This window comes from Coptis chinensis, chromosome 5 (genome assembly GCF_015680905.1).
Source record: "Coptis chinensis isolate HL-2020 chromosome 5, ASM1568090v1, whole genome shotgun sequence".
Lineage (NCBI taxonomy): Eukaryota > Viridiplantae > Streptophyta > Magnoliopsida > Ranunculales > Ranunculaceae > Coptis > Coptis chinensis.
Genome location: NC_141460.1, coordinates 3,881,141 through 4,025,319, shown reverse-complemented (window position 1 = coordinate 4,025,319; position 144,179 = coordinate 3,881,141). Strand labels below are relative to the sequence as shown.

Here is a 144,179-nt window from a genome sequence, read left to right as displayed (position 1 = left end):
GGATGTCAACTACAGGAATGGTGTACTCATAGGATTGTGTGCTAGGCAAACACTCTTCACTGTGAGGGTTGAAAATTTTATAGAGGGTCTCTGAGGCAATAGGCTCAAGTGCAAATTCAAGGTTCCTCTGAAATGGTAGGTGAATGGATGGCTTAGTTGTGGTAGATGGTTGGATTTTAGGAGGTGGTAACTCAGGTGGTTGGTGTTTGGTTGGTGGTTCATCAGTTAGTGGATCCTCACACGCTCTTAAGAACTCTTCATCTGTCTTGGCTGAATCCATAAGGTTGTGGTTCGTGGCTTTATCTTTAAGAAAGTCACCTATTCCTTCCATTGTTATTTCCCCAGCTGCCAAACTAAATTGAGATTCACATTGCTCTAAAGATGTAACTTCCTCTTTTTCTTGCACATTAACTTGTTCATGCCTTAGATTAGAATTGTTAATCCTTATTTTCTCACCCTCTTCCTCTAAAACATTATAAGTATCCTCAATGGCATCATTCGAATATGTCGAGGAATCATCCAGCCGAGTGCGGTTAGCAAACTGAAAGGCCTGGACATGCTCAACAAGAGGGTCCATATTAAGAGAATGCCAATAGTTATCAAATTCTTCCTCCGTCACATCTTTATAAATATTTTCTAATGTGTCATCCTTATATTCATCTTTAGATGGATCGATGGGAGGTTCCTCGGTGGCATCTCTCAATTTGGAGTGGTCATCCAACACATGTCCTAAAGAGTTGTCTTCAAGAATTTCCTCATCCAGGTGGGGTGTGGAGTCAACATAATGGTTAATGGGAGGGTCATGGGAAGGTAATGATTCATGAAATTCAGGATAGGTCTTAACTAGGTCGAATGGTGTGGTTATGGGAATAGGTTGTTCTAGTTGTGTGTCGATCTCTGGCAAGGTTGAAAGTTCTTTGTTAGGTGAGGAGATCATGGAAATTATCTGGGCTATGTTCTGAAGCATAGTTAGGTTCTAAAGCATAGTTTGAGAAATTTGGTCTGGGAAGGGTGGCGAACTAGATGGGTGGGTGATTTCTGGCATGGTGGAAGGGTCTGACTGGTATGGTGTGTGATAGTCATAGTTATTGGTGTTGGAGTGACTCTGGTTGATCTCGTACTGTGATGGGTTAGGTTGAGGCTGAATAAATATGAGACATGAATGGGCGGTGTGGTCTGGATCTGAACAAATTGTACTGTGCATGGAAAAGTGTTTGGTTCCTTGTACACACTCATCACGGAACTAGAAGTAGACGACACTGGTTGACTCCCTGTATGGTTTAGATGACTAGAAAACTCTTGATTGTATGGGTCACTATAAAATTTTAAAAATTGAGGTTCATAATTATTATTATATCCTATAGTAGGCTCAAACTCTTGATATGATGGGCAATGAGAAGCCCAATGGTCAGGACTACCACAACATGAACATGGTGAAGGGTTTTCATAATAATTACATGATTTCTCTTGATATGATGGGCAATGAGAAGCCCGATGGTAAGGACTACCACAGCATGAACATGGTGAAGGGTTTGCATAAGAATCACATGATTGTTCGTCTACATATTGATATGCCATATTAGTTTTACAAATATATTATAGGACAATTAACATGCAAACAAAACTCTAACTATAAATTTCTAGATAGGCATATACGTTGGCGTTTACGATAAACAAGCCTGATTATACTAGAATTGAAACTCCTCTGACAGAAGAGACGAGGCGTCGAAGAAGAAGTACCTGAATGCCTCCTTGCTATGCGTATGAATAGCGTCTTGTATACGCAATCTCAGTGTATTGAAGAAGTTAGAAACACTAAAAACTTGAAGAAATGGAAGTTTGGACTGACCTGTGAAAATCGGGCTGCTCCAGAAGAGGGCGTGGAGTGCGCTTAGAATTTTCCTGTGAAGGGGGCAGGTCGCGCTCATGCCTGAGGCAATTTTCAGTGAGTTGAGCGCGGGGGGCGCTCAAAATTTGCCTGTGAAGGGAGTGGGTCGCGCTCAGGTGGAACTCGAGTTTACAGTATTTTGAGCGCAGGTCGCGCTCAACCTTTGCCTTGTATGGGCGCGAGTCACACTCTCCAAAATATTTGAAATTTTTACAGTAGTTTGCTAAGACGTCTATCAAGTAGTTTGTAAAATATCAGATCAATCGGAGCTATGAAAGTCCTTCTACTACCCTTCAAAGTTTGTGAAACAATTTTCGGACACAATACAAACAACTGAATGGTTAACCAATCAAAACAGAGACAAAAATCGCCAAAATTGTACTGGAGACTCTTGACAGATTATGGGTATTCCTGTAAAAAATTTAGAGAAATTGGAGTTCTACAAACCCTCCTTATCGGCTGTTGTTCCAGAAATTAAATGTTTGCAAAACTGCAGAAATACACTGGAAACACTCCACTAGTTAGGAGGTCAAAACAAATCAAAAACTCGTCAAATTTTTACTAAAAACTCCTGACTTACGGTAGATACTCCTGTAAAAAATTTAAAATTTTTGGAACTGCCTAAGTAACCTTACTCATCTGTTTTTCAAGAACTTACAATTTGAAAACTGAAATGCAATACTGTAAAGATTGTATTTGTTCACAAGGTAAAACGATTAGGAAAATTCTGAAAATATTCCAATAAATCAATAACACCTTAAATATTATACTTGAAAAGTTTTAGAATTTTCGTAAATTTAAAAGTACCTTTACCACAGTATTCTTTGCTGTGATTCCGTAGACACAAGGGAGGGTGGGCGCGCTCTGTGCTTAAAACAGTGAACAATAACGAAAATATGAGAAAAAAGAAAGAAAAATGAAAAGGGTGGGTGGGTAGAGAATGGGGGATTGCCCCTTTGAATTCAAGCAATTGAATTCTTGTCATGAACGAGACTAAAACGGCAGCGGCGTCATTTGATAATAGTAAAATTGCTAGTTTTACTAATGAATAAAGCGATGAAACTCTAAACGAAAGTTAAACTACAAACTGAACTTATACTAGACTTATCAAAGATTTTTACTCTCGATACTATTGAAGTAGAGTTGGAATAGAAGATTCATTCCACTCCTAGTTCTTTAGCAGTCAAGTTTCCTACGACTATTAATCCTACCAAAGTCAATGAGAGAATTACGAATTATACTACGAAATGCTACGGAATACTAAAGTTTGAATCTAGAATAATAATTAGGGGGGGAATTGAATCCACCTTGAATCCAACTTAAGAACTAGCATAGATTGTTGTAATCCAATTCTTACATTCTTACGGTAAGAATTGGTCGTTCTAATCCCTAATTATACATGGCATCTCTACCAATTCATAACTAGCATGTGAGGAAGTCCACCTATTCTCATGGCGAATCAACTCCCTTCTAGAGTGGAATAGACTCTTACAACGATTCTACACTACACAATCAAGTTTTCATCAAGGCTTCATCAAACCCCTCTAATTGAGGTTTAGCCTCGATTCATCAAACTATCATTTCCAATTGAAATTGAATAAGACATAATATAAAAATTCTACCTTTATTGAATTTAACTAAACAATAATTGAAATCTAAATTAACAACTAAAAATTGAATAACAACTAATAACTGAATTTAGATATAAGTAATTTAATAAATAACAAAATCAAATTTAACAAGAATTAACTATTTTATTTATCTAATGAATGATATTCAATGATTCAAATACTTAATCTAAAACAAAGAATGAAACTAATTAATGGAATTGAAACTAATTAATTAACTAATTCAAAACTCAAAAACTAGATCTAGAACTAAGATTTAATGGCTACTCTAATGGCTACCTTCTAACTTAAGCTAATTGATACTTAAGAGCTAAGTCTTATGTGTGGAAATGGAGGAGACCAAATCCACATTTTCGTGCATGGGCTGAGGGTCTATGTTTTGGGCCGAAAAATCGAGCCCAAAGCCCAATTTCTTCAGTCCACAGGGCCTTTTTCAGCTGACTTTAACTTCAACAGGCTTTTCGTCCACTTCTGCTTCTCTGATTAGGTCATGGTTTAGACCATTGGAAAACTCTTTTCGAGCCAGTCGTTTTGACATAAGGTACGCTCAATTCCAAGGCCTGAGTCCAAAGATACGATCTTCAGAAGTTCTGCTGACTTTTGTGTTCTATTTCTGCCCGCGTTGACTCTGACTTTTCAGCTTCTGACTGGGCTTTACAAAGGCTTTTTCTCCTTGAATCTTGGCCTTTAATCATAGAACTTCTTAGCAACCAACCCTTGCTCCTTTATATCGCCAAAGTGGCACATTTCTGTACATAATTGACTTCAATGTCTGAAATACATAAAAGCATGTAATTAGCATTAACTCTTATTTATTACTCGCATAATTGGTCTAAACGTATTATTGTTAAGGGGTTAAAACTACAGTTTTGGGCTCTTATCAGTTTCTACTTCTTCGACCCACTGACAGACTAACTCTCGGCCGAAATGACCGGTCCGAATGTGGCCTAAAGACTGTAGCAGTTGATCTTGGAATTGTCGTTGATTTTCCATCATCATTCTCTAGAAACGGCTTTGGCGATTACGCATTTCTTGCTGGAAGTCATTTTGGGAAGTAAGCATCTCTTCCTGACGAAGAAACATCTTGCGCATGCTAATGTTCATGTGTCTCAAAGCTTCCATGGAAGTGCTGATTCAGCGCATAGTATCCTCATTAAAACAGTTAGGTGGTGAAGGAGGAGGGGGAGGTACGTTATCACACTCAATATCATCTCTCGCTATGAGGTCCCAGTTGGGTTTCTCATTTTTTTTTTATTTTTTTTTTTGAAGTTTTTATTTATTTACAAATTTTATATACAAATGTACAAGGGGAGATGAACGTGTCAACAACACCGGACTTCAAGAATAAAATCATTACTGTAAAATTAGGCAACTGTCATGTCGGCTCTGGAGCGAACCCAATCCAGCCAGACTGTGGCTTAACCTTTATGTTTTGGGGGCCTAGTATAACAACCCTATTTTTCATTCCCATTTTTATTAAATATATATAAAATTAAATAATAATAAAAAGAAAAGATAAAGATAGAGATAAAGATAGAATAATAAAAACGTGGGAAGTGGGATTAGTAGTTGCTGGAAATAAGGGATGGGGGTTTCGGGTGTTTTGGTTTTACCAAACACTCGTTCTTGTTTTTTGGGGAGAGTTTTTTTAAAAGAAAAAGACAAAAATAAAAAAAGAGAAGGGACGTGCTCTAAAAAAGAGAGAGAGAGTTCTAGGTTTAAAACAAAGAGAAAAGAAAATGGAAGAAGAAGAAGTATTCAAGGCCGATTAAAAGATCATCACTTTCCGATTTTCTTTACCAAACTCTAACTAATGTTTTTGCAATCTCGGGTGAGTAGTCTAAACATGTTCTTTAAAAATTTATTTGATTGATAATCATATGATTCTATTAATTATTTACTTATTTTATATATTGGAACCTTGTAATGAAAATATTGATGTGGTCAAAAAGATTTAATTGGCATTCTTGCGAACTCAAGCCTTACTTTGGTTATGCATAAATAGTCATGGGTATATTCTCTATAGTCAATGGTGGCTGGCATATATATAAATATTTGAAAATAGGTTTGTGTGGTGCTTTCCTTTTTGTTTTTGAGTGTCACAGCCACCGTATTAAAATTGAACCATCATATTGTATAGAATGGAAACTTTGGAGAGAGCAGAAATTAAGCTATGGGATGCACATATTTTTTTTTATATGAATACAACCCACCGTCTGGGAATTACCATGTTTGATTTCTACACACAGCTACAGAGTGAAGTAAATTCATATACAATTGAATGATATGTGGTCAAAATTAGAAATGTTTGACTGAGATACATGAATATATCTTTGTCTGTTCCATGATTGAATACCGAGTGTTGTCGCTGGTCTGATTTCGAACTAAATTTTGATTTAGATATAGTTTGAACTAGAATTTTAGAAAAAAATAAAGATATAAGGTCTGGAAGTCTGCTTTCCAACCCAATCGACCTCGTTGCATTCCGAGATTTGTGGATATGGTTACGGTGTTCGAAAGTTAGCACGTCAGAATTTTCTGACTGCAGAAATCCGGATCTGTGCCTGTTTTTGAACCACGTTTTCACATAGTTAGGTTCAGATTCAAACTCTCGCCAAAACATAAAAAAATAAGTTTTATGTGTCTGCTTTCCAACCCAATTGGCCTCGTCACATTCTGAGGTCTGTGGTGATAAATATAACGTCTGGAAGTTTGGTTGACAGAAAACAGTGCGTCAGAAATTAGTTTCTGCGCACTGTGTTCAAGTCCAGTTTTAAAATAGTTAAGGTGAGAGTTAGAATTTTTATAAAACATAAAAAAGTAATATTTGGAAGTCTGTTTTCTATTACAATTGGCCTCATCGCATTCCGAGACCCGTGGAATTAATTATGGTGTTTGGAAGTTTGACTGGCAGAAAACAGTGCGTCAGAAATCAGTTTCTGCGCACTGTGTTCGAGCTTAGTTATCGAATATTTAGAATGAGATTGAGTGTTTTCGTAAAACATGAGAAAGTAAGTTCTGTGTGTCAGCTTTTCAACACAAAAAGCCTTGTCTCGTTTGGACACCTGTGGAAAGAGTTGAGCCATTCGGAAGATAGTCCGTCAGAAATCTAATTTGCTGAAGATTAGGATTTTTACCGTTTTTGACCCAAGTTTTCTTCTAGATGGGCTGAGGTTGGGACTTCGGGTTCTACATGAAAAAGTATACCTACATACCTTAGTTTCTAAATAATTAAGTTACATGTCATTTGGATGAATGTAGGAAAAACTATAGCATTGACTATGTGGCTGATAAGAACTACGAAGGCTTGATTCCAATCCAGAAAGATTTGGATACGTAGATAGCTTTGAACAAAAGTGCAGCCACTATATCTATAATATATATATATATTAGTTTTGTGTGGTAATTATGTGATTGTGTTAGAAATTGCTGTTGTTTTGAGACTACATAAATATATATATGTGAGATAGAAGTTGTATATGAATATAGACTTTAGTATATGTGGATCTGTTTTGGACATTAGTGTGTGTGGACTTGAATTTGGGCTAATGAATTATTTGTTTACGATATTGTGTATATGAGTGTGGTTATGTAAATTGTATTTGCTTGATTATAAGTCTGTTTACATTCAAGGATATTTAAGGACGCGCAAAAATGACTCTCTGCATGTGTGGTCTGTTTTGACATGAGTAATGCTAGTATAATTATAAGTGATAATAATATTTTAATGTGTCGCCCACATCTTTAGAACTCTCCACACCTCAGGATTTGGTAATGAGATATTATGACTTGTGATATCATGTGATAGATGGGTATTCATTGAATGTGCCATGAATGACCCGGGTATTCATTGAATGTGCCATGAATGACCCAATAGTTTGGACTGCCCTAGAGAGGAACTAAGGTATTCGCCTTGCGGGTTGGTCGTATTCCTTGAATGTACGGGAATGTAGGTTTGGGTATTCCTTGAATGTGGCGGGAATGACTCAGGGCATTTATTAAATGTGCCATGAATGGCCCGTTAGTGTTATGATGGGTATTCCTTGAATATGGCGGGAATGACCCAAGGTATTCATTGAATGTGCCATGAATGACCTGATATTTTGTTATGCCCAAAAGAGGCTTTGTGATTATGTGTATGGAAAGCCCAGAGATGGTTGTGACTCACAAGTTACGAGTTTACAAGATGAAAGTATGTTTCCTGGAGGCGATATCCCGCTTGGGACATATGTCTTGTAGTGGTACTCGGTGTGAGTGAGGCGCACGGATATGTGTGATTTGGCAAATGTGTGTAGTGCAAATCGTGGAGTAGGAACTAAAGGTTGGGCTGTGTCTTTGAATAAAGGAGTCAACAAGATAATTAATAAGCAAAGTAAAAATATTGATTTTACGTGTGATGGAGTTATTGCGATATGATGTCTATGATTTCTTATGAGAAATGTTTACGTGGTTTGTATGAGTTGATACTCACAAGGGATGAATGTACTCCTTGGTTGTGACTTTTTCTCGTTCTCATAAGTAGACGAGTGATACTAAAGTAAAAATATATGAATTGTGTGATGCTATGGATATGAAGTGTGACGGTGAATAATACTAACAAATGATTGTGAGTTCTATGTGATTTGTGAATTGACTATAACTTGATATGTTATTACTTAAACTATTAATGACTTGTGATAGTCCGAGATCTATGATTATGCACGCAGAAACTTTATGACGTAATGATGTCATATGAATGACTACCCTTGATATAGGTATTATGATAAGTGGTATTCCCGAATATCTTGAGACTAACCAGTGTCATATCAATTAGACTTAAATGTCTTAAATGAGGTTTGGTTATGAATGAAATTTTTCTTGGTTGAGATAAATCATTTTATTGTGATGTCTAACTCGCTTTTGCGGGAGGGTAGGATCTATTAATCTTTTTCTGCAGGGACGTAAATATCCTACCCTAAGACGGCGTGTCGGCTTAAAGGTAAGGTATACCAAACTCATTTTAATTAGGTTATCATATGTGCAGTTAATAAATGGAATCTAAGTGGTATTGTATTGTGAGTTATTTTGGAAAGTGGAAATGGCGAATCTTGTTATATGAGATTCTTGGAATTTGTATGTTGGGGTGAAATCTTACTTGGGAAAAACTACACCGTTTTTGGAAAAACGGAACTATATTGTCTTCCAAGTTGAAATTGTTTGTAATGTTATATTTATTCATTTGAAAGATTATTATATATATTTTGTTGTTAGTCTACTCATACCAAAGCAAATTCAATTTGTTGACCCATGTTTGCTTTGTTTTTGCAACGTAGGTGTGTTCTTGGGAACATAGATGGTGGTGGAGTCTGTGGATAAGGAGACGTGATTTGGAGTTGCTCTTGGAGTCTTCTGGTTTAAGATTTTCTGAAGAGTTGGTTAGTTTCTTTATAGTTTAATAATGTGATTTAAGGATTTTTCCTTTTCGTTTCTTTTGATTTCAGTTTTTGTATATATCGTGTTTGATAACAGGGTTTTGGGTTTTGTTTCACCCTGGGTTTCCAGATAATTAAATATAATTGTTTTAAATATTGTCTGGAAATTTGGGGTGTGACACCTAGGGTTCAGGACGGTATCATCATTGACCAATGTGCAATGGTCTAATAATAATATTACCCTTAGTACATATGGTATAGCCTCAAACCGCCCCGAATTGTCATCAAATAGAAAACTATTCGGGGTTGGCCTGGTGAAATCCATTGCCCGTGCGAATGAGGGACCATCCGATGTTGCATATCACGACTCTCTTTGTGCACAACACTTAGTGCAAAGGTGAAAATAAAAGACACGAGTATATACATGTTGAGTCTTTTAACGTCGGATCCTCAAGACGAATGTGAGTCTTTTAACGTCAGATCCTCAAGACAAATGTGAGTCGTTTAACGTCAGATCCTCAAGACGAATGTGAGTCTTTTAACGTCAGATCCTCAAGACGAATCCCAACCTGTGGGAACAACGGGACGACGACGAAGTTTATCCTGCTAAGCTGGTGTCAGACAATAATATACCTTATACCGGCTCATCTCGGATAGCAGATCAAGACCTGGACAGAAAGGTGTTTGACAATTCATACACCACCCCATCCTTTTCGCACGTCGCTTTCAAGCAAAAGTACTATGACCATTACCTATTCGAGATGGGTGAGATTTACACCAAATGATTCGCTGAAGTTCGCGAGGAAGAGAATAGAAAAGGGAAGAGAAGGAAGGAGTTGAAATTTTTGGTACCCATTGTTTACCAGAAGGCACGTGTGCTCAATTAACAGAAGACATTTATACTCAGTTCTGAAGTAGAGTTTTTGTGGACTAAGGTTCTGACGCTTGCAACCACACACTCTAGGGATATTTAGAAAAGAAAATAGAAGAGGGCCCGACTACCCTAATGGCGAACTTTCCCTGTTTATATCACATGGAAAGAAGTACACCAGTGAATCTATTAGTCTGTGTAGACTGGATATTTGAGAAGAGTCTCTTCGATGTCTAGAGAGCGCAACTCATGATAATGTTTAACGCGTTGGCCATTTACTTGAAATTCGCTATCATCATTTAAGTTTTTCAAAGATATAGCCTCATAAGGGGTGACAGCATAGACAATGAAAGGACCAGACCATCAAGTTTTTAATTTTCCTGGAAAAATGTGTAATCTTGAGTTGTACAACAAAACTTTTTGACCAACTTTGAAATCTTTTCTCAATATGTGCTTGTCATGCACTCTTTTCATGTTGGCTTTATAGGATTTCAAGAGATCATAGGCATCACTCCGAATTTCCTCAAGCTCATTTAACTGCAATTTTCTCTTTGCGCCTGCTGCATTAGTATTATAATTTAGGCTTTTGATGGCCCATAGAGCACGATGCTCAAGTTCAATCGGCAGATGACAAGATTTTCCAAAAACGAGGCGATAAGGAGACATCCCTATAGGTGTCTTAAAAGTTGTTCTGTATGCCCACAAGGCATCAGATAATCGTAGAGACCAGTCTTTTCTAGATGGATTAACAGTTTTTTCCAAAATGGATTTGATCTCTCTATTAGAGACTTCTACTTGGCCACTGGTTTGAGGATAATATGGAGTTGCCACTTTGTGCGTGACTCCATATTTCTTTACTAATGATTCAAAAAATTTATTACATAAATGTTTTCCCCCATCACTAATTATAGTTTTTGGAACGCCAAATCGAGAGAAAATATTTTCCTTTACAAACAAAACGACCGTTTTGTGATCATTAGCACGACATGCCAATGCCTCAATCCATTTTGACACGTAGTCAACTGCTACCAGTATGTATAAGAAACCATGAGAATTTGGAAAGGGACCCATGAAGTCGATGCCCATACATCAAAGATTTCCACAATTAAAATGGGATTTAAGGGCATCATATTGTGTTGAGTAATGCGTCCTAGCTGCTGGCAGCAGTTGCATGCTTTGCAATGCTTATGTGCATCTCTAAACAGTGTTGGCCAATAAAATCCACATTGTAGAACCTTGGCCGCTATTTTCTTACCACTAAAATGACCACCACAAGATTGTTCATGGCAAAAGGATAACACGTCATTGTGTTCCCAGTCAGGAATGCAACGACAGATTAGTTGGTCGGAACAATACTTGAAGAGGTAGGGATCATCCCAGAAATAAAATTTCACAGTGGATAAGAACTTTTTTCGGTCATTACAAGACCAAGATGAAGGGACTTCCTCGGTAACTAAGTAATTTACTATGTCAGCGTACCAAGGGGATGAAAAAACAGAATACAAGTGTTCATCCGGAAAGGAATCACAGATAGGTTCGGTATCAATATCAACATCACTGACAAGTCTTGATAAATGGTCTGCAACCACATTTTCGCAACCTTTTTTATCTCTAATTTCTAGAGTAAATTCTTGCATAAGGAGAATCCATCGGATCAACCTCTATTTTGCATCTTTTTTCGCTAATAGGTAACGAAACGCCGCATGGTCAGTGTATACAATTGTGGAAGAACCCACTAGGTAACGACAAAACTTATCAAAGGCATATACAATGGCGAGAAATTCTTTTTCAGTGGTGGTATAGTTACGTTGAGCTTTATTAAGGGTTTTACTCGCGTAGTAAATGACAATTGACTTATCTTCTCGGTGTTGCCCTAGTACAGCTCCAATAGCATAGTCGCTCGCGTCACACATTAGTTCAAAAGGTTTAGACCAATCAGGTGGTTGAATTATGAGAGCGGTAGTTAAGGCGGATTTTAAAGTCTCAAAAGCTTGTTTGCAATTGAAACTGAAGTCAAAAGTGGCATCTTTAAGCAAGAGATTGGTTAAAGGTCGAGCAACCTTTGAGAAATCTTGAATAAATCTCCTATAGAAATCTGCATGTCCTAAAAATGCGCGAATATCGCGAACTGTTTTTGGTATAGGAAGTGAAGCAATTTTTTCTATCTTAGCTTTGTCGACTTCGATTCCATCCTTTGAAACGATATGTCCTAAAACTATTCCTTTTGTAACCATGAAATGGCATTTTTCCCAATTAAGAACAAGGTTTTTCTCTTCACAACGTGTAAAGACCTTTTCAAGATTTGATAGACAGCTATCGAAAGAATCTCCATATATTGAGAAGTCGTCCATAAATACTTCCATAAAATGTTCAACCATATCACTGAAAATATGAAGCATACAACGTTAGAATGTACCAGGTGTATTGCAAAGGCCAAAAGGCATTCATTTATATGCAAATTTACCAAAAGGACAGGTGAACGTGGTCTTTTCTTGATCAGCAGGGTCTATGACTATCTGAAAATAACCTGAATAACCTTCAAGAAAATAGTAATATGCATGACCGGCTAAGCGTTCGAGTATCTGATCGATGAAGGGAAGTGGGAAATGATCTTTACGAGTGACTGCATTAAGTTTGCGATAGTCAATGCATATTCGCCATTTCACTGGAATACGAACGGAAATGCATTCATCTTTATCATTTCGCACAACTGTAATGCCAGATTTCTTTGGAACCACGTGTACAGGACTAACCTAAACACTATCAGAGATAGGGTAAATAATACCCGCATCGAGTAATCTTAAAACTTCCTCGCGTACCATCTGATAGGGTAAATAATACACTATCAGATTTCTTTCATGGTTGGGTTTAGACGACGCTGCGGTTCGCGCGACGTCTTAGCATTTTCTTCAAGGTGTATATGATGGGTGCACACAGTAGGGTCAATGCCTCTAATATCATCGAGGGACCATCCAATAGCAGAACGATGTTGTTGAATGACATTAATTAAACGAGAATCCTGATCGTTAGTCAATTGAGAAGAAATGATAACTGGGTGACGACCATCTGGATCAAGCTGTACATATTTTAATTCCGAAGAAAAAGGTTTTAAGTCAGGGTTGGGTGGAGTGGGTATTAAAGATCCTTGAGAAAAGTCGTCTTCCATAGAGTAAACAGATTGATGTTCATCCAAGTCACTGGACATCACAGTCGTAGGGTCAAATAATGGTATTGACTCTAATAACTCGTTTACTTCTTGTGTATAATCATCGTCCTCAAATTCAGATTCGCTAAAGATAAGAAATTGGTATACTTCATCTTCAGGAAAAGAGTTTGTTAAATACTCTTGCGCAATGCTGTCAACCCATTTCACCTCACCATCAATGTCAGGCTCTGGAATTTGTTTCATCAACTTGAACACATTCACCTCGACTGAAAGATTCCCGAAGGACATGGTCATGGAACCATCCCTACAGTTAATAAGAGCATTAGCAGTTGCTAGGAACGGACGTCCTAAGATGATAGGAATGGAATCACATGCAACTTCTGTATCCAAAATAACAAAGTCTACAGGATAGTAAAAGTTTTGGACTTTTACAAGGACGTTTTCCACAATTCCTTTTGGATACTTAATGGAATAATCGGCTAACTGTAGAGTCATGGTGGTAGGTTTAAGCTCATGAAGACCTAGTTGTTTAAATAAGTAATATGGAAGTAAGTTCACACTAGCTCCTAGGTCTAGTAAGCTTGAAGAGTCGTATATTTGTCACCTAAGGTGCATGGAACCGTTGGTCTACCAAGGTCCTTGTATTTGACTATACCATTGTGTTCGATGATGGATGGAAACTGTTCGGTGAGGAACGCTTGTTGAGGAACATTAGTTCTCCTTTTTGTGGTGCACATATCTTTCAGAAATTTTGCATGTTTTGGCAATAACTTTAAGGCATCGAGAAAAGGTAAGTTGATTGTCAAATTCTGAAAAGTTTCTCGAATTTCATCAAAATTCTCATCAGGTTTATTCTTTGCCAAGCGTGCAGGAAACGGTGTCTTAGGGCGGAATTTGGCAAAGGGGTCCACTGGCTTGTTTCCTAAATTCTGAGATGTTAACTTTGTTGGATTTGGTGAATCCTCCGTAGGTTCATTATTGGAAACAGATTCCTTGGAACCGTAGGATTTCTTTGGTTGATCATTTGGCATACGTATTTGATTGTCTACAGTTTTTCCAGATCGAAGAGTAGTGATTGCGTGCACCTCACCTTGGCTGGGAGTACTTGTACCAGGTGCATTGGTGAGTTCAAAGGCAATGTTTGCTGGCTTAGGGTTTTGAACTGCTTGTCCAGGAAACACGCCTTTCAGACTCTTTTCTTGCGCCAATTGTTGAAGTGATTGTTGGATAGACGTTAAAATTTGAGATTTTTGGTTCATGTAAGCTAAAAAAGTCTCGATTGTCCTATCTGTAACTAGTGGCGCAGGTTGTGCAACAGGTACTAGTTCACGATTATTGCTGAGAAGTTGTTGATTATAGTTGGGATTTGGATTGGCTGGAACAAAGCTGCGGTTGGTTTGATAGTTAGCATCGGAATTATTTTGAAATTGATTTTGACTTTGTTGGTATTGCTGATTATTTCCTTGGCGGTATGGAATAAAGTTGTTGGGTGGTCGAACAGGTGGATTTGCGAAACCTGGAGGAGCCCCCATCTGTTGGTTATTTTGGCCAAGTTTAAATTCCGGATCTTCGTCTCCAAGGTGCATTAGGAATGTTGAATGCACATGCCTCCTCCGATGGTTGGGTAGGGGAAGCATATAACAAGGGACAATACGTATCAGGATGGTCAGGACAAAGACAAAGAACACATGGGGAGGTGTCAACGTTCATGACCTGTTTTGGTAGTTGATCGTTTACTTGAACTGCAAGGGCATCTACTTTTTTAGTTAAGGATTCTATCAAATTTTTTAATTCGGGATCGGGTTTTACCTTAAAAATAGATGTAGCTTTTGTAACAGTATCCTTTGATGACCTAGACGACTCAGTGTTACCCCAGTGTGTACCTTTTTTCGCCTGTTTTTCAAGAAAAGTATATGTTTCAGTAGCTCCTTTGTCCATAAAGCAACCGCCATTCATTATATAAAGAGTTTCGTTTTGATGATCAGAAAGTCCATTAAAGAATGAACGAACAAGGACAGATTTGTCTAGTTGGTAATAAGGACATTCTAAAAGAAGATCAGTAAAGTGACTCCATGTTTCCGTAAAGGATTCATGAGGATTTTGACGAAAGAATTGAATTTTCTGAAGCATTTTAGTTGTTTTCTTCTGAGTGTAAAATTAAAGCATGAAAGCTTGAACAAGTTTATTCCATGTGCCTATGGATTGTGTCTGTTGTCCTGCTAGCCAAATTGAAGCTTTCTCTGCTAAAGTGAATGGAAACAGCCGAAGCAAGAGTTGTTCCTTAGATATGGCTGGATGGTGAAATGTTGTGGCCACTAGTTGAAGCCTACGAAGATGATTGTATGGTTTTTCGTGATCCAAACCATGATACACAGGTAACAAACTAAAAAACGTTTGGCGGAAATCGAAAATCACCGATAATGTCCTCAAGTTTGATGCAGGAAGAAGGTCCTTCCTGTAATGCAAGATAGAAGTCCCATTGGGGGGCTTCTCACCGACAGTTAGTTAATGGCTTAACGAAGGATCTTGATGAAGGTAATTAACAGAAAAAGAACAATTTTTGGGTGAGAACTTACGCAATTGCTTATCGTATTTTTTTCAACGATAGGTATGTTCAAATTCTTTAGTGGAACCAGACCTTAATCTCATGTAAGCATAAAATTAGATCTAATTGACAGAATGAACTTATTATTACTTGAATTTTATGAATCTCTTGAGGTATTAGAGTTGAACAACGTAGGCCTAAGTTGCTGCTAATGTAACAGTGAAGCGAGAAATACGTGTGCATAAACCAACGGCCAGGTTACAAGAGAGATATGAGGGAGGCTTTCCGTGTAAGCACGGTTCTAATTAAGTAACTTCAATCTTTCAAGTTTCCTAGACACCATTGGAATATGATTAAGATTTATGAAATTAAAATTTATGCAAGGTCTTTCTTAATTTTTTATTTTTTTATTTTTTTTTAAGATTTATGCAAGGGTGAAAGTACAAGCAAGCAAATACGACCTACTCATACAATACTAGATGCAGTAGCATGTGAAGATACTCTACTCATACGTATAGCAATACGAATAGGCAATGATGTATCATCGATAAATACTTCGATACGTACAGGCAAATATACATCAGTAATACGTATATGTTCGCTAATTTGTAAATATATATTACGTAGATGGATATCTATAGTTACTGGCAAATTTGAATCACTCATATGTATCTAGATACATTAGCATGCGAAGAAGTATATGTACGCGGATAGATATGACAATGCGAAAACTAAACATGCCGTATTATACATAAACTAAAATACGACTCTTGTATTGCATAATAATTCAATTTCGGCAATACTCATTGAGATTGCGAGTGTCATATAGAGAGCAGGTTCATCCCGTATGGTTTAGAAACAACTTACCCAACTCAGATTTTAACCCTCGTTGGAATGTCTCCTCTTTCTTGACAAAATCGACTTATTAAACAAGACCGTGTACTTATACGTAGAGAAATACTAAATATGCAACAATAGACACTTATACGTATAAATAAAGATAACTGATAAACGCTAAAATTGAATAGTTTACCTACGAAATGAACGATGAAACTCAAAACGTAAGTAAACTAAAACTTTCCTTATGATCCTTATCAAAGATTTCTCTACTCTCAATCTTATGAGATATAGTGGAGTAGGAAGTTCGTTCCACTCCTAGTTCTCTAGCATGTGATGTTTTCTAATCTAATTAGTCGGTCTTAAGTCTAATGAGAGCTTTACGAAGGGGGAATTATACTACGATGCAATATGAAAAGCAATATGTTGAATGTCACTACGAAATATATGGAAATACTAATGTTCTTGAATCTAGATAAAGGATTAGAGGGGAATTGAATCCACCTCGAATCCAACTTGATAACCTAGCATAGATTCTTGTATCTCGATTCTTACGTTCTTACGGCAAGAATTTCGAGTTCTAATCCCTAGTGTTCATGGCATTTCTACCAAATACTAACTAGCATGTGAGGTCGCCCACCCATTCTCATGGCGAATCACGACCTTCTAGAGTGGAATAGATTCTACAACGCGCTTCTACACTAAACCACTAAGTTTTCATCAAAGCTTCATCAACCCCTCTAATGGAGGTTTTAGCCTTGAGTCATCAACCCATCATTTCCCATTGAAATTGAATACAACATATTACAAAGATTCTAACTTTATGAAATTTAACTAAACAATAATCGAAATCTAATTAATTAACTAAGAATGAAATAAGAACAAGAATTTAAACTATATCTATAAATGCAAATGACAAAAATCGAAATTGAATAATAATAACTATTTTATTTATCTAATTAAATGATGAACAATCATTCAAGGAATTAAATAAAACAAGATATGAAACTAATTAAATTAAACTAATTAAATCTAAGGAAAACTAGATCTATAATTAATTAATGGAGGCTACTAATCTAATTTCTAATCTAGGTCTAATTATCTACCATTAACAAAGAGTGAAGCTTTGGTTTTTATACATTCAAATCCAAAAATCGTGCATGGGCTTGGAGCCATATTTTGGGCCTGATTCTCAGGCCCAAAACCCAATTCTTTCAGTCCAAAAAGGCCTCTTCAGCTGCAGTTGGCTTCAACAGACTTTTCGTCCACTTCTACTCCTCTAATTGGATCAAGGTTTGGACCATTGGAAAGCTCTTTCCGAGCCGGTCGTTTTGACATAAGGTAGGCCCCATTCCGATGTCTGAGTCCAAAGATACGGCCTTTGGAAGTTCTGCTGACTTGTGTGCTGTTTCTGCCCGCGTGGACTTTAACTTTTCATCTTTTGACCGGGCTTTACAGAGGCTTTGTCTTCTTGAAAATTGGCCTTTAATCACAGAACTCCTTAGCAACCGACCTTTGCTCCTTTATCTCGCTAAAGTGGTACATTTCTGCACATAATGGACTTTGAAGCCTGAAATGCATAAAAACACGTAATCAGTATTAACTCTTACTTATTATTCACATAATTGGTCTAAAAGTATGATTGTTAAGGGATTAAAACTACAGTTTTGGGCTCTTATCAATAACCATGCAAAACAATACCATTTGTATGTATATATATATTAATATGCAATTCATACCCCCTTAATCGTATATATATATTTACAGGCGTATTAACATGATTCATACATATTTCTAGCCTAATACGTAAATAATAAGTCATAAACTAATACATAATAACTACATACATGGCATTCATGCAAAAATAGTCACTAGTAGGGAAAAAAAAGGGGGGGGGGGGCTTTTGTGACTGTTTTAAAATGTTATTTATGATTGTTCTGATCGAAACGGTCACAAATGGCAGAAAAGGGCTTTTGTGACTGTTTTGAATTGCTTTTTGTGACTGTCAGATCTAGAACCGTCACAAATCCTTTTTTCTTGGAAAAAATTTGTGTATTGAAGATTATTTGTGACTATTCTCCCAAAATTGTTACATACTCCCGCACTTTATGTCACCATCTTAAATGACCTCATTTAGTTTTCAGTCCATGCCACAACTCCACTAAAAAGTAACTACTTAGATACACAAACACAACCCAGTGAGCCCACTCCCGCTTCCTACAAACACTTCCAACCCATACGTGGCTATGTGCCACCAGAAGAAAAAAAAAATCCCGTCTAAAATAATCCCAACACTAAACACACTTAGAAAAAAAAAATATTAGACAGTTCCAAATGAGCGAGCCAACTTTCTCCTTCACCCACTTAGCTTCGTCCGCCAACGCCTCCGCCTCTGGCTCCGCCAATTAACCATTTTTTTTCCTTTTTCTTTTTACTCTTTCTCCTTCTCTCATCTTAACAAGGTAAGTAAAGGAAAGTTTTCATTTAAAGCACTGAATTTTTTTAGGGTTTTATTTTTCAATTTGGACTGGGAAAGGGATTACAAGATTTGTTTCACTTCTCCAAACTCGATTCTGCCATTACAAGTATGTTTTCTTGCTCCGTTTTTTCTTCTCATCACTGCTTTCATAATCATTATATATTATTTATTACTAGTGAATGCCCGTACCAGTCGGCACTCTAGACATATTGCTTTTGAATAACACCCCAAGAGACCATCTCTATAGTAGCATTGGATCAATGATATAACCATTTCCAACAGTTTTATACTTCATAATCATTTCATGCGCATACTCAAGTGAGCTTATGCAATTCTATACATTTCATTTCTCACCAACTCATTACACATACCCCTTACACATTTATTAATTCAACACATCAGAATGAGAATGAGGAAAATAAGGGAAGAATGTCTTCAAAAAAAAATAATAAATAAAAAAATCTAGCAGTCTCTGTATTTTCAACATTTCAAAAACCTAAATTCTATCATAACCTGAAAATCAAAACAATATAATCCTCATAGATCGATCAACCATACCAAGATATATAACTTCATATTTATATATAACACAAATTACTTCTAAAACTATAAGACAACTCATTAAACATTAAAGAAAACTCCGCATAATTTTTCACCTGGGACTAATTCTACTAATTCCATTGCACTCAGATGAAACCTGACAACAAAAGCCAGAGGTCAGAGGGTGGTCTTCATGTTGCACAAACTCCATCTTCATTTCATGTTCCGGCATACTCAATGCATTCATGCCATACCCAAATTTGGGGAGCATATAGGGAATGACTTTGTTGGACTGCTGAATAGATCTGCAGAGGATGACCAGAGTTCTACATCACCAAGACTTTCACGTGCAAATATAGGTTCATCATTTCTGCAGAATCATCACTTAAAAATGATATAACAAACGATTTGCATGATAAGCCCAGAAGATCCAATCCAATGTTAATAGGTCTTGAGAAGTAGTAATTAAATTACACATCAAGAAACCAAGATATATGTTGTATTACCTAAACATGTTGTCAAGATCATCAAAGACTCCAATGTTTTCCCAACTATATTCAAGAAATCCACCATTCTCTTTCTCGTCACACTCATCTCCAAACGACCCAAGCCTGTTATCTAATTGAGCACATTCTCTGTCGATAAAAAATAGATATTTGAAGATGAAGTAATCTTAAGGAGCGAGTAGTAGGGGTGGGCAATGGGCCGGGTCGGGCTAGCCCGGCCCTAAACATTTAAAAGCCCTTTAGATATTAAGGTCGGGTCGGCCCGGCCCTAAAGTCAACATAGGGTCAGGTCAGGCAGGGTCACAAGTCTAAATCTCAAGCCCTGACCCTACCCTAAGCCCTCTTTAAAGGCTTTAAGGTCGGGTTTTAGGGCCGAGCCTATATATTTTCTTCGTTTTACAAATGTCATTTTTCAGACAAAGGTTGTTTTTTTGGTTTCTGTGTTACAAATTGCTATGTATTTCGCTTTAATGGTGTAGATGGAAGCCTTTAGTTCTAGACTTGGCTTAGATGTGAATAAAAATATAATTTATAAGAAGTAAGTGGGAAAATAAATTGAGAATAATAAGTTCTAGACTTTGATTTGATGATCAAAGGAATAAAGTCTTATTTTTTTATTAGGCTAGTACTGATTGTTCTTCATGGCTACTAGATAGGTTAACAAGTTTTTGTTATATAAGACAAGTTATTGAAAGTACCCTTGGGTGTAAGTGATAAATTACAAAGGACAATGTTATTTTAATTTAAAATATTTAACAAAGAGTTGGACAATTATGGTACGTGTATTTATAGTGAAAATGTGAAATTATAACTAGGGCTTGGTTAGGGCTGAATTAGGGTCGGGCCTATGTTTCAGAACCTTAGCCCTAGCCCTGCCCTAGAAGGCCTTAGGGCCGGGTCGGCCCTGCCCTAAACTCTGTGAGGGCTTTAGTTGTGAGGGCTTTATAGGGCTTAGGGTCGGGTCGGTCAGGGCCGAGTTAGGGTCGTTAGGGCCAAATTCCCACCCCTAGCGAGTAGTATCAACACATCAATAAGGTATAAACAAACTATTACCTCTTCCCGAATCAAATTAGGGCATTTTAGTTCCAATAACTTGCATATTGGTATAATTTTTGGAATTTCTTCCATACTCCCCCATCACATTAACCTGGCCAGGAGTAAATTTCCAATCCTGGAGCTGGAAGTGCTTCATTTGTATCGCATTAAATGCTGCTTTCCACTTTAAGTTCAGAGATGTAACTTTTAGGTCATTTTCGGTCTGCAAGCTTAACAGAGATGTAGCCCATGGTTTCCCTTCATTTCCCTTCATTTATGTGTAACTTCACTGGCCTCACGCCCTCACCCCATGATGTCTCCAAGCTAAAATCAAGAAAAAAAAACACGTAACAGAAAACAAAGGTAACTTATATTTTACACAATATAATATGTTAAAAATCATAACGTACATCTTGCAAATAAAACATGAGAACTAAAGAATCGTATATGTTGTCTATGATTATTTGCTTGTGTTTACTCAATTTATAATGTGCCCTTCCACATAAATGTTTGAATACGAAGTGTTGGATAGTTCACTATATTCTCCACCAATTTTTTTTCTACTTAATTTAGTTTTCAATATGAAATCGGTAGACTGGTTTCCAACCTCATCAATCCAAGAGCATTCTTGCGAACAATTGATTGGCAATTTCAGTAATTATTTATAACTTATTTATACAATAACACATTTCTCTACACTCCCATTAAGTAGGCAACTGATTCTCACAGTTTACTAATCACTGATCACTACCAATCTCACTCTAACTCGGAAGATGAACCAGCTGATTTAATACTATGTTTAATGATTCTGCACACACCCTCTAAAAAAAGGCCACAACATACAACAGTAATAATAATCAAATACATAAGAAAAAAATCCCACATAACAAATAAAGGCAACAAAGCAGTCAGTATATACGTTCAATAAAGTGATTCATTTTCAACGACCAACCAAGCCAGTATATACCATTGCTAGCGAAACAAACACGCTCAAGAGAATCGGTGGTTTCTAGTCTGAAGTAAATAATTTTGTTACCAAGTTTCATCAAAAACTTGCTAATGGCATTAATAACAGGAAGTGGATTATCCAGATGAACACTTCGATGTAAGTAGAATGAAAAAAGATTAAAAAAAAAAAGGTAACCAACCAGTAACCAACCGGCAATGCCCGTAGACTTTAGCAACAAAAGTAAGACCACCAGTGGAACGAAGTAAGAAATTGTCTTCACCTGCTTCTGAACGGTCGATTTAAATTAATCACTTCCTCTTAAATAAAATATATGCACACACATAATAAATTCATATTAGAAATTTAAAGCTAGTTTTTTTTTTTTTTTTTTTTTTTGCTTACTACTCTGGTTTAGTAGATGTTGAATTTGTCGAGAGATGATGAGATTTCGGAAGCACACAATCGAATTTAGATCTCTCGCAAGTTTTAATAATGAGCGATCTTTAATAAGATTTAACCTAAAAAAAATCGAAATTAATAATGGGCTCTGACTCGAACTCGCGACTGGGCGCGTTTCAAAAAGTAAATTAGAACTCTTATCTCGAGGTTGATGAGGTACACAGCATTGGTTGGATGGTGATAGAAATTATCTGGACCGTCCGTCCTTTATTATAATTTTGTCCTGTAGTGGGAAAAAAAAAAAAAAAAACCCTATCTTATTAGATAGATATTATATATGTTTGGTTTTCATTAGTTCATTGTTGAGATGTAGCGATGTTATAACTTGAATAGTTGACAGTGATGTATGTTGACTTCTCATATGCAAGGCTAAGATTATCGAGTACAAGTATTAACTCAAAAGTAAACATTCGACTAATATTCTACAGTATCAGTATCTTAATTATGTACTCAAAAATCAGTATCTATTTTGATTACCAATGGCATTTTTAATATTCTGAACCATGATTAGAAGGCCTTCTGCCCTTCAGTATACACTCCTGAGATGATTGCCGAACAAAATTGTTGTTGTGTGTGCTTTTTTGGCAAGTAGGTGCAATATAATGTTTGGTAGTTAAGCTTTATGTTATAATTTATATGAATGTGAATCCCTCTTCTTGTTTTAGAGAGCATATTTTGTTAAAACTCTGAATGCTTGTTACGATTATGCTGTTTTTGTCTATTTGAAGGCCATAACTGTAGGAACTAAAAAGTGTAGGGTGGAAGAGGGGGTAAGCTGGTTTTATTTTATTTTATTTTGTTTTTCATGAAGACATGGTAAAAACAACATTTCGGACAACAAGTGGAGTGTACGAAGCTTCCTGGTCCCAAGAAGAACTTGGGTAAGTTTTTCTAGTTCTTTTTTAATGTAAATAACTTTAGGAAATTGGAACATCTAGATGTAGCCACATTAGTTAAAGAGGTCCTTGACACTGCCGAATGCTTTCATTTGCTACTTAATGCCGCATTACATAGCATCATCTTCAGATCCTATCTCATGTGTGTAGAGTCAAAAGTGTAATACCCACACTGTTGTTTTAAAATTTTCTGCTACCACATCTATTCAAAGAAACACATTTTGTTAAAATATGTGGGATAAATATTGAATTCATGAAGTAAAACTTGCTTCTTAAATCCTTAATGTTTAGAAGTCTTTATCCATTTATTCCTTTTTGTTCCTTGCACACTTGATTTCTTCTATTACTATGACCTTCTACAACCCCAACCCCCCCCCCCCCCCCAACACACACACAGACAAAACTTTTCCAAAAATAAATAAATGGTAGCAGTAATAGTTAGTGGTAGCAGCCCCTGGTGGTGGTTGGTGCATCTGGAGGTATAAAGTGTGTAATGTATAAGAATTTAGTCATGCATTGGACATTCTATATCCTTATAGAGTTATTTTTAATTTGTATCACTCGTTTCTTATTTCAGGGGAACACCATCCGGTTGTTCGACAAATCCAACTCCTATTCGATTCTCTTCATTTTTCATACGGCAAGGTGTTGAACTCTTGTTTGATGTCTCTAGATTGGTTTTACTATCTCTTCAAGAGCTTATGATTGCTTTGGGCTCTTATACAATTGTTCAAGGTACTTACTTATGGCTTTTGATTTTGCAAAAGACATCTTGTTAGTTGCTCCATTTCATTAGTATAGTGTCAGGCCACTATATATAAACCTAAACTTGGAATTGGGATCAAGTGTTTTCCATATTTTAGTGTTATGTTTACTTGTTATACATTGGATACTTAGAGATTCTATTATGTCAATATATCTTTTGTAAGGAAGCACCATGTAACTTTTCCAATTATTTTATACGATTAGTTTATTATATTTCAGATAAAGAATCTTGGCCGTAAAACGGCTTACACCTACAAGGAGATATTGGAGTGACGTTCGAATAGACTTTATTCAGTTCATCCAAGAATGTATTATGAACTATTCTCAAGATAAAAACTAGATGCAGAACAACCACAAGGCTTAAGACATACACGTGGGTGATCGACTTGGGCGAGATTAGGTTTTTTTTTTCAATTGGATTTGGCTGATTTAATTTATATGTATTACATCGGGAATGTGTTATTTACTTCAATTGTTTTTGAATATATAAATATATATTGGTTATCCAAGGGAATTGGCCGATAATTCAATGGAATTAGCACTTTATGAATGCTACTTGAAATTTAATGGATAATATTCAGAGTGTGGTTTATTACAGGTCCAATTCCATGTGAGGTCTGTTTTCACGTGTATTCGATATTTTTTTTTGAAACAAAATATATATTTATCACGGTTTTAACCAAACCGTCATGAATAGTTGTCCTTTTTGTGACGGTTACAACCTGATTACATTACTGTTTTGTTAGAACTGTCACAAAAGATATGTTTTTTTGTGACTGTTTTTTAGTATTTGTTACTGTTTTATTTGGTGGATACAGGCTAGTCTGGAACAAATATTTGTCACGGTTTTGGGGAAAAAAAATGACTCCCACTCCGTCACGGTTTTGGAAGAAAAAAAAACAGTGACGTCTTTTGTCACTGTTTTTAACAGTGATATAAAGCCTTTTTTGTTGTAGTGAGTATAAAATTTGGAGCCTGTAGCGTCCCGCAAGTCCGCCAAAGAATTAAAACAGACGTTTCAACCCGTCGACGTCGTTAATCCCAAAAGATATTTGAAGTATCTGTTACAATTCCAGAGAGTTAGGCCTGGAAATGGAACTAGATTTATCAGTGAATGCTGGAGATGGAACAGGAGCACCAACAGAGAATAGACACCTGCGGACGCTGAAGTTCCACCGCCGACGCTGAAGTTCCACCGGCCGGACCTTGAGTCCAAAGATCAGCGACGCACAAGATTCTTCCACAGAGAGCTCAAATTTGCACAACAACCTTATATTATGGTGTAGTTTACTTTCCCTGTCCTAACTTTTTGTTCTTGGAAGTACAACAAAAAATCCGATAGTGGTCAGGTCTTTTGCACGGCAAAAATTTTTGAAACAAAACAAAAAAAACGTAGAAAACAGAAAAATGAAGGAAGGATGAGAGTGGGGAGTTCCCCTTGGAGCAATTTCCAGTTTGTAGAACAAGTCCTTGGTGTAACGCCCGTATTTTTAAATACGTATTTTATCATTTATTAATTAATTTAATTATTTATTTTCAAAATTCGTCGAATTGGACTCGGGATACGTGGGCCTGGTTTTGGGCCCGAGTCTGCGTTGGGCTTGGGTTTCGGACCCAAGTATATAAACACATTTTTCTAAAAAAATAGGGTTCAGAGAATAATAAAATAATGAAAAATGGAGGCAGAGATGAAAGCTGGATTTCTGGAGGGTGGAGCGCGACGGTTCGGACGACGAGGGATTCGTCGAGCTGTTTCGTCAGGTGAGTAGCTATTTTGCTATTTCACCGAAAGTTATAGTTTTCGTATATCGATGTATAGGTTTCTGTTTTATATTTTGGTTAAACTGTTAAACTGTTGAACTGTTGATTAAAACTGTTGGAACGGTTCAAGCTTCGGAGCTCTGTTCATGGAGGCGCCAGCCCATGAATCTTACTGCGTTTATCTTATGTTGCTTTGTTTTGGTGGGGATATCGATTTAAGCTTGTGTTGTCGGGGCTGTTGAGGCTGGAATTCGGCATCAATGGCGTCGCATGTGCTGTTTTTTATTGAACTCGTTTTACTGTTGAAGCTTGGGCGTTCATCCATGGCGGCGACCAGAAATCGCCCAATGTTTAAATAAATTTTTGTTGTTTGGGTTGTGGTATGTGATTGGTTGATAGGGGATTGGTGGGGGCTGTTGAAAGCGTTGTTTTTCTGTTAATGGCGGCTCAAATAAAATCGCCAGTCTATGATTTTGGATCTAGATGTTGTATGTTGGGTTTTTGTTTTTGACTGGGTGATTGAGGGTTTCGATGGGTGTTATGGGGTGCTGTTAAAGCTTGGGAAAAGCTTGTAACAAGCAGTAATGGCGGTCACGATTTTGGGTTAGATCTAGATTGATGAAGAGTTGGATTTAAATGATTTTAGGATTTTGGCTTTTGTAAAAGTGGTTTGGGTTGTTATGGGAGTCGAGCGAGAGCTTGAGGAAGAAGATGAAGGGGCGAATTTGTAGCGGTGGTGTTGGTGGTGGATTTCTTTGGAGGAAGAAGATGCATGCAGAAGATCAGTGGTTGGGCCTTGGGCCGAATCCACTTGCTATTTGGGCCATAACCTAGTTTTGTTCTTTGGGCCAATTTCTATTTGTTTTGGTTGGGCCCGATTGATTTTTAGTTGTTTGGCCGAAATTTCAAGGGTGGTTGGCCGAAATTTCAGTTTTAGTTTTATGTGGGCCGAAATCTAATTTAAGTGGTTGGGCCATTTTTCTATATGTTTTGGTTTGGGACCAGTTCTAATATTAGTCTATGGGCCGTTTCATTTGTATTTTGGACCCGAACCACTTAACCTTTTTTTGGGCGTTTCTAATATTGCATGGACGATCCATTGGACTTAAAATAGATCTACATGGGTCTTTCATTTGTTTAGACTTAGGGTTCTAAGATTTGGGCTCACTTGTTGGTCCGAACCATTACCTTTGGTCATGAGCCCACGAGCCATGCACACTTTACTATAGCCATGAACCATGGTTATGACCACTGAAACTGTCGAACACCGAAAGCGACGGTTTGACTTTGACAATGGCGGTTTGACTTCGACCATGACGTGTTGATTTTGACGTTGACCATGATGTGTTGACTTTGACCATGATGGGTTGACTTTGATTTTGACCATGATGTGTTGACTTTGACCATGATGGTTGACTTTGATTTTGACCATGATGTGTTGACTTTGACCATGATGGGTTGACTTTGGCTTTGACCATGAGGTGTTGACTTTGACCATGATGTGTTGACTTTGATTTTGACCATGATGGGTTGACTTTGATTTTGACCATGATGTGTTGACTTTGACCATGATGTGTTGACTTTGACCCTGATGGGTTGACTTTGACTTTGACCATGATGGGTTGACTTTGGCTTTGACCATGAGGTGTTGACTTTGACCATGATGGGTTGACTTTGATTTTGACCATGATGTGTTGACTTTGACCATGATGTGTTGACTTTGACTTTGACCATGATGTGTTGACTTTGGCTTTGACCGTCGACCGTTGACTGTGAATGTTGACTTTTCTAGTTTTTCACATATTGGACTATATGGACAAATATAATAATAAAACGTTGTCGGATATTATATAACTTGGTTGGTTATTATCTAATTTAGATTTGACGTGAGTAGTGTGTAAAAGCATATATATATATATTGGGCTTTGATTGTGGGATGGATTTGTTTATTTGTGATCACGTTTTATGTGTATATTATATGGACACATATAATAATAAAATCTTTGTGGAAGCTAGTATATATGTGGTTGTCAATATCTAAGAAAGATTTGACCTTGATGTTATGTATTTTTGACACGCGTGACGATATTGAGATGTTAGGAGATATTATATTCTAATACGTTATAATAAAATGTATGCGATACGTTGAAGCATTGTGACATAATATAATATGTTGAGATAGTTATATTCTGCAATATCATGGAAAAATGTATATACACTCCATTATTTTATATGTGAGATGCTAATATAGTATTGGTGAATATTTGCCCACCTGTGTGGTGTAGTGCAATAATATATGGCACGTGAAAGAATGAAAATGGTTTATGAGGTAACCGAGATATTTCTATGTATTGTGGCTTAGTGCAATAAGGTAATTGACCGCGTGGTATAGTAGAAATGCTTATGAGTCATAAACGATTATGACACTGAATAAATTACGAGCGAAAATCCTAGAACCCGACTACCACAACTCATGAGATTTGCCTTGTGTGGGCTTATGTGATATGATTGACCCATGTGTTGGGTGTATATATAAGATGTGATTGACCCGTGTGTTGGGCAATCGAGCGAATAGTGGCTTGATATATTCCGTTCGCAAAATAGAGCGATGATCGCAATATTTTATGCCGAATAGTGGCGGTCTTACATAGATTTGGCTTCCGTGTGTGAGGATTTACGGTGTCGCGGCATCCATTTCGGGGAGGTGGTTACGCACGGAGTGGCTCATTATTATGTAAAGGGAGGCATGTGGATGTACATGTTCGTTGGGTAGCGATTGTGGTAGCCGGGAAACTAGGTAAGACATAGATACGACGTGATTTTAAGGACACGCAAAGAAAGTCTGAAATAATCTAATTATGGTAATGTGTTGGGTAATGATGTATCTTTAGATAGATGATGGCAATATGCTTGGTTGGTTATTTGTTTAGTTAGAACCTAAGGTGCCTCGATGGAGGAACTACATGCCTTATTTATGATGCGTATAGTTTGTGGTGGGGTTAGTGGGAAGTTAAAAAGGCCTCGATTGGAGGAACTACACCGCCTAGATTATTGTACTTAAGGATGTTGTATTAGTCGTTAAAAGTTAAAAGCCTCGATGGAGGAACTAACTGCCCGTATGGATTGTGTATGTATATGTATAATTATATGTTGTATTTTAGGGCTACTCACACCAAAGATTTTTATAATGTCGACCCGATTTGCATGTTTGCTTATCGGGTGTGTTCATTCAATGAACATAGTTGATAAGTTTTGACAGGTTTAGTGATGAAGAAGATTGGTTGCTGCTTGTGGTTTGCGTTAGCATTGCATCTCAGGATAAGTTTTGTTTTTCCTTAATGTGATATAGATTTTCAGTCTAGACAATGTTTTTGTATTCTCATTTGTATATTTTAATTAAAGAGTTATTGAAAAGAGATTTGTAACCTAATCTTAATTGGGAATTTTTGTAATGAAGAGGACTTATGTAAAATTGAAATTTTTATTGGTTTTTAATTATCCGCATATTTTAAACTGTTTATGGGTTTTTGGAAGTGGAGAGTGCGTCACACCTCGGAGATCGAAGAGTCGGGGACAAATAATGTTTTTTCGAATTCTGTCGAAATTCGGGGTGTGACACTTGGTCTTTAGAATGGCAGCGACGCCATTTTGATGTTCACCTTTTGCGTATCTTAGAGATTTGAATCTCTTATTGGACAAAGTGCGAATTCAAAGATAAGTCCTTACTCACGATCTTAGGTAATGCATTATAGTTTTGAGTAGGGATTCGAACCAACCTAAATTCTAGGACCACTTACAACTTGATTTTACTCTTTTAGAAAACTAGTGAGTACGTTTAGCTATGATTGTATTAATACTACTACTTGGTTTCTTTTAATGCACAAAAAATGAAAACCTTAAGTTACGTAAATATGCAACTAAGACAAGGTAAAAATTGACTAAGACAAAAGTGGAGAGTTAATTTTCCTCATGTGAAGATAACCTCTATTGTGTGATTTTAAGTTCTTGTATCTTAATCTTCCTAGAACTCATAGACAAGTCCTAATAAAGATTAACTTGATCCCTAACACTATGACTTATCTAGCTCTAAGATCATACATACTAGCATGTAGAACCATAGCAATGACTTATCTCTAAGCTCATCACTTTGATTCCTAACTAGACTCTACACCAACTACCATTTTGGGATAGGATGTGGGTCTAGTTGTTCTTCCTAAACAAACTTACTAAAATCAAATAAAAAAAGTTATCCCTCACATGAGCATCATTAACCCCTCACAAAGGGAAGGTTTAGCTCATGATCCTTGGGATAAAAGAAGAAAAGTGCATAATATAAATATCAAATAAGAGAGAGAGAGAACAAAAAGAAGAAGAAACTATATTTATGAACTCACTTGCATTTAGATTTATTTTGAACTAGAAGAACACAAAGTTTCTTCCATTAAAACTATTACAAGCTTTCTCTAAAAACTAAAAACTAAATAAAAACTAAGACTAAGGAACTAAAATAATGCATGATAAAGGAAAAGAAGTCAAGGGAGTAAATGGAGTGTCTCCCCCCTTGTTTTGTTTTCTTCTCCATTTGAGAGAAATCTCATTCCTCCCACGTGAAACACCAAACCACATTTACTTCCTTCTTAACCACACAATCCACAACAAAGTGACACCTATCTTTTTTCACTATTAACACCTAATCCCATCTAACTTATTTATTAACTACATGCAAGGTGTCACTTTTGCACCAATTATTTGCACTTTTGTTTTGACTTGTATGATGACTCATCAAATCTTACGGGCCCGTATAGTAGGTCCACGTGTAGTCCAGTGGCGGTCCAGTCTTTTAGCAATTTTATAACTTCCCGCCTATGCGTAGAGTTCATTGCCTCGATTGTTCGAAAGCGACTCACTTGTCGATTCGAGTCCCTGGTTCAAGAGGTAGGAGCTTCGGAAGTTTGATGCTTCTGTGCGGATTTGTTGGGCTTCACATGGCTGATTTGGAAAAATTCATATATACATCGTTCCCCGTGCTTTAACGCAAGTTTAACCAATATTTTCATGTTTACTACGAATACTTGCAAAAGTACGAAAATATACTCATTTCATGATTATTAAACACATAATTAACCAAATTTATATGTCTCAATCGGGTTTCATATTACAGTTTTAGGTGCTTATCAGTAGTCCCAATTTTCTAAAAAAATCTAAATATTTTCAAAAGAGACGGTGCGTATGCACAGGCCTACAAGCTAGTCTTAATATTAAAGCTCCCACAAAGGGTATTTTTCGAGCTCTTCTAATTAAAACAAATTTTTTTTCTATTAAAACAAATTCTAACACTTCTAATTAAAGCGGAAATCATTCTCCTATTAAAATGGGAATTCCTCTCTTATTGAAAAGAGAATTCTCCTATTAAGACATGATCTCTCTCCCAATTGAAAAAACGAATCTTTAAAACTTAATTAAAACTTTATTTAAAACAATTTGTTAGAAAATTAAAACGGATTAGCAACTAAAATGGTAGCCCCAATTTTCTAAAAAAAATCTAAATGTTTTCAAAATAGCTGGTGCGTATGCACGGGCCTACAAGCTAGTCTTAATATTAAAGCTCCCACAAAGGGTATTTTTCGAGCTCTATTAAAATTCCACGTCATCTCCTATTAAAACGGGAATTTCTCTCCTATTTGAAAAACGGAAATCTTTTTTTAAAACGGGAATTCCTCTCCTATTATAACGGGAACTTCTTTCATATTAAAACAAATTCTAACACTTCTAATTAAAGTGGGAATCACTCTCCTATTAAAATGAGAATTACTCCCCTATTAAAAAGGAAAAATATAACATATCTAATTAAAATAGGAATTATTCTCCTATTAAAACATGATCTCTCTTCCAATTGAAAAAACAGGTTTTTAAAACTTAATTAAAATTTTATTTAAAATAATTTGTTAGAAAATTAAAATGGGTTAGCGACTAAAACGGTAGTCCCAATTTTCTAAAAAAAATCTAAATATTTTCAAAAGAGCTGATGTATATACACGGGCCTACAAGCTAGTGTAAATTATATGCTATATTATAAAAAAGAATATGTTTTTATATTAAGTCTATCTTCTTCAACTATTACATTTTTTTGTAATAAGTATATTTGTTTTTGTTTATTTTTTAAGTTATGGTAAATAACTTTATTCATTTATTGTAGTATATAGGTGTGTATTACTATATATATATTATAAGATATATTAGGAGAAAAAAACCGCCTAGCGCCTAGCCCATCTAAGCGCGCTAGCTAGCTAGAAAACCTCGGCGTTAGGTGCTCTCTCACTGCCCGACTACCGCCTAGCATTTTTTAAAACATTGGATACAGCCTTACTGAAAATATATTTTCCTTGTGTTTTGGCAATGCAAGGGAAATTTTTTTGACAGTACAGTATGCAAGGGAAATACAGTGGTGATCAGATTAGCATCCTTGTAGGCTGAGAAGTTTTGATGGAGTTGTAGGTATAGACACATTACGGTCACACATCACAGTGGTCATCAACTCATCATTGATATTGTTTATCAACATCAAACAATACAAAGAGGTTGATCACTTGATGCTTTTTTTTTTTTTTTTTTCTGCTAAATTTTCCAAATTAGAAAAGTTGATTCTGAGAAGTGTGTGTACTTTATTTCATTATTATTAGATATTTAGATCACATACTTTCTATGGGAAACAGATAGGATAAGACAGGGATCATGTTGTTGGTTCTGTTGGATGAGTCTTGAAGACGATCGTTTCCAAATTCAAACTCTCTTGTTTTTGGACTTCATTAATAATTATTAGGTATGGAGCAGTTCCCGATCTGTGCCAACCTTCCTTCTTTTTGTGCTTCTTTTTTTCTGCTTTAGTGTTGGTGCGATTCAATATAAAATGATGAGCATAAGCTGGTTCACTGATTTGGATAGCCAATTAGTTGTAGTAACTCTTGTCTTGTTCACATCATGAGGTCCCAGTTGGATGATGTTCACGTTTCTGGAGCACATGCATGCCAAATGGGGCTTTATTATCTGCTTTAACTTTTAACAGTTTTGTACATTTAGAGCCCATTTTTAGGAGTGATATCAATCTAACACCAAACACTAAATTTCTAACAATTTGGTGTTTTTACAATTTCAGAAAAGCTACATATTGATGAAAACACTAAAAAAACACCAAACCAAACACCAAATCGGCCAATATTTAGTTCCAGGTTTGATGTTGTATCAAATTACTCACGCAGTTTTCCCAACACTGCGTGGGCTTCGCGGTTTTCCCAACACTGCGTGGGCTTGGGCTTCTAAATGGGCTTATATAGTGCGGTTTTGTGAAAACCGCACCAGAGATTGGAAAAGAAAAAAAAAAAAGTTTATGTGCGATACATGGCGCGGTTTTCTGAAAACCGCGTAGGCTTAGGCCTATCAGTTAGGCTTTAGTGACGCGGTTTTGGCAAAACCGTGTGGAGGCTATATGAGGCGGTTTTGCCAAAACCGCGTAATTGTTTGGTGAAATTTTGATGTTACTCCTAAAGTTGCTTGGTGTTTTTTTGGTTTGGTGTTTGGTTTGGTTTAAAATTTTGGTGATTTTTTGGTAGCTCTCCTAAAGATGCTCTTAGTCTCATAATTGTAATCTGTCCACGGCGGCACGGCTCCAGGCCACATAGCATACTTGTTAAGTTGTTGCCAGGACAAAATGCTAGCAAAATTTCGTGACGTCCAACGATATCTTAGGATTCTTAGCGATCAGTATTTGTAAGTTTAAGGAAATTTCACTACGCTGTCTCCACTCATTTTCATGGTCATGTTCTATAACCTATTTAGGCTCCGCTCATTTAGTATGACAAACGAGTTTCGACGAGCTAGTTTATTAGGCGACACCTAAAATCTGTACGTTCACGCTCAGTGTTATTTTAAGCGAGCTAAAAGCAAACTTGGAGCGAGCAGCTGGCTCATTTTTCAGCCCTACAAAAAACACATCTACTGTTCTAATAAAGACAGAAATATTTGTGTCGTTGATCAGGTAGTATGTAGCATGTGCAGTTGTGCACCACATATTTGTGATTACTTGAATTTCTCGAGTAGTTGCATGCCAGGGTTAAGGACATTACACAACTACATGGGATCATGAAAATTAAATAGCACTTAGTCATCTAGACCTGGAAACGTTTTTCGATTACACTAAAAAGCTTCTACGTTGTCGAACCAACAAAACTAATATAAATAAGGCGGATATTCAAAATCGTAATTTGTAATGAAACGTCCATGTGAACAAATAGATGCGTAATAATGCTTTCTTTTTTAGTAGATAGGTTTTTCATCTAAATATTCACGTGTAGGAAAAGCAACATGCATGTGATGATTAATGTATTGTTGTCGATTCTCTGTCTTAACATTTAATATTAAGAGTTTAAGACGATACTTATTACATAAGCAAAAGATCGATGTTCCACAAACTGGTCTATAGATCCTACGGCCTGAATTATCTGATTTTCATTGACTTTGATCAAATTGATAATTTGATATATGCTTTTGGAGCTGTATTTCGCAAATGTAGCTGTCATTGCCCTCTGCAATACTCCATAGGGATCGCAAAAACTAAACCCCAATGTAGTGTATCTAAGTTTCCAGCAAAGGCGGTAACATTATATGGTTCCAGAATTTATTTAAATAGTGGAAATAACAGTAATATCGACCCATGATATAAAACAGTGGTCTACAAATTGTAGCCTAATGACAAATTCACCAGGTCCTGCGACTTGATGAAAAGTTTCGGATTAGTCAAAAATTTTGTCGCTTCATATATTTTATAAGATAAAACATCGACAAATTTTTACCAAACTATAGAGCTTTCAGACGAAATTTGTGTCTGACACGATGTACAGAATACATATTTATACTTTTCAATATGGCATAATTATCAAAAAATACATCTTAATAAGCTGAAGATCAATTACTTCCATCAAGATATATGATTTGTCTGACGAAATTCATTTCTATGGCGCAACGATAATCTATACATATGTCCCATGTGCCGTCAGAGATATGAGGGTTCACACATGAGATGGACCTTTTTTTTTCGATAATTTACATGAGATGGGCCTGGGTGATAGGAAATCGGATTAAATGATTGGGTGGGATCTGATTGGAGGATTAAATGTGGGTTATCACTTTTTGTAAAAGATATTTTCACGTCACGGTTAGCAATTTATAACCTGTTTGATGATAAGCTTTCCAGTAATGAATAATGAAAAAATCCACCAGCTGACAATATTCTATGCTGAATTGATGATAATAAAGAAAGTACCAAAATATCATAATGCTTAAAAGTGACCTATCCAGCTGATTTTGTTGCCTCGTGTTTCCATTTCATTAATCCACATTGGGAATGGGCCAACTAATTCTATGACGATTGGGGCCTATCAGCTATCAGTAACAGGATGCCAACTGAGGAAAAATGCTAATACGAGGAGGGAACTCGTTTATGACTTTCCCACATTTGAAATCCAAAAGCTCAGAGTTGGATTTCGAAGGAAAGGGAATAGTATTCTGAGTCTTTGCTCTCAACTCATTCAGGCTTCTCAAACGTGGGTTTAGAATTTTAGATTAATCTCCTTTCTAGACAGGTTTGTAATTTGTACTTTTATAACAAAAAACACACCAACATGTAAAAGGCTACCATCATTTTGGGACCATATTTACAATTTTTGTTCTTGATTCAAATTCGGAAAGAAGTTTTTTCCAGAAGTTTATGTATTTACATGACACTATTGTAGGGGAGTGATATTCTCTTTCCAACACGCGCATAACATGGTGGAAATGGCACATCGACCTGTAAATCCAGGTCGCATCCATGAACTAATAGAACGATCTGAGGCAGGTCGCGATATCCGCATGAACCACGTTAGGAAAGTGACTTCGGATACCCTTCCGAAGCAATCATGACTAAATATGTACTTACACATATCTCTACCGTCACCATCGGGTCACGGCATAAGCTACTTATCTGGCCCGACACTCCATATCATTCTGACAAAACTATGAAGGCGGTTCTCACGTGTTACCACGATATCCACCCCTCGTTTGGGATACCCTTTAGACGTGGTGGGCAAGAATACACTTTCAATATCTATAAATACCTCTCTTATGAACTACGCCAGACCTGATTCTACTCTCCCCAAAAAAAAACCTAGAGTAAGATATGTAGGCAGTTCGCTCTCAAGACGAACCCGGTCTATCCAAAAACCTATTTCAGTCTCCCATCGACTGTTTGTAAGGGAAAACTAAATCACCCCTTTACAACTATGACAGACCTTTTCATCCTCAAGGAGCTCAAAAGAGAATTCGTGCGGATAATGTATATATATGCATTTAAAATTCTCACAAATATTCTGTATTTTCCAAATGAGAGTATTCCATGAAGCCCAACTCCAAACCCCAACTCCCAAGTCCCAACTCCCAGTTTAAGAGAACATGTGGCACGAATGCAGGGTCATAAACAATCGAGAATGTGAAATGACAGGTTATCCATAGAGAAGAAAGATTCTTCGAATGGAATATGCTTGAGTGGCGTGAAATTTTGTAATTGAATATACAAGAAATAATCGATTCACGCGCTTTAGAACTGTAGCATAAACTATAGCCTAATAATTTTTGTGTGTTACATATTACTAATATATAATTATATAGTGAGTATCCTATGTTGCGTCGAACCATCTCTTGTTGCTGATGCTGTGGCCTCTGGGCATCTAAGCATAACTATTTTATTTCTACTTTAAATTATATGAGACTAGAGGTTGATACTTGATAGTGTAGTCCTTGGGGCATAACCTTCAGAGGCCAAAAATAATGTTCAATAATAAAGTTAAAAGAAAGGAGAACAGAGAAAGCAATTTTTTACATTTTTTTTTTCACGGAAAGTTGTGGTGGGAACCAGTGCAAATCTTGAATTGAGTGTTTATTACCCGTAGTCTTTTATTATTGAATCTTAAATTTGGTCTGTCAACTGCAGCATCCAAATGGTGTTTCGTACCATTCATTGCTCACCGTAATAAGAAAGCCATTTTGGATATTCTGCTCTCAAATCATGTGACCCAGCAATGTACCATCGGAACAGGTCTTTTGAACTTTTGAAGTGGGTTACCTGCTTTAACAGTACTTAGACATTCTGGTGTTTGCGTACCAAATCAACCACTACGCAAAGTACGCAGTGATGGATTCCAGAGTAATTGAACACGATGCTTGTGGTCCTCCTGTTTTAATTTGGAGCCAGTGTTGCACGTAATTTTGGACGTTACCCACTCCATTACAGTTTTGGCCATCTCCAAAGTCATGAACCTATTTTTTATTTTTTATTTTTACTCATTGATTACTAACACCATGACAAATGACTATGTTATCTCACATTGTATTTGAGTATTTGACACGTGCGATAAAAACTGCAGAAATCGAGAGTAAAAACTGGTCGCAATGCTGGAAGCGAGACAAAAATATTCTCCCTCCGCATCGAAATAAACGCTGTTAAAAAAAAATAATAATAAGAATAAAGAGTGAAATAACGTTGAAATAACGTCGTCGCCTAATCTGTCTCCGTAATGGGTGCCTAATGTTGATTAATTAATAATTGGATCATTTATTTTAACCCTTTATTATTTCACTCAAAAACTAACCCCGCCCTTTTTTCATTGATTCTCTTTCTTTTCTTTTCTTTTTCTGTGGATCATTTCTTTTATCTTTGTGTACGTCCATCATTCTTTTCTTAGCTCCTCTAAATAACAAACAAACTCACACACATTTCCATCTCTCTCTCTCTCTCTCTCCTTTTTTAATATTCTTCTCACAATCCATCTCTTTCACAGAACAACAACAAAAAAAAAACAGGAGATCAAGAAGTTTAAGCTCGTTCGTCGCCGTAAACTCTACTAGACCGTGGAGTTTCGGCGATGGTGCAAGCGAGCTAAAAAAAAAACAGAGATCTCTTTATGTCTCGCTGTTTGATTGATTAATAAATAAAAAAATAATAATAATAATAATGGAGGAAGGAAGAGATTGTTTGATCCTAGATAACTTGGAATGAGAGGAAAGACATAATATAAAACTTACACGCAAACATATTATATATTCTTCTGTCTTTAAACCATAAGAAGATCGAAATTGATCGATCTGGAGATTGTTATGTGTATTTCTTATTGATCTGGGCAGAGTTTTATTTATGCTTCCTGAGCTGCAGAATAATGTTATCTGAGCTGATGGATCAAAGGAGTGCGTCTCCGTCCTCCTACTTGTTTGACCAAATCCGTTGTCCTACTACTGCTGAGGTATATATACTTTTCCATTTTTTTTACATCTGAATTGCCCAGTTTATTTTTATTATTATTAATTGTTTCTTCATTTTTGTATGTGGCAGAGGCAAGTTGGATTTTGGAGCCCTGATGCCATGCTTGATCACCAAGGTGAGGGATCTACATTCTTCATTTAAGTATAGGAAAAACTTGCCAATTATCATTTGCGCAAAGCACACCAGAAATTTAACAAATTAGTCTTCTACAAAAGTCACTCGTTAGTCGTTACTGTCCAAAATCCGCATTTCTTTAGCTGCTTTATTTGTATCATCTTACTAACTTTGAAAACTGGTTCCTCTAGAATTCTTCTTGGATTATGTATTAATGTAATACATTCTAATTAGAAAGAGCTGCGAAATACATTCCAACTATGGGGCGCTGATAATTTGTATTCTTTTAGGAAATTGAGGTCTTTTCTATTTTGTTACATGCTACTTATAATAATAACAGTAACAATAATTTTGGATGTTGTTACTTTGGGAATCATTGGTAATTATTCGTCTTTAAACTAAGCAAATTCATGTTTGATGTTGATGTCTTAGTCGAAAATTTCTAGTCCTTATTAAACCATTTATTCAATACGTTTCTCTACTTCTAGTCATAAGTTCTTTGTCTAGTGGTGAGTTGGATATAGACTATGACCATCTTGGTTACTCTTTTGTTTTACTCTAAATTATTTCCTTGAGTTATTTATATCAAATACTTTGAAGCAAAATGTAAAAATGGAGTATAAACATTAGTATCTTTATTCAGGAAAAGTGCATCAATGTTAATTTTTTTATGGATTAGGAACTGATCCCATCTTCTGACATTAGGACGCAAATCTGTTCCATCTTCTCCATTGGAGAAAATTATACCTCTAGGAGCACGTGCAGTGGAGTTTCTGGAATTCCCTCAGTCTTGTCTCGTGCGAAATCAGAAACAAAATCGTAGCCTAGAACAGCATGTGGTTGGAGCAGAAAATTCCACCAATCTGTCCATGACTTCATGGAGGTCTGTGGACCTCAATTTTGGAACAAGGTCAGAAGTATTTGTGCAACCTGCATCCTATTTTGCTGAGAACAATAAAATCAAAATGGAAGACCAATACGAGAACGTTCTCTTCTCAAGCTCAATGTCAGAATTATTTAGTAAAAAGTGTGAGTTCTCTTTCTCGTATAAATGTTAATTCTTCTCTCCTACTTGAACTATTAAAATGCTTGAGAAGTTCTATAGGTGCTTTTTGTCTTCATCCACTCAATTCTGCTGCATATTGATTTGTTTCTGTTCCATGATGTTTATGGTGCAGTGAGATTATCCACAAACAATTTCCAGTCTGGAAATGCTGTCACTCCCCACAGTGATGAAGATGAACGTTTTGAAACCCTGGAAGAAATTGAGGCCCAAACAATTGGGAACCTCCTTCCTGATGATGAAGACCTGCTTTCTGGAGTGAATGACAACCTTGAATATATCGCACAACACAACATTAGAGATGATATAGAAGATTTTGATCTTTTTAGCAGTGGTGGAGGGATGGAACTAGAAGGCGAGAATGGTTTAACTTCATCTCGGAGCCAAAGAAATTCAGATTTTTCCCTAGAGGGACTGACTAGTAGCTCAATAGCTGGGTTACACCCGTATGGCAAACATCCTTCCAGAACTCTGTTTGTGAGAAATATTAATAGCAATCTTGAAGATTCTGAACTAAGGGCCCTTTTTGAGGTATGTATTTGCTTGTAGAAGTACGTTGATGGTGTTTGCTTGATTATATATTGTTTATAGTGCTTCAACTCATCGTAAAAATAATGACACTTCGATTTTGTGAACTCAGCACTATGGAGATATCCGCACCCTCTATACAGCTTGCAAGCATCGCGGTTTTATAATGATTTCTTATTACGATATAAGAGCAGCATGCGATGCAATAAGAGCACTTCAAAACAAGCCATTGAGGCGCAGGAACCTTGATATACACTTCTCAATTCCAAAAGTATGCTTTTATATTAGTACACTTTTACTGCATGTTTGTTTTATGCTACTCGTGCAGTTACTTTTCCTGTGCTTTGATAACTTATATTGCACTTTATAGTGTCATTTGTGTCACTGTTAGTGGTATGAAGAGAAAGTAGTAGGAGATATCATTCTCGCTCTTTAAGTTGTTCATCAACCTAGTCATGCTACTTATATACATTCTGAATATGCAACATTGCACATGCCCCTTTTGTTGCCGATTTTGACTCTTTTGCTGGAGAACTCTGCTAAATCAAATTTGCATTTTTAAATAACTAGTCATGGTCATCTTTTATTATTTCTTATAACATTGTCTTATAACATTCTGTGACAGTATTTTTATGCGGTAATTGGAACATTTATTATGCTTGTCACTTTAAATCCTGGTAGAACTTTCCAGGAAGACATAGTTAATCAAATTCGACTTCTAGATAGGAAATTATAGTTTCCATTCTGTGTCTAATTACAATCTGATGTTATGATACTAAATATCCTGATATCACTTATGGACCTTAAATTAATATAATAAAACCAAAACCCGGGCGGCTAATTAAGAATGGCATATTCACAAGAAAGCTGATAGAGGCTTCGCTAGGAGTGTAACAAGCTCCACTTTCTGACATAGAAAGTAGAAATTATCTTTTGTAATCTCATTTTACCCCAACATGATTGCTAGTGTTAACACCACTAGTAAATCTGCTTGTTTACTCTACTTCTGCTCTTACGCTATGTGTTCCTCACTGCCTGGTGTTGTGCATTTAAATTGATTTTGCACGTATGTTGGTCAGGACAATCCATCAGAAAAGGATATTAACCAGGGCACCCTTGCGGTGTTCAATCTCGATTTTTCTTTTTCAAATGACAACCTCCACAAAATTTTTAGTGTTTATGGAGAAATTAAGGAGGTGAGGATACATGAACATTCTGTCTATGTTCATTCTAAAAGTTTGTATGAAATTTAATTTTATAGCTAATTTTTATTCCGTTGCAGATCCGTGAAAATCCATACAAACTCCATCACAAATTCATAGAGTTTTATGATGTAAGAGCTACAGAAGCTGCTCTCTGTGCCTTGAACAGGAGTGATATTGCAGGGAAGCGGATTAAACTGGAACCTAGCCGTCCTGGGAGTGAGACACTGTGGTAAGCTCTAATCAAGTCATTATGTCTTCTGTTTCTGTATTTGAATGGCCATACCTTTTTTTCATTTCCTATCTTTTTAAACGAACTACAAGATCGTCTCTATAAGCCTTCCGGCCAACCAGATCAAATAATTATACTGTTTCTGCAATTTTAGTGTCTGTCGCTCTATAGAAGGAAATGATTTTCCTTAATATTTTCTTGTTTTCAATTGGGTTAGGGGTTTCTGTAAGTCACTTACAAAACTTTTCTTTGACTTTGTTGGTTCATGTCTTTAGTATCTGTGGTAGGCTGATAGCAACAACTTTTTCACTGAAAGTGTGCTTTTATGCAGTTCGGCCGGACAATCATCTCCTAAGCTAGAGAAAGAGGAGCGGGCTCCATCTCTTCAACAGGGAAGCCCTCCTATTATCACAACATCAGGATACTTTGGTATGATTCCTGTTTACTAAGACTTTGCTACATACATATCAGTGTTTATTTTACCCAAAAAACAATGTCTCACTCGGTGTGTTTTCAGGACCAGTTTCACATGGTGTAATTACATCTAGTTGCCTAGAGAATGGGTCTGTCAAGGGTTTACACTCTCCCGTAGAAATTGGAGTACCCGGTAGTAAATTCATGGAAAATGGATTTTACCATGGTTTACCTCCTAGTGTTCCTCAAAGATCAAGGGTTTCTCCTGTTGGCAATGTATCTGGACTTGGGGATCCCGGTCTCACACTGAACAGAATGGATTTTAATTTTCAGCACATGCCGAATTTTCGTGCTCATTCGCTTCCAGAGTATCATGATGGTTTAGCCAGTAACTTTCCATATACTTCTCCTGGAACCATGGCAGCAAATATAAGCAGCACACAAAGAGAAGCAGTCCCTAATGGGCACATCCAAAGAGTAGGCATACATGGGCATTCTGTTGAACGAAATGATGAAGGTAAGTAGAATGGATTCCATGCAGCATTAGATTTAGGTATGCTACTATATGCTTTATTCCTGTAAAAACAAACTTCTTATGGTGAAGATGATGAGTTCTACGAGTAAATGAAAAAGTTTTCAGACCAGAGGCAGATAATATGGAAAACCTATCAGCCATATAGTGATACTCTTAGACATTTAGACTTGTGTAAAGTTTGAACTGCATGTGCTGCATCTGATTTGGTATCCAAGCTGCTCAGTTTGCATACTCAATAGTTGTTTCTTTATTGACCAGTAACTTGTTGGGTTTGGTTTTGATCTTTCTTGAAGAACAAGCAAATTAGGCTCTACCTAACTGATTTTTTTTTTCCTGACACATTCTGTGGTTGACACGTCTTTTGTTTTGCAGCTTTTGGTTCTGGTAATGGAAACTGCCCTCTTCATGGACAACAATATATGTGGAGCAACTCCAACACTTATCACCCTCATCCTCCAAACACAATGATGTGGTCAAACTCGCCATGTTTTGTTAATGGTGGTCATGGTCCTTCACCTCCACTGAGTGGCCTTTCGAGAACAGTTTTACCTATACAGCATCACCATGTGGGATCGGCACCGACTGTTAATCCTTCACTCTGGGATAAACGACATGTCTATGAAGGGGAATACCATGAGGCATCTGGTTTTCACCCTGGATCTCTTGGGAGTATGGGATTATCTGGAAATTCAAATCTACATCATTTGGACCTTGGTAGTCACATTTTTCCTAATGGTAGCGGAAACTGTATGGACCTGCCCATTGCTTCTACAAATGTTGGACTTCACTCCCCTCAACAGAGACACCACATGTTCCCTCACAGAAATTCCATGATTCATATGCCAAACTCATTTGAAGCTCCCAATGAGCGGGTTATGTATCGTCGGAATGAAGTCAGTTCGAACCTGGCCGACAACAAGAAGCAGTATGATCTTGATATTGATCGTATATTGCATGGGGAAGACACTCGAACGACTCTTATGATAAAAAATATTCCTAACAAGTATGTGGTTAAATTCAGTTGCTTCCTCTAAGTCCACCGCACCCAACCTCTTTCACCAATTAATCTGTTTTTGTGATTCTTCTTCTGCGTTGCACTTAACCTGGTTAGTTTAGGACAGTAAATAGTTATTATTAACATGTGATTTGATATTCACTACCCAACTGGCGACCATTCAGTTGGATGCTTCTTCAAATTTCTATAACTTAAGGGAGTTGCTGCTTGTTAATAAGGGATCTTCGAGTTTGGGTCATCCATGTCGACCATGTGTAGGAGCCTGTTATCACTCTCAATTAGCAAAGGCTATGCTGCTTGCAGTTTACTTCTTGCTATACCGTCATATTGAGTTCATCTTTCTAACCATACGGTTTTTCCTAAAAATGTTTTTACTCGTACTGTAGGTACACGTCAAAGATGCTTCTCGCCGCAATTGATGAACAACACCGAGGAAGTTATGATTTCATTTATCTGCCAATTGACTTCAAGGCAAGCAGCATTCTCTTGGAAAATCTTGAACTCTCACCCTCTCTCACACACGCATAAAACACATTTAGTTGTCATAAGTTTGTCTGCTGATTTAGGTTGCACCATTTCTTTGCAGAATAAATGCAATGTTGGTTATGCATTTATCAACATGATCAATCCTTCTCAGATCGTTCCATTCTACCAGGTATGCTCCAGTTGTACTTTTATTCAATTTCTGTTATAGGATTCTGTAAATCTGTCTTTTTTTCATTCTTACTAACAAGAATATTAAAGCTAAGATGTTACGGGAAACATTATTTTGCAGGCATTCTATGGCAAGAAATGGGAAAAGTTTAACAGTGAAAAAGTAGCATCACTTGCCTACGCCCGTATTCAGGGGAAAGCTGCTCTAGTTACTCATTTCCAGAATTCGAGCTTGATGAACGAGGATAAAAGATGCCGCCCGATTCTCTTTCATACCGATGGCCCAAATGCAGGCGATCAGGTACGGTAGTTATGATATTGGAAATTTACTATCAAAAATTCAATGAGATTTTACTTTTCATGCATCTAAAGAGTTTAAATGAGTACGGAATTATGATTGACAGTTTCATCAAGTTTATTAATTCTAAAATCAGGTATGTAGTAAAATTAGTTGTGAAGCTAACATTTTCCCACTACAGGAGCCTTTTCCTATTGGACTAAACATTCGATCGAGACCTGGCAAATCTCGCGGAAATGGCAGTGAGGAGAACGAGCAAGGAAGCCTATCAACCTGTGAAAATGGACAGCAAGCTTCCGGCATAACAGACTATTCTTCTGGTTCCAACAAGGACTTCGAGTAACCAAGCCACATTTTTCAGGGGTACTAACCTTACAACCAAAGGACTGATAAAAAGTATTGCAAAACAACACATATTAGGGCGGCATGACCTTTTTCCCCTTTATTTTTCCTATATTTTTTGTTTTATTTTGTTTTGGGAGTCGGGGTAGATAATTTTTTTAAAAAAAAATTCTGAATGAGGCCGTTAAGCGCTTCGCCAAAAGTCAAAGCTCGAGAATTGGACTTATTCCACTTCCAGGGCTGTGAAACCATAAATATTTTTGAGGTGATTAACTGGGAAGACCTTCAAGATTTTGGTTTGTTGCGGGAATAATAATGTACAGTAGATCCTGAGCCGAGTGCTGATATTTTGCTGAGGTTCGAGAAGGCTTCCCTGGTGCTCTTTTACCTTTTTTTTTTCCTAGTTATCTTTGTTTTGTGGTTTTCAAGCCCATTCTGGGTTATATGTCTGGATTAAGCAGGATGCTGCAGAGAGAGACAGGGAGGATGGAAGACATTCGTGTAATATGGAGAGAGAAAGAATCAAGAGTGGGATCTCTGTATGTGTAATATTTTTTTGGAAATGTTGTTGTATACTAAAAACCATGAATGAACTAGTTAATTGTCTGATAAAGTGCAAGTGCAAATGGTTGTTTCTACCCAAGTAAGATTTGGTTTCCGGGAAAAATGCAACTTAGAGTATTCTCAATGCAAGCAATTTTTTTTCGGATGGAATGTTTGATTCCGTTTGAAATTCTGAATATAAAAATAAAAAAAAAGGTTGGATGGAATGAAACATCCCATCTGAAAGAAAAAATAAAAAGAAAACACGCGAGAAAGAAAACACGCGAGACAGAATGAAATATTCCGTCAAAAAATAAACCGAAAAAATATAAAAAAAAAACACACATGAGACGGAATAAAACATTTCGTCTGAAGCTCACAATGAAAATCTCAATAGCAAGTGCTAACAAGGATTTTTTGGTATTTAAAAGTGAAAACTCTCAATTTCTCCGCACAGTAACTTGCATTGAGAATGCTCTTAGCGTGTGCATGGCAACTTCCTCATTGATTGGTGAGTTCAGTGAGACTTACCCATGAAAACACCTGAACGGCTGAACGTTTTATACAAAACTGAAAGGAAATTGGATGGATAACATATCCAACTTCGCATGTCCTAGTGCACGCTTATAAGTATACATGAGCGGACAGACTGCAGCAGCTTATCAACAGTGTATCGAGCTTATCTGTGCCTTCTATTTCTGTAGTGATGAGATGTTTTAACAGGCCTATAACTAGGCCCAATCTGGCCTGAAAGTGTTCTTGTCTTCTTGATCAAGTTTAGTCGACACTCGACAGTCATTTAAAATGAGAATGGAGAGCATGACGCTGTTTCTATTAGCCGCTACAAGTGTGAATAATTCAAGCTTCACTCAAACTTCTTATGTCAAACAGAACTTATATATGAAAGATAATTCTAATTATAAGCAAATATCATGTAGAGAACATGCTGCCCAACTCAAGGAATATATATGCGAATTAAAGAACACTCACAACATGTACGCTAGCACAATGCTAGTTTACTTTAGTAGAAGGCTGAAAAGAAAATTGGTGGCCAATGAGTCCATATTGTTGGAAAGAAGTGACGATGCCCCCAACCTTTGGGCACCAAATCAAAACCCAATTCGGGCTTCAAATTTTCCATATCATACCGAACCAACTTCTTATTATGCTATAGAGGAAAATAACTCGAGGATTTTGGGCGTGAAGAGCTACAATTCTTCAATTACTTACAGAAGCAACCAAACCAAAAGCAGCATTGGCTTAGCAAGTCAATCCATGGGCCACCAAATAACTTGCAGATGAAGTACTTCATGTGGTAGTAATCTTCTAAACTACAAACTAAGAAACCATTAGAACCTTGTAGGTGGATTGTTTGACGAACTAGACTCAACTTTTCATTATTATTTTTTATCAATGAAACGAAATTTAAAGCATTTTAAAACTTTGAAGTCAATAATATATTCAAAAGCCTAGAAAACACTAGATAAAAAGGATGAAAGAAGCCTGCCCACTCAGAATAAAAGTACAGGTTTCCCTACAGCACGCTTGATCTTGGTAAGATTTCACAACATTTACAGAGACGAGCAGTGTTTTGCAGGGAATTCAGTGACATGAAAAATTAACAATAAAAAAATATTATAATTTACCATTATGTAGTACCTTTCATTTAAAGTTATTGCAGCATTTGAAAGATGCACAGAAACAAGGAACTTAAAATGCAAAAGACTGGGTAGCTACAAAATAACTACAAAATCTTAAGTTAACAAAAGTTGTTACATCTGGCTTCGACTACAAGTGAAGCACTGATGCATTCAAGCTGCTCCCATTGTCCAAAAACCCAGTACACAGTAATGATACAAGTTCTCCTTGAAGCAGAAGAGTTTCCATTCTTTCCTCTAAACAAGAAACAATGAAATAATTAAAATAAAAATAATGACAGTGCACAAGCATACATTCAAAAGGAGATTTTACCTCTTATGATTTGTTGCTCCTGGTCTTCACTCCACCTAGTTTTGATACAACATCAGCATCATTAGCTTTCTTTCGCTTGTATGGCTGCTTTCCTCCGCTCTTTTCTGATGACAGTGAATCATTCCTTACATCTACCAGCACTTTAGAATCCATGCTCCTAGTTCTCACTCCACCTGGCAAAGACCCACAAATATCCTTGTCAACTTTTTTCCGCTTTCGTTTGCCGTCACATTTAGGAGTTTGCATGTCTTCATTCCCACTTTTAGGCACTTCGTAATTTGAGAGGTCATCCTTTTTATCTCCATTCATGGCACCAGGTTTCTTCTTTGGAGATACTTGGTTTTGTTCCCGATCAACGTTTGTCAGCTTAGGTTTGCTCTTCGTTGGATTGCTCTCTGTGGCTTCTTCAGCACTTTCCATACCAGCTTTGTTGTCAGATTTTTTTGGTGGAGATTTTTCGTTTTGTTCCTTATCAATGTTTGCCTGCTTAGGTTTGGTCTTGATTGGACTGTTTTCTGTGGCTTCCTCCTCACCATCCAATATTTCAAAACTTTCCATACCAACTTCGGTGTCCTCAGCACCAGCTTCAGGCTTCTCCCCCGCATCATCACTTTCTTCTTTGCATGAATCTTCGACTTTATCTTCAGTGTCCTCAACATTCTCCTCAGTCATATTCTGGAGAGATTCTATCACATCCATCAACTCCCTATTAATCTGCAAGTTCACCCAGCCAACTTTAGAAAATGTGGAAGACAAGGAATTTTAAACTTCAGATACTAAATTAGCAAGTGCGTGACAGGTGATGAAGAATTAAGTAGACAGGCAGAGATTGCATTCGAGATTTGAACCAAGAGAATTATAAAACTATGTGACCAATAGGTCAAAGAGATATTGGATAAATTTATGCTATAATGAGTTTCTTTCGGATTCGCTCGTGCTCATTAACCTACTAAGTACCAACTAACAGAAATTAGTACAATTGGAACTCTCTACATATTTTAATTTAATATGATAAATGTCAAGAAAAAGTTAATGAGAAGGCTCAAATGAAACCAATTTTTCATGGGCAGCTAAATCAACAATGTACCACAAAACCATGTAAAAAGTCTAGTACCAGAGTAAAGTCTGGTCACCATATAAGTAGTTTCCATCTAGTGCAAAGTTAAATACATGAAAGCTTGCCTATAAAATATACTGAAGTAATGATTTCAATGGAGTCTGACAAATTTAAAGTCCTCACCTGGGGGTTTTGAAGGAAGTCAGAGATGTCCATAGGGCAAGAAGGGCACTTCATAATATTCTTCTGCGCTCGGAGTGTCCGTCTTCCCTCACAAGTTCTCTCCTTTACAAAGGTCTGGCCAGCAAAGGAGCTCTCCAAACAATTTTTGCAAAAGTTGTGAGCACAAGGGGTTGTGAGTGGAAGAGTCATCACTTTCCGACAGATTAGGCAGCTAAACTCTGCATCAACAAGGACATAAAATATAAACCTAAACGTATTGGCTTAACACTATGTTCCCATCCAAGTAATACTATATCAAATGCTGCATTTGTACAACCAATAAATACTTTCATAAAGAGGGCAATAGCCAAAATGAAGATCCCGCCCAGAACTAGAAGATAACAGATAGTAGATAAATGTTAACAGAAATGGCTGACTCAAACGCGTGAACAAGATGATAATAAGGGAATCGCATTTAAAATATAAGACCAATGACAGATCAAAGAAGACTATGTATGACCAAAAAATATTGTTTCAAAGACACCAGAAGCTCCGAGGGCAAGTATTAGGAATGATTTTTAAGATTGACTCTTTAAAGAGTAAAATCATATTCACAGACAAGAAGATGTAAGGGAATAAGGGGAAAAAATAGCAAGGAAAAGGAGAAAAGACCCCAAGAATACCTTCTTTATTCTGTTCAGCAGTAATGTGAAATTGTGAAGAGATGTAAAAAGACAAATCAGTTTGCTTACACTGAAAATAGATATCTGAAAACAGGGAGATGTTTTTTATTGACATTGACACGCATAAAAAGATCAGTCATATCTTAAAACAGACTACTTGCAAGTAAGAGCTTCAAATGAAAAGTATGCAGCTAATCGTGTATACACAACTCAGTGAGTGTGTCAGGAAGGTAGGAAGCATTTGTGATTAACATATGGAAGATGCAGAATGTAATGCAGTTCTGACTGGCAAAAGCTTCAGTTTAATAGAATCTACACTTTAATTAAAACACAATTTAAAGAAAACCTAAAATCACTTTTTTATTGAATCTCTCAATCACATAAACTTCAACACTGAGGAACCCTAATTACAAACTCTTATTTAAACTAAACCTAAAAAGCATAAACCAATAGTAACACGACATGTGTCACAATTAACGAATGGACTCGAACCATGGGCTTGGACTCAACTAAGGGGCTCACACCCATAACATGTAGAGAGAACATAGGCACACGCCTATGACACTAACAAACTCAACTAATGTTCTACATCACTCTCCCCATGTTGACGAAACTTGTCCACAAGCTAAAATAGTGAAGCGTCTGAAACTAGAAACACTAACAAAGCTTCATGCTGGAAATCTAGGACAAGATCAGGTGGCTTGGCAACATCTTCACCTTCAGCTAATAAAACAGGGCGCTTCTTCTTCTTAGGACACTCGGCAACAATGTGACCTATAATGCCACATTCAAAGCACTTTCTAGCAGCACTATATGTCCCAACAGCCGACACACGAGTAACAGCTGTAACTACACTCGCAGAACCAGTATAAGGTGCAAAAGTTGTACTAGGTGAAAGCACTCTTTCAACACGCAATGCATACTTAAACGAAATAGTCATGTCCTCAATCTCAAACATGATAAGTGCTTCACGAATTGACTTGCACAGACCATTCAAATAACGACCCACCCTCTGTTCATCAATTTCAACCAACCCAACACGAGTACACAACAACTAAAACTGCTCAGTATATTCTTAAACCGAAGACAACTGTTGTTTCAAATTCTGTAGACGAATGAACAAATCTTAATGGTATTGTTTAGGAACAAAATGCGTATGTAACTCTCAGCACATACTAACCCAAGTGCAAACACGTCTATAATATTGATTAACCCTCCACAGATTTAATTCATCCCACCACACCAAAGCATAACCCTTCAACTTAATGGCTGCTAATTTAATCTTCTTTCCATCATCTAAGTTTTTATAATCAAAGGCCTTTTCAATTTGATTAAGTCAATCAATAAACTCGTCAGGATCGAGTTTACCATCAAAAGTAGGCACATTGATTTTAATATCACCCGCCTGACTCCTCTCCAATATTCGGAGGAAACGATTAACATCAACAATCCCATTATTAATATTCTGAACACCATGATCTTTATCAAAATAATTAAAATGGTCATACCATTCAAAAACACCTGCCTGGCCACTTCGGTCAGTAGGAGGAGATGGAGACCGACCACTATTCTCTTGCCTTACATTGCGAGGAATGGGTTGTTCCCAAAAATTTCTATCACCATCAACCCAGCGCTGCACAGGACGTTGGTAACCACAACCTCTACCTCGAACCTGATTAACACGCGGAATCTCACACCCTTGTGGAGGAAGACGCACACCTTTAGTTGCCTCTTGCATTGGTAGCCCTCGATTTTGGCCATTAGGGTTTTTAACCTTAGCTGAAAAATCGGATCTAGTGGCCCTTGGAGGCGCACGACAAGTAACTATTGGACTAGTGGTGACACCATAGGTGGAATACGCACAGGGGTTCGCCAACACCTTGACCATCTCCAACAATAGGTGGTATTTACCTATCACACCCAGGGGATGAACCTGAATGTCGTTATTCTCTCCAACAACTCTTTCCCTGCCATTATTCTCTAGAGCAATAAGCGCAAAAGAGTTTAGAAGAGAGATTGTACCAACACTCTACAAGGACGCATCATTAGTATCTGAAACCACTAAACCATTATTCTATGGTGGTGGCGGCTGTTGCACCTCTCTCTATATTGTGGCTATTATTGCAGTAAAGTTCTGGAACATCTGTGTCATGTTTTCCTCTAAACGAAACATGTGAGTATCCATAGATAGAGGACGACCTCGAGTTGCTTTGTTATTCACCATAATAACAAAAAAAAATTGACTTTTTGAGAAAAAAATTCGTCATGAACAATAACCTAGGTGAACATTGACTCGGTGAATAGTATCCGATGAACAGTATTTCGTGAACAGTATTTTCAATGAACAGTACCGTGAATAATAACCCTTGAAATTAATCTCCCTCTGATACCAAATAATGTATTTCTGACTGGCAGAAACTTCAGTTTCATAGAATCTACACTTTAATTGAAACACAATTTAAAGAAGACCTAAAATCACTCTTTTATTGAATCCCTCGATCACATAAACTTCAACACTGAGGAACTCAGGAACCCTAATTACAAACCCTTATTTAAACTAAACCTAGAAAGCATAAACCAATAGTAACACGACATGTGTTACAACTAACTAATGGACTCAAACCATGGGTTTGGACTCAACTAAGGGGCTCACGCTCATAACATGTAGAGGCAACATAGGCACACGCCTATGACATTGACAGACTCGACTAATATTCTACATCAGAATGCCTACACAAAATTCTAACCTTTCAGAAGCTTCTCTCTCACAGTTAAACTCTGATCTTGCTTTCTGGCTCTCCTTGCTCTCTTCTCCTTGGGATCCCCATTGTCGATTACTTTTCTGCTCATTGGTGGAGATCTTTTCCATTTCCAGCTTCCTTCTACAACCTGAGTAGAGCACAGTGTTGAGTACCAAATAAGAAAAGCTAATAAAGCATGATCAAATAAAATTGTAATTTCAAAAAGAAGCTAATAAATTATAATATCAATACTATCACTGGTCTAACAACAAAGATTGGCTATCTTTTGATTCTTGCTTAATATAATGTCTGCAATTGTATATGGGGAAAAACACAAAACTCTATTAAATGTTAACATTTATGCCCACGAGATTCTACTCACATATTGCCAATGGAGAGCTGCAAATATAAATCATGACTTAAGTTTAAACTGTGGAAAACTGAATCAGAGGAAATGGCATAACTCACATCAAAATCCCATGATGGTTTTTCCTTTCTTTCAGCAATATCTGTTGCCTTCTTCAACTCTTTAATGACAGGCAAAGGTCTAGGTTGGTCCCCACGCTCATCACTGCAATTCCAGTCAAAAAAAATTAATAAATAATAATTTGTAGGGTCTCCTACATAATATGCAAAATAGCAAAACACAAACCTTGTCCAAGGTGCAGGTTCATTATCACACCGAACGAATAAGTATCTGCAGACCTTAAAACCCTGACATTGAGAACATCATCAAAATTTGGGTGAGCACAACTAAATGTGAAGATCTTCATAATGAAAATTAAAACAAAATCAAATCAATTGGCACCTGAATTCCAACTTTGCGCCAACATTTCTCTATCCTATAAATTCCATCATACCTGACCCCACCTTCTGGGGCATAAAAAGAACGTTTTTCCTTGTGGGATCTGCCAAAATAATAAAATAAAAACAAAGAAAAATTCAGCATGTATAATTGGCTTAATTGTAAAGAACGCCTATAAATGAACAATGAAAAGGAAACATAAAACTTCAAATTAAGTGGATGTATAGAGATTTGAACATAAGCAGTTTATGCGGTTGGCAAATTTGAAATATTAGATTTCAAGCTCTGTTTGAAACTTGGCTGAAATAATTAGGATGTTACAGTAGAAGATTGGTCTAACCAGACCAGGTCACTACACGTTTGGGAGGGAAAATTCTCTGTGAAGGCAGGGCAGAGGCTACCAAATAAAACGAGTGATCCACTCTAAAGAAAATGAAATTAGCATGTAGGTAAACTTGGATGATCATTACTATAACCTAAAAAATTTCATCCACTATCTCCTTAAATAAGGATAGAAGCATAGTACAAAATATCAGAATATGGGTATTTATCGATATTTAATTTCTGGATATGTATCGTAGATATATCCTCCTTTTTAGGGATATTTGACATTGTTTCACATGCAAATATCATAGATATATCCAAAATATCGACAAATATCGTAGATATTATGGATATTTCTTGATATATTATGATACATTATTTATATTTATTTAAAATATAATGGTAAATATTAAATAAAATTGTTATATACACAAAATATCGCCAAATATCTCCAAATATCGCCAAATATCTCAAATATTGCAAATATAATCGAAATATCACCGATATTTGCAGTCGTATATATCTCTAAACATATCGTGATATTTATATTTCTTTCTCTGAAATCTGGATAGATATCTCCAAATATCACAATATATCAGGATATTTTGTACTATGGATAGAAGTATAAAAGTAATAATACATGTTCTTGAGTTCTCTGCAAACAATTGTTGAAGATTTATCGGTGCATTAAAAAAAAGAAACTATATAGACGCTAAAATTATGTACAAGCTGAGCCCACCATTTTGCATGATGTTCAGATGACTGAAGTATACACTATAATATCAGTCAATATTACAGTTTTGTTTTTTCTAATATTACAGAATAAAGATGTAAATGGTCTTGGTAAATATGTTTTCTCAAAATCAAAAAGAAGAATAAACAAATAAATAAATAATATTATATAGAGAGGATGGATGAATACATATTGGTCGTGGCATTTTCAGAGATGGCACACAATGAGATTATGAGAAAATATAAGATGTTTAAAGGCATGTGTTGAGATATGTAAACATAAACTATGGGCACTATGTGGATGCAGCAGATAGGTTTACCATGTATATGTTAAATACCTCACAACTCGAACCGGATAACCTTTCTTGCAACTAACTCTTAATGCTTCATTCGATTTCTCAAACTTCTGGTCAAACGATTGATCCTTGTTTGTGCGTTTATTCCCACTAAGATCTCTTCCCCCACTGCAAACAAAAACATAAACCCTCGTTTGAAACAAAAACAAATCAAGGTCAAGTGCAAACAAAATATTGGATAGCAGGGATAACTATTAACATAATAGATCCTCCGAACACATAAAGTTTGTAAAAAGGTTAAGAATGTCTATGTTACATATAGGTTATCAAATCAGCGAATGCAGCATTTGCATCTGCTTTAGGACTTCCGGTTAATTGAAATCATACTCTCATACTATTGGGGTGTTACCATTTTAAAATTTTCACTCAAAGTACTAATGTATTTCTTTTGTTGAATACTACTACCATTATTGCAGTAAAATAGTTAGCTTTGGAAAATATGGTAAGACTTGCCATTAAATATAGGGTTAACTAGTATTACCCCCCCCCCACTAGATGAGCCAATTAGGATTTCCCCCCCACTAGATGAGAAATTAGGGTCTCCCCCCTAAATACACACAAAAAAAAAGTCAAAGTGGGTTGACCGAAATTTTTTTGTGTGTATTTAGGAGGGGAGACCTTAATTTCCCATCTAGTGGGGGAAATCTAATTAAGGGGTAATACTAGTTCACCCTTAAATATATTTAATTTTATGTTTGCTCAATTACATAAATTGTAACTACTAACATGATGACAGAGATCAAGTCATGAACAGTTGAAATCTACAAGAAAACAATTATGTTTCCTTACTTATGCTGGTTGATAAGCTAAAAGCTAAAGAAAGGTAAATAGGCCATTATGTGGATATAAAGACTTCAGCTTGCTCACCAGAAAAAAAGACTTCAGCTTGAACTATTACCTAGTAAATAGTACATTTAATTATGGGCAATGTTCTGAAAGGCTTAGACCTCTCTAAGGCAATGGGAAATATCTTGGTGCTATGGCTCCTCTGAATTTATGGAAACTATAGCCTCTGCTTAGAGGAGCAGAAGTCTTTAAAGCTATATTGATGACATCATGCTGATGTCATCCTAAACCTAAGTTACATTGACACATATACATGTGTCCATATCCGACACGGATGCAAAGTGTCTGACACGGGAAAATATAATACATTGAGGTTATAGGGAGTTTATGTATTTAGTAATATTATAATAACCTCTAAGGGCAATTCTGTAATTCAGGTATTTAGATTTATATTAAAGGGAATTATCTCATTAGAGATTTCCCGAAGATTCTCACTATTCTACTTGGTATCGGAGCAGAAATAAGAAAGAAAAAAAAAAAAAAAAAAACCGACAACTTGCTTCTACCACCATCTCTTACCACCGCCAAAGAATCAAACCATCAACATCTTCCCCCTTTGGGGTTTCTTTCTTTCTACAAAGATCAATGTTTGTAACTACATAAAGGTTATGCCTTTATGAAATCAAGTAGCTAATTTACGTAAAGGTACCACCTTTACACTTTGACTCGATCATTTATTTGAAATGGATACATTGGGGAGAGTCATGTTGATTACAAGGTCCTCGAGCTACTACCACACCTCGGTCTATAACCTCGGAGAAATTTGAATGGGATCAACTTTAAGACATGGTCTAGATCATTTGTCCATTATCTAACTAGTAAGGGTGTGGAGGGATTAGTCGATGGGACTTACGCTTCGCCTATTTATTCTGAGGCGAGAAAAAATACACTCAATGGAAGAAACATAATAGTATGGTTATTGGTTGGTTGTTTAACTCCATGGATACACCAATTGTTCAGATGTTTCTATATCATGATTTTGTTTATGACCTATGGTCCTCTTTGAAAGAGACATACTCCAGTAAGAGTAATGGCTCTCGTGTGTTTCAGCTCTACCATGAGGTCCATTCCACCTCACAAGGTGATCGATCAGCAGCTGAATATTTTGCACAGTTGCAAACTCGTTGGGAGGAGATTGACCATCATGAGGTCATTGTTGAGTTGATTTGGAGAAGCGCGATGCTTGTTGCGGCGTCCGACAAAAGAAAGTGTTTGCTTTTTCTAATGGTTTTGCGTCCACGAGTTTGAGACCCTTGGTGGACAAATCGTTAACACACGACCATTCCCCTCTCTGATGAATGCCTTTGCGACTATCGACGACGATGACAGACGAAGAAGTATTCGTTAGGCTACGTTACCGTCTGCCGCAGTTCAGGGTATCATTGACCAATCAGCGCTTGTTGTGGACTCCTCTTATCTTAGAGGTCAGGGACAGCGTGGAAGAGGTCGTGGTCGTGGAGGTCGAGGACGCAGCTCAGTTACTTGTTCTCACTGTGGGCAATCTGGACATGAGAAGTCTAGATGTTATCAGCTTGTTACTTGTTCTCACTGTGGGCAATCAGGACATGAGAAGTCTAGGTGCTATCAGCTCATTGGTTATCCAGTTGGTTTCTTTGAAAGATCTCAATCATCATCCTCTGGTAGAGGCCATGGGAAGAGTCCAATAGCTGCAATTGTCGACCTTCCTTCTAGTTCATTGAGTTCTCCAAGTGTGGCTCCTTCAACTATCCCATCTCCTGCTGCGTATAGTCATATATCGGGACAAATACAACATCTTCAGGGCCAACTTGAGGCTATGTTGGGTAATCGGACTACACCTTCTTTTGGATCTTATACTGCCTCAGCATCTACTACTCATTCAGGTACTCCATCTGCATATCATGCCTCTCCATCCACTTGGGTCATTGACTCAGGTGCCTCAGAACACATGACTGGTGAGTCACATTTTTTTCCGAAAAAGTCTTCTAGTTTATCTATTGCTCCATCGTTTCGTCTTTGCGATGGTTCTTGTACTCTATTGAGGAACTCGGATGTGTTCCTTTATCTCCATCTTTATCTTTATCTTCTGTTTTGCACATTCCTAAACTTGCCTTAAATTTGTTATCTGTGAGCAGTTTAACCAAATCCCTTGGTTGCTCCATAACTTTCTTTCCAGATCATTGTGTCTTTCAGGACCTGAGTTCGAAGAAGATTTTTGGCAGGGGGTATGAGCGAGATGGTCTCTATATGTTCGGAGAACCTCCTACAGCTTTGGCTTCTATCACACCGGTGTTTTCTGATCCCTGTCAAGTTCCTTTTTGTTCTAAGACTCTACATTTATGGCACGCCCGTTTGGGTCATGCCAACTTTCAGCATCTATGTTCTTTACTACCTGTTTTGAGAAACTCATGTCAATCTAACAAATTTCAATGTGTTGTTTGTGAGTTGTCCAAACATACTCGTGTATCTTATATCTCGCACATGCATCGATCTGCTTGCCTTTTTGACTTGATACATACTGATGTGTGGGGACCTTCCCCTGTCACTTCTTTTGATGGATATCGCTACTATATCACTTTTATTGATGACCACTCTCGTTTTACATGGCTTTATTTGTTGAAATCTCGAACTGAGGTTCTTCCTACTTTTCTAAACTTTATGCAAATGATTCAGACCCAATTTGGTGTTATTCTTGTGAGGTGCAATGCGTTGGATAATGCTAAAGAGTATATATCTGATGATTTTAAACATCTTTTAAAAAAGGGAGTCATTCAACAACTCACATGTCCTTATAGTCCAAAACAAAATGGAGTGGCTAAGCGGAAAAATCGCCACCTTATGAATGTTGTTAGATGTCTCCTTCGTGGTATGCATGTCCCTAAACGTTTTTGGAGTATGGCTGTTCTCACAGCCACTTTTTTAATTAATCGTACTCCCAGTAGGATTCTTAATGGCCAGGTTCCTTTGCATTTAGTCAGACCTGGTCTTCCTCTTTTTTCTATCGAGCCTCGAGTCTTTGGTTGCATTTGTTTTGTACAAGATCGTACTCCAAAGAGGACGAAGTTAGATGACAAGGCTATTACGTGCCTTTTTCTTGGTTACTCTACTCAATCTAAGGGTTATCGTTGCTATGAACCCGTCTCACGTCGTATCATTCACTCTAGAGATGTGACGTTTTTTGAGAATATTCCTTATTATACTTCTCCCTCTAATGAAATGGAACAACCTCTTCTTATTCCACCGTGTACTACTGTTCTTTTTTTCGAAGTCTACTACACACCTACATAGTCACGGCTCTCTGCGAGACAACTATACGGCAAGGTGTACACGGCAGCCCAACGGATATTATCCCCTCCACAATCTTCCTCGCCTACCGGGTACTACTCTCCATCCATCGATTTAGTACATCCAAATTCTGCTCTTCCTACTCTCATTATTGATGATTTAGAGCTTCCAATTGCTAAACGCAAAAGGAAGCGGGCATGTGTAACTAAACACCCTCTTGCTTTCGGTTTGTCTCTTACGATTGGTATTTCTCCTTCCTATTGTGCCTATCTTGCGCCAATCGATTCTATTAGGATTCCACGTCATGTTTCGAGGCATTGGAGCACCCGTCTTGGAGAGCTGCTATGTTTCTTGAGATGCAAGCGCGAGCAAAATCACACATGGGAGATGGCCTTACTTCCAATTGGTAAGCGGGTTGTTGGGTGTAAATGGGTTTTCGCAATTGAAATCTGAGAGGATGGTTACGTAGAGCTACAAAGCGACTTGTAGCGGGCGGATTCACTCAAACACTGGAAAAGATTTTGGTGACACATTTGCTCTGTTGCAAAGCTTTTCTTCCGTCGCGGCTCCTTATTTCCCTAGCTGCACAACATCACTGGTCTCTTCACCGGTTAGATGTAAAGAATGCATTCCTTCACGGTGACTTGACCGAGGATATTTACATGTCTCAACCTCGGGTTTTGCCGCCGTGGGGAGTATTTCGGAAAAGTGTGTCGCGCTTCTCAAATCCATATATGGCTTGAAAGCGATCTCCCGCGAGCATGGTTTCATCGTTTTAAAGACGGTTATCTTATCCATGGGATTTATCCGATGTGAGTCGGATCATACATGCCTTATTCATCGAAGTGTAGCTAATCTCCGTACAATAGTCTTGGTCTATGTAGATGATATTATCATCGGGTGGTGATGACACCATACACATAGCAAAGGTGAAAACAGATTTGGGCAATTTTTTGATATTAAAGACTTGGGTCCTCTTCGGTACTTTCTTGGCATTGAGGTAGCTTCGCTCCGCGACATGGTATTTCCCTCTCAAAAAGGAAGTACACACTAGACTTGTTGTTTGATACTGGTATGATGGGATGTCGACCCTCTCGCACTCCTATGGATCCAAATCATCGCCTCCATGCTGATATTGGTGATATTCTTCCTGATCCAGGCCCTTACCAGCGTTTAGTGGGTCGTCTTATATATTTGACTAACACTCGACCAGATATTGCTTTTGCCGTCAGTGTAGTCAGCCAATTCATGCATGCCCCACGATCTACTCATATGGATGCAGTAGATCGGATCTTGAGATATCTTAAGTCCTCTCCAGGACTTGGTTTGTTTTATCCATCTTATGGTCCACCGGATTTAGTTAGTTACTCAGATGCAGATTATCTTTGGGTGTCGACGATCGTCGCTTCTACCTCGGGTTTTGTACTTTCTACGGTGGTTGTCTTGTCTCTGGAAAAGTAAGAAACAAAATGTTGTCTCCACTATTTCATCGGCCGAGGCCGAAAGTATAAACTATGGCTCATGGTGCTTGTGAGATCGTGGCTACGCTCCCTTCTTTACCGAGTTAGGGTCTTTAGTAACAATGGGTCTCCCCTTCATTTGCGACAATCGGTACGCTATTAGGATGGCATCGATTTAGTTCTTCCGCGAAAGGACTAAGCACATTGAGGTTGATATCCATTTCCTTCGAGAAAAGGTTCAATCGGCATCATTGTCCGCGATTCGGTTAAGCTCTTGAGGCGGTTGGCTGATATGTTCACCAAGTCTTTGGGACCTACAGTTCTTCACTCCAACGCGGTCAAGTTGGGTTTGATTGATATCTTCGCCCCAACTTGAGGGGGAGTATAGGGAGTTTATGTATTTAGTAATATTGTAATAACCTCTAAGGGCAATTCTGTAATTCAGGTATTTAGATTTATATTAAAGGGAATTATCTCATTAGAGATTTCCCGAAGATTCTCACTATTCTACTGAGGTAATTCACACACAATATGTGTCCGTATGTGTCCAACACAGAGACAGGAGTACATATCCAACGCTGATTATTTTTGAAATACAATGTGTCCACGTAACATAGTCCTAAGCCAATTATGGAAGTCTCCTACTTATTTAGTTATTAGTTTTAGAATTTCTTATTTAACTATTAGTTTAAGACTTAGTAGATAATTTTTATATTTTATTAGTTTTTTTTATTTCTTTTTAGTTTTTAGTAATAGGTTATTTAGGAGGTTTCCTATTTTTGGATTCCATTCGGAAATAGGAATAGGATTTATCATTTAAAGGCATGTTAGCCTTCATTGTACGGGTGTTTTTCATTGATTATTAGTTCTAGGAGAATAGTTCTTCTTGTTTGAAGGTTTAAACTCTAGTTTTAGGTGTTTCTTTCATTAAACTTAATTCAGTTATTTTATGTTTAACTATTGTTGAAGTTTCCGCTAACAAGTTACCTCACATATTGTGAGTGTGAGGCGTAGGCCTATTCAGGAGATCCAGCAAGAAAAAGTATTATTTACCCTTCTTTTTTCTCTTTTTATTATCTTTCATCTCTGTTGGGAAAGGATAGAAAGGGCGGAAGGGGCAGACACTAAAGGTCTTACTTTGGACACTCCAAACCCCTTAAATTGATCTAAAATTTGTTATTGAGTTCTGAACCATTTTGTTTTCCAACATCAGAGAATTTGTCACCCTGTTGACATATCTACTTCAATTTCCATATAGTGCTTCCTAGTTCCTGCATCTTTGTTGAGCTTTAACAATGTCTATCATATAAAACTAGCTCATTCTACTTGCATACACATTGTTCCAGGTAAATAATGGTAAGTATTTGCCAACTTGACTATCATGCATTCATGCTAATTCCATGGAGTTCAATTTTTTTCCAATGAAAACCAAAATACACCTTTAGTTTCTCAAGAGTTTGATATGGTTATATTACCAAAAAAAAATAAAAATAAAATAAAAAATAATCAGGAAATTACACAATCATAATACCAAACAGCAAACAACTTATTCAATTAAAAAGGACCGTTAAATGTTTGGACTAACCTTCCTGTGTAAAGAAACCATTCACCATGATCTTCATCATCCTCATAACCACCAGAAAGTGCCACTGACTGTGCTCCGTACTCCGATTGTCCGGCAATCCCTGCAACATGGGGAAGGTGAGTCCCCCACTGCCTACATTCCAACCGATCCTCCCAACATTCCCCTACCAAGACACCTTGTTTCCTTTCTGGATCATTTTCTGCCAGAATGGGTCCAAAATGATCAGATGGAACTGTAACAAATATCTTTCCACTGCATGCATTAGCCTTTCCAGCATACTTTGCTCGTTCTGTGGTGAACGGCTTGTCTGGTCGATTTTGATTGTGTACAAACTGGTAGACTTTCAATGGCCCTGGTGCGGTACATGTGGACAATTTTGATGCTCTAGCCATACGAATGGCGACAACAAGAGAAGCATTGATTCGAGGTTGGCTTGCCATCTTGGGGGGGATTGTGTTGCGGCACTTTGCACAGGTTCGCTTCCCTTGCCCAGTCCATTTCTGGAAGCATTTCAGGCAGAAATTGTGCCCACACGGTGTCTGAAATAAGAAAATGATTGTGGTTACATGTTTACCTTTCCTGAAAAACAAATTCAAGATTATTTTTTTCACAGTAGATATTATGGTGACAGAGTCACACTTGGAGAGCTATGTGTACGATTACCTAAAGAAAACATATATATTAAAATTTGCATAAATTAGGTTAACTGAAATCAAACAAACAAACAAACTAACCGTGACGGGTCTATCCGGTAACTGCATACAAAAAGAACAGTTAAAATTCCCATCGAACAAGTCCATAAAAACATCACTATCATCCCCCCCACACTCGTTATTTTTCTTTGGTTTCAACTCATCGTCATCAATGCCACCTCGGCTCATTAAATCCTGCCTTTTCTTAGCCTTTTCTTGCTCCGTAAGCGACCCGTCGGCTTCGATAGCCCGAATCGAAGCGAGGATTAAATCACCCGATTCCAAGGCGGCGGTGGGGGTGCCATCGGTAAGAGAACAATCAGGACAGTCCCATTGAAGAGTAGAAACTAGGGTTTTGGGTGGGGAAACGAGGCAAGGGATGTGCCAGGGTGTGTTGCATGTTTTGCAACTCATCACTGTTGTTGATTCTTCTTCAGCTGATGCCTGTTTTTTACATCTCATGCATATTCCGTCTATGTCACAAGGTAGCTGTTGTTGGCTATTGTGCGCCATGGAGGGAGGAATAAAAAATCTAATTGAGAGAGTGAAGTCAGAAATGAGTTTTCAATATTTATTATATATTTTCGGAAAGGTATTTGAATTTTATTTCCCTCTCTTTTTTTTTTCCTGGAACTTTCGTTAAATTTCTATTTCCCCCTTATTTTTTTGTTTTCCCGCTTTTATACTAGTAGCTAAATTAATCTACATCTGTTTTACCCTATGCGTGTATGATAGTGTTATTAGGGTTATTAGAGAAAGATGAAGAAGGATTATTGTTGTAAATGACTAAATGTGATGATATATAGTAAAATACAAAAATCACCTAATGGATCTTCTATGAATTCAAAGTGCACATGCTCGCAATGACAACGCTCGCAATAAGTGAGAAAATAAATGACAATAGAAAGAAAAAACTACCCTATTAAAAAAAAGGCTAAATCTATGGTGCGTCATTACATCTCGGCCACTCATACCAAAAAGTGCGTGTGTACTTAATGGCAAAAGTACTGATCCAAAGGCCCAAATTATCTGCGCACCATAGACATATTCTTAAAAAAAACCTTGTTAATTGCAAATGGTTATTTCATATTTTTACATGTGTACCCATGACGAATGCACATCGATCTATGAGATTCGAACAATGTCATACACATTTAAAAGTGTTGATTTGCTAGTGAACATATGTGTGTCCTTTTCCATATATATATAACCATACAATGTTTACAATAAGGTTTTCTATTGTAGATGCCCTATTTACTATTTATATTTTGAGAGAGAGACAGCCTTTTTGTATTTTGATCGATGTCTACCTAACATATTATTTCAGCCTGGTGGTCGTACGTTTGTCATCTATTTGTTCAATTGGTAGAAACATGACACCACAAGTCTTGTTGGAAAGCCTTAAAGAAATTTGGGTATGGCTTAAATATCAAACTAATGGATCTAAAAGGAATTCATAGTGCACATGCTAGCAATGACACTCACAACACAAGAAGCGACAAAATAAAATGAAATAGGAAGATCGAGGAAAAAATATGAGTTCAAAAACTTTTGTCATTTGTAGTGATTTTACACATAATATATCTCTTTTTATTCATATTGTTATTCATCTAGTAGATTCAGATAGTGCATGTGGGCTGTGGCACATATAGAAATATGAAAAAATTAATTTATGGGCATTCAGCTATGACCAATTTCAGATAGTGGGCAATATACTTTTTTTTTAAATATTTTGGGCATCCAAATTTTCAATTTTAACAATGTGGGATTCCGTTAGTTTTCCATCCAAATACACTTAATAGTTGCATTAAAAAAAACACAAAAAAACAAAAATAATTTACATAGAAAAATTAAGTTGATGTGGCAAATGATAGTAATTTTCATTTATCCCATAGACTTGACCGTTATGTTATGATGATACACACAAAGTATCATCCTGTTGGGCACTGTTATGTCTTGGTTCGCACTATTATTATTGGAATTTCTGATCAGGATGATATAGGGGTGTAAAAACGGCCCTCAAGCCCTCGGCCCGCCCGGCCCGACCCGGCCCATGAACAAAAAAAGCCCTCAAATTTAAGCCCAAGATACAATTTGAGGCGGGCGGCTTTCCGACCCTCATGTTTTGAGGGAGGGTAGCGGCCTAGATATGGAAACATGAGGGTGACCCCTCGGCCCGACCCTCTAAGCCCCCCCACAAAGCCCGTATTAAGGCCCTCATTAATATTTAGATTTTCTAAACAAAATTACATATAATACCTTTAGGGTTTTAAGTTTTACTTATTATTACATAGGGTAGAAATGTAAATTTCAAGTATAGTGGTTGATATAAATTTTTAGTATGTAAGTAAAAATTTTTAGTATTATTACATAGGGTATTAAAGCCACTATGTAAATTTTTAATACGTAGTGGCTTTTTATGTAAATTTTTATTACATAATAGTATGTAAGAAAATTTAAATTTTTAGTTGTAAAATTTTTAGATTTTACTTATTATTACATAGGGTAGTTAGTATTTTTATTTAATGATGATACTCTTAGGGAGGATTTGGAAGTTTAGGTGCTTCATCTAAATTGCCCCATAACTTATGTAAGAAAAAAATGCTACAAGTGAAGTGATTTTAACTTAAAGCCACTACTCTAAACCTTTGCTAATATCTGGACAAACATATTCGTCAAAGCAAATTTATGGATGCACCGACCACCTTGTCTCCTTCATCACTTGCGTTCTTTGTGCTATAACCACCACGCAGGCAAGATTTCGTTACTACTTGCGTTGCTTTTATGTATTATGTAATTTATAAGGGAAAAAGAATGGCCTATTCGATATTTGTATTAAGAGTTTGAATAATAGACAAGTTGTACAACCCGCCCATAGACCCGGCCCTCGGGCCCGCCCATGATTTTCTAAAAGAGGGTGAGGGTGAGGGGCAAAAGGGCTGTATAATTTAAGTGTTGGCCCTCACAGGCCCGACCCTCATATATAAAGAATTTTGGGCGGCCGACCCCTCAAATCATATGGGCTTTACGATTTGAGGGCCGGGCTGGCCCGGCCCGGCCCATTTTACACCCCTAGGATGATACATATAATATAATATCGTGTATGTCAGGATGATATATATAATATATCATCGACCTATAAGTCAATTTTGTAACCCACTACATAAGAGAGAGAGAGAGAGAGAGAGAGAGAGATATTTTTGGGTTATTTTGACTTCCCCCCCCCCCCTCCCATACTAACTCACCGTCATAGTCAACTGTCATTGACCGTCATCTCATGGTCAAGACAATTGAAATGTCTTAAATACCCTTTCCATTGAAAATTTACCAAAATGACAGTGAGTTAGTGCATTTGGGGGCAAGTCAAAATGACATATTGGTTTTGCAATTCAAGACACATTTTCATGTTTGAGAAAGAAAGAGACATGTATCGACATCTCATCATATCTAATCTAACGGTCACAAATATTTAATACATTAAACACATGTCGACAAGAGGGGGTGTAGGTAGAAAGAAAAAAACAAATAAAAAATAGGATTTAGGGTTATTAGACATGCCTCCCAAATCACCATTACAATTGAATCATCTCCATTAATGTGTGATGTGAGTCGTTGGATATGAGTAATTAGATTTTGACACGTGTCATGTACATCACTGTTATATGTGTTATTAGACATGCCCCCTCAAATCGCCATTACAGTTGAATAATCTCTATTAATGAACTTAATGTTCAGGGCTTAATTATTACCAGTGAGTTAATGAACTCAATGTTCAGGGCTTAATTACCAGTGAGTGATGTGAGTCGTTGGATGTGGGTAATTAGATTTTGACATGTGTCATGTACATTTTATAGTTTAAAGGTTACTTGGGTTATTTTGACATGCCCCCCCCCCCCCCCCCTCCCAAATTAAATGGAATTAGACTTGCCCCCCAGACAAACTCACCGTCATTTTGGTAATTTTTCAATAAAAATGGTATTTAAGACATTTCAACTGCCTTGACCACGAGATGATGGTCAATGACAATTGACTATGACAGTGAGTTAGTCGGGGGCGGGGGGGGAGACAAGTCTAATTTCCCTTAATTTTTTTATAGGGTTTATAAAGAGTGACAACTCTTTTTTGTTTTGTCTTTTGGTTTGGATGTGTCGATTGCAATACACCGAGACATTCATTGTTGCTGGGGTCATTATGTCTTGTATATTTTTTCTATTGTTTTTGCTTTTGGATATGTCAATACTATGTCTTTTTGGTTTTGATATTAACCATGTCAGTACTATTTTGGCTTTAATTTTCTTTTAGATATGAAGAATGATATGAATGCTTGTGTTGAAATACATTATTTTGAATGGAAAATTTGAGTAGTTGAACTACTATTTATTTAGTCTTTGTTTCTTTATTTTCTTGTCACTATTTAGAAACCTTAGAAATTTTTTATCTCACTCTCTCACAAATAAAAAGTTATTTCATTCTCTCTCTTCATCCCTTATATAGTGGGTTACAAAACTGACTTACGGGTTGATGATATATTATATGTATCATCCTGATATACACAATATTATATTATATGTATCATCTTGACCAGAAATTTCAATAACAATGGTGCAAACCAAGACGTGCCCAACAGGATAATACTTTGTGTGTATGTATCATCCTAACATAACGGTCAAGTCTGTGGGATAAATGAAAGTTACTATCATTTGTGATATCAACTTAATTTTTCTATGTAAATTAATTTTTGATGATTTAAAAAAAAAAATGCAACTGTTAAAATTGAAAACTTTGATGTCCACATTGTTAAAATTGAAAACTTTGAAATTAACCATAGTTGGATGTTCAGAAATTCATTTTTTTACTTAGAAGTATTGATATATTCTCATGTGGAATGACATTGTCATTTCACTTTAGCCTACAAGGACTTAATATTAATTTAGATTAAGTTTATATATTAATTTACTTTATTATGCGACAAATTGCACCGCAAACCCTTTATGAATGGCAAAACCAATTCTCCTAAATACATATGCTCATTAGAACTAGCCATCATCACGTTGTTGTCTATTACTCACTGTAATATTATGAGAAGTTATATCGACTCTAATGGCAGAAAACCGAAAGTGTCAAAGACAAATGCAATAATAAACCGGTGTTGATTTGCCATGCACGCCGCTTCATGTTTCTACTGCTTTTATTATTCATTGTCGTGATGGTTCCGTTGCTTTTTATATTTCGAATTTAGCCAGTATGTGATGTGATTCAGCAATCCCAAAGTTTTTTTTTTATCCGATCAAATAAGTATAAGTAAAAAATTATCTTGTTTTTTTTTTTTCCCGTTTTAGTACTCTTTCATAATATCGGAAAGAGACTCCTGGTGTGAAAACAAAAAAGTTTGTGACACTGAAATGAACCCCGGATAGATAAGATCAAATCGGAAAATCTTTTTCTCATATTACTCGCCCGATACATAATCTCATGTTATGAAAAAACAATAAAGGTTTGTTCATATCGAACTCGAAGTGCCATGCTATTATTACTTAAATATTATTATATATTATTCATATTTATATTGCGAAGGCATAGTCTTCTTTTTTCTCTCAAATAAAAAACTCATTGGCACCAAGCGTGAGGGCTCCTCCTACCAGGATTAAAGATCCCATTGAAGCGGCTAATCCCATGCATATTGTATGTACATCTGGTGGCACAAATTGCATAGTATCATAAATAGATACTCCGGGGGTTATCCACCCACCGGGAGAGTTTATAAACAAATAAATATCCTTGGTCTCATCCTCTATAATGAGGTATACCATGAGACCAATAATTTGGTTTGAAATCTCGCTATTAACCACTTGGCCTAAAAAAATTAATCTTTCTCGATAAAGTCGGTTGATTAGGACAAAATTTTATCCCTTAGGAACCGTACACGCACCTTTGGATGCATACGGTTCAAAAAATTGCGAAAAAAGAATCAATGTGTTGATTCCAGCCCACCTTATTTTTTATAGTAGGGCTTTTCTACTTCCTAACAAAGAGGCTTTTTCTTTCTATTTTTTTTAAGAAAGATTTTTTTTTGCTAGCCTCTCCGTAAAAAAGAATCCACTAAACTTATCGAATTAAACTCTCATTGGTGTATTGTTTCATCGAAATCCAAATTACGATGTAATTTTCTTGTTCCTGAATAGGCCTCCTCAATTATTTTAGGTTTATGTTCTACTCCGGGTAAAGATCCTCCCTATTTCAATTTGCACATATAGGACAAATGATCCCAATACCACTTTTTTTGGTACGACATATTTTGTTTCAATTCATTTCATGCTTTTCTTACGACAAATATTCGATGTAGTCATCATATTATTTCATTGATTGGCAGTTTGAGATCGCCCATATGCTATAAAGTAATTACTTATGATACAACTGGTAATCATACATATATTAGCAATTGGGTATTTTTGAACGGAACTGGATACTTCATTTTATTGGTCCAGCCAAGCCAACCATAAATTTTTATAATGGAAAATATTAATATTGATCTTGATCCCCAAAAATGGATCGAATTGCACTTCCCGCTCCAAATTATTGATGGTTCAAGCAATCTTTTTTGGGCTTAAACGGAGGGTATCTCGATCGGGAGAGAGAACGGAAAATCCCATATGGCCCAATATGTCCGACAAAGTCGCACTATATGTCAATCCAAACTGCATCTTCCTCTCCGGGACTCCAAAAGGTACTTTTGGAACACCAATAGGCATCAACTGAAAGAAAGGGGATTTAAGTACTATATTTTACTTTGATGTGGAAACGTAATGTCATATTTTACCCCTAGATTGGAAAGTTCATAGAGTAAGGCAAAATGAATAAAGGAAAATTATTATGAATGGGTTCGGCTGTCGAATGATGAACAAGTATCGATGCATTCGCTCATAGAAAACGGGACCAACCCCCATTGCGTATTGGTACTTATTGGGTATAGAATAGATCTGCTTATCTTTGTTCCTACTGAACATAATTGTTCCATTATTACCAACGAAATGGAATTAAATAAATATTAACCCCGCTCGAAATAATCCAATCGAAAAGGGAGAGGTCCATAACATAGTCTTTTCCAATGCGATAAAGTTACGCGTGTCTTTTTTTATTTTGATAAAGGGTATTTCCATGGGTTTGCCTTGGTATCGTGTTCATACCGTCGTATTGAATGATCGGTCGGCTGCTCGCTTTGTACATATAATGCATACAACTTTCGTTTTACGGTTGGGCGGTTCGATGGCTCTATATGAATTAGCAGTTTTTGATCCCTCGACCCTGTCCTTGATCCAATGTGGAGACAAGGTATGTTCGTTATACCCTTCATGACTCGTTTAGGAATAACCAATTCATGGGGCGGCTGGAGTATTACAGGTGGAGCTATAACGAATCCGGGTATTTGGAGTTACGAAGGTGTGGCCGGGGCACATATTTTGTTTTCTGGTTTGTGCTTCTTGGCCGCTATCTGGCATTGGGTATATTGGGATCTAGAGGGCATTAGATTGGTGTGTTCCATAGCATTTTGAGGCAGAACAGTTTTCCTATACTATTTGATTGGAAGTATTGTTCTTTATTGGGTACCGCGAGTTTTTAAGATTTTAATGGCAGGTAGAGGTCGACCATAACCTAATCTATTAAAAAAAACACCCATATGCACCATAAAACACTAATTGCAAAGTAAAAATCTTATAAGCGTAAATTCAAAACTAATTACAAAGTTGTATTATACTAAATGGATCAGGTAATACAATTTTTCTTCTCACACAATGTTGTTCTTCATTGCAATCAATCAATCAATCACGGCAAGTTGTTGGTATTCTGGACCACTTAGAGCCAATTCCATCACACCCTCCGAGTCTGGCATATCTTCCCCACCGAGGAACAATTTCATCAAATTCTTTGAAAACCCACCGACCAGAGCCACACCCTTCTGATGACTACTCACCGGTGTGGCCATTGAGTCTCTAAGGTTCCAAAATACCATCTCTGGAACTGTGTATCCCTTCTCCTCAAACTTATTTTTTATCATATTATAATCTGTATCCCAATTGGTTTCTTGCACCACTGTATTGTATCCGTAGCCCGGGGGAAATCCACCATATAGGTACCTAGGATACCCACCATATGGACGTCTGGCATTATCGAACTCCATATCACTGAAAACAAAAATTTTCTTAATCATCTTATCTTGATCCAAGTTTCCAGCAACTGCGACTTGTAAAAGCAGGTCAAAAACTTTCTGAAAATCTGTGTTATATCCTGCTTCCATTATTCGAATAAATTGAGTCTTGGAACGCAGATTGCCTCCTTCAATCTTGTGAAGCTTTGGAGTCTCACTAAAGGTTATTACTTGTCCATTCCATGGGTGTTCACTCAGCTCAGAGAGCAAAAGACCGAGAGCTACACAGACCTCCATTGGCTCACCACTCATGCTTCCAGATACATCACAAACAGCAATACAGTTCTGCAATTTACCTTTTTCTGAGAGGTCATCTACCATTCTCTTCCACTGCAGCTCTGCAACACGACCACCATCATTCTCCCCGTCGTTTAAGCGCTTTATGATGTCATGAGGAAACAGTGCTCCAGCCGCAATCTTTGCTTCTCCACGTTCAACCTTGTCTAAGAACTCATTGAAGCGGTTTTCATCGTGTTTCAAAAAGTGCTTCTTGTAATTGGACATTGCGATTGAGGCAACTCGATTATAAGGAAGGGAGTCCCAGTTCTTAGAACTCATGTAAATCTCTGGTAATTCCAGTACTTGACGAAGTGGAGCAAGAATTTCTTTTCTGAGTCTGTCACGAACTCTGTAAGCATAATGTGCATCTTCTACTCCTTCATATCCCGAATAGGACTCGCGTGGAAAGACTTTTCTTGCAATGCTTTCACAAAGAAGAGTGGCCTTATCGAAAGAAGAATCTAAAGAGGGACACCACTTTGAAGCCAAACTGATAGTGCCAAACTCACCAGATTTCAAAGACTTGAGATCAGAAACAAGATAATCAGCAAAGACATGAGATATTTGATCGTGCAAAAATCTGAAATCCGGATCACGTGAGTACCTCTCAACAGCTTTTCTTGCCTTCTTAATCTTTTTCTCCTTTCTGAGATCTTTCGATGTTTTCTTTTGGATTTCCACTTTTCTCATCTCATCAGCAAGTCTCTTCTCTACAGGTATTCTCCTGTTTGTGCCCATCATGTTTCTTCTATTGAGACCTTGTTGTCTGTTTCCACAAAATCTTTCTCCTCTTAGATTAGCTGGATAACCTTTAGGCATCCTTAGCTTCTTTCTCCTCTGAGACTCCTCTCTCGCAGCTCTCCGCACTTCAGAACCTTCAAGAATCCGATATAGAAGTTCAGGTAGATCCTTAAAATACCCAAACTCTGCTATCGACTTCACGTTACATGCAAGGGTTCTAGGATGGTGCTTGTGAAGCCATAGTGCCGCCGCGTAAAACCCTTCCTTGTCTGACTTCCCTGTACCACGAACACCACGCAAGTGACAGATCAATTTGAGGGCAGTCAAATCGTTGTGTTTCCAAGCTGCCTCTAACCGTTGGACTAGACTATACGAAGGGGTGTTGGGGACGATGTGAAAGAAGAAATCTACACATGGATTACCTGAAGTCAAGAAAGTGGGAGATTGATTTTCTGTGAAGCCCATGGGTGGGTTTACGGGAAGTTGAGTTTTGTTATAGTTAGACACCATTAAATTCATGAAATCGTTGCCTGTATTGAAAGAAGACGATGATGAACGTGAATTTTGCTGGTTTTCTTGGAGTTCTGGTGGGCCTAAGAGGCCAAAAGAGGGAGCCATGTTTAGGGTTTTGGTTTTGTTAGGTGCATGATGTGTGATCCGTTTTTATAGAAGAGAGTTAACTTGGGCTACAAGGACTTTTCTTAGGGTACAAGTACGAAACCATGCGGACTCGGTTACGAGGGATCGAATCGTACTTGGGTTACAACTTACAAGGACTTCTTTTCCAATTCTAAGTACGAAACACACGCCTTTGAATATGCTGATGTTCCTGTTGCCTTTCTAGTCCTAGTTTTAGTTCTTTCAGTCAGTCGCTCACTCTGAACACTGAACTATCCCGCACTCTTAACACTCCGCACATTCATTCAGAATTTCAGATATATGTTTGACGCTGGATTTGACTGGATATCGGGTAGGGGGAGCAGCTAGCAGCAGTACAAGTTAGTGAGGATGGACATGTTCTAAAAGCAGCTTACAGGAGAATCAAAGCACGAGGTGTAGAGGAAGCAGAACTGATAGGACTGAAGTTGCAATGTTGTTAGCAGAAGGCTTACATTATGTGCATATACGTGGACACAACAAAGCAGTCATTGAGATGCTTAAGAATGGTGACCTTAGCATTAGGTACAATATTTTGCGTACTCTGTCATGTAATATTAATACTACTTTCAGTTGTCTCGTAGATGGTTGGTGCAGGAGGCCAATCTTTTAGCTCAATGGGTACTCAAACAGCTTCCTTTTGGGTGTCCTCCTGATTGTATCTTATCTGATTTTTTATTTTTTGATCAAATATCTTATCTGGTTGTAAGTTGAATTGTAACATGCTTTGTTCAGTAAAATAGAACTTACATTATCGAAAGCTAAAAAGAAAAAAAAAACGAAATAAAGGATGCGGCCACACTAGTTTTGAGTACAAGTTGTAACGTATCCATGCCAATTTGGAGGCTGTGACTGTATACAGTAGCACATCCTACGAATCCAAAGGAAAAACAACTTAAATTTAAGAAACGACGAATGCAGTCATCAAATGCATTTTTGACAGTGTCCATGATTCTCTCAGTCACTTTCTCTTTTGAAGACTCGCAATCTCTATTTGCAATCTCTATTTGTAGCCTTGGTCCTGCTATTTTTGCAGGTCCTTGTCCAGGCAAATTCGGATTGAATGAATCAGAGGCCAGAGCTGAAGATTACGTGACTCTAAGATCTCAAACATCAGACCAAACGACTAAAGAAATATTGAAGACTTACAAGTTCAGGCCGGTCTGACAATCAGAACAATACCTATCATCGAAATACTTACTGTAGCATCTCAGTATACAACTTTTATTAAGCAAAATACACACATGAATTTAATTTTTCATGTTGGTTCACTTGATAACAACTAATTTTTCTAACAGAAGGAAAACGTTACAGGAAAAGTAACAACTATGTTTGATTATAGCAGCTGATGAGGGAGTGACTGATTGTTTACCTTGTATAATTGTATAGATGCCATGTCATTACAGAAACACACTTCTATATGACTTTAAAATAGGAAATCTATGCAATCAAAGGATCATCATCATAGTGTTCCTTTTCTAACACGAAGCAATGGAGATATATGTTTGTGCACTACACGTTGCTGATCAACCATGGAAGGGGAAGCACCCGAGCATGGCCAAGTATCTGGGCATGGAGTTCCTGGACTGTATCCCTTTGTAGAGCTCCTAGTAACAGGCCTATGATTGACCATGGGTTTAATCTTTGCTGAATTTTTGATGTCACCTCTATGTCGTCGGATTTTGTTGTTAGATTCTGCTTGTAGAAGCCCCAAGGCTACAAATGGACTAGCCTGTGCTTGAAGTTTGTTCTTGTTTTTCAACAAATCCCACAGTAATTTCTCTTCTCCAGCATCATCTTCCTCCATGACTAGGAACTTCACAGAAAAAGGTAAATTAAGTTCTAATGGAATACTAACAAGTTCCAGCTTCAAGGTCTCGCATGGCATTTTTGTGGCCAATAATTCGTCTCAGTTCGGAAGTTTCCCTTTTGACTCATGTTCCCAAACCAATTTGTTGGGTTAATGAATCACAATTTAATAATAGATTTGGTGAATGTAATAGGAACCCGCTATGCTTTGGCAGACATTCTATACCAAAGATCTAACTTGAATCAACATAATTGAATCCATTTACAAAAAATGGCTGTTATTGGATTTGCATTTTTACTCTCCCAGTTCTCAAGGCATAGAAAACATGCCAAATGGCGGGGAATATTGTGCAAAGAAGAATCAGACCATGATCTTCCTAAGTAAAACTTCCGTACGAGAATTTGAGAGCAATCGATTTTGTGTACGAAGTACATAAGATAGTTTCCAACTTCAGAATAAAGGTGTGTTGATTGTTAGAGAGACACTTCCTAGAAAATAAAACTACTCTTTCACTGTTATATTCGAGAAAGTAGATTATATATGCAGTATTTCCTATGAATCAGACAAACCAATAAGGATGTTTAAAAATAAAGAGAGCGCACCTTTCGTGGAGTAACAGGTTCTTTTGATATTTTCTTGGCCTCTAAAAGGTATCCGCCAAATTCTTTCATAGCCCTTCTCTTCTCTTCTGCATCCTTCAGCCTGCTCAGAGCCTCCAACTTCCTTTCCTCCTCAACTCTCACCATCCTCCTTGCTTCCTCCAATTCAGCTTGTCCATCTCTCACCACTCCTTTCATCTCTTCCACCATGGCCACTAGGCGAATCAATGCACCGGATGCCATTTCGGCCTTGAGATCCTTTACATAATCCATCAAAGGGATACACATTTCCTTTGATAGTTCTCCAATTAGGTTCTCTACCCCATCCTGGACCGACCAGAGAGCTGAACTCACATGTTCGAAGGTGGCTCGAAGAAGTTTGAGTGAAGCAACAAGAAAGGCTTCGTTGGTTTGACCTGTTTGGTGAATGGATGAGAGGTAAGAGATGGATTGCTGAAAGAATTTGTGAAGATGGACACGGTGATCAGCCAATGTCTGTATAATGTTGTCTTGGTGGGAATTGACTTGAGCTTCAATTCGTCTAAGGATATGAACTAGTTGTTGGAGCTGAAGTCTTTGTTTCTCAATGAGCTTTTTGCCTGCTTCTGTTGCTTTATTATATCTGTGCCTGTCTTCTTTCTGCCAGGAATGCACCAAAGTACAAGTCAACAGCCTAACATGTCTCAAAGTGCATACTACACTAATTTACCTAAACAAAGTGTGTATTAGGCAAGATCAGGAGTTAACTTATATTAAGAGAAAATATTAGATGACGTATATGGTGCACAGAACGTGACAAGGATAGAAAGAATCTCAGTAGAGCTCCTGTAATCTCTCTCATCCTGATTTTTTGTTCTTTTCAATAAATGAGCACTGGAAGAAATAGCTGGACTGCCTATATCCATTACTTTAATTCATGGAGTGACTGTAAAAGAGAAAATATGGAACCAGTGATTGATGTATATGTTTGTCTCAACTCTCAACAGATAGATGAACAGCACATCAGACAAAAAGATGACCGGTGTATGGTTTTAGTATCTCCTAATATGCAATCAGTCTGTTGGATTTCGTATATATATAATACTATGCCATCTCATTGGCTTTAGCCAATCAAAGTTAGATTCCTGTTATACTAAGCTATTCCAGTTCAAAAATCTTATGTCTAAGAGTCTTACAGAAAATAGACACGACGTTCTTTTACAACGTCTTTATTAAGGTACTATTAACCATTTCACAGTTTCAAAAGGAGATCTCCATTTCACGTAGATAGTAGAGAGGGTTCACAAGAAATATTACAAAAAAGATATAACACTAACCACACTATGTTGTTCAGAGATTAAGCAGTGTCAGAAGGGAGTGAGGGGAATTAACAACTGGTCAGAGTAGAATGCAAGAGCTAAAGAACCAATTGGTAGGTTGATTACGAATTTCACTAAGTGGTAGGCTTACAAAAGAAGTTAAAGTATTCATGTGAGCAACATCTTTTCTTGTGTGCTACTGTGGAAGTCATTTGTCATTCACCAGCATGACATACACGACAGTTAAACAATTGTTTTAGCCGATACAGATCATATTAATATGGCACATCAACTTAAAAGTATATTATTATAAACTCAATGACTTGAACCATTAGTATTGTTAAACTTAAAAAAGTATTTTAGTAAGATCTGACCTCGAATGTATTTCCAAGGAATGGGGATCTGGCTGATCTCGGCAATGTCTGCTTGAAAATATAAAATGAGCTAGCAATTCCACAAACAAAAGCTAAGCGTGAGATAATAGAAAGACACCTGTTGATTTTGAGGTTTGGAGTAGTGGAAAAGAATGGTACTAGATCGTCCTTGTTGAGCCATCTGTTCAGTTTTAAGACCCACCAATTTCATCAACGGAATCGATAGCGAATCAAACACGTCTTCTGCCTGACCACCACACCAAATAATTAAACAAACTAATTAATAACACTAATTTTGAAAATAAAGTCAAATTAACTACTTCGATTAAGCCGGTTTTGATTTGAGATCTGAGATTATTAAATGCTGTTTTCATCTGTTCGTGTCGACGAAATATTCGTTCGAGCTTGATTCGAATATGAGGCACCACTGCTTTCACCATTTTTCTTTTCTTTTAAGCGGGAATAATAAGATGGTATCTCCAAAGTTCTATATATATACACTAGAGTAAGCGCTCTACAATTCTACTTTCACGTCTAGTCTAGTCCTCTCGCCACGTGTACTCTAATTATTGGGTTGTAATTTAGGAGGGGTAATGGGTCGTGTTCGGTGTCATGTTATATTTGGGTCACATGATAAGAGAGCAAAATATTAATCGTGTCGAGTTTGTCAAACCCAAACCCAACCCAACCTGCCTATACAATGGATTAACCAACAGATGACCTGCTAAATCAGTGGGTCAATTTCAGATCAGTTTCAAATTGGATTCACAGACAAACTATATACAAAATATTTAATATATTTTACGATTTTATTTATATATATATATAATTCTAAAAAACCATTCATAATTCAATTACATATAAATGAAAATTAGATAACGAAAAATATGCTTATCGAATGCATATGACAACTAATCATTTTCCTTTTAGTAGTTTATTTTAGGTTGTTGGAATAATGAAACTTATCTTAAAATAGATTATATAGGTCTACTAACGGGTTACTTGGTTGATATATGTGACTATAATCCAACCTATTTATTTGACGGTTCGACGGTTCAATTCTTAAATGACCCTACAACTAGGGGTGATAAAAGGGTCGGGCTGGACTAGCTCGCCCCTCAAACCATCAAAGCCCTTGTGTTTGAGGGTCGGGTTAGCCCGTCCCTATTTTGTATTGAGGGCCGAGTCGAGCAGGGTCAAACATGAAAACTTTAGCCCTTAACCCGCCCCTCGACCCTCATTTTTTAGGCACAAATGAGAGCCGGGTCGGGGCCGATATAATTATACTTAACTAGTTTTTTTTTTTTTTTTATATACTTTGATTATGTATATTAATTTTAACTAAGTATACAAAACTAATTGTTATGCCTTTAGAAAAAAATAATAATATATAGAAATAGTGGAAGAGATGATATTCTTAAAATATCTACATTTTTCATACTTAACTATGTTGTTACTTGTTAGGTTGAATTTGCTTTTATGTACGACTTATATACATATCATTAAATCAATTACAAAAAACGCATATGTTATATTATATTATAATTTATCTCATATTGAAAACTAATATAATAATTTTTTTTTATATAACTTAGATAATTAGAGTATAATACATAAATATAATGTAAAATAACAAGAAAACGTATGAGGCCCAAGTGAGGGCTTAATGAGGGTCGAACTCATGTTTCAGAACTTAGGCCCTAGCCCGCCCCTCAAATCTGTGAAGGCCAATTTTTGAGGGCTTGAACATGCAATTTTGAGGTGCGGGGCGGGTTGAGAGCCAAATTATCACCCCTACCTACAGCCTTGTTTTTTCCAACCCGAACCCGGTAAATTTGTATCGGGTTAGCGGGTCGTATACAAAACTATAACGGTTACATGATAGATCTGTAGTAGTCCAAAGTATTGCTCATTTTCAGGTGATGGATTCCTCAACAATCTTATATAACCGGCTCAAGAATTCGGAACCCTTCTTCTTATTAGCTGGTCCCAATGTGATCGAATCTGAAGACCATATTTTCAGAATGGCGAAACATATAAAAGCTATTACTTCCAAGTACTACTTGTCTCTATTTTCTTTATTATTTGTACAAATTTTTTAGTAACTAACTCATTTCTGTCTACTAGACTTGGATTGCCACTGGTTTTTAAGTCCAGTTTCGATAAAGCTAATAGGACATCTTCACAATCCTTCCGTGGTCCTGGTATCGAACAAGGCTTGCAGGTATATATTTTACATGTACTCGTAAATATATGCTATATGTGTTTTAATTTACTCTATGTTAAATAAAATTGCAGATACTTGAAAAGGTGAAACTGGCATATGATATTCCTATTGTCACTGATGTGCATGAGTCTAGCCAGGTATTCTGATTTATTTTGTTTATTTTTTTATCCGGTATGATATAATTCTAGTTATATTTATTTATGTTTTTCAGTGTGAGGCTGTTGGGAAAGTCGCGGATATCATTCAGATTCCGGCCTTCCTCTGCCGTCAGGTTATTAATACTCTCATTTTCGGATCAATTTAGTCAGTTAATTTCCTTGTTCACTTAATTATTCACGTGTGACTATGACAGACAGATCTTCTGATTGCTGCTGCAAAGACTGGAAAAATTGTCAATATCAAGAAAGGCCAGTTTTGTGCTCCTTCTGTAAGTGTTTGAGAATTTGCACTTTCCATTTTCTTTGTATCCATGCGCAAGTCTGCTTTAGGTGTCAGGTAGAAATTGATGTTTGGTTGGTTTTTATGTCGTTGCACACAAAGTTCACTGAATTCCTTGGTTACCTACTGTACTTTTGAGCACCATTTATTAGGGTTCTATTCTAGAAAGTTGGATGGGAATGTTTCTGTGTAGTTATCTAAAAATTTCAAGTCTGTGCATGTTCATCACAGTAATGAATTGGTCTATATCATACTTACAGGGTTTACGACTATTTGGTGTAAACTCGATCTAGGAGTTCAATTGGAAGTAAATTTCCTAACGACTCCTTGATCTGCTACTCTTATGGTTAAGTATAACCTCAACTAGAGAATCCTCAGTCCTTTGTGAGGACATATTTCTTATTCTAACCATATGCCCCATGCCATAGCACAGGCACCATCTTACAAACATATTTATACCATGTAGAGAATTAGTGACCAGAGTTGAACAAGTTTCATTTGATAGACCTTGGTGTAAGTGAAACCCAGAAATTTCTTAGGAAACCATGATCTATGTTTGACCCACGAGATTCTTAAGCAAGCATAAAAAGTTTCTTATAGGCTGGATTAGAGAGCATGCTAAAAGTTTTCATAAGATTGTTGTACGCCTAGATAAGAGTGCGACTTCGGAAGGAATTTCAACTAGATTGGCTATGCAAGAATTTAGGTTGTGAGGTGCAAAAATCTTTTAAAGAGATGGGCATCTCTTTATTGGACATAATAGCACTTTATTCATAAGTAAAAGGGAGATGAACATACTGCATCTCAAAAGAAGCAGTTGAAGGTTACTTGTCTTTGTCATAGGAAGCCCAAGCCATCAATATTTTATACTCCAAAACTAAGGAACCAACTACACCACTGGAAATGTATTCTGATACTCATTTGAGCTCTTATGAACTACGTTTAAGAGAGATCACTTATATGTATAGAATGGAATGGATAGAAGATTTAGAAAGTTGATTGCGGTTGAGCGAAAGACTTTCGAATTTGAGAGAACTGATCAGAACAAAGTCTGTGTGACAGAAAGAGGTAGAGGATTATCGAAACGTGTAGATTTTACTGTGCCGGTGAATGGATGGCAAAGAAAATTGCTAACTTTGAAGACAAAGATATTCAAGTTGGGTTTTGTGTGGAAGAAACGCGAAAGTGATACCGATGTCCTCGTTGATATCAGGTAGAACAGATCGAGGGATTTTCTGTCCTTACTGTTCATATCAAGATGATATTGTAAAGTCTACATTTTCTTTCCGATCGGTGAAAATATGTAAGAATGGATGCCTTTTAAAGACGCCTCCATATTTTTTTGTTCGTCAAACAATCAAAACAGACGTGAATTCCATGATCCAGTGGAGTCAAAAAGAGCAGGAGGTGCTCCAAGGGTGATTGTTAGGCATGGTTATAATAATACGGCAGAGCACCCAAGAGATCGAGCCATAATTGTGGAAGCCAAGAAGAGTGGGGTGGATTGGAAATCTGTTCCTGGGATTTTAAAAGATATTTTTAATTTGAATAGATCGACTCCTATGACCTGCATCATTCATCATAAGGTCCTGGTCGAACTATCAAGCAATAAGGAAATGGAACGACTGTTGACATCTCCTAGAGTGAACACTGCAATATTATGTTTTAATTAAAAAGATGGAAACCTTCATCAAATAAGATCAACCTTTCTGGTTACACAGATGACGTCGTTGGGTGGAATTTCTGGGGGTACCATTGCACATCGTTAGTGGTGTTAGAAAAAGCTATGTTCTTGTTTTGGCAAGATGGTAAAGGTAGACGATGAAAGTGGTTCTCTCAAAAATATATCTAGCATCAGGCTCTTTGTGGAAGGATGTGATCTATTTAAAATTCCTCATTTTTTCCCCATTAATAGACAAAGGAACTACCTACCCGGTAAAAGTTCTACTAGAGATTGTTAATGGCCATTTTGGGTTCGGTGAAGAAGATGACACTGAGTGGAATTGCGAGTCAAGTTCGTGAAATAGCCAGGTTAGGTCGTATGCTGATGTGGCTAGAGAAAAGACCAGGGCATCGACAGATGATAGCCATAGGATTCAACGTGTTGCAAGATTAAAGAGTAACAACAGGTCTACTGGAACATATACCTGGTCTGACTGCACTTTAGTATCTGAACGGTCAATTGAGAGCCCTTTGTTTCAAAATTCAAATTGTAATATGGGTAATGTCCAGTTGTCCACGCTGGTGTGAATACCCGCATTCGATCTATAACTTTATCACTCTAGTCCCAAAGGTTGACGGGCTTCTAACTTGACTGACTCTCAGTCGATCTGCCTTTTGGGAGGGGTTTATGAGATTATCAAAAAAATATTGACCATCGGACTCAAGAAGGCTATTATTAGCCTATTACTGTGCTGGTGAGTGATTACCAGGGGCATCAATAGGATGGCGGATTCAAGACGAGGTTCTTGTTGCTAATGAGCGCATAGGTTCACGAAGAGAGTGTGGTATTCCTGGCTTTCTGTGTAACATCGGTTTTACAAAGGCTTTTGATGATACTAGTTGGACATTCCTTGATTTCCTGCTTATGCGATATGGTTTTGGTCCTAAATGGAGAAGTTGGTTCAAGACATGCCTTTTGACTGATCATATTTCGCAATGATCAATGGCACTCCAGTGGGTTTTTCAATAGTTCCAAAGGATGAATGCAGTGGGATCCTCTCTCCCCCCTCCTTTTTGTGTTGGTTGTTGAAGCTTTAACCAGAATGGTACGGAAGGCACAATATAGGTGTCTTATAAGTGGGTATAAAGTGGCGGAAAATAGTGCTCCAATCCCTATTCTGCAATATGTAGATGACACATTATTGTTTCTTGATGCTAGTATTGAACAAGTATGATATGTTAAGGCTATATTATTCTGGTTTGAGGCAGTCACTGGTTTCCATGTAAACTTCGCAAAGAGCCTACTTTATGGAGTCAACAGTATCCCAGTTTTACTGAACAGTATGAATGTCTTCAGCTGCCGTGTTGGCGAGCTCCCATCCAATTATCTAGGCCTTCCTTTAGCTGTTCCTTTTAAATTGAAGAGTGTGGGCGCCAGTGGCTGAGAGATTCAGGAAAAGTCTTGCTAATTGGAAGCGCAAATACCTATGGAAAGGACGAAGTATTATTCTTCTCAAATCCACTCTCTCAAGTCTACCCATTCACCTTTTTACGATCCCTGCAAGCGTGGAAATGAAATTGAAAAGATCACGAGGGATTTTCTGTGGGGGACCTCAAATGGTGTGCGTCGATATCATCTCATCTCTTGGGAGAAATGCAGCATACCTAAAAAAAACACCTCTTTGACTCTTTCTATCATCCTGGGCCGTATTATTGTGGTGAAACAAAAAGAGCCCGAAACCCTGAAGGTCCATATTTCTCAATTTTGCAACACACTTTTAACAAGGTTAGACATATTTGAATGAGTTGGTTTTCATGACCATGATCTCCATTGTGTAAATATAATGTGGGTGCGTCTAGGGTAGATTTCCTTCTGTTCATTTTTCAGTCTTTATATGCATGCTGCAGGTTATGGCGAATTCTGCAGAAAAAGTTAGACTGTCAGGAAACCAAAATGTGATGGTTTGTGAGCGAGGCACGATGTTTGGGTATAGTAAGTCAATTCTGTCTCTAGTTAGTTAAAGCTTATTCATTTTCCCTTCTGTTAACACGTTCTTTAAGCAAACTTATTAAAATTTTATTTTACTAATAAAAGCAATGATATATAAGGTGAACTGTATCTGATATAAGGTGTATCTGATTTGTTGAAATAATTCCAACGCTTATCTATAGGCTAAAATCTTATGGGTTACTTCATTTTTGTGGAGCTTTTCCCACTCAAGAGCTCTACTTTCACTCAAACTCTTCCACTCCCCCTATTTTAAAACACCTTCAGCCAATTAGAACTGTCGAGGTGTGAAAAGCTACCCTCCCACAAATCAAGAGTTTGATCCAGAATTACACATTAAAAATGAGAGTTTCCCATGGAAATTATTCCCACAAGTCAAACACAGGCTTTCTTTGTTTGAGTAGTGTTGTAATCCTCTTATTCAACTAGGCGCATATCCCAGAGCCTAGGTGAGGGCGTAGCACTTGAAACCCCATTTCTCTTGCTGGCTTTTCCCCTTGTTTTATTCATGAAGATAAGGTATATTTTGATCAAATCACAACTACATAGTAATTATGCATTCACAACTTGCAATTTTCATGTGCCAAACAAAAGCACAACTGCACAAGTCATAATTGTTTACACATGAATTAAGAAGTGCGATAATTTAATCAAAATTTGGCCAAATGTAGCGGCAATTATGTTTGTAAACAAAAAAAAGTGTTGCATTAAATTAAAAAGAAAAGGAAGAAAAAGAATTGAAGGGGGGTGGGGGAGAGGAAAGAAGCAGAAAAGAGCAAGGAACTGAAGGCAAAAGGAAGGAGTGAAATGGAAATGAAAAGTTCAAAAAGTATAAATAATGCAGAGTGGAGAAAATGGTGCTTGAAGTTTGGGTTTTAGTAGAAAATAACACATCTAAACTTTATGTTCCCAAGTTACAATTAAAAAAGTAGATTAACAAGTTAAAAATTGAAAAACATCAATCTATCGCCTAGAGTCTGGCCGCCTAGGCCCATCTGCACCCGTAACATCCAGAAGGACTGAAGCCAGCCTAGATCTGGGCCTGTGCTATAGGCTTAGCCCCTAGGCTTGCCTAGCCGCGTTTTTCATTGTATAAGAAAATATAAGTTCTCTTAAGAAAATCCACCCAATAATGAAAGCCACCCTATGAATCCTTGTGAATTATGCGTTACCATATATAGTATGTGTTCTCAAAAAAATTTATTGACTGGCAGATACATTTATATATTCTCCTAATAGCATGTTTTTGTCTGGGCTGGGCGTAGCGTACAAGAAGTCCAGTAATATTATCTTCACTGATCATTGTTATCTTTGATTGGTTCATCTTTACTGCAGATGACTTAATTGTTGATCCACGTAACTTGGAGTGGATGAGGGAAGCGAATTGTCCTATAGTAAGCAAAATACTTTTACATGTCATTTTTGGTTTGTTGCACCAATTTCAATATTTTTCATGAGTATTTATCTCTAATTTTTTTGCTCCTTCGTGCTAATCTGAGTTCTGTTGGATGTGAAATGCTTAGTGCTTAACAGCTTAAGTAATTATTATTTTGTGTATCTTCTTAATTATTTTTCTATGAAAATAATGGATCCCACAAAGTCACAAACAGAACTCAACGTTGCAACTAAATGGCAAGTTGGTTCCCCAAAATTGCTCCAAAAAAAAAAAAAAGTTTGTACCCCAAATCCAGTTTCTGTGTAAAGTTTGTTGCCCGATTGGGCATATTTTTATTTTCAGTAATAATCTAATCAATTACGAAGAGACATAAAATGAACTTATCAACTCCTACAGGAAGGTCTTGCAAATACTTTACCACAAATCAAACCATACTAGGGGCCTCAGTGTTGGCATGTATTGGTATATGTCCATAGATCATATTTGAGATAATAATAATGTGACGGATATACATTGTGGACTTTTGACATTTTAGAGTTCTTAGGCCTGGCCTTTAGATTCCCTTGGAACTCTAACATGAGTCATAATACTGGATGCATATTCAACTTGGCTGCTTTGGCGTTCTGAACTTTTATGTCAAGATTCTAGATAGCCACAGTTTCTTCCTGTTGCTTGCACATCTAAGACATCGTGCTTCATTGCAGGTAGCAGATATTACACATGCATTGCAACAACCTGCTGGGAGAAAGGTTTGTATAATTTAAATCTCTTACTTGAAGGATACATTTATGTACATGATTACCATTCCCTACCTGTACATATCTTACCTATATATTTCTTTTGATAATTATTTCAGACATGGAAGATGAACCTGTCTATATACTGTATATAATATAATAATATATCTGTTTTATCACTAAAGTTCAAATTCATAGAATCTCATTATGGTGGAGCTACCTAAGTTTGCAAGTTCAAGACTCCTTTACAAATGTTGTACCTCATACAAGTGAATCCCAATTATGGTAAAACACATGAAAAATTAGATCTGTAAAGCTCGAACAAGCGGTGTCCGATAACAAAAGTTCTTTGACTCCCTCCACCGAATTCCTTTGACCATTTGTTGGTATTCCACTATCCATTTAGCTTTTCCCCAAGGTGGAGGAATAACGATCTATTTAGAAAGAGCTTCCTTTATATTTGAAGGTGGTGCCCAAGGCTTTTGAAAGGAATTATAAACAAAATCCTACACCGCTTCTTTCTCTGCAACAAGATCTTTGAGAAGGGAATGGAGTTTTAAGTTTTCTCAAGAGTTGATTGTAAAGTATATCTTGTACGGTGCTAATTTCTACTTACGAGTCTTTTTTTCTCTGTATCTCTGTATCGTAGGATAGGATAGCCTTTAATTTTCTAGATAAATTTCACTACAACTTTCCTTTAGGAAAAATATTATGCTGAAAATGTATTTTTTCTCAACCAGCTCGATGGTGGAGGTGTTGCAAGTGGAGGCCTCAGAGAGTTAATACCATGCATTGCAAGAACATCAGTTGCTGTCGGTGTGGATGGAATCTTCATGGAGGTATAAGACTATAATCTCCTCTAACTGATATTCATAACATTCAGTCCTCTCAGCACCTCATGCTTTTTGTTGGTCACATCCAAGATATTTGAGAAGACATTCTCTTATGTCAAAATTGTCTTTGACACACTTTGTGCATTGAACTAGGGTCCAGGATCCCTAACTTTAATAAATTGCGGCTTTAATAACTAGGGTTCAGTCTTTACCGCTGTTCACTTTCTTTCATAGAGTTTCAAAATGGGCTGATTTACATGGTGACGATTATGGACTGTTTATTTTCACTGTTAACTTAAAGACCATTAGTTTTAACTGGTTTACAAAATTCGGAATCAGATGGTTGTGCTTCTGCATAGTAAGTTAGTAACCTCTCCACCTAAATCCACACATTATAAAATCCAGATGAAATTGTGTAATTCAGAATGTAGCAGTTTGAGGAAGCCTCTCATAACGTCATTGTGGTGGAAGGTTTTCAAATGTTACATAAGTGGATTTATGATCATGTTTCCTTGAACCCAGGATGACTCTAGGGAGCAAATTTGCTATGGGGTGACTTGAAGGCAGGTGTTCCCTTAGATCCTGCATGGGACACCACAAGCTTGAATATTCGTTGTGATTTGTGTTACCGCTCTTTAATCACAGATACACTCTTTATCTACAGAACTATGTTTGTGGTGACTTTTAAATGTGTTTTCAAATCCACGTGGGTTTGAAAGAGTATAATTGCCTTCTAGCTTAGTTGGTAAAACCTTTGGGTGATGATATCAGCGGTTTGGGGTTTGAACCCCACTACACACTATTGAGTTACTGATCTCTTTAAAAACAGGCTTGCCCACACATTTTTCTGATAAAAAAAAAAGAGTATAATTGCAACCGTTAGTTGGTTAGGTAGAAGTTGCGCTCAGTTTTGGCCTATTCACAAACCATTAGCACCCTTGCTCACTGTCAAAAAAACTAACTTGCTAGTCTGTCAATGAGATGTGTTTGATTCAGTTACTCTATTGTTCTAAAGTTGCTTGTTCCTTCAGAGCCATGACAATTCACCATTCATAAAAACAAAAAAGAGAAAAAGAAAGAGAAAGGGATAGACAATTGCAGTTTAGTTTATCCTATAAACTGCTGCTAAGAACTTCTTTGGATTTTCAGGTTCACGATGATCCTCTACATGCGCCTGTCGATGGTCCGACCCAATGGGTGAGTTGCAGTCCTTTTCTCTGCTCCAAAGTGATACTGTTTTCACGCTATAAGAATTGATGTTCCCTTGGACGGCTGCTTTTATACTTGACAAGTTTTATATTGAAGTCAAAAATATTTATTGGCATTCTCCTGTTTATGACTTAGCCTCTGCGCCACTTGGAGGAGCTACTGGAAGAGCTAATGGCAATCGCTGTAAGGCCACTACATCCTAAACTTTGTACTGCTCGAATTAAGGCTCATTATTGCATTCAAGTTGTTAATGGGTTATCAAGGTATTGCTCTTATCTTTTCCCTTGTTTCATGATATGTTTAAGAGGGTTAGCAAGGGGAAACGGCAGTTCAAAATAGATCTTGCACCATTTCTCGATCAAGACGACTGTATGTAGCTCCTGCAGGATAGTGGATGGCATCTTCAGCGTTGTTGAATGAACGACTTTTACTGTTCCATTTGTTGCTCTTCTTTTGTTATATGTTCAGCATCTCTTGTTGTATTCCATTTTCAGATGGATTTAGAAAGGTATTGCAGCTCAATTTGTTGCGCGCTTGACCTCCAAATCCTTTGTAAGATTTATTTTAGAAATTTAATAAAATATATTCTTCTTTAAAAAAAAATGTGTGATATATAAGATGTAGTAAAGTCGTTTCTCTAAATAAAGAAAGAAAAATAGCATGGGTATTAGAGTTCCGTACCACCAAATCAGCAAGTGACAAAGCTATAAGGAAACGCCTGGTTGGAAAATTATAGTGCTAACTGCTGAGTGTGTGGAAAACGACCTACAGTATATATATGAGTCCTATTACTGCCAGACCCTAATTTGTGTTGGGCAGACCCCGAGTTGGGCCAGGGTCTGCCCATTGTGTTGGGCGCAATTTCAAACCATACACCCCTAACCAAATACCCAAGAAACCGAAAAACCGGCGAAAACCAGTTCCACCCTTCGTCTCCATCAAAAACCCTCGATTTCCTTTCGATTTCTGCTCCCAAAAATTTGTCTGAACAAAAACACACCGCGATTCTCTCTTTCGATCTCAATATTCTTTATCTAGATCAGATTTGTAAGTTTTCATTCTATTGTTCTTAATCTTTAATGTTGTTTTCGTTATAATTTTGCTACATTGGTTATTAGATCTGTAATTGATTCATTGTATGGCTTAACATTAACCTGAATTTTTTCGCCATATTTTGTTCAATCACAGGCATGTTATTTCACTGATAAAACAAGTTTTCATTTGTTGCGCCTTTAATTCTTGTTCAATCACAGGCATGTTATTTCACTGATAAAACAAGTTTTCAACTTTTCAAGTTTTCATTTCATTGATAAAACAACTCGGTTCTTAGCTCTTTATCAACAAACAAAAACAAAGTTGATTGAGTGTTTATTCATCTTATTAAGTTATGTCTAGATGATTAAAGGGATCGACGACATGGAGTTTTGTAGTCTTTGCGTTTAGGTGTCATTTGTGAAGGCCCTTGGTGTTGAACAAGTAGGTCTTAATCAGAACCTATCTATAACGAGATGCCTTAGTGGTGCCTTACTTGTAAAGCTTACATGCTTTGTTCCATTACAAATATGAATTTCCATTGCTTCCCTCTCTTCTCTAATACTTTTCTTTCTAGTATGGCCTGTGAGTGAATTGATTTGAGCAGTATGCTACATAAATTATTACACTTGACTACTTGAGGCAGCCCTTGTACCAATCTAAATAGGGAGTTTTGTCTTGGTATATCATGTTAGATCATAATGAGTATATCATGTCTTTGTTGTGTTAGATAGTTTGAATCTGTTGCAATTTATTTAAGAACAAACTTCTTGTTTTATTCTAGTGTCTAAAGCTTTTGTTTGCTTAAATATTTTGTGCTCTTGTTTTCGGGATTGAAGTCTGCATGCACCTGGACAATGAAACTGAACTGGACAATAATAGTTTGTTTGGATGGGTTTGTACCTGTATTTGTTTGGATGGGTTTCCTATCCAAAGGGTTCTTCTCATTCTCCCTGTCTCCTAATGATCAAAAGGCTAAACAAAGATAGGAAAAATCCTACAAATATGTTTGCATGATTACTAGTTTTTTCCCTATGTTGAAAATGATTTATCTCTTTCAGAATTTTCTTTACCTGAAAATGAGTTATGTGTTTGTGTTTCTCGGCAAACTTATTATTCTGTGTTTGTGTTAGTTATATTTTGTAGCAATGCCTCGAACAAAGAATGTGAAGAATGTAGCAAAAAGTGTTTTCACGGGTGCTAAGAAGTTGTTAGGTGGGGGGAGTAGTAGTTCGGGTCGCGGTGACCTGCCTGAGAAAAAGAGAGGAAGGGGAACAACCACCTCGACATCAGTCCGTAGAGGGGATCGGAAAGCGGATGATCCCAGTAATATAGTTGTAAGTGGTGTAGACTTAGGAAATCAAAAGAGAAGAAAGGGGACAATTCCGAGTGATGTAGATGTAGATGTAGATTTAAATGTAGATGTAGATGTAGATGACATAAATATGGATCGTGGGAAGAGTGTAGTTGTAAGTCATGGTGATGGTGAAGAAGATGATAGTGAAGAAGATGACGAAGAGGGTATTGATGATGCCGAAGAGGAGAATGAGGATAATTAAGGAGGAGGACGTAGAGGATGAGGAGGAGGAGGATGACGAGGAAGTCCCTGAAGTCCATGTACCTGTACCTCCAGTGAATATTGTGAGAAAGTCCAACAATGACTTGGAGTTCCAGAGAGGTGTTTATGGAGGTGGCCCTTGTGTGCCACATCCATTTGTATGACTACGATTGCTTGCGTGACTCGCGATGTTTGGGAGGGGCAGGTAATATTATCATATAGTGTCTATTAGTATTTAAATTTTTTTATTACGAAACCTTGTGCATACATTAATACCGAGTTTTTGTTGTTTTAGGCGGAGTAAGGGGTGTTGAAGTGCCATGGGCACCTAAACAAGTTGGTACAATGGGATATCGTCGGAGAGTGTTCAAACTGTTCTAATTTTCACGTGGAGCTTCAAAGGACCGGCTTATGTGCAGAGTCTTAGGTGTATATAGGCATCAAGATCATGTGTTGGTCTCTGCGTTTGTGGAGAGGTGGCATCCAGAGACCAACACGTTTCATATGCCGTGGGGCGAGATGACAATCACGTTGGACGATGTTTCCCAACTCTTAGGAGTTCCGATCAGAGGCAAAGCAGTGACTGGGGACACTGATTTGACCCTGGAACAGACAAAAAGACTCCTCCACAAAGGTCTTGGCATATCCATGGACAAGATAGATGCGGAGATGAAAGCCAATAAGTTCACTTCCAAAGTTAGGATGGATTTCTTGATGAAGCAGTTTGCTGGGAAGGTAACGGATGAAGATTTACGTGATGAAAATGGGGTTGTTGTGAAGAAGGCGTCAACCCAAAAGAGTTGCGATTTCTTTGTGAGAGCTTATCTGTTATTTTTCTTTGGATGTACCGCCTTCACCGACACGCCCCAAAAAAGCTAGTTCCGTTTGTTATCCGAGACCGCTTTTGAAATTTCTTGAGATCGAGACTACGCGTGGGGTGCGACCTCACCGGCTTACTTATGTGGGTCTGGACCGCCACAATTGCCAAGGTGAAGGGTGTTTCGGGGCTATTTCACTCTCCTACGGTATTAGTTTTTTGTTTTTCTTTTCAATGTCAATTTTATCTATCTATTACAATATTAACGGGTGTCTATATTAATCTAGGCATGGATTTATGAGTACTTCCGGTGTTTAGGCCATTCCCAAACGAGGACTATCGGTTGAGCATGTCGGCGTGCTCATAGGTACTCGATTACTCAATCTTTTTATGCTAGCACAACACCGTGATTGAAGCATACCCGAAGCGGTGATTGATAATATGACTTGTCTCGATGTAATCATTTTGTTTGTAAATAGTTTTATTTATTAATTGATATTATTAGTATGTGGTTAATGATTAATTTAAATTCGATCATATGCTATTTTGACAGGTTGAATGGTATCCCTATGCTGAAGTCCGAGCTACATGCCCGGTGGATGAAATAACATTTTTCGAGGGATTTATATGCTTTCTTGATGATGTCGAGCAATACAATGTTTTGAGGGTTGTGCGTCAGTTGGGTCATATGCAGTTTGTACCCTCAGATCCCCCAAGACTAAAGACCTCGTCGCGAATTACTTCTGGACGTGGGTACGATGTGAAATTTAATATTGCGTCTTCCTACTGGAGTAAATGGCAGAATTACTTGATACAACTTGAACATCGAGGACCCATTTCGTCTTATCCATGGGAGTGTGTTAGTAGATACATGAGTTGGTACGAAAACAATAGTGATATTCGAATGATAAACTGTGATCATCCTAATCACTACTCCCTACAGAGTCTTCCATATCATAATCTGGTAAGTTAATACCTTACAACATTAGTTTTTGTTTTTGTTTTTTGTTTTTTTTTTGGTATTTTATAAATGTATATACTAATGTAGTTTTTCGTTTTAATTTTGATAGCATCCCATCGTCGATGAAATTTCTCGCTTGCTCGATCAAGGCCTGCAATTGGGTGGGACTGCGATTCTAGACGATACATGGAACGAGTTCATGGAGGCATACAATTTGACCCGGTGCAAGTTCATTAGCGGACGATATCATGAAGAAGCAGCCTATTCTTGGGCATTGATCTCAACTCTTGGAGTTCTAGTAGTATAGGGTTGTTTAGGTTGCTTTTGTTGTAAAGAGTGGCGTTGTGAAATCTGTACCCAACTTTATGAATACTTGATTTTGTCGTATGTTATTTCAAAATATTATTTGATGTTATGTGATTCTCCATTTTATGTGTTTGGTTTTGAATTTGGAAGTGTTAGAATTGTTGGAATATGGAAGTTGAATTTGGAAGTGTTAGAATTGTTGGAATATGAAAGTTAAGAAAAAAAGAAATCGAGGTTCGCCTAATTTCAGTCCCAAACGACTTGGCCACACCGGTCAAGAGGCCAAAAAACAGAACTTTATATTTTTTCAAAGTTCAAATCCCAAACGACATGGCCACACCGTTTGGACTAACGGTGTGGCCATGTCGTTTGGGACTTAGTTCAAACGGTATGACCATGTCGTTGGGGATTTGAACTTGGAAAAAATATGAAGTTATGTTTTTTGGCCTCTTGACCGGTGTGGGCACACCGTTTGGACTAAGTCCCAAATGACATGGCCACACCGTTCGTCCAAACGGTGTGGCCATGTCGTTGATTTTTTGAAAAAATATGAAGTTCGTTTTTGGCCTCTTGGCCCGGTGTGGCCACACCGTTTGGGACTTAGTCCAAACGGTGTGGTCGTTTGGGACTTAGTCCAAACGGTGTGCCCACACCGGTCAAGAGGCCAAAAAATATAACTTCATTTTTTTTCCAAGTTCAAATCCCAAACGACATGGCCACACCGTTTGGACTAAGTCTCAAACAACTTGGCCACACTGGTCAAGAGGCCAAAAAACAGAACTTTGTATTTTTTCTAAGTTCAAATCCCAAAAGAAATGGCCACACCATTGAACATCCAAACCATCCAAATCAAACAAACATACATCCATACATCAAATTCGACCAAAGAATACCATCAAATTTAAGAAAATTGTATCAAAAACCAAATTACAAATCCAACCACATGAACATTAATTACATAGATTTATTCCTAGCCAACATCTATTATTGGTATTTCGGACCCATCATTAGTGTGCTCGTCTTCCAATACTAAATTGGGAATGTTCAATGCCGTAAATTGCGCTTGTCTTGCTTGTAATGTCGTATCCCAACTATCTGCAATTAAGTGTCGAGCTCTACGCCATCTTCGCATCGGTTTTGGAACCGGACAATCATCAACAAGTTCAACATGGACAAAATGACATCCCCATGCGTAAAAGCGGTACCCAACATTTTCTTTACTCTCTCAGGATTTGCTTGGGTTCTCAGTGGCAAGATAAGATGGCAGTACGTACTTCCTAAATGTACGAGGACGACATTAAATCTCGAAGCAAATAGATATCCAACAAAAGGCATGACTATCCACTTATTATAGGGTGCCCAACCACGTGCATGAGAAATTGTAGGTTTCACAAAATTAACCTCATTGTGAGTGTACACTGTATAGTATAGGGGGAGGTTGTCATTAAGTTCTTGTAACAACTCATTTCTCATCCACGACCACTCTTCCTGATTTCTTCCCAGTACAATGCACATTGCTCTATACTTGTAATTGCCATCACCCGCAGGATCATCCACTTTAACAATATATTTGTGCAGTTATTATAGAATATCCAAACCGTAATGTTTCGGCCCCCTTAGGATGCCAATGTCTAACTTTTGAGGTGATTTTTGAGAAGAGTTATTCCGTGGTGTGGTTGTTTCAGGTAGTAACGTAAAGGTGATTTTTGAGAAGAGTATTATTCCGTAATGTGGTTATTTTAGGTGGTAAAGGTGATTTTTGAGAAGAGTTCTTCCATGGTGTAGTTTTTTTTGTGGCAAAGGTGGTTTCGGAGAAGACTTATCTGCAGGTGGGTTTGGAGTAGCGTATTTCGATGGTGTGGGTGTTTTATGAGAATCCTTGGAATTTGGCGTACATTCCGATTGTTGGGACGAGACCCACTCTTCATGCTCACGTTGGGAATGTTCAAAACCAGATGAATCTTGCTTTGAAGAGTTCTCATCCTTAATTGGAAACTTTCTCTTGCAGTTACCCTTAGCCCGACCTTTGGTTTTTGCCTCCTCATGAGGTGGTTCTAGCCATGTACTTTCTGGCACAACAATCTCCATAAATTTCCTAACCATAACCCTCTTATAACACCTCGTGTTTTATTCTTTTATTTTTTCTAATAATAATAATAATGGATAATAGATAAAATAAAATAGGATAAGTGTTAGTGGAAATAGGAGATGTGGGTTTATGGGATAAACATTCTTCCCTATTTCGGGGGTTTTTTAAAAACAGAAAAGAAACAACATAGGGTTGGTCAAAAAGAGAGAGTTTTACAAAAAAGAGAGTTTCACAGAGAGGAAAGGGAGGAGAGAAGTTTTTCTGGAAATCTACGAATAGCTAGCTGACAGTCGGAGCTAATCACGGGTGAGTAGTTTAGTTTTCTCGTCTATACAGAGATAAAAAATTAAGTTTTACTGTAGTACAATATTGCTGCTTATTTTTCTGCTCTTCCTCTCGTCTATGATTATTCTACTTGTTATGGTTAAAACCGGTTTTATTTATTGGACTGCTGGAACTGTGAAAGAGTTAATGGCTGCGCAAGCTAAGCCCACAGGACAGAGAAATCGTCCCCGAAGGAGTTAAAAACCTGTATATTGTTTGAATGTTTATTATGTGTATAATGTTGGTTTGGTTGTGTAATGGAGGTTGTCAGAGGGGCTGTTGAAGCGTGGTAACTCTGTTAATGGCGGCGCAAAGAAATTGCCAGTAGATTATGTGAATGTTTGTTATTTTGGTTTTTGATTGATGCTTGAATGAGGATTGATGTCTGGGGAGTAAAGGTTTGATGGTTGGGTCGATGTATACTAGATTGGGTGGGGCTGTTGGAGCTCCAGAGAAGCCATTAATGGCGTCCATCCCGTTTTTTCAGTATATGGGAATCGCGTTTTGTTGGTATAGGTAGGTAGGGGTTTTCAAAAGGAATCAAACCGCTAGGTTAAAAAGTGGTGGCGAGTGGTGGTTGGTGGTGGTTGACTGGTGGGAGAGGCGCTGGTGAAGTGAGGAAGAAGAAGAAGAAGACCACGCACTGTTCGTGAGTTTTGTTTAGGTGGGCTTGGGCCGAGCTAGTATGTGGGCTTCAAGTTTTTTTTCTTTCTTTTTCTTTTATGGGCTTAAGTTATGTTAGATTGGGCCTGGGAAAGGCTAAACCCTTTGGGCCTTAGTCTTTGGGGTTTTGACCAGAGTTGATTGTTGACTGTTGACTAGAGTTGACTGTTGACAAGAGTTGACTTTGACTGTTGACCAGGGTTGACTTTGACCAGTTGACCCAGTTTGACTTTTAACTCGGATTATGATTTGGTCTATTAGGATAGGTCTAGGGCTATTAGCATGCTTGGCTTTAGGCTAAGACCTTTCTATATATACATGTGTACGTGTATTAACTACTATGTGATATTTTCAGTTTTTTATGATATACAATGTTATGACACTTAGACATCGATATATTAATAACGCGTAAACAATAATACAAGAAACAAGATACTCCTTCGTTCTCTGAAATAATATATGCAATAAAATTCAATAATGCGTAAACAAATTTACCGCACCCTTTTAGAACTCTCCATGCCTCAAGTTTTGGATTTGAGTTTTATGACTGATGATGTCATATGTTAGGTGGGCATTTATTGAATGTGCCATAAATGACCCGTTAGCGTTATATACGGGTATTCATTGAATGTGCCATGAATGACCAGATTGTTTGGACTGCCCTAGAGAGGAACTAAGGTATTCGCCTTGCGGGTTAGTTGTATTCATTGATTATGACGGTGTGCTTGGACTTGCATTTGAATACCTATATGATATCTACATATGTTATATAAAATTTCTAACTTTCTTTTGCAGGAGGGTAGGACTTAATAATATTTTGTGCAGGGACACGGTCCTACCCTTATATAGCAGTGGATATCGGTAAGTTTTAATTCGATTACTTAGTTATTAAAACAAATTATTATAACGAGTTAATAAGATGGGAGTCTTGCTTGGGAAGAAACTATGCCGGTTGAAATGACGGAACTACATGTCTTCCAAGCTGAGAATGATTATATTATGATATTTAAAGTGTTAGTTATGATAAGTAAAGACTGGAAATGGTTATATATAGTTAATCTACTCATACCAGCAAATTCCATTTTGTTGACCCATGTTTGCTTTGTTTTGGCAACATGGGTGTGTTCTTGGGAACATAGGTGGAAGGCAGTGGAACCACGACCTTTGATTTGGATTTGTTTCTGGAGCAGTTTGGGAGTTTATTTTATTAGGTCTGATCTTTTTGGAAGTATGTAATAACGTAGTTTTATATTCATATGACATGAGAATACGATGTTGAAGACTTATTATTCTTAGAATGTTATATTGATGATTTTTGGGATGGAAGATAGTCTTTAATAAAGTGATGGTTGAGAAAGTTTGGAGATTATTGTTGTTAAGTTGATTTTTTATGATGTGATATTTTCGGTTTGGGCGCGACTGTCACACATGGCCCAGTACAAAAAAAGACTTCAGAAGTCAGCTGTGATTGGCTAGTGAGGAGAGAGGAGAGAGAAGAGAGAGAAGAGAGAGAATTTAACTCATTATTTTCATACAATACACCATTCATAATTGACTTTGGAGTTTTTTTTTGTGCTGGGCCATGTGGGTTAGTTCTATCCTTTCGGTTTTGGCCTGTGTTGTATCCATCCCATCATAGCCTGGGTTTTTAGACAGTTGAACATAGTGATATTTGAAATATTTATATTTGAAATATTTACTTTGCAATTGTTTAGAAATTCGGGATGTGACACCTCTACTCTTCTTCAGAAGCCATTTCATACCTTTTCATAAACATACCCATCGAAGGTCTACAATCGAGACCAACACCCACTGACACACTTGGAAAAGCAGACAGAGTTTTCCAAAAGGGATTGATAGCACTCAAAGATATGGAACGTTCTTGCTTTTGAAGTTCAATGATTTTGTGAGCACATGGCAATCCATGATTGGTCTTCATAAATAACACCCACAAATGAACTCGAGTCCTTAGCAAAGACGACTTACACGGGTATCTAGTTCTTCATAAAGCAAGTCCAAATATTTTCTTGAGACCGGTTTCGAAGTTCACTTAAATAAAGGAATTCGGTGGTGGTGCTGGGTTACAATCAGACTCTTCTCAAACGTACCTCTAATCTCAGACATCTGGATCTCTAAAATTGGGTGGATCAAGTAAAACATACTTAGAAAATCATGTCTGTTTGTGTTTCCTAGAACACGTTTCACCTGAGCATGAGACCCTTCGACTCGATTGGTTGTTGTACTCCCAAAGTGAATGTGTTGATCTGTCCAACAACATACGAATTGATCCTTGTAAAGCAACCAAGTCTCTCGCAGATAACTAACAAAATTGGAGTACTCAACCCTATAATGTTTTTCCAAAGCAGCAATTCTACGGTTGAAGATATCCTCAGTCCTCGATTACACTACAATGTTCCACGAGAACTAGCCTTTATCTACAAGTTCTGTGGTGGGAAAAAAATCATTGCATTTCTGAATGACGCACATAGAGATATTCCATCTACAAAGATGCTTGTGCACGTCAGGAAACACAATATCAGCGGCACTCATCAAGGCCAAGTCCCTGTCAGATACGATCACAGATGGTCTTTTTTCACCCAGCAAGCCGTTAAACTGACGCAAAGCCCACTCATAGTCTATCGTTGTTTCGGACTGAAGCAACACTTGACAGACCGTGAAAGATTTCCAGGTTGAAGTCACCCCCACAAACTATACAAAAGGCCACCGATACTTATTGGTTTTGTAGGTGGCGTCAATGATGAAAACTTTTGGAAAAATCCGAGCCATTTTAACACCATCCGGATGGGCCTATAACAATCCCGTTATCTCATTCGTATTCGTATCCTCTCTCACCTCCTCGAAATAGTGGTTTTCTGCTAACAACTCACGCAATCTCTGCATTTGCGACCGATCATTCATATCCAATGTCCTCACCTTGTGCCTGGTATTGTAGACTTGACATATGCTAGATAGATTATCGGGAAACCTATGTCTGATGGACTTCAACACTTTTTTAGGCTTAACTCTATTTTGAGTCATCTCTGACAAGAACTCAAATTGTGGAACGGTCAGTCGAGTAGCAAATGCATGTCCTTCAAGGGTTTTCGCCAATGGATGGTTGTGAATGAACACAATTAAGAACGACAATTTTCCAACTATCGACAGTGCCGCGTTGGAAAATACATCTTAACTTAAATGAACATCCATGTTTCTTGGTTACTGTATTTCTCTTATTAGCCTTCTCTACCTTTTTGTGTGAACGATACACTCCCGAACTCTCGCAAGCTAAATCCAGCCTTGGTACTCGGTTCTCGTTAGCATTCTGCGACTTTCCAATTACCACAACCACATTACATTGTTTTCCCCGAGCAGTTGCCCAACCAATTACGTCATTACGTGTATGAAATACCTAAAGATATGAAAGAAAACAACAATCAATAAACTAATATAATTTCATTTAGAAAATAAAAACAAGTGAAAACAATGCCTACTATGTACCTCTTCCGTAGTAAATATTTCTGTTGTATCCATTGAAAGCGGTTGAACATCATCCACGTCATTCAAGTTTCCAGAGTTCTCGAAACACACCGAAGGATCCTAAATGAAGAACAGTTGTTAATTGATGTATTATGGACCCCGTAAAGACATAGCCACACTGTTTGGCTTAAGTACCAAATGCCACAAACACACCGTTTATCACTGTTTGTGTTTTTCTATGTTCAAATCCTAAAACGACATGGCCACACCGTTTGGAATAAGTCCCAAACGGTATGGACACACCGGTAAAGAGGCAAAAAAACAAAACTCTATGTTTTTCCAAGTTCAAATCCCAAACGATATGGCCACGCCGTGTGGATGAAGTCCCAAACGGTGTGACTACACCGGTAAAGAGGCCAAAAAACAGAACTTTATATTTTTTCCAAGTTCAAATCCCAAACGATATGGCAACACTGTTTGGGACTTAGTTCAAACGGTGTAGCCATATCGTTGGGAACTTACTCCAAATGGTGTGACCACACTGGAAAGTTTTTTTTTTCTAAGTCCAAATCCCAAACGACATGGCCACATCGTTTTGAACTCAGTCCAGACGGTGTGACCAGACCGTTTGGTGTGCAATACGAACGACCTAGCCGGGTCGTTTAAGCCTCGGGTGTTCGAATTTTCTTTTTCAGCCCTATATATCACTATACACATGCATAATTACTACATGTATAATTACTATATGCATAATTACGTTTAATTTAGATTTACCTTATTCTTATTAAATGCATCATCATCTATTTTTCTATTTTATTCACTTTGAACTTGTTCTACATTTTCTTTTTGAATGGGGTCACTTGGAACTTGTTTTATATTTTCTTCTTGAATGGAGTCATGATGCATTACATTTTTTTCTTCATCTTCATGTTCTAAAATGGGGTTGGGCTCTTCTATTAGTGTTTAGTGTTAGTGTTAGGATATAATTTTCTTTAGGGTTCAAGAGTTTAAGGTTTTTGATGGTGGAAGAGAAGAGAATAGAAGAGAAGGACTGAAAATGTTGCAACAAGTCAAATTTACGTTGGTTTGGGAGGTGTACAACACAAGTTTTGGGGCAACGACACATTTGTAATAATTGTTTTTATTTTTTTGGGGTCGGCCGTAACGAATTACTATATATATATATATCTGAGGGCGAATTGGGCGAAACTAGAAAAGGTAACGCAAGAAGAGTCGAAACGACCCAAAAATAAGGTGTATTTCAAGCGGGTCGAATGATGAAGGAGAAGGGGAAAAAAGAAAAATCATCGTCTTCATCTAGACAAAACCCCAACTCTTCAACAACTATACTACCCATCTCTAATAATAATAAACATGTAGAAGGAAAACAAGACGAAGACAGTAAACTTTGCTTACAAGTTAAGAGTTCTAGTACTAGTGTTGGTCCCAAGGAGGAACTAGTCGAAGAAGAGGGGGTTGATGAGGTTAGAGGAGCTATGTTTGCTTACTGAAGAACCTGAGCTGTCAGTGGAGCAGCTCACTATCAATAACTAGTTACAGGAAGATGAGGTAACGAGAATAATTCACCACTATTAGGCTGTTTATTCTTTTCAGATTCTATGATTTTGATGGCTTGAATAAGAAATAGGCAATGTTGATGATTTGTTAATGTTCAGACTCCAAATAGGTGTTGGCTGAAGAAGATGACTGATAAACAATCAAACTAACTTTTGAGTAGATGACCTGAATCAATATATAGACATGTACAATGAACACCAACTGATGCACAGGGAATTTAGTCAAGCATATAACTAACAGATTTGAGTAGCCCAAAAACTTGTGAAAAAGGTATGGATAACATATTTAGGCCTGAAGGTGCTTGAAGAAATCCAGGTGTGGGAATTCTAGCCTTAAAAACAATTAAACTTCTGAGTAGATGAACCGAATTAATATACATATATAGACATGTACAATGAAGACCAAACCATGCATGGGTCGTAGAGGGAACCTAGTCAGCATATAGGTAAGGTAACAGACAAAGAAGGCGAGCTTAGGATGAGGTGACTAGCAACGGTTGTTGGGAAGTTAAATATAATAGCTGAAATGACTTGAATAGAACAAATTGAAAATAGAGAATTCAGGTGGAGTTTGTGCTTACATTATATGTATTCTCGTATCCTCTCGTCGTCTTATTCAAGCATGCACTTGGTCTCCTTAACACTACCCTGCCTCTTTTGATGAAGGTAGCATTGTTCAATTGTTTGTTTGTTTAATAAAAAATGTATCTTATTGAATATCCAAAATAAGTCATACTATCTATTTTAGTTTATTTTATTATTCAAGATGGACATTGGACAAGCAGTAGAGCGTCTCTGCTTGACAAAAACAAGACATTAAGTAGATTAGTTATTGAGAGGACATAATTGAATTGAAAGGGTAGGTGGCTCTAAATCTTATTTCTTAATTTCCAAGCTTCTGCTTATTTTTCTGCGCTTTGAATCTTTCTTTGGCATCTCAATACAATATACTTTGACGTTGGTGATCATTGTCTTGTGTGGGTTACTGGGGGCAGGGGAGAGGGAGAGGCAGGTCCATACTTTCTTCAAAAAATTGTGTAATAATTTACAATGTTTTTTTTTATTATTTTTTTTTTAGAGAGCTGAGGTTATGGCTGACCTCTACCTGTATTAAGTTCTAAAATTTATAGTGCCTTCTCTGTCCTCCTCCACAATGGTCATAAGAGCTAAGTTCAGAGAAGGTACAAAGTACTATATAACCTCTATTACATCTTACTTTGCTAATGAAGCAAGGTAGTTTGCAGCCCTATTGGCTTCTCTATATACATGAATGAAACTTATACTTTCAAAAAGGTGCAGCAGTTCTACGATAGCCATAGTCACATTTCCATGGGGTCCCCACCCTTCAAAATATTAACTGCTCACAAGGACTCCGAAGCAACTTCAATTTTGAATGTTTGAATTTTCAAACAACCTTGCAGACCTACCAAAATGGCTTTTAAGTTCTTGGAATAAGACTGAACTTAAACATCCAGCTCCAGTATAGCCTAGCATTACTATGCTTTCTGAGTCTCTTATTATACCACCGTCAGTATTTAACTTCCCTATCCCTGCTTGTGGGTTCCCCCATATACATTTTATAACATTTGTTTATACTTTTTAGTAGTATTTGGTCTGCATGACGTGTCTCATTAGATACTTATTTGATATCTTATGGCGTTTTTTATTCAACAATGAAAAATACAAAAGCTCGCTCCGCCATGCCATGGGTATTCCTCTCCACAGGCCATATTGTTTTTGCTCCACTATCTCATATCTATTTACACACCTTGCCATTCTTATCATGTCCCTCCATGAATCATGGGGACTGACAAAGATATCAGTGTTGGTGAGAAATGATTCTATATTTGAAATCAGATTGAGGAACTTCTCAAAGTTCCATCCATGGAACAATCATGCACTGTTTATTTGCTATTTTGCTTGACTGGCTTCGCAGTTGTAGTAAGGTTTTAATTATGAGTATTCAGTCATTTCAGTCTTCATTCAAATGCACAAGCATGGAAAATTATGATCTCAAATTTGTTCTTTGCAGTTATTGGCCATGGAGGCCATAATATGGGGACAATCTAACTATCTGTAGAAGCAAAGCAGGCCAAAAGTCTTTTCAGGTTTGGTGATAACCAACAACTCTATATCATTATACAGATAATGCAGTCCAACATCTATTCTTTGTTTTTTGCAGATTTATATACATATTGAAACTCTTGACGAACTTACTATATCTGCAAAGCTTCGTTCATTTAATGCAAATGTCAAATCTGGAGGAAAACTCACCTCCCCTATAGCCCCAGCTCAACCTGTAAATGAATTCCTTTACGCTTTTAAAGTTCAGCATCTTCCTCCAATTGTGTTGACATGTTTATTACCCAAGTCGTATCCAAGCCATCAACCTCCATGTTTCACCATATTCGTTCAGTGGTTGAACTCTGAGAGAAGTTCCAACCTTTGCCACATGTTGGATTCTTTTTGGACAGATAAACCTGGCCAGGAGGTTATATACCAATGGGTGGACTGGTTACACAGTTCTTCTCTTTCTCATCTAGGGTTCGATAAGGAAATAGCTCTTGGTCCCTATAACATGCCAGATGCTGGGGACAGGCGTGCTTTTTCAGGAAGTGTATCGCCAGAAGTTGATATGCCGTCAATGCTGAAATATAATGATGATAAGTGCGTTGAGGTTTTTTGTGAAAATTTGCACGAGTGCTGCATCTGTTTCAGTGAGCATGCAGGTGACTCTCTCTCTCTCTCTCTCTCTCTCATGTGAATAATCTTAAAAAATGAGTTTTTTCGTTTATTTTCATACCTCAATCATCAATCTGCTTACCAACAATTTTTTTTAAGTATTTAAGTTTGGAACATTAAGATGCTCTTACAGTAAGACCTGGACCCAAACCTGTTTCTTGCGACAATTTTTGATGTCAAAAACCAAGGGAGAAGAAGATTAACAATGCAGTATATTTTGGTTTTGGTTTTGTTGATTTTATTTTCTTTTAATCTTGTTTGAAAATAAAGAAAAGAAAATATTTTATTTGACGTGCTGCAGTGGTAGTTCCCTTATTGACATTTGGTGACTTTGACCAATCCTGCCATTGTTTCCTGTGGACAGGAAAATAGTGTATGTCCACAAATTCATTCTCTATGATTAATTAGCATATGGTGTTCAGATATAAACATAATAGAATTCAAATTTTTTGCTTTCTCATCTTTAAACTGCTCAAAACCAGATCCGAGTGGAGAAGATGAACGAGATCCTATCTTTCAAGTTCATGGCTTTTCTTTTAGACTATCATTTGTGTTACTTGTGTATTGAGTGGCATTCGTCAATACAAAACTATGTCCCTAGGACATAGCCATATCTTTGGTATTATTTTCAAATAAGCGATGTATACCTCAATCCCATTAACTAACAATTAAGACTCCTAAAGCACTAAAAGAAAGCGACAATTCCATATCATTATGTCACAAATTAATCGATAGTCTTTCCAGGCACAGAGTTCATCAGACTGCCCTGCAAACACTTTTTCTGCTGGAAATGCATGGAGACTTACTCAAGAATCCATGTAAAGGAAGGGACTGTTTACAAGCTCGTATGCCCTGATGCAGAATGTGACGGGATGGTTCCACCTGGCTTGTTGAAACGTTTACTTGCAAGGGATGACTTTGAGCACTGGGAATCGTTATTGTTGCAGAAAACGTTAGACTCGATGTCTGATGTAGTCTATTGCCCTAGATGTGAGACAGCCTGCTTAGAGGATGGGGACGGTCATGCGCAATGCCTGAAATGCTTCTTCAGTTTTTGTATCCTTTGCTCGGAGCAGCGTCATGTAGGAACTACCTGTATGGGGCCGGAAAAGAGACTCCAAACTTTAATGGTAAAACGCTCAAGCCAGTTTGCTGTTTCGTATCGGTTTAACTTTTTTTTCTTGTTAGGCTTGAGGAATGGTAAAACAGGTTCCACTTTATCACTTTTGAAAGCGTTGTTGGTTGGAAGTTTCACCAAGCTAGGGCCTAGGAGTTTAGTGTGCTAGAACTGTTGCAATTAGTCTTCACTCTCAGTGTATTTATATCTTTCAGCTATGTTAATTGTTTAGTTTAAAGACCTCTGAGGTGGGTAAAACCTAATAATCTGATCAAGAAAATGATAACTACTGCCTTATGCTTATCAACAGTTCCTTGATGGTGATTGGTACCTTTTCACATTTCTTATATAAACCTCCTTTTGGTGTTTGCCTCCAGGAACTCAAGGAATTGAGGGATTTGAAGGAAGAGCAAAGTTATGAAATCCAAGAGCTGAATAACGAGATTCTTAGTCTCAAGATAATATTTTGTGATGCTAAGCAATGCCCATCGTGCAATATAGCAATCTCTCGAATTGAAGGTTGCAACAGGATGCAATGCAGAAACTGCGGGCAGGTCTTTTGCTGGGGATGTAATAAGGCCCTTAATGGAAATAGTCATCCCTTCTGGTAGCTTCTCATTTTTTGAACAATATATGAATCTTATTTATAACATGGAAACTAAATAATACAAAAATTTACTTGCTTCAGTGAGTCTCGGCAAAGAAATAAAAAGCTGGTGGTTAAGAAGCATTGCTGTCCATTTTGTGGGGAAAAGAATGCAAAGGTGAGTATTTATTACTCTTAGTTGTTTATTTGCAGGAAAACAATAACTTTTGGGACATTGCCTGAAGTATAAGCTAGAATGTGGGTGCAACTATTGTACCATAGTAATCATCTTAGGACTCCTAGTTGATAGGATAAATTATAGTCTTGTCGACGTGGTTCCAGATTGTCTCACGGCTAAGTAGTTATGTTAGCTCACCAAGCTATAAGAACTTTAATTGAATCCTCAATTGGGCACTGGCATGACAACACACACCATTTAAAGGCTTGGACAAAACATCGCGGAAGAGCGAGTAAACAATTTAGTCCCTTTCACTGTTTGTCCAATACTTTCTTTTACATCTTATCCTTACCCCCATGGCTCCAAACCTTGTGTCTTATAGCCCTTCCATTATAGGAACTTTCTTTTTTTAACGATCATTATTTTAAGTTGAGAGAAATAAGCGTGCTACAAATGCGAATTTCTTTCTAAGTAACATATCCAATCCTTCTGAACACCGACTTTTTTTTCATCTAATGTTGTGATCCCAAACATCCCTTTTATCTGCTCGACCTAAAAAATGCTCTGAACTGTTACACTCAACTCAAGTCTTAGACATAAATTACCGACAATTCAACTCTGTATTTTGTACATAACTTTCAAGCACCTTGAGTGAAGCAAGTGAAACCAAGAAGTTTTCTTGTCAACTTCAACCTTTCAGGTGCATTATCTTCCATGTAATTGTCAAAACATATAGCTGCTTATACTTTCGTGCCTAAATTCTTGGTTTTAGTTTGATAACACACTTTTGCGCTCGTAACATTCAACATGTAATTGTCAAAGACTAGCTTTGCATAGGTTATAACTGAAAGGGCATGGTTAGGGACTTAACACTATTTTTTGTGAGGATGAGCTCCTTATTATGAAGGTCACCATCACCAATAACCCGCTTCTTTGGATATGTTTGTATCCTCGTCTATAGTGTTGAAAATTTTAAAAATTGTGACCTTTTGGTATACCCTAATTAATAATCCTGAGCTTGAACATAACTGTAGATAGGTAAGACATATTTAAATGGGCTGATTTTTTGTGAAGATGATCTCCTCAATATGATGATCATATCCACAAAAATCAGCGTGCAAGGTCATCTTCAAAAGATTAGTAGTACAAGAGGCGTGTAATCAGCAGTTTGAGAGTCAATTGATCGAAACCAAATCCTCTAAATGAATAGGCTATTTGCTAATTCTGGCTACAATGCAAGGACTAACTACCAATATACATCAAAATTTGATGGGAATGACTTGAGTCAATAAGTGTCATGTTTGTAACTTTGTATTGATTACTTTTATGTATTTGGGAAAAAAGATTCAGGTTGATGATAATAACCACATGGTCTGCCTGGCATGTCAGAAACACTATTGTTACTTGTGTCGGAAAAGTTTCGAGGAGAGTTCTCAGCACTATACACTCAAGGATTGCAGACAACAACACACGGCAGAGTAAAGCACTCAGTCTACTATGAAGTGGGAGCAACAGGTCAATACTAGATCCAAGAGGGAAAGATGGCATTGATTTGAAGTCTCCAACCCACCAAGTTTGTTGCAGAATAAAACAGAAACTCAGGTTACCTTATAGAATCATTTGAATTATTTTCGTATTTATTCTTCACCTGGTTTGTCTGGGTTGGAAGGCGAAACTAGAATGAGAATGGCAGGTCAGTTTACATATGGTCATAGTAATATAACATGAACAACTTGAGACTATACATCTTACAGTGAACTTCTTTGGATTTCTCAGTCAAGATATTGGAGGGAAGTTCACGTTTTTCGGAGTGGAGCGTTGTTTCATATTCTTGCTATTGTTTGTGCATGACTAAACTTCTGGTTTAACATACCTTAGGTATCCTTTCATGATATTTAATCCACAATTGTGCAATTGGCTGTTTAAATATTTCCTTCGAAACTGGAAAGCATGTTCACCTCACTTGTTTATCTCCTCAGTTGATCTATGAGTACACAAAACAGGTGCATTCTGAATTGGTATGGTGAAACATGTCTTTGATGCATCTGTCCAAGGTAAAATGTTAGAAGTTTAAGGAACGTCTCCAAATGGTTAACGTAGACGAAAAGGACAAGTATACTGCATGCAGTGGGCGTGAGCGTAGTATATAATTTATTTGGCTCTTTTTTTGATATATATAATTATTTCCACTACTTTATTAATTTTTTGATAATTAGACAGATAAATTAAGGAAAATAGACTATATCATTGTCTAGTTTATCAAGTGTAACAATATTGATTGAATTTTTTTGCTACGGTTATTTTATTGCGTACTTGAACTAACAGTCGTGTATTAACATGTGTAACGCTTTAGCATGTATACATAAATGTATATTATGATTCTTCTATCTATCAATAACTACGTGTATGGTAAATGTGAAGAAATAGACCATTATCCCAACAGTAATGAAAGAAGCTAGTATTTGCAGGAATTTTCCCCGTTAAGTAGTCATGCATTACGATGGGCACCCTAACTCTATGGCCAATGAGCCCTTTTATGTTTGGAGCTAAGTCATATAATATTCTATCAACATGCATTTACTTTTAAAGCAATATTACACGCTCCAAATAGATAAGAACGGAATTTTCGGCAAAATCTTCTCTATATTTTCAACATTAAATAACAAAATCTGTCATTCTAAAGAAACATGTTTTGTCTTTTGTTATTTGAAGAACAAAAAATACATATATACAATACCATCAGAAAACTAAAGTAACATTCCGAAGGTTTTAAAACACTATACATATAGCAAGTTACACAGTTATTTACTTTAGAAGCAAATGTTACATTTTAGAAAAATCATAACACATATTTTACGAATGAAAATTTCGGCAGAGTCTTTTATGTATTTTCAATATTAAATCGTTAAACCTGTCATATATAGAAATCATTAAACTTGTCGTATATAGAAATATGCATTTGAAGAACCAAAGTAACAACATTCCAAAGGTTCTAAAATACTATATATATAACAAGTTACACAGTTATTTACTTTAAAAACTGTTCAACTCAACTCAAAAGACACAGAGACCAAACAACTATAATATAAAAGCCAATAGCTGAAGTGACAAAATCCATATGCAACAACTATAAAAAAAATGTCCTCCTATACATTACTTGTGGAAGAACCTACATAAATCCAAATAACAAAATTAAGCATGATAATGACATTAGACATTCATTCATTAGAAATATAAAACATCTTGTGAAGCGAATTTGCAAACAAGATAAAGAAAAAAGAAGTTACAAATATGAATATTACATACCGAGATAAAGAAAAAATGAACATTTCAATGATTAGATTTCCCAAAAAGAAGATGATTTCAAAAAATGCTTGAAGCAGACAAGTGGAGCAAGCGATTCTCCTCTTGTAATCGGCCTCTAAGACCAACACATTTTTCAATCTTTTGTAGTCTCTCCAAAGAGAACATAGAGCTAAATGCTAGATCACACAACTTTCTTGTACGTGACAACGCAACAAAAGTCAAACCGAGGCTTTCCCTTTCACTAATATCTACCACAACCCGATCGAAAGTGAGCCCCTGACTTTTGTGAATTGTTATAGCCCAATACAATACAATAGGAACCTGAGTGCGCTGATGCATCATTGGACTTCCAATGAGATGTTTGTGGAGTGATTGGTATTATATTTGAATATAGACGGAATCTAGCACTACGATAGTTGTCAAAATCAGCCATAACAGCAAGAGGTATGTCTTTTGGTGATTTGCAACCATTTCCATAAACAATATCCACAACAGTGCCCATTGCACCATTAACTAGTCCATTTGTAGTGGCAAGTGTTGGGTCCCTCACCATATATGTTGGTATGACCTGGTGGAATCGTCCATAGGTGGGTTGGACAATATGGTGGCATCGGCCACATGGAGCTTGAGCGATCTGCTCGGGTCGTTAGAAGCCAATTCGTATGGAATTTGCTTTCTCCAACGATCTGCTCACATCGTTCGTAAGGTGCTCGAGCGGTCTGCAGACATCGTTAATAGCCCATTCGTCTGGAAGTGTGGCTTCCAACGATCTGCACACATCGGGACATGACATTTCGACATTGGCATGTTGGTTGGAACTGAAATTTCGTAGACGCGCTGAAATTTTAGATTACTATAAAAACCAAAGCTAGGTTTTTAGTAATTAAGTCATGAATAGAAACCCAATTTTGAGAGCAATCAAAATTGAGAGAAAACCCTTGCAAAGAGAAAACCTTGTAAGGAGAGAGGAGTGATCTAGTAAGGTGGAGAGACTTGAGAAGAGTGATTGTAATCTTCCTTCCCATACTTATAAAATGATTAGCTATTGTGGAAGTAGGCATCATTGGCCGAACCACGTTACATCTTGTGTTGTGGTATGCTTTACTTTCTTTCTATTATTATTACTTGTTTGTGATAGTTGTTGATTGCTTGGAAGATTGGGTTTGTTGTTGGTTGTAGTAAAATGTTAGATTTTTGTCTGGAGTAGTAGTTTGTCCAAATTGCAAGTTATCTTAGTGGGGATCGATTAGTATCTTTTTTCCGAACAAGTGGTGTCAGAGCTAGGTTGGATTAAGCCCAACAAGGTTGTTATCCAAATCTTGCCTAGAAGGTGTTTGATAAAATTCCTGAGAGGAGGTTTGAGTTGAAATAACTTGTAGAGATGGACCATTCTGTAAACACTCGTATGACTAGTCTGAATAGAGCTAACTATACTATTTGGAAAGCCAAAATGGAAGACTTGCTATATTACAAGGACTTGGCACAACCCATTGAAAATGGAGGAATAAAATCGGAAGCGACTGCCGTGGATGAGTGGACCAAGCTTGACAGAAAAGCAATTGGGTACATTCGACAGTGGATTAACGACAATGTCTTCCATCATGTATCCCAAGAGACTATTGCTTTTGGTTTGTGGAAGAAACTCGAAGACCTCTATGAGAGGAAGTCGACCGGAAACAAGGTACTACTCATTAAGAAGTTTGCTAACACGAAGTACAAAGAAGATTTTTCAATGTCTGAGCATCTTAATGAAGTACAAAATACCATCAATCAGTTGCACTTGATGAAGATTAATATGGGTGACGAAGTTGAGATTTTGTTCCTATTAAACTCTCTACCCGACAATTGGGAGACCTTAGCAGTTTTTCTTAACAGAGCCGCTAAGGATGGAATCATTTCCATAGAGATGGCTACTGGGGGCATTGTTGAATGAGGAGACAAGAAGGGGTTTACGAAGCAGCTCCTTTCACTCAGAGATCCTTGTCACAGAGAAGCGGGGGAGAGGTAAGAGCAAAAAACCATCTCACTCTAGAGGTGATGACAGAAGCAAATCTAGGGGTGAAACTTGAACTCCTAAGGCAGAGAGACAATGTTACTATTGTGCCACCAAGGGTCACTTCATGTATGAGTGCAGAACACTGAAAAGGGATGAGAAGAATAACTGTGTACATGAAGACATGGTAAAGAGGAACATAAACACAGGCCGAGATATTACAACACTAGTAGATGATGATCTAGTGAGAATTGGGTCAGATTGTGGTGAGTGCTGTGTTAGTACCTCATGCCAGGATACAGAGTGGGTGATAGATCTGGGGAGCATCCTATCCGCCACAACCGCGACGTGGGATTTTTCACTACCTATAGCTGTGGTGAATTTGGTGAGGTAAAGATGGATAACAGTGGTGTCTTGAAGATTGTAGGCATTGGTGATGTTCATGTAGAAACCAATGTCGGCTACACCTTGACACTCAAGGATGTAAGACATGTCCCTGACATTTGGCTAAGCTGAATTTCGGCTGGGAAGTTAGATGATGATGACTTTCTAAACTTGTTTGGTAATGGGGTATGGAAACTGAGCAGAGGTTCCATTGTAGTAGCTAAAGGGAAGAAAACTTGCTAACTTTACAAGACACAGGCTAGTTTGTGTAAAGCAGAGTTAAATGCAGCACAAGAAGAAGATTCTTTCGAACTATGACATAAGAGATTGTGTCATATCGGAGAAAAAGGCATGAAAGTTCTTGCCAAGCAAAAGGCCTTGCCAAACATCAAAGGTACGCATTTAAATAGATGTACTCATTGTTTGGTTGGAAAGCAACATAGGGTGTCTTTCCAAAAATTCCCCTCTCACAGGAAGAAAAACCTCCTTGAGCTTGTACACACAAATTTATGTGGTCCTATGAAGATGAAGTCCCACGGTAGAGTTTTGTACTTCTTGACTTTCATTGATGATGCATCAAGAAAGATATGAGCATATAGTCTAAAGACCAAGGATGAAGTACTTGGCGCGTTCAAGACTTTCCATAACATGGTGGAAAGAGAGACAGGGAAGCCTTTGAAGTGTATTCGCTCAGATAAAGGGGGGTGAGTATATTGGGCCGTTTGAATAGTATTACAAGAGTCATGGGATTCGTCATGAGCAGACAATTGTATAACCGAGAGGATAAACCGTACCATTGTAGAGAAGATGAGATGCATGTTGTCTCACTCTAAGTTACCTAGAAGTTACTGGGTAGAAACAATACGCACATCCGTACATGTGATCAACCTATCGTCTTTGAAGCCTTTGAATAGTGATTATCCAGAAAGAGTATGGTCAAAGGAAAAGTAGTGACTTTGATGAAATTTTCTCTCATGTAGTTAAGATGACTTCTATCAGGGTGGTATTGGGTCTGACTGCAAGAATGAACCTAGAGGTTAAGTAACTAGATGTCAAGACAACTTTTCTTCATGGAGACCTTGAAGAAAATGTCTACATGGACCAGCCAAAGGGGTTTGAGGTCAAAGACAAGGAGCACCTAGTATGCAAGCTGATAAAAGAGTTTGTATGGGTTGAAGCAGGCATCGAGACAGTGGTACATAAAGTTTGATTCCTTTGTGGTGAAGCATGGCTACATGAAGTCTGCTTCCGATCATTGTATATTTGCTTAGAAATTTTCAGATGGGGATTTCATAGTGCTCTTGTTGTATGTGAATGATATGTTGATAGTTGGCCATAACATCAACAAGATATCCAAGTTGAAGAAATACTTGAGTAAGTCCTTTGAGATGAAGGATTTGAGTCAAGCAAAACAAATACTTGGTATGCGGATCAGTCGTGACAGAAATTGTGAGAAATTATGGCTTTCTCAAGAAAGCTACATTGAGAAGGTGTTGAAGAGATTCAATATGGATCAAGAGAAGCCAGTTAGTTGTCCGCTTGGTGGCCAGTTCCGTATGACCAAAGATATGTGTCCAAAGGGTGAGCATGAGTAGAGTCAAATGAAAAAAATTCCTTATGCATCTGCAGTGGGCAGCTTGATGTATGCAATGGTGTGTACAAGACCGGATATTGCTTTCGCCGTTGGTGTTGTAAGCCATTTTTTGTCAAATCCGGGTAAAGAGCATTGGGAAGGTGTTAAGTGGATATTGAGATATCTCAAGGGCACTTCCAAAGCGTGTTTGTGGTTTGGTGGGAGTAATACCTTGCTTGAAAGCTACATTAATAAAGACATGACAGGTGATGTTGACTCGACGAAGTTTACTTCCGGTTATCTGTTTACTTTTGCAAGGGGAGCAGTTTTTTGGCAATCTAAGTTGCAAAAGTGTGTTGCCCTCTCCACTACAAAAGTCGAGTATATTGCAGCCACTGAGTGTTGCAAAGAGATGCTATGGATGAAGAGGTTCTTCGATAAACTAGGGCTAAAGCATAAACAGTTTGTAGTTCTATGTGACAGTCAGAGCACCATCCATTTGAGCAAGAATCTGAGTTTTCATTCTAGATCCAAGTGTGCGTTATCATTGGATTAGAGCAGTTTTCGAAGAAAAGCAATTGTGCATTGAGAAGATCCATACCAACAAGAACGGGTTGGATATGATGACCAAAGTTTTGCCGGAAGGCAAGTTTGATGTTTGTTGTGCTACCGTCGGAATGGTAGCACACTCCTCCTCCTGTTGATTCGGGAATGTGTGGAGTACCCCCCTTATGGTTTCGGGAGGGGGAGATTATTGGGTTCCTCACCATATATGTTGGTACGACCTGGTGGCATCGTCCACAGGTGGGTTGGACGATATGGTGGCATTGGCCACATGGAGTTTGAGCGATCTGCTCGGGTCGTTAGAAGCCAGTTCGTCTGGAATTCGCTTTCTCCAACAATCCACTCACATCGTTCGTAAGGTGCTCAAGCGGTCTGCAGACATCGTTAAGAGCCCATTCGTCTAGAAGTGTGGCTTCCAACGGTCTCCACACATCGGGACATGACATTTCGACATTGGCATGTCGGTTGGAATCGAAATTTCGCATACGCGCCGAAATTTCAGATTACTATAAAGACCAAAGCTAGGTTTTTAGTAATTAAGTCTTGAATAGAAACCCAATTTTGAGAGCATTCAAAATTAAGAGAAAACCCTTGCAAAGAGAAAAGCTTGTAAGGAGAGAAGAGTGATCTAGTAAGGTGGAGAGACTTGAGAGGAGTGATTGTAATCTTCCTTCCCATACTTATAAAAAGATTAGCTCTTGTGGAAGTAGACATCATTGGCCGAACCACGTTACATCTTGTGTTGTGGTATGCTTTACTTTCTTTGCATTATTATTACTTGTTTGTGATAGTTGTTGATTGCTTGAAAGGTTGGGTTTATTGTTGGTTGTAGTAAAATATTAGATTTTTGCCTGGAGTAGTAGTTTGTCCAAATTGCAAGTTATCTTAGTGGGGATCGATTGGTATCGTTTCCCCAACGAGCAAGGTTTGAACAAAGCATAACACGTGCCCTAGCTGATAGACAAAGAACTTTCTCCAAGCCTCGGTGTGTGACTCGAATATTTCTTAGAAAAAAGAAACAACAGTTCACTAGCTTCTTCTCTCAACTCAAAATAATATTATTTTGCATGCTATAAAACTATGTAGAGAGACGACTTCAATTGTGAACTGCATGAAGTAAGTACAACTAAGAACCACAAGACGAACTATTGTGCGGAACCACATTACTAATAATTTTGCATTAAAAAGAACTAAACAAAAATGCATTGTCATACGAAATTATATGTTTTAAGCGAACAATAAATTGACGAATCTAATTAAGACACTGCATAGTACATAACGCTAGTTATAGGTCAGGTAAGTGGTACTTGTAAAAGTAGAACAAATTCGACTTAATACATAGCTCGACAAGAACACACAATCATGTTAGTTCACCACCAAAAATTCGAGATAATTCGATGGCTAAAAGTTGTCACTATAATGCTTTCGTGATAATTATGGCTATTAGAAAAGTTGTTGGCGTGACCCAGAACGATAACTAAGGTTTGTCAAGAATTCCAATAGTTAGTGTGATGACCCAAAATTGTCGGCTTAAACAAGATATTTCAATAGTTTGAAGTCGTCGGAGTTGCAATAGCTAATTTCTTTAGCAAATACTGACGAGTTTATGACTATTTAATTAGTACCATGTACTTTCATTTTTTTTTCCTAAATGGTACATGTACTTTGTTTCTCGCCTATTAGCACCACGAACTCTTAATTTGGTTTAATTTAGTACCTTCGTCTATTTTCCATCCTAATCCGTCAAATTTGTCTAATGAGGACTTCACGTGTTTAACCACATGACCTGGGTTTCTCTAATTAGCGCCAATAACCCAATTAATTAGTTACGAACAGAAAAAAAAAAAAAAAAAAAATTACCCAAAAAAATCGAAAAAAACAGAGAGTAAAGAGAGTAAAGTGTTGAACAAAAAACAGAGAGTAAAACTTCATCCCTCTTTTGTCTCAGTAAGTGTTTTTAGAATCAAAGTTATTCCCTTCTCTTTTGTTTAGTTTATTTAGGTCGAAAATTTTGGAGATTTGTATTGTATATTGATTGTATATTGAAATTGTAATTGTAATTGTATATTTAGGTCGAAAGTTATTGAAATTTGGATTGAAATTGTATATTGATTCTCATATACTTTTATTATAATGTAATAATTTATTGACTATTTTTTTTTGTTTGTATATAGTGGACAAGTTCAACTTAGTATTACACCATGGTGGTTAATTTGTTATATTGGGAGCCAATATTGCATTATGAAGCTGGGTATAAGCAACTGTACTATGGTCTTGATCCTGTTGCTATGAACTTGGATGATCTTCATGTTAAGGTTGTTCTCAACTACAATTATTGGAAGCTATGTTATCATTATCTTGGGTTGCCTCTAGCAGAAGGTCTTAAATTAATCGACAATGAAAGATCTATTTCTGAAATGTTAAACCAAGTTGCTGTGTATGGAAACATCGATGTGTATGTTATCCACAAAGAAGAAGATTATGAGTTTGAGATTGAAGATGAGTTTGAAGAGGAAAGGGGTGTTGATGACATCAGCGAAGCTGGAAGTTTAGACTTTGCCACTGATGATGAAGAATTGATAGAGGTTAGGGTATCAAATGCATAGAGGAAGGCTGAGAAGTTGGCTTTGAAAAAAGGTAAACAAACAGCTACTGAACCACCCACTGAACCAACAAGAAATGATAAACCACCTTCTAAACCACCTACTGATCCCACCTACTGAACCAATGACTGAACCACCTACTGATCCACCTACCGAACCAATGACTGAACCACCTACTGAACTAATGACTACCCCATATAATGAAGCTGTGGATGTACCTATTTATCATGTTAATGATGGTTATGATATTGAGTATGCTGATAGTGATAATTATGACACTCCTGAGTCAGAATCAGATTATGAGTGTGACACTCATGTTGTCAATAGGGGGAACCCAAGAACTAATTACCCTGTTTACAATCCTCAACAGACATGTTTACATTTGTGCCTGAAGTTGGGCTGAAGTTTACCTCTCCTCAACAGTTGAAGGAATGTTTGAGCAACTACTTAGTTGCAAATGGTTTATCCATTTGGTATAAGAAGAATACAGCAACACAACTTCTAGCTCTTTGTGCTCCAAAGTGTCCATGGAGGCTGCATGCAAGCTATATGCAAGATTCATCAACTTTTCAGATCAAGACATTGAGAAAGGTACACAAGTGTGGTAGAAACTACAGTGTTAAAATGGGGAATTCTAAGTGGCTTGCAAAGAGGTATTACAATAAGATACTTGCTAATCCAACCTGGAAGCTTGCAGACTTTAAGGCTAAAATCTTGAATGAATTTGCATTAGAAGTAACTACAACACAATGTCTGAGAGCCAAGAGGAAAGTTTTAGGTGGTGTTGACAAGGGTTTAGAGCTTCATTATGCCAAAGTGTCTGACTATGCACATAAAATCCTAAGGTCTAATCCAGGTAGTACAGTAAAAATAGAGGTTGATAGACCTAACCCAGTACAGATGGAAGTGGATGCACCACTACCAGTAGGTCATTTCCAGAGGATGTATGTTTGTTTTCATAGTTTGAAGAAGGGTTGGTTGGAAGGATGTAGACCTGTGTTAGGTCTAGATGGCTGTTTTTTTAAAGGGATTTGTCAAGGGTGAGCTTCTGACTGCAGTAGGAAGGGATGGGAATAACCAAATGTTCCCTATTGCATGGCACAAGTGGAGAGTGAGAACAAAGACTCTTGGTGTTGGTTCCTTGACAGATTGCTTAATGATTTGAATATTTTAGATGGACAAGGGTGGACAATTATCACATATCAACAGAAAGGACTTGTTGAGGCTCTACATTTGTGCCTACCACTGGCTGAGCATAGGGCATGTGCTAGGCACATATATACTAATTTTAAGAAAAAATATTGTGGGCTACAACTCAAACTTGCTTTTTGGAAGGCATGTAAAGCTAGTACACCTCAAGAATTTGATACTGCTATGGAGGAGTTAAAGAAAGTGAACCAGGCAGCACATACATACTTGATGGATAAGAATCCAGTTGCATGGTCAAGGGCCTTTTTTGCAACTCACTCGACTTGTGAAGTTGTTGAGAACAACATGTGTTAAGTGTTTAATGGGACAATTGTTGAAGCTAGGAGTAAACCAATAATCTCTATGTTTGAGGATATTAGAATGAAGTTGACGGAAAGAATGGTCAAGAGAGTAGATATGATGCGAGGATGGGAGGATACTATATGCCCTAGAGCTAGAGAAAAGTTAGAGGCAAACAAGCTGGAATATAGGCACTAGAGGATATTTTATTTTGGGAACCAACAATTTGAAATCAAAAGGGATACGATAGCTTATATAGTGGACATGAAACAGAAGACATGTACTTGTAGACTGTGGGAACTTAGTGGAATTCCTTGCTGTCATTCCATTGCTGCAATGTTTAACAGTGGAGATGAACCTGAGAAATATGTTGCACACTGATATTCTGTTGAGAGCAATAAGAAGACATTCTCACACTTCCTCAGACCCATGAATGGTGAGAATCTCTGGATAAATACCAAGGTTGGAAAGTTTTTGCCACCCAAGAATAAGAGAATGCCAGGCAGGCCAAAGAAGCTGTGGAGGAAGGACTTTCATGAATCACCAAGTAAGAAAGCAGATGTTGTTAGTAGAAAAGGTAGAAAAATGATTTGTCAAAGATGTAAGAAAGTTGGCCACAACAGGAAAGGATGTAAAGAGATACTAAATGCACCTGTAAGTTACTTAATTGAATTAAATTTTAGTTACTTAATTACTTTGAGTACTCACTAACTTTCATTACATGAAAACCAAGTGAATGATGACACTCCTATGAATGAAGAAATGACTGGTAATTACATGAATGTGGATATGAATGATGTCATACATGAGACTGTAAGTATTCCCCAAAGGAAAGCTAAAGCCAAAGATAATGTTGTTAAAGAAATACCCCCAGAACCTATAAGTATTTCTTTTTAAAATTTATTTTATGTTGTTTGAAGGTCTATTAGGAAAACCAAAACATGTAAGCTATTTAATTTATTCATTTTAACAGTTGAGAAAGTACAAGAATCCAATTGTACCAAGAGGTGTTTTAAACTTAGTTGGTCCAAATGGTGCCATATTCACAAAGGTAATTGTTTGTGTATGTTCTTTTGTGTCTATTTATATTCATATCTAAGTTAACTTCTTCTTATTTATGTTCATAGCTTCCTAATAAGAAAAGAGGTAGGTGGAGTGCTCCATTTGATCTAGTTGCTTCAACAGACGTTGATCAATCATCTCCTAGTAACACTGCATCTATGCTAATCCCAGTTGAAGAATCAGTTCCTAGTAACACTTCATCCATGCCAGCAGCAGTTGATCCAATGCCTAAAGTGGATATCCGAACTAATGCATCATCAACAAGTTCTATCAGAGTAACATCATCAAGAAGTTCTGTCAGAGGAGCATCATTAGCCCAACCTGCAACTCAGACAAGGTCAATGGCTAGACAGACCAGAAATACCACAACTGCAAAGAAAATAACTCCAAAGAAGATGGGTGGTGGACCTGAAACTCAGACAAGGTCAATGGTTGGTGGACCTGCAACTCAGACAAGAGGAAAGGCACCTAGTGGTAAAGGGAATGCCAAAAGATGGCGTATTTAGTTGAGTACTCGTATGTAGTTATGTTCAGTACTCAAGTAGATCGAGTAATTGAAGCAAGCAACTCGACTATTTTTTGTGTATGGATTTTTGTGTTATTTTTTTTTGTCTTTAGAGAATATGGATTATGGATTCAGTTTATGTAGAGAATATGGATTATGTAGAGTTTTTGGATTCAGTTTGGATTCATTTTAATAGTTTTTGGATTCAGTTTATGGATTCAGTTTGGATTCAATTTAATAGTTTTTGCGTGGAGTCAAGTTTTGGTTTTGGTTCTGTTAGAGTCAAGTTTTGTCTGATCAAGTTTGTGGTGAAACAAGTTCTGTTAGAGTCGAGTTTTGGTTTGAGTTTTTGGTTTTGTCAGAGTCGAGTTTTGGTTTTGGATTCAGTTTTTGGTTTTGGTTATGTCAGAGTCGAGTTTTGGTTTGCGTTTTTGGTTCTGTCAGAGTCGAGTTTTGGTTTTGGATGTACGCACCAAAAAACTCTGTGAATGTACGCACCAAAAAACTTTCTGCAAGTTAAAACTCTGTTGAGCCCCATTATCACTTGGTTCTCACCATTCTTACTGGAAGTTTTGGTTTGCCAAAGTAAGGATGATACATGCTATGTAGCATACCGTTGTTTGGATGATACATACTATATAACATCCTGTTGAGCCCCATTGTCACTTGGTTCTCACCATTCTTATTGGAAGTTTTGGTCTGCCAAAGTAAGGATAATACATACCATGTAGCATACCATTTTGTGGATGATACATACTATATAGCATCCTGTTGAGCTCTATTATCATTTGGTTCTCACCATTCTTACTAGAAGTTTTGGTCTGCCAAAATAAGGATGATACATACTATGTAGCATACCATTTTGTGGATGATACATACTATATAACATCCTATTGAGCCTCATTATCACTTGGTTCTCACCATTCTTATTGGAAGTTTTGGTCTGCCAAAGTAAGGATGATACATACTATGTAGCATACCGTTGTCTGGATGAGAGTTCATCATGTTTTTTATTTTGGTTATTTGAATTTTGGTTTTGGTTTTGGTTTTTGACCAGGCAATGTTTGTTACCACTGATAACAAACTGATGAATGGCTCTGCTATGAAAGCATTGAAACCCACTGCAAGGGTCTTCATTTTTTTTGGTTTATGAGAGTGATAATTTATCATATCGTCCATACAAGATCCTCATGAAACCAATTATGAGTTATGATGGAATGACAATCAATTGGAGTCACTACATTAATGTATGGAAGTTCAAAGAAGGTGACAATCTTCAACAAATTGGAAAAAAATAGTAATTTGGAATTTGGAATTTGGTTTTCTTTGTTTTTTTGTTAGAGATTTTCTTTAGAAGGTAGGAAGGTGAGTTGGTTGATGGGTACGTATGAGTGTGTTTTCATGTGTTTGGATGTTTAGAAGGTAGGAATATGAGTTTGGTTGATGGAAACGGGTGAAAAAGGAGAGTAAATGGGTTTGTCTATTCGTAACTAACTAATTGGGTTACTGGCGCTAATTAGAGAAACCCAGGTCACGTAGTTAAACACGTGAGGTCCCCGTTAGACAAATTGGACAGATTGGAATGGAAAATAGACGGAGGTACTAAATTGAACCAAATTAAGAGTTTGTTGTACTAATAGGCGAGAAACAAAGTACATGTACCATTTAGGAAAAAAAAATGAAAATACGTGGTACTAAATAACAACTATCTCGACGACTCAAAATAACTATCTCAGAATGGCCTACACTTAAAAATTGTTGCAGAATGTATCATTAATTCTCAACAATCATAACCAAAATAACGAGCTTTTGCTTCTGTGAAAACGGCATAAACCAATACTAAAGCATAGTCGCCAAAGATTATGATATAAAAAGTTAAAAACAATTCGTACACCACAAAACCACCTCACACAAAGTTCCATAAACCAATACCCTTTTTTTTTTAATTAAAAATCAATGCACATGACATAGAAGTACAAAACATTTACAATCTCTTATACTACACTACAAAATGTTTAGCTCCAGAAATCAATGGATAACTGAAGAAATACAACAACACATTTACAACTAGACATCTGAGATATAGCAAAGCTTCAGCCTAGTAGATAGATTCATCACTACATTATTTACTTGCAGCAGCTTCCGCCAATAGTTGGGACAAAATCGATTAGCATTTCCCTGAAGCAAACTACAAGTGATTCATGCCAACTACAAGTGATTTCCCTGAAGCAAACGTCATATGCAAAAGCCATTCTTTGATCCAAGCTGGTATTTAAGAAAGGAAACAAAGGCACTGCACATTACACCATCTTAAGTAAAACAGAATAAATAAAGAAGATAGTAAAATCTCAACCTTAAGGTTTCTCTAATTGGGGTCGAGTAAGTGATCTGCTCATTTTACCTATAATGTAAAAAATAGTTACGACTCAAAGTTAAGTAACATATTATTCAAGATAAAGTCTAACCAAACGCCAAGTAAAAAAACAGTTAACAATGTCAGGGTTCATTTGTCATTTCAGTGAAAAAAATGGACTCTATGGTCAAACAGTTTGGATCCTCTCTTTTTTAACTCACCTAAAGCAAAACAGTTGAACATTTTATATTAGCTCAAGTAGAATAGAACAGCTTGGCATAAGCAAATCAGCTCAAGTGAAATGCTACACAACAAACACCACTGCCCAAAACTTGACCAGTACTTAATATAATTAAACGTTCAAACTATGTGTATGCGTAGTGTTATACAAGTCTGAGAAATATAAATACTCTGAAGTCTGAACCATTAGCTTATCTCCGTAAGAAACAAAAAAAAAAAAAAAAATGAAGAAGAAGAAAGCACCTACTAATCAAGAAGCGAAACTGATGTCCATGAAGGGACCAAAGTCAAGTCCAGTGAACTCTGCACCAGAAGCAAAAACAAATGGCATTCCACTCTCTTTTGCAAGTGTCCGTGCAAAAAGTGTTTTACTGTTCGGGAGGACCAGAGAGAAGAACACCTTGTCAGACACCAAAGAGCTACATCAAAATCTAGCAATAGAAACTAAGTTTATTCCAAAAAGAATAAGATATTGCTGATTAAAAATAGTACGTAATAAATAACAGAATTAGAAAAATTATCCGAACAAACTGCACTTCTCTCGTAGTACTGCATAGGGTTTCCCATATAAATCATTAACTCGTCAAGAAGATCCCAAACATCACCGCCTGAAACTACTTCTTTGTACATGGATTTTGTTTCACCAGCATCTCCAACAGGCTGTGTAAAGATTGATATCAATGTACGCAACGGATTTATAACAAAGTTAACAACTGAAGCATAACCTCCAATGAGAGTAAAGTCTTACCAAAATGAAATTCTCCGCATAAACCATATCAAAGAGTTGGCTATATTTTTTGTAAAGATAGCGTTTTGACGTGATGTGCAGAAGCATCACAGACTCTCTTATGATATATAATATTAGGATCCCAGGAACCAAAGCAGCCACCACCCGAAGAAAATAATGGATTTGTCTCTTCTGAAGGAGATCCACTTCAACCCCAGAACTTGAGATTATTTCAAACAAATATGGATCAAGGGGAATATCTACCTACAACATGTTTTTAGCATTAAAAATGGGAATAACGAGGTATTAAAAAACAGATAATAGATGAGAAGAATCCAAAACTCACAACATATTCTAAAGGGAACCCTTCTTTCATTGTTATGCATAATTTCTTCAGGTCCTCAGTAAAGACAACAGTGGCAACCTGTTAAAAAAACCAATCCAACTGATTGTCACATGAAAAGTTCAAGGCTAAATCATATTATATATCGAAAAATCCAAAACTCCCTGGAAACCAACCACATCTTGTGCATATATTTGTGCTACGTTGCCAAAGTTTATTTCTCTCTGATATAATCAAGAAACTCTATAGAAAACCACTAGATTACTGTCACACCCATTGCCTAACAAAACCAATAACCTGATGTAATTTTGTCAAAAGAAACCAAAGTTTTACCTCAGAACAATCAAGTTTATGAAGGAAATAAGTATATGGAAGCTTTGGAAGGTAACGCCACCATCTCTTAGAAATCCAGAGTGCTCTACCGCCTTGAGTATCTGATCCCTTTTCTGCTACATCCTTACGGAGACTCTTCTCTACTTCTTGCATGTCAAAGTCAATTACATATTTTGCATCCAAAGGATCTACTTGCTCAGCCAACTTCTCACTCCCGAGAATTTCCTTCCATGCAAGAAATCTTTCGCGCCATGTTCCTTTACTCTCTTGATCTTCACCTGTTACCACAAATAGGAACATAAGCACAAAAATGCAGGTTTTTATACAATTGATTCCAGCAATATTGATGTTTAAGTTAACCAGGCATGGGGCAAACCATCTTTGCTTCAAATCAGGGATTCATTTTATAGCAAGAAAACCCATATTTGCCTTTAAAAGATTAGAAAATCAGGAACCAACCTGAAATACTCAAATCTTTTTTAAGATTGTCCTTTTCCTGGGAACTTAATCTCCCATCACTGTTTATAATTTGTTCTATATTCTGCTGGGAAATCTCTGGATCATCATCCCACGCATCCTTCCCAACATAGGAAGTGTCCTGAATCATTTCCCCATCGGGTCCTTCCATAAAAAATTTCATTTTCAGACCCTTGGGCATTGTTTTCCTCCATATACTCTTCTTAAACCTGCAGTTATGAAATTTGGTACAGTGGGTGCATATTCCATCATCATACATGTCACAGCCCGAATTTCTAAACAATTAAAAAAAATGAATATTTGAAATATAAATATCTCAAACATTCACTCGGTTCAATTGTCTAAAAACCTAGGCTATGACGGGGTGAATACAACACAGTTCAAAACCTAAAACCCACATCATAAAGAATCTTAACAACACAAATAATCTCCAAAATTTCTCTTTATTACTTTATACAAGTCTATCTTCCATCCAAAAATCATCAATATAACATTCTAAGAATAATTGTCCTCAACATCGTATTCTCATGTCATATGAAAAGAAAACTACGTTATTACATACTTCCAAAAGATTAGACCTAATAAAAATAAACTCTCGGTCTGCTCCAAGTCAAATCTCTTTCAAGCCTTGGCGGTTCCATTTGCGCTTCCACCTATGTTCCCAAGAACACACCCACGTTGCCAAAACAAAGCAAACATGGGTCAGCAATATGGAATTTGCTGGTATGAGTAGACTAACCACATAAAACCATAATCATACTTTAATTATCCAAACAACACTTTAACTCTATCATAACCTAATCATTCTCAGCTTGGAAGACAGGTAGTTCCGTCATCTCAACCGGCATAGTTCTTCCCAAGCAAAACTTATATTATCTTAACTCATTCTAATACCTCGTTTTAATATCTAAATCTTTGGAATTAAAACGCGTCTGGAGATATCCTTCTTTGTATAAGGGTAGGACCGCGTCCCTGCACAAAATGTTATTAAGTCCTACCCTCCTGCAAAAGAAAGTTAGAACTTCTATATAACCTATGTAGATATTATATTAGGTATTCAAAAGTAAACCCAAACACTCGCATAATCAAACAATACAACTAACCCGCAAGGCGAATACCTTAGTTCCTCTCTCTAGGGTAGTCCAAACAATCTGGTCATTCATGGCACATTCGATGAATACGGGTCATTCATGACACATTCAATGAATACCCTATATAACGCTTAACGGGCCATTTATGGCACATTCAATAAATGCCCACCTAACATATGACATCAAGCGGTCATAAAACTCAATTCCAAAACTTGAAGTGAAGAGTTCTCAAAGAGGTGGTAAATTTGTTTTACGCATTATTGTGCTTTATTGTATATATTATTTCGAGAGAATGTAGGAATATCTTGATTCAATTAATTTTGGTTTTGGCGTTATTAATTATATGGATGTCTAAGTGTCATAAGCGTTGCATATCATAAAAAATTGCAAAAATCACATAATATTTAATACACGTACACACGTATATATAAAGGTCCTAGCCTAAGTCAAACATGCTAATAGTCCTAGACTTATCCTAATAGACCGAATCATATTTTTAGAAAAAAGTCAAATTTTCGGGTCAACTGGTCAAAGTCAACTCTAGTTAAAGTCAAAGTCAACTCTGGTCAAAGTCAAAGTCAACCTACCAAGGGTCAACAGCAGTCAACCAGTCTAAACTTATCTAACCCCAAAAGCCCAAAGTCAAAGGCCCAAAGTCTAACTTAAAAGTCAAATTAAAAAAAAAACAAAAAAAAAAAGAAAGATATAAGCCCACGATTTTGGCCCAAGCCCAAAATCGTTTTTGGCTACTGTTCATCTCCTTCACTCCTTCCTTCTCCAGCCACCACCGACCACCACAACGGCCACCACCGGCCACCATGACAGAAAAAAACCGGCGGTTTTGATCCTCACTAAAACCCAATCCACCGATACCACCAAACGCGATTTTGTTTAATCGACAAAATCGAGGTCGCATTCATTACAACCCTTTTAAAGCTTCAACAGCCATTTTCAATACTCACACACACCTAACTACCTCCAACCACCCATAACCAATCAATAACCAAAATAGTTCAAACAATGCAATAGGATTTCGTTCACGGTCAGGCGATTCTCGGCGCCATTAACAAAATACCATGACCAACCTTCAAAGCTCTCACAACACCCAATCTCGGTCCACCATCACCCATCTCACACCAATTAGAACACTCACAGTTCCAACATCACCACAAATCAAAAAGAATATACTTCAAACACAAAATAGGAAGTACGGTTTGGGGCTTTGGTGTGATGGCGGCGCGCCATCAACCACCGTATCCGGACCGGCAGTTTTAACTCTCAACTTGTCGAGGAATGGATTTCTTGTAGTACTTAACAATGGTAATGGTATCTAATAGAGGCGACACCATTAACGAGTTTTTTATCATTTATTCTGCGACATTTAGTATAAATCGATCGACAATATTAAAGGGGTTTACACTATACGATTATATCGTATTGGCAAAAGAACATCATGTGAACAATATCTCGTATCACAAAATCGATGGTAAACAAAAATAAAGCGTGAAATATCCACTCACTGCGGCTCTCCGATTATCAGCCCTACAAGAAAAACTTCCTTTTCTTCTTTCAGGAAAAATCCCGCGAAAGGATGTCTAAAACTCTCATTTGTGTTTTCCCCGAAACTCGCGGAGAAAACTCTATTCTGTTTTCTTTTACGTTAAAAACAAACCCCCGAAATAGGGAAGAAGGTTTATCCCATAAACCCACGTCTCCTATTTCCACTAACACTTATCCTATTTTTATTTTTTTCTATTATACATTATTATTATTATTAGGAAAATAAACGAAATAAAACACGGGGTGTTATAATATACACACCTTAAAAGGATCTCGTCCCGAGATTCAAGGTAGAGTGTAGATTAACCAAACAACAGTACGTCAAACAATAAAAATGAGACATACGTGTATACACAAGTATACACACCTTAAAAGGAATACCCATATACAATATCATATAGATAGACATACTAATATTCAAATCATATACTTTGAAAGTGTGTCTATATACGTATTGAACACAAAAATAGGTGTATATACTAGCATACACAACTCAAAAGAAATAAACGTAATTAGTTTTTCTTCAATTGCCAACACTTAATTAAAATCATTCTTTCACAGTTCAACAGATTCATATCATCAACGACTTATATTATGTCCACTATCACATAGGATCAAACACCTACAATGTGATGCATGCACACTGGCTCACACACCAACGATATGCAAGTATACTTTGGTTCACACACCAACGATGCATACTAACTCTCTACCATCACATAGGATCAAACACCAACAATGTGTGGTATGCACACTGGATCACACTCCAACGGTGTACATGTATACACTGGATCAAATTCCAACGATGCATACAGAGAGATGTTATGTATATTGGATCACACACCAACGATATACATAATTTGGACAATATATAAAAACTTTCAACTCCAACCTTTATCAAAAGGGTTTTCCTTATTCCTTGGGTAAATTCCAAATTACTCAAATATGAAATTTTAAAATAACAATTTCTTCTTTAACCAATACTTACTTAAAAATAGAAAACTCTGTTAGGAAAACAACACTATAACATGCTGAACAATTTCGATTATAAATTTCATAAGAGCTAACCGTTAAAACAACCAACATTTTATTTTCATAATCATACGATAAATTCTTACATGCTAAGAACCAATAAAGGAACTAGTAAACAACAAATTCAAACATACCTAACATTAACCAGTGCAGTTCTTAGCATAATGTCCCAACTGTCCACATTTATAACACTTGCCTACTAGTTCATTTGGTTTAGAACATCTTCGAATAGTATGTCCAACTTCCCCTTGAGTTCAAACAATTACCATCAAATCTCTTTAGCGAAGCACTTCGCCCTTATCCACATGCTTACTTGTTTGCCTATTATATGGGTGATGCTGACTTTTTCTCTGCCCTTGACGTGGCTGACTAGAAATAAGGTGTAAGCTGGCTTGTTTTGGGGCATTCTCTTTAATCTTATCATCTTTGGGTTTATTATCCAATTGTTCATATCTTAATGCCAAATCTAACACACGATCGAAAGTTTCTGAATCAAAGGGTATCAAATAACTCGATAGATATGGCTCTAGTCCACGGATGAACTTCTGGTTCTTCTTTACTTGGGTATCCACTAGATAAGGAGCATACCTCGATAGTTCATTGAACTTAGTCACGTACTCTGTAACAGTTTTCCCTCCTTGGGTCAGATTAAAGAATTCCTCAGTTAATTGCTCCTTAACAGCATTAGGAACAAACCTTCCCTCAAATCTTACCTGGAAATCCTCCCAAGTCATAGTTTCCACATCCACATTATCCTTGATAGACCTCCACCAAAATAAAGCTGACCCCTCTGGCGGGTGGTGAAGGCAACTCCATACGCACCTCAGTGAGTTGCATCTTAGCAAACATGGACTCACACATAGTAACCCATTTCTCAGCATCAATGGCCCCTTTCTCTCCCTTGAACTTCTGACCTCCTAAAGTAGCAAAATCCTTGTTTCTCCTAGCAAAAGGATCCCTTAGATTAGCATGTTGACCCCTCTGAATAGTTTGCACCAACTGAGTTAATATTGATCCTAAATCAGCAGATATGGTATTACTTCCAGTACCAGTAACATCATTGTCATCTCCAGCCATCACCTAATAAAACGAACTTCTATTAGTACTCCAAATATCTTAAACTCAAACACACCCAATCACCACATTCTGAGGATCACCTAGACCTTCCCAATCTAGGCTAACCTAAGCTCTGATACCAAAATGTCACAGCCCGAATTTCTAAACAATTAAAAAAAATGAATATTTGAAATATAAATATCTCAAACATTCACTCGGTTCAATTGTCTAAAAACCTAGGCTATGACGGGGTGAATACAACACAGTTCAAAACCTAAAACCCACATCATAAAGAATCTTAACAACACAAATAATCTCCAAAATTTCTCTTTATTACTTTATACAAGTCTATCTTCCATCCAAAAATCATCAATATAACATTCTAAGAATAATTGTCCTCAACATCGTATTCTCATGTCATATGAAAAAAAACTACGTTATTACATACTTCCAAAAGATTAGACCTAATAAAAATAAACTCTCGGTCCGCTCCAAGTCAAATCTCTTTCAAGCGCCGGCGGGTTTGCCTTCCACCTATGTTCCCAAGAACACACCCACGTTGCCAAAACAAAGCAAACATGGGTTGACAATATGGAATTTCTTTGGTATGAGTAGACTAACCACATAAAACCATAATCATACTTTAATTATCCAAACAACACTTTAACTCTATCATAACCTAATCATTTCGGCTTGGAAGAAGATGTAGTTCCGTCATCTCAACCGGCATAGTTCTTCCCGAAAGCAAAACTTATATTATCTTAACTCATTCTAATACCTCGTTTTAATATCTAAATACCGGAATTAAACGTCACCGATATCCATTTCTTTGTATAAGGGTAGGACCGGCGTCCCTGCACAAAATGTTATTAAGTCCTACCCTCCTGCAAAAGAAAGTTAGAACTTCTATATAACCTATGTAGATATTATATTAGGTATTCAAAAGTAAACCCAAAACTTTCGCGATAATCAAACAATACAACTAACCCATGGCCGAATACCTTAGTTCCCTCTAAGGTCCCAAACAATCACGGTCATTCATGGCACATTCAATGAATACCCGGGTCATTCATGGCACATTCAATGAATACCCCTATATAACGCTAACGGGCCATTTATGGCACATTCAATAAATGCCCACCTAACATATGATATCAACAATCATAAAACTCAATTCCAAAACTTGAGGCGTGAAGAGTTCTCAAAGAGGTGGTAAATTTGTTTACGCATTATTGTGCTTTATTGTATATATTATTTCAGAGAACGTAGGAATATCTTGATTCAATTAATTTTGGTTTACGTATTATTAATTATATGGATGTCTAAGTGTCATAACGTTGCATATCATAAAATACTGCAAAATCACATAATATTTAATACACGTACACACGTATATATAAAGGTCCTAGCCTAAGTCAAACATGCTAATAGTCCTAGACTTATCCTAATAGACCAAATCATATTTTTAGAAAAAAGTCAAATTTTCGGGTCAACTGGTCAAAGTCAACTCTAGTTAAAGTCAAAGTCAACTCTGGTCAAAGTCAAAGTCAACCTGCCAAGGGTCAACAGCAGTCAACCAGTCTAAACTTATCTAACCCCAAAAGCCCAAAGTCAAAGGCCCAAAGTCTAACTTAAAAGTCAAATTTAAAAAAAAACAAAAAAAAAAAGAAAGATATAAGCCCACGATTTTGGCCCAAGCCCAAAATCGTTTTTGGCTACTGTTCATCTCCTTCACTCCTTCCTTCTCCAGCCACCACCGACCACCACAACGGCCACCACCGGCCACCATGACAGAAAAAAACCCAGCGGTTTTGATCCTCACTAAAAACCCAATCCACCGATACCCTCAAAACGCGATTTTGTTATCTTCGACAAAATCGAGGTCGACGCCATTACAACCCTTTTTAAAGCTTCAACAGCGCCATTTTCAATACTCACACACACCTAACTACCTCCAACCACCCATAACCAATCAATAACCAACCAATAATAACCAAAATAGTTCAAACAATGCAATAGGATTTCGTTCATGGTCAGGCGATTCTCGGCCGCCATTAACAGCCATGACCAACCTTCAAAGCTCTCACAACACCCAATCTCCAGTCCACCATCACCCATCTCACACCAATTAGAACACTCACAGTTCCAACATCACCACAAATCAAAAAAAGAATATACTTCAAACACAAAACAGAAGTACGGTTTGGGGCTTTGTGTCGATGGCGGCGCCATCAACCACCGGTATCCGGACCGGCGGTTTAAACTCTCAACTTGTCGGGAATGGATTTACTGTAGTACTTAACAATGGTAATGGTATCTAATAGAGGCGGCACCATTAACGAGTTTTTACATACTATTCTTTGCGACATTCGTATAAATCATCGACAATATTAGGGGGTTTACACTATACAATATATCGTATTGGCAAAAAGAACATCATGTGAAGCGATATCTCGTATCACAAAATCGATGGTAAACAAAAATAAAACGTGAAATATCCACTCACCTGCGGCTCTCCGATTATCGGCCCGACTACAAGAAAAACTTCCTTTTTTCTTCTTTCGGAAAAATCCCGTTTTTTTTCTAAAACTCTCATTTGTGTTTTTCCCCCGAAACTCTCGTGAGAAAACTCTATTGTTTTTCTTTCGTTAAAAACAAAACCCCCCGAAATAGGGAAGAAGGTTTATCCCATAAACCCACGTCTCCTATTTCCACTAACACTTATCCTATTTTTATTTTTTTCTATTATACATTATTATTATTATTAGAAAAATAAACGAAATAAAACACGGGGTGTTATAATACAGCTCCTAGAAACCAAGCATAGCTCTAATAGAATCTAGTTTGAAAATCATAACTTATACTCAACTTTAGTTATTTGTTGAAAACAACTCTCACTGAGAGAAGAGATGAGAATGGATACTAAATGAACGAGTACAAGCAAAGCCGCATTTTTTATTTATTTTTGTGGGCAACCCTGCTAGATGCACACCTGTGAGGGACAAACAGACATGGAGGTGTCCTTTCTTCATCTTATGAATGAAGTATAACAGAAGCCACTCTTGAAAGAGCACGAGCAACACAATTACAATCAACATAAGTAGATAGTTAGTTCCAATTGTTATAAAATAGAAACCTAGTTCAACACTCAAAATTCAGCAAACAGAACTTCCAAACCCAAAGTATGTGAAACAAAAATAAATCATTGATTTGACCAAGATGATGAATACAGGTTCTAGTCACAGCTCCTCAAGCCTTAAGGGATATTAAGTGATTCACTGAAAAATAGAAGGTATAGACTACAAAATAGAAGGAATAGACAGAAAAATGGAAGGTACAGCATTTGTACATTTAGATTCCTTAGTAAAGTATGACATCAGATCGAGCTTAAGAATATTATTTTTGTTACTAAGTAGTCGACTTAGTTTGACCTTTCATGGTACTAATGGTAGATACTTTTATATTCCAAAAAGGGCAGAGCTAAAAAAACAAACTAACAAAAAAGAAAAAACAAACTAACAAAAAAGAAATCATTCGTTCGTGTAAAAGAGTGAAAAGTAAACAACCTTAAAAATAATACCTTGCCAATAAAAGCTGATGAACCACCAAGTCGTGCGATGCCAACATCAACATTAACAGGTGCACCTGCTGGAGCCTTTTTAAATGTGGGGGATTCAGCCAATGAAATCCCACTAATAGTTGGGACAAAATCAATTAGCTTTTCCCGAAGCAAATGTCATATGCAGAAACCATTCTTTCCTCTAAGCTAGTATTTAAGAAAGGAAACAAAGATACATTCCAATATCTTAAGTAAAACAGCAATAAATAAAGAAGATAATAAAATCCAAAGAAGAGTTTATCAAATAATTACCTCCTAATAAGAGAGAGCTGAGATGATACCTGGTAAGACCACCATGTTCCATTATTAAAGGTTAAACCTACCTTTTTCCCTCCTCTTTTATCCGGGCTTGGGACCGGCAATGCTAAGCAAAAACTTGGCATTGGCGGAGTTTAAAAAGGTTTACCTATAAGATGGTAATTTAAAATTCACCAGCACACCATAATACATTCAAAAGGACAAACTACCAATTGTCAAATAATATACAATTCAAATGACTTTCTTAGCCAGCAAAAGGGTACCACATAAACAACTACAAATAATAATACCTAACGCTTCCTCGACCGCTTTTGTATATTAGTCTTCTCAACAACCACTACATTTTAGTCAAGATCATTATAGATCAGCTCATCATCCATTGCCTGTTCACTATTGTTGGTTCCAACTTCAGCACTGGTTATGACCGATTCATTGGGAAGATTACAAGTTTTATCTTCATAATATGCCTTTGCTGGAACCTCTAGTACAACATGCCATTCTGGCTCCTTGGGATCTTTAGAGTAAAACACCTGGTTAGCATCTTGTGCAAAAATTAATGGCTCGTCACCTAATTGATTAGAACTAGACAAATTTACTAACATTAGATTCGCTTACTTATCACATCTAACACCATGGTGAGTCACTTTAACCCAATCACACTTAAAGAGGACAGACTTGCAGGTGCCGACTAGCAAAGTCGGTAAAACCTCTGGGTGATGATACCAAATGTCTGGGGCTCGAACCCCGCCAGCATCAAAGAGTTACTGATCTCATTAAAAATAGGCTAAAAAAAAAAAAAAAAAAGGACAGGCTTGTACCCTTCTCGCTGGATGATATCTTTGAGAACTCCATAGTACATCAATGATTCATTTACTGGAGTCTTGTCTTTAGCACTAGATCGACAACTGGTTATACAATCTATGCTAACCCCACTGTTCTGGTACCTTTTAGTTTTCTCATGGTCCTTGGTAACATAGAGGAAGCCGTTTATGCAGTATGTAAAGGTGTGATTTGGTTTTCCCTTACAAACAGTTACTGGGGGACTGGAATAGGTTATTGGATGAGACCGAGTTCGACATGAGAGCGAACTGCCTACGTATCTTACTCTGGGTTGTATGGGGGAGAGTAGAATCAGGTCTGGCGTAGTTCATAGGAGAGGTATTTATAGATATTGAGAGTGTATCCATGCTCACCACGTGTAAAGGATGTCCCAAATGAGGGGTGGAGATTAGGATAACATGTGAGAACTGCCCTCCTAGGTCTGCTGTAATGATGTGGAGTGGCAGTCTGTACAAGTAGCTTGCGGCCGTGACCAGTGGCTGACGGTCAAGATATGTGCAAGTACACCTTTAGTCATGATTGCTTATGGATAGGGAATCTGTGCCACTTCCTCGTGTAGTTCGCGTGATATTGCGACCTGTCTGTAACGTTCTACTAGCTCATGGATGCGACTTGTATCCAAAGGTCGATGTGTCATTCCCACTATGCTAGGCGCATGCTGGATAGAGAATATCACTCCCCTACACAGCCCCCTCTCAGTAGGTTGTGAAAACGACCTACTGAGAGAGATCGGTAGCGCGCGTGGAGTATGCTAGAGGTGGAAATTTCCAACGACCTGTGAGGAATGGCTTGTGTTAACCATGTGAGCTGGTGGGTGCGAACGTTTGACGCGTGTTCAGCATGTGACAGGATCTGAGCAGTTGTAGAGAAGAAACGTGGCGCCCCATTTTTTCGGGATGTGAAAAGACAGGACAGTTGGTTGGAAGTCGTGGGCAGCTAGGGCTGGGGTGTAATCATGATGCCTTGGAAACTGGAGGGGCGGTTGCTCAAAAATTTCACTTGCTCTTTTGAAACTTCATTTGGCTGCTTCGTCTGGTAGACAGAACTTCATTACCGCATCATCTTTCAGGTTAGTTCTCTGCCATTTTTGAACCTCTTCTTCTTGTTTCGTGCTAAGCCGCTGTTATAGAGTTGTTAGGATACCCTGTTAGATACTAGTAGCTAGACTTGTTAGGGTTAGAAGAGAAAATGTCGGACTCCGATGACACTCGATCTAATGAGGTTTGCGAAGTTTCTTTTAGCTGGGATGACGAAGGTGATGAGAAAGATGAGTCTGTGTGTGAGGTGGGTGAGAGTGATGATGAAGGTGAGGCGGCTGAGGGGGCTAGCAGTGAGGAAGATGTGACTCGATCTGCGTCTGTAGCTGTTGAAGCTAGCACTTCAGGTCGCAGTGAGGGGTCATCGTCTTCAAGCGGGCTGCCGCCTAGGGCTGTGGATAGACATGCTTTGAGGGCGTTCCCATATCTGAGAAAGAAATATGGGATAACCATAAGCGATCTGGAGATCCATGAGCCTGATCAGAAAGCTCTGGTTTATAGTGATAGGTACACCCCACCAAATCATGGGGTGATCATCTGTGAGGGACAACTGAGGGCACATGGCGATCTGGATTCTCAAGCTGGTTTGCGAGTTCCTGAACTGTTGTGGCAAGGCGCCTGTTCAGTTTGTGGGTAATACATGGCGATTATTCAAGGTTTTTGACCTATTGAACACCAGTGGGGAGTAACGAATCGAGGTCGCTGATGTTATCGAGCACTACCTCGTAAAGCGATCTAGGTCGCTGAACTTTAGCCTGCAAACTCGAGCTACGCTGTCGGGCGTTCTGGATGGTAAGAGTAATGAGTCGTGGGACAAACGACCGCTGCTCCTTGTAGGAAGCTACTATGCTAGCGGGTTCACTGTGGACCATAGAATATGCGACTTTACTGGTGGGTAGCAGCGCGTTGTCTGATTAGGTCAACTTGGTTTTGCTGAACTTATACTGAAACTGTTGTCTTGTTTTCTATGCAGATATCCGCCTGAAAAAGGAGTCGAGTTAATGGTGTGATCGAAGTTAAGCTAGGCCGACGCGAAAGCTGAAAAACAGAGCAAAGCTACCAGGAAGTTGCGCATTTCTTTAAAAAGCGGAGGACACGCAATCCGGGAAAAAAGAAAGCGAAAGCCGAGAGCGGGGTAAGGTGAGTGGGAAGGCGTCGAAGAAAGGCTGTGATGGAGAAGCGTAAGAGCGATCGGTGCCGCGGGAAGGCGAACAACGAGGCCGTATTGGGGTGAAGCGACCGTTGGAAGTCTTTGGGGCCTCACGGGTGCGGAGCGGGGAAAGCGGTCGAGGACGCTCCTTTGGATGTGGACGACGTTCTCTTCAACATCGAGTATCGACCGCGAAGGCTCTGCGAGGGTGGTGGTGAGACCGCCTTGGGTGGGTGAAGTCTGGCCCGGGGAAGGGCGGCTCGCAACTCGAGGGCGAGGCCGATGCCCGACTTCAGCGTCCTAGGTGAGGACGCCCCGGAGGTTGCCCTGGAGGTCGCTCGACCCAGGGTTGTTGGAGATCCCTCTGGCAAGATGAAAGGAAAGGTTGGTGCAAGAGAGACTGGTAAGGGGCACACCAGTATTGGAAAAGACGAGCTGGAGCGCAACCTGATGTACATCGATGAAGTAACTGGGAAGAAGCGCTATGTGAGGAGTTCAGACTGCAGCTACAAGTCCGCATCCATAGTTGCTTGCTTGTTGGAGGGGATGACCCTGGACGGTGATAGGAAAAACCTGGATGCTAAGGAGCTGGAGTCGAACCTGAGGGGGATGGACAAAGCGATGTGTCTGGTGAGTAACCCTTTCGTTCTACTTGACTGTGTTATCGCGTTACATGCTGTTTGTTTGGTAATAATGTGATTTGTTGTGTGATCTGTTGCGGTGATATTTTGGGTACCGAAGCTAAAGGCGTTTCTTGCCATCGCTGAAGCTGGAGAAGGCGGGGCGTTGAGTCACTAAGGGACGAAGCCGCCGAATCTGGCGGCAAGAATTTGAGAAGCCGAAGCTGGATCTGTGAGGCCCTTAGCTGCCACGACTCGAGAAGACCTCTGCTGTGAACGAGTTGATCGAGTTGAAGCATGAGGTGGAGGCGTTGAGGGGCCAACTAGCTGCGGCGAACACCTATGCAGAACGATGTAAGACTTCCACTCTGCAAGCAAAAGAGGCCTATCTCACCATCCGCACTGAGGTGGAGGAGCTGGAAAGGAAGCTGGACGACCTGCATGAGGAGCACGAATGCCGAACTTCGGGCGAGCTCGAAGCCGAACTGCCTGAAGATGCCGCCCCTGCTCCTACAGTCGTGTCACCCCCCTTTCGGTCCGATGAGCGAAAGCGCTTCGAGGGGTCGGCCCGATCTCCATGTGGTTGGTGCTGAGGCAGTTGTGGCTTCTTCTGGTGATCCAAGCTCCGTCTCCGTTTTGAATGTCGCTCTTAGAGAAGATTTAGACGAAAATGTTTAGACCATTTGTTGTTGTATGTGGTTGTACTGGGCCTCTGGCCGTAAACAATAGAGCTGGGTTCCTAGGTTGACTTGGGCAGCTCGCTTTTCTTCTTTGTTATTAATTATAATACTTAATGATTAACTGTGCTGGATTTCCTGAGTGTTCTCAGCAGCACGGTTAGTCTGTGAACTGGGGCGTCCCTCTTGTCGTTAGGTCGCTCCTTGTATGAATGTGAATCTTGTTGCTCTCTCCCTTTATACCTAGCCTTGTGTATGAGAAGAATGTTTGTATTTGTAAGCGTGTGCATGCTGTTGCGAACTAAATGGTGCAGGTCGCTCGTCTCTATGAGGGCGCCAGGGCGTTCTGTACTCTGGAGCGGCCTGAGATACAGTGCGTGCGCGGCACATGTCGGGATGTGGGAAGTCGGAAGATATGAAATGATGGCTGCCAGGTTGGCTGGCGTTTGGTGTCTTGATGCCATAATGGTGTGCCTTGGGAAGAGACGTTTCGTGGGTATAAATACGACCGGTCCTGGGAGAGCAACGACATTTGCTCTTCTTGTTCTTCCTACTGCGGCTGCTCCCCTTCCCACTTGCTTCTGTTTCGCTCTGCTTTCCGTTTTACTCAGGTACGTTTCTCTTTCCTTCGTTTAGATCATGAACGTAGAGGTTACTGACCGCTCTGACCATCTCTGTTTTGTTTTCTGTGCCCAGTTTTCATTATGGCTCGGTGTTTCCCCTACGCCAGAGGAGAAAGGAGTGCAAGAGCGAGTTCCCCTCTGCTCATGGAGGAGATGGAGTTCCGTCCTCATGTGCATGGGGACCGCGGTAAGAGGAAAGTTGTAGCGTCTGGGGGCAAGAAGAACAAGCGATCTACAGGCGGCATTGTATTCAGGTTGCCGCAGCGAGCGGAATGCTCCCATCGGGCTGCTGAGGGAAGCGACGACCTGGGGCAAGGTCGTCACGTCGCTAGTGAGAGTTCGCTCCCTCGTGTTGGGGATGTGGGGAGCGAATTCTACTACGTGGGGAGAACGGGGAAGAAGCATGCTGTAAAACGCTTTGATTGTAGCTTCCACTCGGCTCCCATAGCGACTAGTCTACTGAAGGGGATCGTGTTAGATGGGGATCGAGCTGAAGTCGAGGATGAAGACATGGATACGCTGCTGGGGACCATGGATATGGCTAGTTGTTTGGTGAGTGTTTCTTTGTCAAAGTCGCCGCTTTGTTGTTTAAGTGATTCTGATTGTGATTGTGTCCTTGTAGTTTCTGGCTGGGTAGGATAAGCTTAAGAACGTTGTGCAACGCACTGATACGGACGTTAACTCCCGGGTCGAGCTGGGATGCTTGTGAGCTGCCTGGGGGGCTGACAAGAGGAAGCTGGTTGCGACGATGGCGAAAACCGTCTTCTTTGTTGATGAAACGCTCAACCATTTATGCCAGAATGGCCGAGCTGCAAATAGAGGTAGCGAAGTCACCGAATGCGCTAAAAGCGATGTCGGCGGGTTGCTTTCATAAAGCTCAAAGCGTATACTACGACTGTAGCGAGTATGCCAATTTGGGCCGAAGTATTGTCGGTGACAAAGGCGACGGTGCTCAAGGGGCGGGGTATCTTGGCGTTGTTCGCTGGCTGCGAGGCACATTCTTTCGACCAGCACAGCTCCTTAAGATAAACATGTGGTTGCAGCTCCGTGATGGTGATTTCGCTTCTTGGTAAGAATCTTAGTTCGTGTTGAAGTGACTGTATCAGTTCTTTGCCCCTACGAGGGTTAAACATTAGAGCTGTGTTTTCAGGCTTGCCCTGAGCAGTTCGCTTTTATTTGGTACAGAGAACTGGTATCCACGAAAGTGGCAGTTCGTTAATTTTCCTTTCTTTGTTCACCGGTCCGATCTGGATTTCCTGGGTAGACCGAGCAAATCGATGGGTTTGAACTTGTTACCTGCAACCTGTTGTATAGCTCCATGGTAATTGTATGTTGAATGTTTACCTTTTGCTTGACTGCCTGTAGTTATTACTCTCTTATTTAACTCATTGGGCTTGTTTCTGAGATGTATTCTCGTAAAGCGTTATGCTTGTTTAGTATTGCTCGGGAGAGCAATCTAGGAGATGTAAGTGTTTGATTAGCTTAGGCTTAGGGGGAATGTGACCCTGCGAGTTCCTGTGGTCGTGTTGCTCGCTGAGAGCGTTCTTACATAGTTGACCTTAGGAGTATAGGTCCTCAACTAGCGAGGCTCGGAGAGGCTATGAGCCGGTAAGCTCCTGAGAGCGTTCTGCTCTCTTGAAAGCGTGCGTAGCCCCTGAGGGCGTCCTGCTCCTGAGAGCGTTCTTGCTGAGTTGATCCTAGGAGTGTAGGTCCTCAACTGAGCGAGATTTGGAGAGGCGATGAGCCTGTAAGCTCCGAGGCGTTACGCTTTCGCTTGAGGCGTCGTAGCCCCGAGGCGCCCCGCTCTGAAACGTTCTCGCTGAGTTGATCCTAGGAGTGTAGGTCCTCAACTGAGCGAGATTCGGAGAGGCGATGAGCCTGTAAGCTCTCGAGGCGTTACGCCGCTTGAGAGCGTCGTAGCCCCCGAGGGGCGTCTTTGCTCTGAGGCGTTCTCGCCGGAGTTGATCCTAGGAGTGTAGGTCCTCAACTGAGTGAGATTCGGAGAGGCGATGAGCACTGTAAGCTCGAGAGCGTTACGCTTCGCTTGAGGCGTCGTAGCCCCGAGGCGTCTTTGCCTCGATAGCATTCGGCTGAGTTGATCCTAGGAGTGTAGGTCCTCAACCGGCGAGATTCGGAGAGGCGATGAGCACGTAAGCTCGAGGCGTTACGCTTTCGCTTGAAGCGTCGTAGCCCCCGAGGGCGTCTTTGCTCTGAGGCGTTCTTCTTTGAAGTTGATCCTAGGAGTGTAGATCCTCAACTGGGCGAGATTCGGAGAGGCGATGAGCCTGTAAGCTCCTGAGAGCGTTCTGCTTGCTTGAGAGCGTGCGTAGCCCCTGAGGGCGTCCGCCTCGGAGGCGTTTCGGTGAGTTGATCCTAGGAGTGTAGGTCCTCAAGTGAGCGAGATTCGGAGAGGCGATGAGCCTGTAAGCTCCGGAGGCGTTACGCTTTCGCTTGAAGGCGTCGTAGCCCCCGAGCGTCTTTGCTCCGAGAGTGTTCTCGCTGAGTTGATCTTAGGAGTGTAGGTCCTCAACTGAGCGAGATTCGGAGAGGCGATGAGCCTGTAATGAAGCAGTGCATACGGTGCTTGCGGTGCGAGTGGTGCAGCTTGGAGATGCGAGTAAAATCGCAGTTTATGATAACAATCTTGAGTATCTTACACTTGAGCTTGTAGTAAATGGAAACATGATTTACAATACATAATGCAACTCTTTTGGTAAAAAAGCTGTTTTAGCAAGTATGTGTTCCAAGGTCGTGGCAACAACTTCCCTTCCTGGGTTTTAATCCAATACGCTCCATTGCCAATGACGCGTTCCACTATGTAAGGGCCTTCCCACGTTGGCGCTAGCTTAGAGTCATCTTGAGTTTTCTTCAAAACTAGATCCCCAGGTTGAAAAGATCAAAGATGTACTCGTTTGTTGTAAGATCACTTTAGGACTTGTTGGTAGGATGCTACTCTGATGGCTGCTAGATCGCGCCGTTCTTCGAGGAGGTCGACCTCTCGAGCTAATACTGAGTCATTATGACCGGACTCAACAAGCTCAGATCGGGTTGTCGTGATTGTCAGCTCGGTGGGGATGACGGCTTCGGTGCCATAGCATAAGGAAAATGGGTGATCGCCCGGTCTTTGGAGCGGAATGTAGTCGCGGTGAGCCCATAGTATGTTCTCGAGCTGATTTGGCCATTGGCTCTTGTTCTTTTCGATTTTCTTCTTCAAATTCTCTAGAGTAGCTTTGTTGCTGGCCTCCGCTTGGCCATTGCTTTTAGCATAGGAGTAGAGAATGCATGAACGATCTTCCACTTGGCCAGGAACTCTTTGACTGTTTTGCCCTTGAACTGGGAGCCATTGTCCATCACCAGTATGTGTGGTAAGCCAAACCTGGTGATGATATGAGTCCGAATGAAATTCCTGACATGTGATTCTTTGACGTGTGCCAACGGAATTGCTTCGACCCACTTAGTGAAATAATCTGTGGCAGCTAGGACAAAGCGGAAGCCGGTGCTCTTCTGAGGGATGAATGGTCCCATAATGTCCATGCCCCACATGTGGAACGGCCAAGGGCTCGCGATGTTGATCAGTTCGCGGGCTGGCTGTATGATGTTGTGACCAAATGTTTGACATTTGACACACTTGAGGACATACGATTTGGCATCAATCTGTATACGGGGCCAGAAGTATCCTTGGGAGATCGCTTTGTGGGCCAATGAGCGACCTCTGGCATGATTGCCACACTCTCCTTCATGAATCTCAGCGAAAATTAACTGACCTTGCTCTGGACTGATGCACCTCAGATGAGGTCCCCCTGCGAACTTGCGGAATAACCTGTCGTTCACCAAACAATAGCTACGTGCCTGGTGTGGAACTTTTCTGGCTTTGGTATGCTCATCTGGGAGTGTGCCGTACTGGATGTATTGTATAATAGGCTGCATCCATGTTTGACTCATCTGATCTTCAGAGAGTGGGTACAGGTCACTGATTGCCAAGACATGGTCCGCTTGGTAAGGCGGGTCGATCGACCACTTCAATGGTCGGGTTGTGCAGGGCACCGATTCGATTAATGCGAGTGGCTAGATGCGCTAAGCTATCTGCGTGGCGGTTCTCGTCCACGCAAAAAATGGTGTACCGTAGCTCGCTAAAAGAAGGAAGCAAATCATTAACAACTTAAAGGTACTTGGAAAGGTTACCTTATTTGGTAGTGTACTCTTTTTGCGATCGGGCGAGCGACCGATTCGCGAGTCACTAAAGATTTGGAGCTCCCTTACACCGAAATTTGGATTGTCGCGACGCATTCCCATTATTAGTGCCATTACTCGCGCCGTTATTGGAAGTTGCGAAGTCTATGCGGACTGCTTTCTCTATCATAGCTCCCTCGGGGGATACTAAGACGATTCCAATACCACTGCCTCCTGGGTTGCTGGAACCATCAACGTAGAGGGACCAGACTGTCTTTATGTTCGCTTTTGTAGGTGCGACCTCTGTTTCTGCCTCCCAATTAGGTCGTCGACTGGAAAATCTGCTAGGAAATCTGCGATGACCTGACCCTTCTGCGACGTGTGGGGGACGAAGTCCATGTGGTGCTCGCCCAATTCTTCGGCCCATATTGCCATCCTAGTGGTCTTATTTTCCTTGTGAAGGATCCTCTTCAACGGGAGATCGCTAAGTACTTTGATTGGATGGGCTTGGAAGTAAGGTCTGAATTTTCTTGCCGAGTATAACAAAGCAAGGACTGCTCTCTCTACGTGGGAGTAATTCCTCTCGGCTGGAGTGAGTGTCTTACTTGTGAAGTAGATCGGCTTTTCTGAACTGTGTTCCTCTTTGAATAGGACCGAACTGATGGCGAAGTCCGATACTGCCAGATAGAGCCCCAGAGTTTCTCCGTTTGTCGGCTTAGCTAAGACGGGAGGTGTTGTGAGGTATTCCTTAAGAGTGGAGAATGCTTGGTGGCATTGATCGTTCCATGAGAACTGCTCGCCTTTTTTTAGTATCTGTAGGAACGGTCGGCACTTATCTGATGCTTTTGATATGAATCGGTTAAGTGCAGCGACCATGCTTGACAACTTTTGTATCTGTTTCTTTGTTTGTGGGTCAGGCATGTCTAAGAACGCCCGAATTTGATGCGGATTAAACCCGATACCTCATTGCGAGACGATATCGAGAAATTTTTCGAGGAGGGGCGGCTCAAAAAAGGCACTTCTCTGGGTTCAGCTTCATTCCGGTTCGTCGTAGTCTGGATAACGCTTGCTCGAGGTGAGTAAGGTGGTCGCCTACTTTCTTGCTTTTGACAACCATATTGTCGATGTAGACTTCCATGGTATCTCCTAACATGTCCTAGAACATGTCAGTTACTAGTCGTTGATATGTCGCCCCTGCATTCTTCAGTCCGAACGGGAGAACATTGTAACAATAAATTCCTTGCTTAGTGATGAATGAGGTCTTCTCCTGATCTTCTTCAGCGAGTGGTATTTGGTTGTACCCACTATATGCATCCATGAATGATAGCAGCTCGTGCCCACAAGTCTGGTTGACAAGTCGGTCGATCCTGGGTAGTGGGAAGCTGTCCTTTGGAGTTTCTTGGTTGACGTTGGTGAAGTCGACGCACAGGCGGACTGTACCATTCTTTTTTGGAACGGCCACTATGTTTGCTACCCAATCTGGGTAATCGACCTTCCGGATGAAACCTACTTGTTTGAGTTTATCGACCTCATTGTTGACTGCTTTTCGAAAACGTAATGACAATCTTCTAGGTCGTTGTCGAACTGGTTTGGCACCAGGGTTGATGTTTAACCGGTGGCATGCAACGCTAGGATTTATACCAGGCACGTCGATATACGACCAAGCGAACACATCTTTATTCATGGACAAAAAATTTACAAGATGAGCCTTAAGTGTGGGGTCGAGGTTAGCCCCGACATAGACGAGTTTAGGGTCGTCTTCTGTTCCTAGATTCACTTGCTGCCTTTCTTCAGTTGGTGCCTGGTTCTGTGCGTTTTGAGTGCTCTCTTGAGGATTGCACTTTGCAGATGTTGTGCTGGTCTGATGACTGGCTGGAGTAGCCGTAGGAGCTGGAACGTCTTCTGTGGTTACGACAACAGGGTCAGAGGTGACTTTCATTGCCGCCGTGTAAACCGGGTGGTTTCTTCGCTGGCCTTATTTGGTTGTATGAGAGCTGGTGGGGCGATCTCTAGGCTTTGTTTATGCGTGGCGTTTCACCGAAGGCGACCTCAAGATTTGCAACGCCGGGTGCAATTCTTTGCCTTGGTGGAGGTCGGGATCCGGTTTGGTGAGAGGAAGTTCTTGTTGGAGCCCCCAGCGTTCTGTTTGGGTGTGTTGGCTCTCACCTCGGCCACTAAGTCTTTGGCCATTGTATAGCTGGTGGGCTCATTTCTGACGGTGATGGGAGATTCGGCGATCTTGTTTGCTGCGATGATCTGGTTACAATGATGGGCCTTGAGCTGGTTGCTTCGAAGCTCCATCATTCCCCTTGGGCCTGGAAAACGGATCACTTGGTGCAAAGTGGGCCGATCTTTTTTGCATTTGATGGATCCCCCGTCATCCTAGAATGGCGTTGTAAGACGACTTGGTATTGAGGACGCTGAAACGCGTGTTGACGCTGACCTTGTCTTCTCGAGAGCCCACTGAGACTGGGAGTATGATGTCTCCTATTGGGTCGGCCCTGGAGCCATTGAATTCGAAGAGGGGTGCGATTGGGTCTATGAAGACCGACTTTGGCAGGTTCATCTCTTGGATCGTGTGGTAGAACAAAATATCGCAGGAGCTGCCAGGATCTATCAAAACTCGCTTGACGGTCCAGTCGCTGATTTTGACGTGGACCACGAGTGCGTCGTTGTGCGGGAGGCAAACCTTGTTGAGGTCGGCCTCTGAGAAGGTGATGTCTCCTGTCCTGCGTCCTGAGCTATGTGGCGCGGGTGCGGCCTGTGAAGAAAAGTTGTAAACTTCATGAAGGGCGCCAACGCGCCTTCTCTTTTCTCACGAACTTGAGACGGAATCATCCTGAAGTGTGATCATGTGGATGGTTCTGTCATACTCGCGACCTCTTGATGGTTGACGGCAATCTTGACGGGAGCGTTCTCTGGAACGTCCTCTGCTGTGAGGACGACTTTGGGACCGCGGATCGCTACGTCGGGGCGGGGATCTGCTTCGTATTCTGTGGGCCATGAGCTTGTGATGCAGGTCACCGTCAGGTATATTGGTGTATTGCTTGATGTGTCCGGCTTCAACCAGGTCCTGCAAATAATGCTTGAGCCCCCAGCACACGTCAGTCTCATGGCACCTAGCACGGTGAAACACACGGTAGGGGCTGGTCGGGGTCGATCCGGCCGGGCTGCCTTATCTCCGGTCGGTAGAAGGCGGCTCGCTTTGATCTTCTCTAGTATGTAACTAGGAGATCGGTGAAAGCACGGCGAATTCGGTTATTGCTTGGTTTGGGTTTGGAGGATTGCCCTTGTTGTCCGGGTCGCTTTTTTAGAGGATGATGTTACCTCGTAAACCTTTCCTTCTTACATTTCTTCTTCTTCTTGGTTCGATCTTTCAAACCTTCTTGCGGCTTTGATGTATTTATCAACTTCGAGTGTAATACCATTTCGGCGGCGTTTCGGGTGGTCTTCGTGAGGCGATCGGTGAGTCGCGGTATTGCGGGCGCGGCGGCGTTTGTGAAAGCCACTACAAACAAATGACTCTTTGAGGCCGTTTTCCATGTCCAAAAGTTCTGTTTTGAACCGGCAAGAAATTTGTATGGGTTTCCTCCTTACCAAGAGCGAGGTGGAAGAGTGAATTGAGATCACCCTTCTTACGTCTGTTATGGACGTATTGGCAGCGAAACAGTCGGTGAGTGCTCGAAGTTTTTATTGAGTCTGCCTCGAGGGAGAAGAACCAGTCGAGTGGGCCATCTTTTAGACTTCGCGCGGAAAACATCTGCAATGGAGATGGTCGAACTCTGGTGCACTGTAGAGTGCAAGACTTTGAACATACGGGCTATATCTGCTTTGGGCATGTCGCGGCCGTCATTACATCGGGAACGGTGGTTGGACAAAGTCTGGAGGAGAGACTTTGTGAAGTATTTCAGCAGCAAATGGAGATGCGCGGTAGGTTTTCAGCATCTTTTGCACTATCTGGGTGGAATCTTTCTTTACCGCGTTTTTGTCGAGCCTTTGGCTCAGCTCGTTGATCTGTTGACTGACGTTGATGACGTCGTCCTCTGCGGTGACACCTAGTGGGTTCTGTGTATCCATCTGTGCACGTAGTGTGACGTTTTCTTGCTTGAGCTCAGCTATTTGCTCGTTCACTGTCCCTAGTTGTCCTGCTAAAAGGTGGAGTTGAGCTTCGAGGCTTGCCATGCTTCGTGGGCTTGAGAGTTTTGGCTACAGATTTGTTTGGAAATGGTTTGGTATCTCAAGTAATCGAGACCACAGACGGCGCCAATGTAAAGGTGTGATTTGGTTTTCCCTTACAAACAGTCACTGGGGGACTGGAATAGGTTATTGGATGAGACCGAGTTCGACGTTGAGAGCGAACTGCCTACGTATCTTACTCTGGGTTGTATGGGGGAGAGTAGAATCAGGTCTGGCGTAGTTCATAGGAGAGGTATTTATAGAGATTGAGAGTGTATCCTTGCTCACCACGTGTAAAGGATGTCCCAAATGAGGGGTGGAGATTAGGATAACATGTGAGAACTGCCCTCTTAGGTCTGCTGTAATGATGTGGAGTGGCAGTCTGTACAAGTAGCTTGCGGCCGTGACCAGTGGCTGACGGTCAAGATATGTGCAAGTACACCTTTAGTCATGATTGCTTCTGGATAGGGAATCTGTGTCACTTCCTCGTGTAGTTCGCGTGATACTGCGACCTGTCTGTAACGTTCTACTAGCTCATGGATGCAACCTGTATCCAAAGGTCGATGTGTCATTCCCACCATGCTAGGCGCGTGCTGGATAGAGAATATCACTCCCCTACACAGTACTTCTTGTAGTGCGTAGCAATCGACAAAGGTCTTTTAATAATATCTAAGAAATCAACAACAAAGAATTAGACTTGACCAATTAAATGCAGGCAAAT

General features: G+C 38.4%; 8 protein-coding genes, 2 long non-coding RNA genes and 1 pseudogene across 16 annotated transcripts; 7 read left to right on the top strand and 4 right to left on the bottom strand.

The window, feature by feature from the left end:
• The first annotated feature begins 8,865 nt into the window (after positions 1-8,865).
• Positions 8,866-9,088, top strand: LOC147496336 (uncharacterized). The gene is made up of 2 exons (XR_015196565.1): positions 8,866-8,930; positions 9,025-9,088. It is a non-coding gene; the product is annotated as an uncharacterized LOC147496336 (long non-coding RNA).
• Positions 9,089-25,636: 16,548 nt separating this feature from the next.
• On the top strand, positions 25,637-29,208 carry LOC147496335 (uncharacterized). The gene is made up of 2 exons (XR_015196564.1): positions 25,637-25,736; positions 28,979-29,208. It is a non-coding gene; the product is annotated as an uncharacterized LOC147496335 (long non-coding RNA).
• An 8,259-nt stretch (positions 29,209-37,467) lies between these two features.
• On the top strand, positions 37,468-45,092 carry LOC147496334 (protein MEI2-like 4). Its single transcript, XM_086559329.1, has 14 exons — positions 37,468-38,062; positions 38,152-38,197; positions 38,902-39,225; positions 39,375-39,790; positions 39,900-40,058; positions 40,867-40,983; positions 41,070-41,221; positions 41,553-41,650; positions 41,739-42,152; positions 42,543-43,173; positions 43,572-43,656; positions 43,772-43,840; positions 43,961-44,140; positions 44,319-45,092. The coding sequence occupies exons 1-14, from the start codon at positions 37,979-37,981 to the stop codon at positions 44,478-44,480; spliced, it is 2,937 nt and encodes a 978-aa protein (XP_086415455.1). The 5' UTR covers positions 37,468-37,978; the 3' UTR covers positions 44,481-45,092.
• A 1,548-nt stretch (positions 45,093-46,640) lies between these two features.
• LOC147496333 (E3 ubiquitin-protein ligase ORTHRUS 2-like) lies at positions 46,641-62,358 on the bottom strand. Its single transcript, XM_086559326.1, has 10 exons — positions 61,743-62,358; positions 61,009-61,547; positions 53,836-53,961; positions 52,445-52,544; positions 52,289-52,350; positions 52,105-52,207; positions 51,643-51,784; positions 48,234-48,451; positions 46,994-47,707; positions 46,641-46,917 (listed from the first exon to the last, which is right to left on the bottom strand). Exons 1-9 carry the CDS (start codon positions 62,211-62,213, stop codon positions 46,997-46,999), a joined length of 2,472 nt encoding a protein of 823 aa, XP_086415452.1. The 5' UTR covers positions 62,214-62,358; the 3' UTR covers positions 46,641-46,917; positions 46,994-46,996.
• Positions 62,359-69,394: 7,036 nt separating this feature from the next.
• Positions 69,395-71,680, bottom strand: LOC147496332 (uncharacterized). The gene has a single exon (XM_086559327.1). It carries the CDS (start codon positions 71,539-71,541, stop codon positions 69,514-69,516), a length of 2,028 nt encoding a protein of 675 aa, XP_086415453.1. The 5' UTR covers positions 71,542-71,680; the 3' UTR covers positions 69,395-69,513.
• Positions 71,681-72,744: 1,064 nt separating this feature from the next.
• On the bottom strand, positions 72,745-76,175 carry LOC147496331 (uncharacterized). Its single transcript, XM_086559328.1, has 5 exons — positions 75,982-76,175; positions 75,780-75,908; positions 75,662-75,709; positions 73,993-74,628; positions 72,745-73,396 (listed from the first exon to the last, which is right to left on the bottom strand). The coding sequence occupies exons 1-5, from the start codon at positions 76,099-76,101 to the stop codon at positions 73,043-73,045; spliced, it is 1,287 nt and encodes a 428-aa protein (XP_086415454.1). The 5' UTR covers positions 76,102-76,175; the 3' UTR covers positions 72,745-73,042.
• Positions 76,176-77,542: 1,367 nt separating this feature from the next.
• Positions 77,543-86,774, top strand: LOC147496330 (2-dehydro-3-deoxyphosphooctonate aldolase). Its single transcript, XM_086559323.1, has 12 exons — positions 77,543-77,717; positions 77,789-77,885; positions 77,960-78,025; positions 78,100-78,159; positions 78,241-78,315; positions 81,897-81,981; positions 83,332-83,390; positions 84,097-84,141; positions 84,870-84,968; positions 86,112-86,159; positions 86,307-86,354; positions 86,477-86,774. Exons 1-12 carry the CDS (start codon positions 77,584-77,586, stop codon positions 86,546-86,548), a joined length of 888 nt encoding a protein of 295 aa, XP_086415449.1. The 5' UTR covers positions 77,543-77,583; the 3' UTR covers positions 86,549-86,774.
• A 2,950-nt stretch (positions 86,775-89,724) lies between these two features.
• LOC147496329 (uncharacterized) lies at positions 89,725-91,019 on the top strand. Its single transcript, XM_086562493.1, has 4 exons — positions 89,725-89,786; positions 89,866-90,034; positions 90,132-90,542; positions 90,649-91,019. The coding sequence occupies exons 2-4, from the start codon at positions 90,020-90,022 to the stop codon at positions 90,844-90,846; spliced, it is 624 nt and encodes a 207-aa protein (XP_086418619.1). The 5' UTR covers positions 89,725-89,786; positions 89,866-90,019; the 3' UTR covers positions 90,847-91,019.
• A 7,238-nt stretch (positions 91,020-98,257) lies between these two features.
• LOC147496328 (uncharacterized) lies at positions 98,258-105,428 on the top strand (annotated as a pseudogene). Its single transcript, XR_015194673.1, has 7 exons — positions 98,258-98,967; positions 101,008-101,083; positions 101,158-101,704; positions 102,462-102,847; positions 103,212-103,441; positions 103,523-103,598; positions 104,943-105,428. The product of XR_015194673.1 is annotated as an uncharacterized LOC147496328 (transcript).
• Positions 105,429-114,145: 8,717 nt separating this feature from the next.
• Positions 114,146-115,524, top strand: LOC147496327 (uncharacterized). Its single transcript, XM_086562548.1, has 3 exons — positions 114,146-114,326; positions 114,392-115,061; positions 115,170-115,524. The coding sequence occupies exons 1-3, from the start codon at positions 114,146-114,148 to the stop codon at positions 115,522-115,524; spliced, it is 1,206 nt and encodes a 401-aa protein (XP_086418674.1).
• Positions 115,525-119,059: 3,535 nt separating this feature from the next.
• On the bottom strand, positions 119,060-122,151 carry LOC147496326 (ATP-dependent zinc metalloprotease FTSH 12, chloroplastic-like). 6 transcript variants are annotated; one of them, XM_086562448.1, is made up of 7 exons: positions 121,532-122,151; positions 121,073-121,350; positions 120,743-120,820; positions 120,418-120,660; positions 119,917-120,329; positions 119,430-119,477; positions 119,060-119,341 (listed from the first exon to the last, which is right to left on the bottom strand). In XM_086562448.1, exons 1-5 carry the CDS (start codon positions 121,806-121,808, stop codon positions 120,120-120,122), a joined length of 1,086 nt encoding a protein of 361 aa, XP_086418574.1. In that variant the 5' UTR covers positions 121,809-122,151; the 3' UTR covers positions 119,060-119,341; positions 119,430-119,477; positions 119,917-120,119. The 6 variants fall into 6 exon arrangements, with proteins under 6 accessions (XP_086418574.1, XP_086418576.1, XP_086418577.1 ...); XM_086562450.1 differs by lacking the exon at positions 119,430-119,477 and having other exon boundaries at positions 119,060-119,369; positions 119,913-120,329; XM_086562451.1 differs by lacking the exon at positions 119,430-119,477 and having other exon boundaries at positions 119,913-120,329.
• Between the last annotated feature and the right edge of the window lie 22,028 nt (positions 122,152-144,179).

What these genes read in the sequence shown, in the direction of transcription:
- LOC147496333 (XM_086559326.1), bottom strand. Translation starts at nt 62,213, where the DNA reads ATGGCGCACAATAGCCAACAACAGCTACCTTGTGACATAGACGGAATA. An exon ending in GGCGCAAAGTTGGAATTCAG is followed by an intron (nt 52,351 to 52,444) that starts GTGCCAATTGAT and finishes TCTCAATGTCAG; the next exon opens with GGTTTTAAGGTCTGCAGATA. An exon ending in AACCATCATGGGATTTTGAT is followed by an intron (nt 51,785 to 52,104) that starts GTGAGTTATGCC and finishes TGCTCTACTCAG; the next exon opens with GTTGTAGAAGGAAGCTGGAA.
- LOC147496327 (XM_086562548.1), top strand. Translation starts at nt 114,146, where the DNA reads ATGACTGAACCACCTACTGATCCACCTACCGAACCAATGACTGAACCA. An exon ending in GTCAGAATCAGATTATGAGT is followed by an intron (nt 114,327 to 114,391) that starts GTGACACTCATG and finishes AATCCTCAACAG; the next exon opens with ACATGTTTACATTTGTGCCT. An exon ending in TTTAAAGGGATTTGTCAAGG is followed by an intron (nt 115,062 to 115,169) that starts GTGAGCTTCTGA and finishes GTTCCTTGACAG; the next exon opens with ATTGCTTAATGATTTGAATA.
- LOC147496330 (XM_086559323.1), top strand. Translation starts at nt 77,584, where the DNA reads ATGGATTCCTCAACAATCTTATATAACCGGCTCAAGAATTCGGAACCC. An exon ending in ATAAAAGCTATTACTTCCAA is followed by an intron (nt 77,718 to 77,788) that starts GTACTACTTGTC and finishes TCTGTCTACTAG; the next exon opens with ACTTGGATTGCCACTGGTTT. An exon ending in GCCAGTTTTGTGCTCCTTCT is followed by an intron (nt 78,316 to 81,896) that starts GTAAGTGTTTGA and finishes TGCATGCTGCAG; the next exon opens with GTTATGGCGAATTCTGCAGA.
- LOC147496326 (XM_086562450.1), bottom strand. Translation starts at nt 121,808, where the DNA reads ATGTATGATGATGGAATATGCACCCACTGTACCAAATTTCATAACTGC. An exon ending in GGTTCCCTTTAGAATATGTT is followed by an intron (nt 120,661 to 120,742) that starts GTGAGTTTTGGA and finishes AACATGTTGTAG; the next exon opens with GTAGATATTCCCCTTGATCC. An exon ending in ATGCGGAGAATTTCATTTTG is followed by an intron (nt 120,330 to 120,417) that starts GTAAGACTTTAC and finishes ATCTTTACACAG; the next exon opens with CCTGTTGGAGATGCTGGTGA.
- LOC147496329 (XM_086562493.1), top strand. An exon ending in GTCTTCCATATCATAATCTG is followed by an intron (nt 90,543 to 90,648) that starts GTAAGTTAATAC and finishes TAATTTTGATAG; the next exon opens with CATCCCATCGTCGATGAAAT.
- LOC147496334 (XM_086559329.1), top strand. Translation starts at nt 37,979, where the DNA reads ATGTTATCTGAGCTGATGGATCAAAGGAGTGCGTCTCCGTCCTCCTAC. An exon ending in AGAATTATTTAGTAAAAAGT is followed by an intron (nt 39,226 to 39,374) that starts GTGAGTTCTCTT and finishes TTTATGGTGCAG; the next exon opens with TGAGATTATCCACAAACAAT. An exon ending in ATCTGCCAATTGACTTCAAG is followed by an intron (nt 43,657 to 43,771) that starts GCAAGCAGCATT and finishes ATTTCTTTGCAG; the next exon opens with AATAAATGCAATGTTGGTTA.
- LOC147496332 (XM_086559327.1), bottom strand. Translation starts at nt 71,541, where the DNA reads ATGGCTCCCTCTTTTGGCCTCTTAGGCCCACCAGAACTCCAAGAAAAC.
- LOC147496331 (XM_086559328.1), bottom strand. Translation starts at nt 76,101, where the DNA reads ATGGTGAAAGCAGTGGTGCCTCATATTCGAATCAAGCTCGAACGAATA. An exon ending in TCCTTGGAAATACATTCGAG is followed by an intron (nt 74,629 to 75,661) that starts GTCAGATCTTAC and finishes CATTCCTGGCAG; the next exon opens with AAAGAAGACAGGCACAGATA. An exon ending in AACCTGTTACTCCACGAAAG is followed by an intron (nt 73,397 to 73,992) that starts GTGCGCTCTCTT and finishes TTTTCTGTGAAG; the next exon opens with TTCCTAGTCATGGAGGAAGA.